Source organism: Adiantum capillus-veneris, chromosome 5 (assembly GCF_014529385.1).
Source record: "Adiantum capillus-veneris isolate H3 chromosome 5, ASM1452938v2, whole genome shotgun sequence".
NCBI lineage: Eukaryota > Viridiplantae > Streptophyta > Polypodiopsida > Polypodiales > Pteridaceae > Adiantum > Adiantum capillus-veneris.
In genome coordinates this window covers 52,712,128-52,856,306 of record NC_140935.1, presented here as the reverse complement: position 1 = coordinate 52,856,306, position 144,179 = coordinate 52,712,128, and the positions used below count along the sequence as shown (strand labels likewise).

General features: G+C 42.8%; 1 protein-coding gene across 3 annotated transcripts; it reads right to left on the bottom strand.

The window, feature by feature from the left end:
• Nucleotides 1-52,261: 52,261 nt before the first annotated feature.
• Nucleotides 52,262-110,075, bottom strand: LOC147457320 (threonyl and alanyl tRNA synthetase second additional domain-containing protein). 3 transcript variants are annotated; one of them, XM_086512241.1, is made up of 8 exons: nt 109,715-110,075; nt 109,491-109,634; nt 108,441-108,559; nt 108,267-108,359; nt 85,040-85,142; nt 84,113-84,187; nt 76,766-76,833; nt 52,262-52,468 (listed from the first exon to the last, which is right to left on the bottom strand). In XM_086512241.1, exons 1-8 carry the CDS (start codon nt 109,796-109,798, stop codon nt 52,450-52,452), a joined length of 705 nt encoding a protein of 234 aa, XP_086368367.1. In that variant the 5' UTR covers nt 109,799-110,075; the 3' UTR covers nt 52,262-52,449. The 3 variants fall into 3 exon arrangements, with proteins under 3 accessions (XP_086368367.1, XP_086368366.1, XP_086368368.1); XM_086512240.1 differs by having other exon boundaries at nt 76,766-76,861; nt 109,715-110,071; XM_086512242.1 differs by lacking the exon at nt 76,766-76,833.
• Between the last annotated feature and the right edge of the window lie 34,104 nt (nt 110,076-144,179).

Genomic DNA, 144,179 nt, shown 5'->3' with positions numbered 1-144,179 from the left:
TGTCCAAAAGTCTCCTAAGGGCAATTCCAATAACAACAAACCTAAGGAGAAGGGAGTTTACAAAGGCAAAAACAAACTCTCTCCTGAAGAGCTTGAGCGTTATCGCAGGATAACCGTTGTTTCAAATGCGGTAAGCAAGGGCATGCGTACCGTGCTTGCCCCCAAAAGAACACCCACCATGAGCCTCCTAGAGCTACCTTGGTCGAAATCCAAGAAGAGGAAGCTCACCACAAAGGATCTCTTTTATGCCATGCTTAGGGAAAGGTAAGAGAACATGATGCTTTTATTCTCTTTGACCCTGGTTCTAGTCACAATTCCATATCCACAGAGTTGGCCACCAAGCTAGGCATCCAAGTCTATGAGATGGGAGATGTCCTATCCCCACAGATGGTGCTTTCAAAGGGCAAGAATCTTTAGTCACTCCCCTAATTGGGACATTGAGGCTCCATGTCCAAAGCTATGTGGACAAAGAGGACTTACTTATCTCTCCTCTCAAGCACGAGGATGTAATCCTAGGGACACCATGGTTTGATTGCATGGTTGCCAATGTAAATTCCCTGAAAGGAGAATCTACTTTAGGTTCAAGGAAAAAGATATGTACATAGATGCCAAAGAGTTGGGTAACACCATACCCATTGTACATATGCAAGCTTTCAATAAGTCAATAAAGAGCTCTATTTTCGTGTACATGATTTTTGTTAAAGATTCTCAAAATGAACCTAATTCTTTAGCAAAAGAAAATATAAACAATCACAAGGAATTAGAGTTGTCCAATTTCCTCAAGGGATTTCAAGATGTTTTTATTGACAACATCCCTTGCGAACTACCTCCTAAACAGAGCAATGATGACCATGCAACTGAACTCCTTCCAAGAAGTTTACCGCCTAATAAACCTTCTTATAGAGTTTCTCTAGCTCAACAAGAGGAGATTATGCGGCAAGTGCATGAGTTAGTTGAGAAGGGCATGGTTAGGCCTAGCTCATCTCCATTTTGCTCACCCGTGTTATTAGTGCAAAAGCAAGACGGCACATATCATATGTGTGTCAACTATAGAGCACTAAATAGGATCACTATCAAGAATAGGTTTCTTGATAGAAGACCTATTTGATAAGCTACGAGGGTTGACCTACTCTAGTAGAATTGACCTAAAAAGTGGCTACCATCAAATAAGGATTGATCAAGACGTTGCAAAGACCGCATTTCGCACTAGGTTTGGTCTTTACGAATATATTTTCATGCCTTTTGGTTTGACCAATGCACCAGCCACATTCAAATGCTTGATGCAGAAGCTATTCAAGCCTCACCAAACCTTTTTTGGAGTGTTCTTTGATGATATTATCATCTACTCTAATTCACTAGTTAGACGAACACAAGCAGCATCTCAGGGTAATATTTCAAGTCTTACAAGAGAATAAACTTTATGTTAATGGAAAGAAAAGTGAGTTTATCTTACAAGAGATTCAGTATTTAGGTCACATTATCTCTCAAGATGGCATCCAAATGGATCCATCAAAGCTAGAGGTAATAAAAGGATGGCCTAATCCAAGGAATATGCATGAACTAAGAAGCTTTATAGGTATGTGCGACGCTTCATAGAAAAGTTCTCACAAATTGTGGGACCATTACATGACCTAACAACGAAAAATGTTAGGTATACAAGGTCTGACAAGGAGAACAATTCTTTCAAAAATCTTAAAGAAAAGCTCACCTCTCAACCTGTGCGTACACTACCGGATCTCTCAAAGCCATTTGAGGTCCAATGTGATGCTTGTGGTCATTGCCTTGGAGTTTTTTTGCTCCAAGAAGGGCACACCATAGCCTATGAAATTCAAAGGCTCAACCCTATTGAGCAAGCTCTAGGCATATATGAAAAGGAACTCCTTGCAGTTCTGCATGCCTTAGACTCATGGAAGCACTATTTACTGGGGACTCCTTTTATTCTGCGGACGGGTCACCAAAGCCTTAAGTACTTCATGATGCAGACCAATCTCTCCAACAAACAAATGAGGCGAGAAAATTTCTTTTCGCAATTTCATTTTCATATTGCTCACATTGGTGTCAAGCATAATCAAGTAGCCGATGCACTCTCAAGACAGCCGAGAGTGAATGCCGTTTCCATAGCAACTCACAATGATCTATCTTCTATGATAGATGAGTACGCTATTGATCCCGATTTTAGAGATGTGATTTCAGCCCTTGCATTAGGGAAGAAAGAGAAATCAGCTACTTTACAAGATGTTTATCTTCTCTATGGCAATAGACTATGCGTTACTAACTCACTACGTGAGAAAGTAATGTATGAATCTCACGCTCCTCCTTATGCGGGGCATAGAGGAATTCAGTCTACCCTAGAAGGGATTGAAACATATTTCTATTGGCCTGCCATGAAAGCAAACATACAAGAGTATGTTTCTAAATGTGTGGTATACCAAAAGACAAATTTTGATAGAGAAAATCAACCTAGATTGCTTCAACCTTTGCCAATCCCTAATTCACCATGGGAGAGCATATCCATGGATTTTATCTTTGGATTACCTAAGTCTATCCATGGCAATAGGGGAATATAGATGATAGTAGACAGGTTCAGCAAACAAGCTCATTTTATACATGTCAAAAAGACTATCAAAGCCCATCAAATGGCAACCCTCTTCATATCACAAATCTTCAAGTACCATGGCTTGCCGATGTCTATAGTGTCGGATAGAGATCCTAGAATGACCAGTGATTTTTGGAAGGGTCTCTTTGAGAATTTAGGGACGAGGCTAAATTTCTCTTTGGCCTATCACGCACAAACGGACGGCCAAAGTGAACTAGCTAACCTAACAATTCTTGATCTACTAAAAGCCTATGTAATGAAAGTAGATCAAAGGTCCCAATGGGAGACGTACTTACCCTTAGTGGAGTATGCCTACAATAATATTGTACATACCTCCATGAAAAATCACCTTTCAAGGTAATTGAGAAGATCTAAAAGTCCCCTGCTACTTAAGGTACATGGGAAGATCTTCGCTCTACAGATGAGTATAGCCGAGACCTACAAGAATCTTTCCAAAAGATTAAGGATGCTATCTCTATCTCACAGCAAAGGAAAAAGGTTGTTTTCGATAAGCACAGAAGAGCCCAACATTTTAAAGAAAATGATTGGGTCTTACTTAAATTTCCCAAGGCTCGATTAAGGCACACCACGGGAAAGAATTCTACGGGACACCAAAAGTACTATCCTAAGTTAGCAAAAAGGTACTATGGTCCCTTCTAGATTCTTTGACCAATCAATGAGATGGCCTATCAACTCAAGTTGCCCAGCCATTCTCTCATACACAATGCTTTCCATGTGAGCCTACTAAAGCCTTTACAAAGAAGAGCCACCTCAAGAACCAACTATTGAAGACCCACCAGAGATCAAGGACCAAGAAAAAGTGTTGCAGCCCGAGTCCATTCTGTGACATGAACACAAGGTATTAAGAGGCGGTAAGATTATCTGATGGTATCTTATTAAGTTTAAGAATTATCCTTTTGAAGATGCTAGATGGATGCAAGGAATACAATTAAAGGATAACCTAAACATTGTCAATGCTTACAATGCTTCCCTAGAGTAAGCAAATGTACAAATGTCTAAAATGAACAAAGTTTTTGTCTTATAAGACTCTTTTTTTTTTATTTATGCACAAATGTTAAGTAGTATGCATGCTTAGAATCAAGTTTGTGTTGGAGACGATGTCTTCCAAACACCAAGTAGAGCTTGTCACTCTACTATGGGAGATTGATAGGACTAATGTGCAGACTAAAGGAGTACGAGCGGAAGTGCGACGCGAGAGAGAGTGCGAGAAGAAGAGCACGACGATATGGTGACCTCGCTCTACTGTAATGTGTAGAGCATAGTGAGTTCTTATTAGGTTTTTACAAAAGAATATGTGTACATACCTGGCGGCCCGCCCACTTACCTGGGCGACCACATTGGGCTTTATACCCCAACAACCTCCCACTTAAAGTCCAATGTGGTACTTTAAGTGTGAGAGAAGCTACTATACAAGCTAATATACAAGAGATGTAGAGAAGTGATGTACTACCCTACACCTAACTGCTTGCGAAAATGCGCAAAGCTCTCTGAGGGAAGTCCTTTTGTAAGTAGATCAGCAGGATTTTCTGTGGTGTGAACTTTGACAAGCTGAAGTTGCTTATCCTCGAGCATTTCCCTGATGAAATGATACTTCACATCCACATGCTTTGTCTTTGAGTGATAAACTGGATTGCGAGCCAATTGTATAGCACTTTGACTATCACAATATAACACAGGCATCTCTTCTTTGATTCCCAAATTTGTTACTAGTCGATTAAGCCAAATTGATTCTTTGCATGCCTCTGATGCTGCAACATATTCAGCCTCTGTAGTAGACTGAGTAACACAATCTTGTAATCTAGAACGCCATGATACTGCTCCACCAGCCAATGTAAAGACATACCCTGCGTAGACCTTCGGTTGTCTAAGTCACCTGCATAATTTGAGTCTGTAAAACCCTTTACACTTAGCTCCTGACTCCCATAGCATATACGCATACTCTTTGTAGCTTTCAGGTATCTCAATATTCCTTTCACTGCCTCCCAATGTTTCTTGCCTGGGTTTGACATGTATCGACTTACTACTCCCACTGCAAATGCAATGTCTGGGCGAGTAGCAATCATTGCATACATCAAACTACCCACTGCAGACGCATATGGAATCTTATCCATTTCAGCCTTTTCTTCCTCAGACACGGGACAATCTTGTTTGCTAAGTTTCACATATGGTGGCAATGGAACACTCAGTGCCTTTCCCTTCTCCATATTGAAACGTTGCAAAACCTTGTCAATATACTCTGTTTGAGATAACCAAATCAACTTCTTTGATCATCTCTCTCAATGCGCATACCAAGTATATGACTTGCCTCACCCATGTCTTTCATGTCAAACGATTTTGCCATCTTTGACTTCAAAGCTGAAATTTCTTCCAAGTGCTTGCCAGCAATCAACATGTCATCCACATACAAAATAAGGATCAGCCAACTGCCATCCTTAGCCTTCTTTGTATATAGACAGTGATCTAAATCACTACGTTTGTAGCCTTGATAAAGCATAAACTTGTGGAATTTATGGTACCATGCCCTCGGTGATTGTTTTAAGCCATAAAGACTCTTTAACAACTGGCATACCCAATCTTCCTTGCCTTTCTCAACAAACCCTTCTGGCTGCTGCATGTAAATTTCCACATCTAAATCCCCATGCAAGAACGCTGTCTTGACATCCATTTGGTGCAACACCAAATCTAATATGGCAACCAATGCAAGAAAGCATCTCAATGTAGTCATCTTGACCACCGGAGAGAAGACTTCATCAAATTCAATGCCTTGTTCTTGCTTAAAGCCCTTGGCAACAAGCCTTGCTTTGTACTTTGGCTGACTATCATGAGCGGTGATCTTATACCTGTAAACCTATTTACAGGGTAGAGCCTTTTTGCCCCGTGGTAATTTAACTAGCTTCCATGTCTGGTTTTTATGCAGAGTTGTCATCTCTGACTGCATGGCCAATTGCCAATTCCCGGAGTCCTTCATTTGCACTGCTTCCTTGTAACATGAAGGCTCATTGCAATCAGTCAACATGACATAATTCATAGATGGAACAAACCTATTACGAGGTCGTGTGACACGTCCAGATCTACGCACAATAGGTGGCTCAGGCTCAGCCACAACCTGTGGTTCCACTCTATCCTGTCCTTGCTCCTCTTGAGCCCTGACATTTTGTCTTGCACATACAGGTCCATCTTCTTGGAAGACAACTCTTCTAATCTCCTCAACCCTCTCTGGTTTAGAATGATATTTGGATTCATTAAAGTGAACATCATTGCTGCGGACAACCTTTCTGGATTCGGGATCCCAAAGTCTGTACCCCATCTCACCAGAATTACCATAGCCTAGAAAGATGCACTTTCTACTCTTTGGCTCAAGTTTGTTCCTAAATTCCTTTGGAATGTGAGTATATGCCTCACAGCCAAAGACTCTGAGATGCTTGTATGAGGGAATTTTGCCTGACCATACCATCTCTGGCACTAAATCCTTCTGCAAAACCTTGCTAGGAGATCTATTTACAAGATGAACAACTGTTGATACAGCTTCAACCCAAAACCCATTTGGCAGCTGTGCATTAGACAACATACTTCTGACCTTCTCTTGTATGGTCCTATTCATCCTCTCAGCAACACCATTTTGAGGAGGATTGTAAGGAGCAGTAAGTTCACGTTTTATACCTTTTGACTCACAAAAGTCCTGAAAGGCCTTTGAAACATACTCTCCACCATTGTCAGTGCGTAAGCATTTAAGCTTCTTGCCACTCTGATTCTCCACAAGTGTCACAAACGTTTTGAAAACACTTAACGCTTCATCCTTGTGCTTGAGAAAGTAAACCCATACCTTCCTCGAGTAATCATCTATAAATTTCATAAAGTAAGAGGCTCCCCCTAAAGATAGGTTAGACATAGGTCCACACAAATCACTATGAACAAGTGCCAACTGTGTATCTCTTCTACTGCTTCTATGCTTATGTGGCTGCTGTGTTTGCTTACCATACAGACAATGTTCACAGAATTCAAAATCATTAAATAAAAAGCCAGGCAAATAACCAGAATGAGACAATATTTCCATTCCCTTCTTGGACATATGTCCTAACCGGCTATGCCACAAAGAAACGTTCGGCTGCTCGGTTACATTGATTACATTTTTAGAGACATTTGATACATAAATCATGTAAAGTCCTCCAGACTTTACTCCATGTGCTACTGTCATAGAACCCTTGGATATCTTCCACATGTTCTGTCCAAAAGTGGTGACGTAGCCAGCATCATCAAGTAAACCTATGCTGATCAAGATCTTTGTAATTGCGGGAACATTTCTCACATTCTTCAGCGTGAAAGAAGAGCCATTCTGAAACTTCAATTGAACATCTCCAACACCTAAGATCTCACATGTTTGCCCATTGCCTAGCCACACATGATCTTTAGTGGTCACATAAGAGGTAAACCACTCCTTGTTTGGAGACACATGAAGTGATGCCCCTGAGTCTATAATCCAGTCACTCAGTGCATTTCCATCAGATGCTGTAAGAAGAGCTGAGTCCATTGTATTCTTCAAGAAGTAGATATCTCCTGACACTAAATTGTCATCCTCTGCAACAGTGTTTGTCACATTTATTTCTTGAATCTTCACTGAGGACTTGTTCTTCTCACCATGGTCTTCAGCTTTCTCTTTGCCTTTTTCTGCTTTCCATTCTCTGCAGTCTCTTTTCATGTGACCCTTCTTGCCACAATGGTAGCATTCTATGTCACTCTTGCCTTTAGCACTGCGGGACTTGCTACGAGACTGATTCCTCTTTCCACCTTTGTACTTTTCTTTGGTCCTTCCCCTGACAACTAAGGCTGTTCCTTTGCCTTTGTCCATTGTCTTTCTATTGGTTTCTTCAGTAAGCAGACTTCCTTCTACACCTGCTATGTTCAAACCATCTGGAGGTGCAGAATTACTCAAAGCTGTGCGAAAAGTGTCCCAACTTTCCGGCAATGTGATCAACAGGAACATAGCTCTAACAGGTTCATCAAACTTGACACCTTGAGCTGACAACTGACTATAGATTGTGTTGAATTCATTCAGATGATTGGACATAGGTGTCCCTTCTTTCATCTTCAAGTCAACAAGCTTCTTAAGCCAGTATACCTGTGAAGCTGCACTCTGCTTCTCATAAAGATCACTCATCTTTAACCATTCTTGATAAGCCGACATCTCGTCTGCTACATTGAAGTAAACGCTTTCTGCCAAAGTCAGCATAATGGTAGAAAGTGCCAATTCATCCATTTCGCTCCATTCATCTTCGTCCATATCTTCTGGTTTTATCCCCTTGAGCTTTATAGGTTTTATCTGCTTCTTTTGTACCAACACATGCCAAATCTGTTGCTTCCACAATGGGAAATTGGTTCCATCCAGCTTCTTGATATTGTAAAGAGCAGTGTCCTGTGATCCAGCCATAGCTACGATTCACAGTAGTTTACTTTCCTGGGAAAAATTCGACAGAGTTTCCCCTGTAAACTGACCTCTGAACCAATATCAACCTATCAAATGAACCAAGAAAGCTTCAGATTCTGCAAAAATTTTGGCAGAGTCTCCTTTGTAAAATGGCTCTAGTGTACTGTCTCTCTGACACTGTAAGCTGCGGGTAAACCTGTCCTGCACCTGTACTGTCTCTCACTATCCTGTCACTGTCCTATAAGCATAGACTACGACAATGCCTCAACGGCAGTAAAGCAAAGATGCAATCCCAACTGTCTAACTCACAGTCCATACATCCTAGCTGCCTATCTAAGGGTTCTCGAGGGATCGCTCCAAGACCTGTATCACCGAAAGGATCTCAACATTCGAGAATCCCCCAGCTCAATAAAACCTCACTCGACCCTCAGCAAAGGCTGCAGTAAATCTGACAGTACATAGACTTCCCACAAAGTCATACATCCACAAATTTCCCACTGTATGTTGTAATCGCTACGGCAGTTGTTTGTTGCGTGACTCACAGCCAGCAAACCCTCAACAGACATACATCATCTCTGACAATACATCCCATGTGGAAGTATCTGCAATTTCAGGATGAAATCTGGAATATCAAGCAGCAAACACAAGCTACTTGATGAACTAGTGGATGTCGCCTACAGTCTGTGTGTAGATATGCCGGTGTCGTATGTGACACACCTCCAAGAACTGTGAGCCGTCCTTCGATGTGTAGATAGCCACAAATCAACACTGTGGGAGTTTTGATATCCTCAGCACCTGCAGTCGTAGGTCGAAAACCCCAAATTTGCAGAGTCGGATATGCACCCGTCGAGACCACGTAGTCGAAAATGGCCTGCGCAGAACTTTGTCGAAGCCGAACGGGGGGCGAGATGACCTCAGAATGAAATTCTGACAACACCAAGTCCTTCGGGCTCTCCCACGAGATTTGGGGCCGTGTCTTTGCCTGTCGAATTTCACTCCAATCTGAGTTGGTGACTCTAGCCTCCTACAGTGCTGCCCCGAGCCTCGATCTGAGCTCTGATACCAGTTGAAGGAGTACGAGTGGAAGTGCGACGCGAGAGAGAGTGCGAGAAGAAGAGCATGACGATATGGTGAACTCGCTCTACTATAATGTGTAGAGCATAGTGAGTTCTTATTAGGTTTTTACAAAAGAATATGTGTACATACCTCCATGAGCGACCACATTGGGCTTTATACCCCAACACAGACATGCTTGCGGCAGCCTTAGGCTCTCAAGCGCCAAATGGATTAGTCATCCATTCTTGAACGATGTCGTAGGGTAAGATAGGAATACTCTACCCGCTAGAAAAAAGACTAATGAATAGGCTTTATCTTCTCTACCCTATAGTCGAGGACGACTATGATTTCAAGAGAGAGGTAATGTCATAATAGCTAATATCTACTTCTCCTAAATGATTTTCTCATGTTAAACTGATCATTTAATATGGGCAAGTACCAGGGGAGAAAAAGCTAGAATATTGGTTAAGCTGGCAAACCGGCCACAGTAGGGATCCAAAGGAGGGACAATAGGGATCCAAAGGGGGGGGGGCATCTGAAAAACAGCAATGTGCGACAATGGGCTTTAAAGACCCTAAGGTTCATCCCATTAAGACTTCCAAAACGCTAAGGTTTCAAAATTCAAAGATTGTGTCCAATGGTCAAACCTTAGGGAAAATTGGATGCTTTGTGAGTGTACACAAAAGTTGTAATGGAAATGGCCTATGAACTTAGAGAATAGCGGAATTAAGAGAATTAGAGTGAGAAACTTTCAGAGCATAGATGGTGAACTTAAATGGTAGTAGCAACTTAATCATAACACTTAATTAACTACGCATGAGCAATACCTTTGCAAGAGAGAGAGAGAGAGAGAGAGAGAGATAGAGAGAGATTTTAGAGAATATGACAACAGTTGAGGACCGGATATATGTGGAGCCGGTCCCCCCTCCAAAAGGCATTTGTATTATAGATTCTCTCATTAAGAGAGACTTGATACAATACAATCTTTGTGTTCCTTGAGACCTCTTTGGCAGTATGGAGATGGAAGCTTCATACACCAAGCTTTTGCATAATATCAACAATCAATCTTAGCTTGAAAACAATCAAGAACTCGTGAAAATCATTAGTCTTTGTGTTCCCTAAATCATTTGAGTGCATGAGGATGTATACTTTTATGCATCAACTTGTGCCTAAAGCAACAATTAATCCACCTTGCAATACAATTAATCTACTTGCATTAAGTAACTAATCTACTTGCAATAAACCATTAGCCTTCTTGAAATAAGCATAACATGCACTTTGTGGAAAGCATTAACTATCCCAAGCCTCAGTCCCAAGACCTCAAACACCTTCAAAGGTGGAGAGAGCTAGCAGGGAATGAGGGTAGGGAAGAGGAAGAAGAAGTATTCCATAGGAGAAAGAAATAATTCCTCACTTATCATCACTCTTCTTGCTTAGCATACATAATAGCATAGTAATGAAGATGGAGAAGATGGAAAGCTTAAGCATTGAAGGATAGCTCTTGGTTGGATTTGCATTCCATAGCCAAGAGTGTTGGTGTACGCTCTCAACTTCTCAAGGAGCTTGGAGAAGCAGATGAAGCTCTTGCACCTTGCCTAGCACACAATGAGAGTGTTTGTGAGTGTGTCTGGGTGAGTATACCCCATAAACAACCCCCTAGCTTGCTTGGGTCGACCCCCCCCTTGTAGCTCATGCTTGAAGCTCATTGGACCCCTCCAGGCCTAGCCAAAAGGCCTAGCCAATCATAAGTAGGAGGCATTACAAGCAGCAAGGGTAGCCTTGAGACAAGTGTCCCCCTTTCCCCTTTGAGAGAGAGGACTTGATAAATGCAAAATCAATAAATTAAATCCCCTAAATTATCATTGGACCCCTTGGGTGGCCAACCAATAGGCTTAGGGCACACCATGAGGGCAACATGAGGACGAACTTGACAAGTTTCTCTTTTGCTTTCTTTGTACCATGCATGCCTTGTGTGAGTGTTTGGGTGTTCTCTCTCATCCCCCCTCATGTAGGGCTCGCCCCCTCCTTGTAGGGATTGAATCTTTGACTTTTTGACACCTCAATCCCTCATGCCTAGGCCCAGTTCCCACCACAAGCTTGGCCCTTAAGCACTTTAAGCTTGGGTTGGGTTCTCACCTCAAGTGCAACCCTAACATCTCAAGCATGTCAAGCACCTCAAGCATCTCAAGCACCTCAAGCACCTTAGTCATCAAGCATCACAAGCAGGACAAGCACCTCAAGCTGGGTCGGGTTCCCGCGCCTCAAGCTCAGCCCTAGATTACCTAAGGTCAAAGGACTTTTACACACATTATTGGAGGTCTTCAATGAAGCTAACCCTAAGGTCTTATGCTCCATTGGTTAGCCTTGCTCTTTGATCGACCATCTCTCATTTGGGCTCCTTTACCAATGGCCCCGTGTTGAGATAGATCTAAAAGCACATGTCTATATCTTAACCCTTGTTCCCGTTTATTCTCCCACGTTAAGTGATCAGTTTAATATGAGAAAATTGTTTGGGTTGATTAGATATTAGTTTTTATGACATTACCTCTCTCTTGAAATCATAGTCATCCTCGACTATAAGGTAGATATGGTAAAGTCTCACCCATTAGTCCATTGGTCTTAGCGGGTAGAGGATCCATTTTTACCCTACGACATCATTCCAGAGTGGATGACTAATCCACTTGGTGCTTGAGAGCCATTGTCTGCCGCAAGCATGTCTGCTCTTTTTAGTCCATATCATACTTCCAAAGTAGAGTGACAAGTTCTACTTGGTGTTTGGGAGACGTAGTTACCACAAACATGATCCTAAGTATGCATACTTCTTAAAATTTGTGCACGAAACATAAAAAGAGAGTCTTATAAGACAAAAACATGGATCATTTAAAATGCATTTCTTTTACGTTTTCTTACTCTTTTGTGTCATTGTAAGCATCATTAACAAGGTTCATATTATCCTTAAGCTATGTTATTTGCATGCATTTAGCATCTTTGAAAGGATAATTCTTAACTTAAATAAGATACTATCAGTAATCTTACCATTTCCTAATACCTTGTGTTCGTGTCGAAGGATGAACTTGGGTTGGAGCTCGTTTGCTTCATCCTTGATCTCTAATGGGTCTACATTTATAGCCTCTATTGGTGGCTCTCCTTAATAAGGCACGAATAGGCTCTCATGAAAAATGATATATATGAGCCAATAGTTGGGCAACTTTAATTGTTTAGTAAGACCCAAAGAAAGATTTCTTTTTCTTTAAAGGATAAGGCTCTTTTATGCCTAATGGTAGGAGCCTCTTTTGCCTAGCTAATAGATGGATATAGCCTGTTTAATCTTCTAAAAATATTCGTTTTGATCTCCGCTATACTCCTTTTCAATGAAGATCTTCCCAGGTACGCTAAGCTACCAGGGACGTTTGGATCTTCCGTCTTTAGCCTCGAAAGGTACTTTCCCGCCTTAGAAGTATGTTCATGTTATTAGAGACATAATGTTGTTAGGGTAAGTACTTCTCCCATTATGAGCATTGATCTACCTCGAATCACAAGCTTTTAGTAGATCAAGGATCATTAGTTTTGTGATTTTCCTTTTGGCCATCCGTGGGAATAGTAGGCCAACATAAGAGGGTTACTCTAGTTCTGATAGAGACTCTATCAAAAATTAGTGGTCATGGTAGGATTTCTATCCGACAAAATTAGATGTTGGCAAGCCATCATGGTCCTTCTATCATACTTCATCTTTTGGTATACCATACATTTTGAAACATACTCTTGTATGTTATTGTTTCTTGGTAAGCCAATACAAGTATGCTTTTATTCCTAAAACAATAAATTCGAATTTCTCTTTGCCCTGCATATGGGAGGAGCATGGGAAGTGAGGAAGATATAGCCTATTGAGGTATGGAAGATAACCATCCTCTAACGTGAGTGGTTCTTTTTCTTCCATTTGTAAAGGCTATTATTATATCCCTAAAGCCTGGGTTAGAAGCATATTTAACTATCATAAAACATAGTTCATTGTAAGTTGCTATTGATATCCTATCTACCCTTGGCCATCGAGAAAGTGCATCGGCTACATGTTTGTGCTTGCCAGCAATGTGAGCAATGTAAAATTTAAATTGCAAAAAGCAATTTGCCCACCTCATTTGATTGTCGAAGAGCTTGGTTTGTATCATGGATGGAGTCCGCAAAAAGTACTTCCATGTGTCAACGACATGTAAAACAGCTCGTAGTTCCTTTTTTATATGTCTAGTTTTCGCTCATTGGATTTGAGTCTTTGAATCTAGTATTCTATGGTATTCCCTTCTTGAAGAAAATTTTTGCTTGAAGGCATGCATCCAGGCATTACATTGGGCCTCAAATAGCTTTGAGAGATCCCGTAGTGTAAGCATAAGTTGAGAGATAAGTTTCTCTTTGAACTTTTCAAAAGTATTTTTCTCTCTTTGTAGTCCATGTACACTTAGCAATGGTGCACACCTCGGGAGCTTTGGACTTAATAATGGAGTCTTTTTAGACTTGCCTACGGCGTTACCTTTATTGAGCCATAAGAAGTCCAAAAGGAGCTAGGGTAGTCCTCGGCAACTCTGCTATGTTAGACCTACTCCTCTACTCTCTAAAATTAACAACATCAACCATTTATAGGCTACTTAAGGACCTCTCTTCTTAAGCAAGAAAAGAGAAACCAATTGCTCTGATACCAATGTAATGGAAATGGCCTATGAACTTAGAGAATAGCGGAATTAAGAGAATTAGAGTGAGCAACTTTGAGATCATAGATGGTGAACTTAATTGGTAGTAGCAACTTAATCATAACACTTAATTAACTAGGCATGAGCAATACCTTTGCGAGAGAGAGAGAGAGAGAGAGAGAGAGAGATTTTAGAGAATATGACAACAGTTGAGGACCAGATATATGTGGAGCCGGTCCCCCCTCCAAAAGGCATTTGTATTATAGATCCTCTCATTAAGAGAGACTTGATACAATACAATATTGGTGTTCCTTGATACCTCTTTGGAAGTATGGAGATGGAAGCTTCATACACCAAGCTTTTGCATAATATCAGCAATCAATCTTAGCTTGAAAACAATCAAGAACTCGTGAACATCATTAGTCTTTGTGTTCCCTAAATCATTTGAGTGCATGAGGATGTATACTTTTATGCATCAACTTGTGCCTAAAGCAACAATTAATCCACCTTGCAATACAATTAATCTACTTGCATTAAGTAACTAATCTACTTGCAATAAACCATTAGCCTTCTTGCAATAATCATAACATGCACTTTGTGGAAAGCATTAACTATCCCAAGCCTCAGTCCCAAGACCTCAAACACCTTCGAAGGTGGAGAGAGCTAGCAGGGAATGAGGGTAGGGAAGAGGAAGAAGAAGTATTCCATAGGAGAAAGAAATAATTCCTCACTTATCATCACTCTTCTTGCTTAGCATACATAATAGCATAGTAATGAAGATGGAGAAGATGGAAAGCTTAAGCATTGAAGCATAGCTCTTGGTTGGATTCGCATTCCATAGCCAAGAGTGTTGGTGTAGGCACTCTACTTCTCAAGGAGGTTGGAGAAGCAAATGGAGCTCTTGCACCTTGCCTAGCACACAATGAGAGTGTTTGTGAGTGTGTGCGGGTGAGTATACCTCCTAAACAACCCCCTAGCTTGCTTGGGTCGACCCCCCCTTGTAGCTCATGCTTGAAGCTCATTGGACCCCTCCAGGCCTAGCCAATCATAAGCAGGAAGCATTACAAGCAGCAAGGGTAGCCTTGAGACAAGTGTCCCCCTTTCCCCTTTGAGAGAGAGGACTTGATAAATGAAAAATCAATTAATTAAATCCCCTAAATTATCATTGGACCCCTTGGGTGGCCAACCAATAGGCTTTAGGCACACCACGAGGAGGAACTTGACAAGTGTCTCTTTTGCTTTCTTTGTACCATGCATGCCTTGTGTGAGCGTTTGGGTGTTCTCTCTCATCCCCCCTCATGTAGGGCTCGCCCCCTCCTTGTATGGATTGAATCTTTGACTTTTTGAAACCTCAACCCCTCATGCATAGGCCTAGTTCCCACAACAAGCTTGGTCCTTAAGCACTTTAAGCTTGGGTTGGGTTCTCACCTCAAGTGCAACCCTAACATCTCAAGCATGTCAAGCACCTCAAGCATCTCAAGCACCTCAATCATCAAGCACCTCAAGCACCTTAGTCATCAAGCATGACAAGCAAGACAAGCACCTCAAGCTGGGTCGGGTTCCCGCACTTCAAGCTCAGCCCTAGCTTACCTAAGGTCGAAGGAATTTTACACACATTATTGGAGGTCTTCAATGAAGCTAACCCTAAGTTCTTATGCTCCATTGGTTAGCCTTGCTCTTTGATCGACCATCTCTCATTTGGGCTCCTTTACCAATGGCCCCGTGTTGAGATAGATCTAAAAGCACATGTCTATATCTTAACCCTTGTTCCCGTTTATTCTCCCACGTTAAGTGATCAGTTTAATATGAGAAAATCGTTTGGGTTGGTTAGATATTAGTTTTTATGACATTACCTCTCTCTTGAAATCATAGTCGTCCTCGACTATGAGGTACATATGGTAAAGTCTCACCCATTAGTCCATTGGTTTTAGCGGGTAGAGGATCCATTTTTACCCTACGACATCATTCCAGAGTGGATGACTAATCCACTTGGTGCTTGAGAGCCATTGTCTACCGCAAGCATGTCTGCTCTTTTTAGTCCATATCATACTTCCAAAGTAGAGTGACAAGTTCTACTTGGTGTTTGGGAGACGTAGTCACCACAAACATGATCCTAAGTATGCATACTTCTCCAAATTTGTGCACGAAACATAAAAAGAGAGTCTTATAAGACAAAAACATGGATCATTTAAAATGCATTTCTTTTACCTTTGCTTACTCTTTTGTGTCATTGTAAGCATCATTAACAAGGTTCATATTATCCTTAAGCTATGTTCTTTGCATGCATTTAGCATCTTTGAAAGGATAATTCTTAACTTAAATAAGATACTATCAGTAATCTTACCATTTCCTAATACCTTGTGTTCCTGTCGAAGGATGAACTTGGGTTGGAGCTCATTTGCTTCATCCTCGATCTCTAATGGGTCTACATTTATAGCCTCTATTGGTGGCTCTCCTTAATAAGGCTCGAATAGGCTCTCATGAAAAATGATATATATGAGCCAATAGTTGGGCAACTTTAATTGTTTAGCAAGACCCAAAGAAAGATTTCTTTTTCTTTAAAGGATAAGGCTCTTTTATGCCTAATGGCAGGAGCCTCTTTTGCCTAGCTAATAGATGGATATAGCCTGTTTAATCTTCTAAAAAGATTCGTTTTGATCTCGGCTATACTCCTTTTCAATGAAGATCTTCCCAGGTACCTTAAGCTACCAGGGACGTTTGGATCTTCCGTCTTTAGCCTCGAAAGGTACTTTCCCGCCTTAGAAGTATGTTCATGTTATTAGAGACATAATGTTGTTAGGGTAAGTACTTCTCCCATTATGAGCATTGATCTACCTCGAATCACAAGCTTTTAGTAGATCAAGGATCATTAGTTTTGTGATTTTCCTTTTGGCCATCCGTGGGAATAGTAGGCCAACATAAGAGGGTTACTCTAGTTCTGATAGAGACTCTATCAAAAATTAGTGGTCATGGTAGGATTTCTATCCGACACAATTAGATGTTGGCAAGCCATCATGGTCCTTCTATCATACTTCATCTTTTGGTATACCATACATTTTAAAACATACTCTTGTATGTTATTGTTTCTTGGTAAGCCAATACAAGTATGCTTTTATTCCTAAAACAATAAATTCGAATTCCTCTTTGCCCCGCATATGGGAGGAGCATGGGAAGTGAGGAAGATATAGCCTATTGAGGTATGGAAGATAACCATCCTCTAACGTGAGTGGTTCTTTTTCTTCCATTTGTAAAGGCTATTATTATATCCCTAAAGCCTGGGTTAGAAGCATATTTAACTATCATAAAACATAGTTCATTGTAAGTTGCTATTGATATCCTATCTACCCTTGGCCATCGAGAAAGTGCATCGGCTACATGTTTGTGCTTGCCAGCAATGTGAGCAATGTAAAATTTCAATTGCAAAAAGCAATTTTCCCACCTCATTTGATTGTCGAAGAGCTTGGTTTGTATCATGGATGGAGTCCGCAAGAAATACTTCCATGTGTCAACGGCATGTAAAACAGCTCGTAGTTCCTTTTTTATATGTCTAGTATTCGCTCATTGGATTTGAGTCTTTGAATCTAGTATTCTATGGTATTCCCTTCTTGAAGCAAATTTTTGCTTGAAGGCATGCATCAAGTCATTACATTGGACCTCAAATAGCTTTGAGAGATCACGTGGTGTAAGCATAAGTTGAGAGATAAGTTTCTCTTTGAACTTTTCAAAAGTATTTTTCTCTCTTTGTAGTTCATGTACACTTAACAATGGTGTACACCTCGGGAGCTTTGGACTTAATAATGGAGTCTTTTTAGACTTGCCTACGGCGTTACCATTATTGAGCCATAAGAAGTCCGAAAGGAGCTAGCCCTCGGCAACTCTGTTATGTTAGACCTACTCCTCTACTCTCTATAATTAACAACATCAACCATTTATAGGCTACTTAAAGACCTCTCTTCTTAAGCAAGAAAAGAGAAACCAAATGCTCTGATACCAATGTAACGGAAATGGCCTATGAACTTAGAGAATAGCTGAATTAAGAGAATTAGAGTGAGCAACTTTGAGAGCATAAATGGTGAACTTAATTGGTAGTAGCAACTTAATCATCACACTTAATTAACTGGGCATGAGTAATACCTTTGCAAGAGACAGAGAGAGAGAGAGAGATTTTAGAGAATATGACAACAGTTGAGGACCAGATATATGTGGAGCTAGTCCCCCCTCCAAAAGGCATTTGTATTATAGATTCTCTCATTAAGAGAGACTTGATACAATACAATCTTTGTGTTCCTTGAAACCTCTTTGGCAGTATGGAGATGGAAGCTTCATACACCAAACTTTTGCATAATATCAACAATCAATATTAGCTTGAAAACAATCAAGAACTCGTGAACATCATTAGTCTTTGTGTTCCCTAAATCATTTGAGTGCATGAGGATGTATACTTTTATGCATCAACTTGTGCCTAAAGCAACAATTAATCCACCTTGCAATACAATTAAGCTACTTGCATTAAGTAACTAATCTACTTGCAATAAACCATTAGCCTTCTTGCAATAATCATAACATGCACTTTGTGGAAAGCATTAACTATCCCAAGCCTCAGTCCCAAGACCTCAAACACCTTCGAAGGTGGAGAGAGCTAGCAGGGAATGAGGGTAGGGAAGAGGAAGAAGAAGTATTCCATAGGAGAAAGAAATAATTCCTCACTTATCATCACTCTTCTTGCTTAGCATACATAATAGCATAGTAATGAAGATGGAGAATATGGAAAGCTTAAGCATTGAAGGATAGCTCTTGGTTGGATTTGCATTCCATAGCCAAGAGTGTTGGTGTACGCTCTCAACTTCTCAAGGAGCTTGGAGAAGCAGATGAAGCTCTTGCACCTTGCCTAGCACACAATGAGAGTGTTTGTGAGTGTGTCTGGGTGAGTATACCCCCTAAACAACCCCCTAGCTTGCTTGGGTCGACCCCCCCTTGTAGCTCATGCTTGAAGCTCATTCGACCCCTCCAGGCCTAGCCAATCATAAGCAGGAGGCATTACAAGCAGCAAGGGTAGCCTTGAGACAAGTGTCCCCCTTTCCCCTTTGAGAGAGAGGACTTGATAAATGCAAAATCAATAAATTAAATCCCCTAAATTATCATTGGACCCCTTGGGTGGCCAACCAATAGGCTTAGGGCACACCATGAGGGCAACATGAGGAGGAACTTGACAAGTGTCTCTTTTGCTTTCTTTGTACCATGCATTCCTTGTGTGAGTGTTTGGGTGTTCTCTCTCATCCCCCCTCATGTAGGGCTCGCCCCCTCCTTGTAGGGATTGAATCTTTGACTTTTTGACACCTCAACCCCTCATGCATAGGCCCAGTTCCCACCACAAGCTTGGCCCTTAAGCACTTTAAGCTTGGGTTGGGTTCTCACCTCAAGTGCAACCCTAACATCTCAAGCATGTCAAGCACCTCAAGCATCTCAATCATTAAGCACCTCAAGCATCTCAAGCACCTCAATCATCAAGCACCTCAAGCACCTTAGTCATCAAGCATGACAAGCAGGACAAGCACCTCGAGCTGGGTCGGGTTCCCGCGCCTCAAGCTCAGCCCTAGCTTACCTAAGGTCAAAGGACTTTTACACACATTATTGGAGGTCTTCAATGAAGCTAACCCTAAGGTCTTATGCTCCATTGGTTAGCCTTGCTCTTTGATAGACCATCTCTCATTTGGGCTCCTTTACGAATGGCCCTATGTTGAGATAGATCTAAAAGCACATGTATATATCTTAACCCTTGTTCCCATTTATTCTCCCATGTTATGTGATCAGTTTAATATGATAAAATCATTTGGGTTGGTTAGATATTAGTTTTTATGACAAAAGTCTTCAAGACTCCTACATAGGAGGGGTCAAGCCCTGTAAGTAGGGGATGAGAGAGAAACACACATACACACACACACACACACACATACACACACACACACACTCACAGGCTCCCTTTACACAAAGGGAATAGGGGACACATGTCAGTTCCCTAGCCTAGTTGCCCACACGGTGCACTCAAATCCTACTAGATGGCCATAGAGGTGGACCAATGAGAATTAGGCTAGATTAAATCTAGTTTAGTTCATTTAAAAACACTTAATAAAAGAACCAATAAGAATTTATCTCTCTAGAAGACTATTGGCCATTCTCCCAAGGGGTCCAATGAGCATTTAGCAGCCCAATGGCTTGCCTGATTCCTATTGGCTAGAAGACAAAGGGGTCCAATGAGAATTTAATTGCATTAGTTAATTACCTAAAGCTCTCACAAAAGGGGAAAGGGGGACAGATGTCATAAGGCTATCACTTATGCTTCTCATTATGATTGGCTAAGCTTTGTAGGGTCCAATGAGGTGCTAGCAAGAGTAAATTGCAAGAGGGGTCGACCAAGAGAGAGAGGGGGCTGATTTTTGCAAGGATTATCACACACACACACACACACACACACACACACACACACACACACAATCTCATGTGTGAAGCAAGAATACTCTCTCTCTCCTTCTCAAGATTTAATGGAAAGCTCATCATCTACTCCAAGCTTGTGAGAAGGGATACCTACACCAACTCTTGGCTTTGTGATGCAAATCCAACCAAGATCCAAGCTTCAATGCATGCTCATCTCCTCTACCTTGCTAATTACTAAGCTTTGCTAAGCTTTTATGAGTGATTATGTGAGGAGATATATCTTTTTCTTGTAAGACTACTCCTTCCTCTCAATCTAATCTCAGACCCTACTAGCTCTCACCATCTTTGAGGGTGTGTGAGGTCTTGGGTATGAGACCGTGATAAAATTGATGTTGTGTTTTATAAGTGTTTGCTTAGTGCTTGAAGTTTCCATCTTCATTGCACTAGCTAGTTATTGAAGGAACATAAATAATTGTATTGTAAAATGTCTCCCTTGATGGGGAGAAACCTATAATACAAAGCCTTTTGGAGGGGGGACCGGCTCCATGTAAATCCGGTCCTCAACCATTGTCAATAGCTTAACTTCTCTCTCTTTTGAAGTATTTTTCATGCCTATCTAACTAGGTGTTATGCTTTTAGTTTCTCTCTCCATCCAAGCACTCTTGCTATGCTCATTAGGATCTTGCTATGCTCATTAGGAATCTATTCTAATGAAATTCTCACTATGTCTATGCTATTTTCCGCTACACACAAGTTACTAGGCCATTAAATTTTACATATGATAAGCACATGTAAGATTTATGAATAAGCCTTCAAGCATTAAACGGACTTGGAACTAGGAGAAACCAAGGACATCATGACGTATCTTTCTCGTGGAGATGTCCGTAGAGTATCCATAGGCAAAAAACAAATGAAAGATGAAAGAGTTATGGCCACTTGAAACCGGGGGTATACTCTTTCTTGCTCAAAAATGAACTCTCTAGAAAGTGTACAGGTGCTGCAGCTCTATTAAAATGGAGCTCACTTATCCCTTTTAATCAAATCCCTTTCTTCTCTCTCCTCAGCCAACAACACCTCTCGGGGGTTTCATTTTAATTGGTCCACTTTAGGCCTTTTTTGGCAAATTTTGGGTCCATGTCGGTAACTTTGTGCAATGGGAAGGGGGGGAAATTGTCCAGTGGACCAAAAATGTGACAAGACGCCTAGGCAGGCAGTGTGGATAGCTGGAAAAGGCGTCCCTCTCTCCCTAAGATCCCACGAGTCCATCAAGCCAAGCTCTCCACAAAGTGATACAACTAATGGGGGTTTCCCCTTTACCCTATATACCCCCCATTCTCCCCTTTTCCCTTCCCAGGTGGGATAATTACCATGCCACATGGAAACTATCTCCCCAATCCTCCCAACTCCCTCATGCCCAATTAATTTCCAGTTTCTCGCCCAACATGAGAACTTCTCGGACAACCTTCCCAAAAGCATAACTTACTACTCCGGTCACCAAATGACACACCGTAAAGTACAACTTGGAGCCCATCACCTTGGCTACTTCTAGAATTCTCAAATCTCAACAATTCTAATTCAAATTATCAAGTTGGCCCAGTTTCCTTTGCTGCATGCACTTGCAATCAATTCTAAGTTGTGACCGCCCACTTCGGATGCACATAACTCATGATATACAAGTCCGATTCACAAGCTATAAAGCACGACTAAAAATATTTATTAAAAACCATGTCTTGAACAACCCAAAACATCAGCAGCCAAGCCTGGAAAAAACACACCTTTGTACATAAATTTTTACATGGTCACTTCCAAGACTTGCAGGGCTATGTACACATATATACAAGAGGCTAGCGGGCAAGCTTTTTGGCATGATCTAATGACTTTATGCTCATCCAAAAAAAAATTGACAATGTCATTACTAACCATCTCAATGGTCAAGGATGTTGTGAACGCCAATGTTTTGCCATTGGACCCTTGACAAGCCCAATGATAAAAATTTGGAGATTATGTAATGCCACATCAATGAGATGGCAATGGATGGCCATGAAACTTTACAAGAGCAAGGAAAGCACCATAATCCTTTCCCTCAAAAAGTTGCATGGCCATCCATTGCCATCTCATTGGTGTGGCATTGCACAATCGCCAATTGTTTGCCATTGTGCGCTTGGTGAGCCCAATGTCATATAATTGGAGATTATGCAATGCCACATCAATGAGACAAAAATAAATAGCCATGAAACTTTGCATGGGTGGAGAAAGAATCCTACTTCCCACCTTTGCAAAGTTTCATGGCCATCGCTAATCGTCTCAATGGTCAGGGAGAAGCTCAAACATTAATTTTCAATGGCAAAAAATTGGCAACTATGCAATGCCACACCAATGAGACGACAATGGATGGCCATAAAACTATGCACAATCAACGAAAGCATCCCACTCCCTATCATTGTAAAGTTTCATGGCCATCACTAATTGTCTCGATGGTCAGGAGTGGCTCGAACACCAACATTTTTCCATTAGGACCTTGGCAAGCCCCATGGCAAAAACTTGATGATTGTGCAGCACCACATCTCGACGATAAAAAATGGCCATGAAACTTGACAAGGGCAAGAAAAGAACCTACTCTCTGACCGTATAAATTTGTATGGAGATGGTTAACTGTCCCAACGGTCAAAGACGCCTCAAATGCCAAATTTTTGCCAATGGGTCCTTGGCAAGCCCAATGGAAAAAATTTGGAGATTGTGCAATGCCACATAGATGAGATGGCAACAAATTGCCATGAAAATTTGCAAGAGTAGGAAAAGCACTGTCATAAAATCTTATATCTAACTAACCCAAATGATTTTCTCATATTCAATTGATCATTTAATGTGGGAGAATAAATGGGAACAAGAGTTAGAATATCGGCATGTACTTCAGGATCTATCTCAAAGTCAAAGGGTTCAAATGAGAGATGGTATGTCAAAGAGCAATGTTAGCTAATGGAGCTTCAAAAACCTTAAGGTTAGCTTCATTAAAGACCTCCAAAGATTAGTTTTAAGAGTCCTTAGACCTAAGACCTTAGGCAAGCTAGGGCTGAGCTTGAGGTGGGAACCCATCCCAAGCTTGAGGTGCTTCCCGTGCTTGCTGACTAAGCTGCTTGAGATGCTTGTCGAGCTTGCTGACTAAGGTGCTTGAGGTGCTTTTCATGCTTGACGATTGAGGTGCTTGTTATGTTTTATGGCTGGTGCTTAAGGGGCTTCATAACAAGGTGCTCAAGGGGTGAGATGTTCCCAAAGTCAACATGCATCCCTAGTGACACAAGGGGGGGTGAGCCCTACATGTAGGGGCATGAGAGAGAAAACACACACACTCACTCAAGGCAACCCAATTCCAAAGATGAAACAAGGACACATGTCAAGCTCCTCCCCGTGTTGCCCTCATAAGGTGCATAAAGCCTATTGGTTGACCTCTTAATGGGTCCAATGAGAATTTAGTTTGTTTAATCAATTATCTAGGCATTATCAAGCCCTCTCTCTCAAAGGGGTAAGGAGGAAACTTGTCCAAATGCTACCCTTTTGCTTGATATTCACTAAGCATGTGATTGGCTAGGCTTGAAGGGGTCCAATCAAATTCAAGGATGAGCTACAAGGACAGGTCGACCAAAGCAAGCTAGGGGTGTGCTTGGGGGTATACTCTCTCTCACACACACTCACATGCACTCATCTTCACTTTGTGAAAGTGCAATAACTCCATCTCCTTCTCCAAGATTTAGAAGTTGAGAGCCTATACCAACAACTCTAATCTATGGAATGCAAATCCAACCAAGAGCCATGCTTCAATGCTATGCTAACCATCTTCTTCATCTCCATTACTATGCTACTATGTTATGCTAAGCTCTATGAGTAATGGTATGAGAGGACACTTTTTCTTTCTCATAAGAATACTTCTTCTCCCTCAATTGTTGTCAAGTTCTCTAATTCTCTCTTTTGCAAATTATTATTCATGCCAAGTTGATTAAGTTTAATGGTTATGTTGCTACCTCTAATCAAGTTCACTCTCTATTTTCTCAAGGTATTCTCATAAAAATTCTCACTGTAGTTTTCTTAGTTCCACTTTTCTCAATGTTCAGAGTCCATTTCTATTACAAGCACCCTACCCTACCCTTGAAAAGTTTCATGGCCATCGCTTAGCGTCTCGATGGTCAGGGGTGGCTTGAACGCCACTTTTTGCACATTGGGCCCTTGGTGAGCCCGATGGTAAAAAATTGGTGATTATGCAGTGCCACACCCAACAAGACGATAGAGGATGGCCATGAGACTTTGCAAGGGTAGAAAAATCATCCTACTCCTAGCCCTTGAAAATTTTCATTTCCATCGCTCACTGTCTCGATGGTCAAGGACGACTTGAACACTGATTTTTTGTCATTGGGTGCTTAAAGAGTCCATGGAAAAACAAATGGTGACTGTGCAATTCCACACAAATGAGATGGTGATGGATGGATGTGAAAATTTTCAAGGGTGGGGAAAGCACCCTACTCCCTACCCTTGCAAAGCTTCATGACCATTGCTAACCATCTCGACAGTTAGGGGCGGCACAAACACCAATTTTTTGGCATTGGGCCCTTGGCGAGCCCAATGGAAAAAAACTGATGATTGTGCAACACCACACCCACGATATGGCAACAGATGGCAATGAAGCTTTGAAAGGGTGTGAAAATCACGCTACTCCGTACCCCTACAAAGTTTCACGAACATCGCTAACCATCTCGATGCTCGACGGCTAAAACGCCAATTTTTTGCCATTGGGCCCTTAGCAAGCCCAATGGCAAAAAGTTGGCAATTGTGCAATGCCACACCGATAAGACAATAACGGAAGGCAAAAAAAAACTTAAATTATAGTAGATGACTACCAAGCTTAAATAAAAACAAAGAAATTCTAAACTTAGCAATGTACCACAAATGAACAAGAGAAGTTACAACGCCATAATATAGAAGATCCATGAACAAGAGTATATAAGAATAGAAATAACTGAAGGGGAAAAATAATTGGAATGATTAATAGCACCAATGAGGTGGTCATTGCTAGGAATCATCATCATAGATGTCATCTTCAGAAGTATCAATGTCACCAGCAAGGTTCGTAGCTCCTGCTCTATTGCAAACTATCTCCATGGTGCTCTCATGATCATTTGGACTCAAACACTAGTAAGGGGTGTTCCCTTCCTTCTTGCTAGCATTCCTCTCTAGCCGTAGCTTCACAACAAGGAAAATATGGGAGTAGTCTATGGCCACCTTTGGCCATGCATACTGTATAAAATGGAGGTAGCATCCACATCCACACACCTCCTAAAAATAGTGCCTTGAAATAACCATAATGTGAGAATCTTATGCCCCACCATAGTCAACCATAGTGGATTTTGGAAGCACAAATTTTGACTTGGTGCATCTAAGAATATAGTATTCAACTCCCTTTCCCCTCCTCAATAATAACTGCAAAATCATCTCCCTCTGCCAAGCAATCTGTGAGGGTATCAACATCATTTGAGAACTATGTGATATCATCCTCAATGGAGCTACTTGATGTGATCATGCCCATGAGAGTGAAAGAAGTTGTAGTGTCCACCTATCAGCCCACTCTATCATGGTGCAATCTGTCCAATCACCATGTATGTAGACATCACAAAAGCATGAGTGGCACCTAGTAAAGATGGTGGGATCCCTCACTACAGTGCTCCAAACATTGTGCAACTGGTGTGTACCTGCTAGAGTGTTGCAATTCTATCTAGTGAGATCAAAATTCTAGCTTTCCACGCACCAAAAGAACTTCCTCATTGAGCATCCACCGGCTTCTAATGAGTCACATGCCATGTGCCATGAGCACCACTCCACAACCTGTCATCTCTATATCAATCACTGCAATATTGAAGTTGATATTGATAAAGAGCGCACTTCACACAAGTGCTCGCATCATCATGCTCTGGGCCTTTCCATGCCCCGACTCAAAGAAGCTCCAAATGCAAGGTATGCCACTGCTATGGTGCCATCTGTACCAAAAGAATTGCTTTTGATAGAAATTAAGAGTATGATATGTTACACTCACCAAGGGAAAGATCATGCTGCTAGAAATAGTGTTGCACAAACTACGCATTGTGGGAGCGATCATCACTAAAAATAGAAACGGTACTCACGTATGATCACCCGCAAATCCTTAGATCTATCTACCCCATCAACTGCCACATTTGCATGGCGGTAAGATATATGTACAAGGATCACCACCTTCAAGAGCATTTAAAACCATTAGGGCCAAAAATGACTCAAAAAGGGCTGTGTAAGGAATTGGTTAACTTGATAATTAATGGATCCATTGATGGTCAAAATGGTTCCAAATTTGATCATTTTGAGCATGTAAAGCATATCTATGGGATCAAGCATATCTAGGTACATATCTCTAGATATTAAAAAAGATATCCTTTTCACACTATTCCTTTGCGATACACCTCAAAGTTTGTCCTCATTTAAGTGACTTGGCGGCAAACAGCTATTTTTGCACTTTTGAATTCTCTCTCTCTCTCTCTCTCTCTCTCTCTCTCTCTCTCTCTCTCTCTCTCTCTCTCTCTCTCTCTCTCTCTCTCTCTCTCTCTCTCTCTCTACATGACCCTCCCTATTTCTCTATAACAGCCTGTAAGACTCCCTCTAAACGTTCTCCATCAAGCAGATTTAATTAGAGATGGTTACATCGGTAAAAAATACCATCAACATGGAATTGTTCTCCATTAGGCAGGCTCATCAAGAGATATTTTCATTAGTAAACACCATGTAATTGTTCTCCATTGAGAAGGTTCATAACAGATGGTTTCATCAATAAACAATTCCCCCTCTCCCATGACCTTTTTCAAGCTCTACTCACCTTCACAAGCTTCCCCTCCACTCTTCTAATGCTAGCTTTGCTAGTTTTGTTAGCTCCATTACACCTTCTATGGCTCTTTTTCCAAAACAACATCCCCTTTGGATCACCACAAAAGGACGGCCACTGTTGCTCTACCTAGAAGGACCACCATTGCAAGAGGACCACCATTTGGATATGTTCACCCTCACAAGCTTTCTAAAGTTTCTCACTAGTTTTTTTTTTCTAGGAAGCTCACTTCAGGATCACAAGCTTTCCCACAAATTTTACTCTCTAGAGAAGCTCATTAAGCTCTTCCACATGGACATCAAGCTCAACCAAGTGTAAGAAACCATGAGGGTTGTGTATCAAAGGGTTCTTATACATGGGAATAAAGCTCAAGCATTCAAAAGCCTGTGATAGCTTGCTAGCTACCTATTATCTTGGTAGCTAGCAGCAATAGATTACTAGGCACCAATCCTAGCTAGCTAGCAGCAATAGCTTACTAGGCACCAATCCTAGCTAGCCACCATAACTAGCTAGGTAGCTCTCAAGCACTAGCAAGCTAGCTAGGTACTAGTGCTACCACTGGAAGCATAGTGTCTTTCACATATATTTATAAAGGTAGATGCTATTAGGTTAGGTACTAGTGTCAACAAGGCTAGTGATTAGCAAAGGAATCTGGGTGGGTACTAGTGCCCAATCGTAAATTTTTTTTCTTTTTGAAGTGTCACCCCCCTTGTCAACTTGCAGGGTGTAATGCTTATGAAGGCCAATGATGGTTTTGTATGTTTCATATGATGGTAGATCCTAATGATGGCCAAAAAAATGATTCAATGGATGACAATGCCATGGCCACAAATTCTAGCGTGAAACCGTGCCCCTTGCATACCAATGTTGAAGCCACTTGTAGTATTCAACATATGGAAGCTGAAACTAAGAAGGAAGATGTGATTTTGGGAGACAATGTGGATATTAATAACCAAATGCAGAAGGGTGTTGATAATGCTAAGGATGGTGAGATGCAAGTTGGGAGAGATAACTTGGCGGCTACTACTACATGCCAATTAGAGAGCAAGGATGTGACTAGAGGGAGTCCTATGCTATTGGAAACACAGGTCAAATTGCAGAAAGAAAAAAAACGAAGCTAAAAGGTATGTTTATAGTTTTGTTTGTGGAAGACTGTGGTGGCATCCAATGTAGTGATGACCAAGAAGTTGATGTGATGAGGTGGATGCAGAGTTTTAGAGATAGAAATATCGTATATGCCCATAAGAGAATCCAAAAAGCTCCCTTTTCGAGTACCATCCAGTGCCAGCACTAATTCTTGACATAAATGATGTTCTGTTAACATCTGTATGTGAAAAATTTTACCAGCCAATGTGTGCCTACTGGAACCAGCTTAATGTTGTGTAGGTGAGCAAAGGCTTTTACGTAGGATTTAAAAATGATGCGCTAGCATTCGTGGAATGGTGCCTTAGTCACTTTGATGTGTATATATGGACTTGTTGTCAATTGTCAAAGGCTAAAAGAATATTGAATGCCAGCTTTCCAAAACTTTGGAAGCAATTTTCTGTTATCCTTGCATAGGGTTCTTGCACACTAGAGCAAGTCTTTGGAGGACCAGGGGATATACCAATGTTCTACAAGAACTTGCAGACATTTTGGAAGAGCAAGAAGTGGCTCACTTCTCAATGACATAGTGATGGTGGATGACTCAGAGTACAAGCTTATGTTTAACACTCCTGGCATGTTGTCGTGTTGTGAGACGTACATAGTAGGAACGAATGCTACAAGAACTATCTTGAAACTTTTTAGATACTTAAGTATATTTCGTATAATGTATATATGCATATCTAAGTATAATCATAAGCTTTCTATATCATCCTATTATTTATCTCAAGGGTAACATATTTTTACTTTACCGTCAAAAAGTACTATGGAAAAAGCATCAAGAGCTCCGTCTCTTTAACTTGGGGCAAAAAACATTGGTTCATTCTTTCTACTATCTCATTATTATCTCACACCCTAGTTACATCCTATATCTAGGGTAACTTTCTATATATATATATATATTTTTTTTCTATGTATTTTTCATATTTTTTCTATATTTCTTTTTAATAGCTACTAGGAAGGAATCAAATCCTAGTGGGACACTAGCTTGCATGATTCTCAAAGATACACATATTTTAATGCATTATTGCAAGCATGATTATAAAAATTTATCAAGGAACAATCTCATGCTTTCATATTGCATGAGGTGTCCATTGGAATCAAATGAAAGTCTAAGCTAAGGGGACCACAAGAAGACTTTTGATGCCAAAAGTGTACCCTATCTTGATGATGTTTTTACACAAGGTTCCAATCCAAATTAAAAAAAGTATATAAAATAGGAGTCGTAGTTAATGAGCTGAATTTTTTGTCCCTATTTTTATTTCTTTACTTGGAGCCAAGGTTGAGGAGCTATGATCAAAATAGTGGACCCCCATCTGCCCACATCATGTAGGGACAACCCATTTCAAATTTTTCCAGTTCATGTACACTGGCTCTTCTCTTTCTTGTGTAACCCTTGGGGATTCCCTTCACCTATAAAAGGGGACCTCTTCTTCCTTGTAAACCATTCACGAGATGAATTCATGAGGGAGTAAGAGTAGTAATGCCTAATTGTACTTAGCCATAAACATAAGCTTAAAGCCTACACTTGCTATTAGAGGAAGATTAGCCATTCTTGTAAGCTATCCTTGGAAGATAAGCTCTCATCAAAGAAGGCCTTGAACTTGGTGCATCGATCAAGGCTTGAAGTCCTTCCTCTTCTTCTCTCTCTATCAAAAATGGTGAATAACTCCGGAAGGTTTTGTCAAGTAAGATATGTTCTACTTTGATATTTTGTTGATTTATTATTGTTTTTTTCATCTCTAATCCAACATATATCTCTAGTTTTGTCTCCCTCCCTAACCAAACCTATCCCTATCACTCTTACAAATTCATTCTCTCTACAAATTCTAGGTTCTCCTTGGTGTAGGTACATCTCTCCCCGATGTATCCTTATTGCCTACGAGTAAAAATAAGGCTTGGGAGAGAAACTTTTCTTCTCTTCATTTCTCTCATATCTACATTTTGCACATACTAGAGTTATCTTAGATGAATAATCCACATGGTGTGTATTTTTATCGCTTCCACTCTCTGTGATCTATCTCAATTAACATATGGATTAGCCATAAAATACACTTTCAACAACGTATAGTGTTTCTCTTTGGCCCAGAAAGGATCAATGAAATACTTCTTTCACCAGATCCCATTATACTACCCTTTATAGACTATAACTTTTCTTTTGACGTAAGTGTAGTTATCTTGCTATGAACCAAGAGTATTTGTAAACACAAATAATCCCAATCACTAGACAAAACATATACATTATGGTAAGCACAAAACTACAATTTCAAAGAACAATTTGTAGCCTGTTTGTTCGGCAAAGATTGAACGCCATTAGCTCATCTATTAGCCCTTTCATATTACCCATGATACAATATGACCATAGCATTGATGCTTTAATCTTTGTGCTATTTTGATATTCTCTTTTGTGTTCTTTCTTTGTGTGTGTGAGTGCAAGAGAGAAAGAGTGGGGCTTCTTTGATTGCACTTCCTTCCAAATCATAGACTTCGTGGCATCTATGGTTTACTCCTTCATATAGTTTTTGGAGTTCTCTCACAAAATCTCACAACCAAAATCTCGGTGCTTTCCTGGCAAGACCACAAATTTCCCGACATATTTTGGGTGAACCCAATGCGAACCTGCCAAGGTGAGAGTTTTGGGTAACCATAGTTGATCATGTTGAGCAATAGGGTATGCATTTTGATCCAGCAACAATGCAAATGTTTCAAGCATTTGCAATGTTCATGCAACAACAACATGCCCTTGAAAGAAGGGAGATTTCAGGAATCAAAGCCATATAAGTGGTCGTCAACAGAATGGATCAATTCAATGGCAATGATGTAACCAAGTACTTACACGAGTATGTAACGGAGATGGAGTTTTATCGTGTGTCAAAAGGTGATATGATTCAAAGCTTTGAGCTAGTTGTTGCTCCAGAAATTAGGAAACATGGTAGGGGAATTAAAGATGGACATGGGAGAACCTGGGAAGTTCTCAAAGTAGCTTTAAAGGAGGAATATTTCATGGAGAACTCTGAGAGAGTGACCAAAAGGACATTCTTAGAATGGGTAGTCAAGCCAAAGCAAGGACTATCAATAACGGAGCTACTTAGGGAATTTGAGTGGCACTATGCATAACTCACCAGGACAGAAAGGGCCACACTAGATGCAGAGAAGACAGATATTTTCTTATAAGCTGCAGGTAAAGAGTTTCAAGAAAATTTGAAGCTTATTCTTGAAGATAAAGATGCTGAGAAAATACTAAAGACCGGTTGGAATGAGGTTGAAGGTTTTGTCTCATTGCTTGCCAAATGACAAAGAAGAAGGGACAAGATAGTAGTACACAGTACAAGTCCTTCCACCTCAACTTATGACAAAATGGTAAAGCCTACTTTTATCGCTCCTAAGTTTCATGAGTCCATGCTAGATGAGCTTGTGAAGGGAATGTGTGACTTTAAGGTGAAGATTGCAAAGCTTGAATAAAGAGGCCAACCATTAGGGCCACTTCCTAGGCAAAGACAACAGCCCAAAGAAGGTTTTGTTAATAGATGTATTTGGTGTGATAGTAGAGACCATGTAAGAAGGGATTGTGATAGTTTTAGTGATGCTTTGACAAAAGATATATTTTTTAAGGATGGTAAAATCCACTTAAGAGAGACAGGTCTACCCTTAAGAACTAACTTTGGGAAGGGGAGAATGCAAACCTTAGTTGAAGATATGGCAACTAACCATGCCACCTCTTCAGTTGAGGCATCTACTTATGGAGTAAAAATTGAGCATCTTAGTGATGAAGAGGTGAGTGACCATCATGGTCGACTTTGGCCAAATGTCATGCAATTAGCTTAAAAGGAAAATCTTACAAAAGAGATTCTACATGAAGCATGTGATTGATAACGTCTAGAAACAGGGTGGAGTGATCCAGTGGATTCAATGTTTGTCCATGCCTACATTACAAATTGCCAAAGCCATGAAGCTATTGTACAAGAACAGCGTAGGCGTGAAAATGGTGATGAAGGGCCTTCAAAAAGAGCTACAAGAAGTGGAGGAAGGAATGATGAAACACCTTTGCAAGCACCACCAACACAAGAGGAACCTTCACCATAAAAAGGAGCCAACAAAAGGTAAGTCAAAAGGACCATCTTACAAACTACAATCTAACATTGAGCTTTCTACAGACTTGAAGAAAGTTCTAGAGGAGAGGATTTCAAATGGAAAGCTTGAGTTTACTTTGGGTGAGGTGCTTGGCATAGCCAAGCGTGAATTGCATAAAGAAATTATTGACATCATCAAGAGAAATAAGCAAACACTTGGAGAGTCTATTCATCCACAAGCTAAAGTCGATACAGTGAAGGCACAAGGAGTACAGGTGCGTGCTAAATAAGGTGATGAAGCTATGGTGGGATGCTACCAGTCTTCTTGGAATGTAAGGCAAGTGAAATTTGTTGATGATGGGAAAGAATCTCAAAGTATTCCTAGGAGCCACTATTCTAGAACCCATTGGGCATGGGCTACTACAGAGACATTGATCAAGGTAAGTGATCTTGAAGAACCATTTGTTGCCTTAATTGACCATGGTTCTGCAATAAATGTAATGTCAAAAATTCTTTAAAACAAATGTAAATGGCCAACGGACATAGAACATGGTTGGATGGTCAAAGTGGAAAACATTCACCCAAAGGTGTGGGTTTGTCATGAACCTATCAGGCACTTGTGTTCAATGTTCAGGATAAGCTTCAACATATAACTCTCATGGTACGTAAGTGTTGGGTACAAGGTAATCTCTAGTCCCCTTTGAAACTTGAGCCACTTCAATTTCGCAATGGAGACTGAATCCAATCGCATAATTGAAAAAGATTCTTTGTGCAAAATCACTCAGGAGTTCATCAAGACAATTTAGAAGATCCATCTAAAACAAGATAATGAAAGAGAGAAAACTTAGTACACATGTGAATCAAAACTAAGTCTATGCTTCTTTTATTCATCACTATTAGATCTTTATGATTTCATTACATTATTATGCGTGTCTTGGAGCTAATTCTCTAAATATTCTTTTAACTCTCATAACAGGGTATTCTCTCATACCTCCCATGCAACAACGTGGTCTGTAATTATCCTCTAGCTTTTCTCTTCGTATGATGGCTGCAAGAGCTTCAACCTTCTTAGCAACTTTGAACATTTGGAAACGCAACGCCAAGTAGTAGAACATGTCTTCTAGGCCTAACCATATTCTGACTTGAAGTAGTATGAGGTTGGCAAACAAATCTCTTGGATTGTCTTCATCAATATAGATGAAGAATTGACGGAAGGGTTCTTGGTGATGGGTAAGGTAACTATGGTCAACACTCTTCCAACAAGTTGTGCTTCTTGGCATGCCAAAGACTTTGGCCCCGATTTCTAAGTAAAAGAGTTCCCGTTCATCCCCAGACAATCGCGTCACCATATTGCTGAACACTATGGCCAAAACCTCATTCCCTTGGCTAGAGCATTCAGATGTCACTCTGGGAGCCATTTGTTACTACAAAACAAACATTCAAAGAAATTACAACACCATTGTTGAACACTTCAACCACTTCACCATAACTCAAACCAAACACTTCCACTCAAGAAGACAAGTCAAACAAGTACCACCAACCAATGTCACTTATAGATGCATCATGAATACAATATCCTTTCTCAAATAGCATGCATGAATGCATGCACGATGCATGAATGCGTGCACGATGCATAACTAACCCAACTAGTATCAGGATTTAGGCTATCCCTAAAACCTTAAGCATTGGCTCTGATACCATGTGAGAGATACCCCTCTCCGGGGGTCTATGCACAAAACACAATTTACACTTTTTATACAATTTTCAATATATATCAGAGTTGTAGAAGCATTTGCATAGGGAAGGAGTTCTCAGCGCCCGACCAAGCATGGTGTTTAGGCCATGAGCCGGACTGCATCCAGAGGTACCTAGCGACTAGTGCTACCCATGAATGGGTGTTATGAATGAAAGTGTACTCAAGAAAAATATAACATTGTGGAGGGTGAATATATGTGTGCACCACATTGCGGGAAGAGAGAGAGAGAGAGAGAATATAGTGGAGGGTGAAACAAAGTGCACAGAGATAACAGAGAATCTTTAAATGCCCATCTAAATGAACAGACAACCATGTATTAATGCAATGATAAAAATCTGGGTATACCATAACATCAAAAAAGTTTAACAAAATAACTAGCAGATCACCAGACCTTGTGTAGGGAACAACCGGTCCACCCATCCACTTCCACTCTCCTACGAACAAAGAGAATTTCACTTCGCCGTCGGGAGCGAGCCAGAACACCTCCAACCTACCTGCACCAGACATAGGCTGAGGCTGCTTCGCCTCCCTCCATGAACCCGAGCTCTAAAAGGATCCCAAATACCAACAGGTGGTAGGGTATCAACACCAACCATACCAGTTTAGGTGCCACGTCTCTTCAATACCCAGCACCAGGTGTTTAGGCAAAGCCAAGGCAAAATCTGCGACGTGTTAGCCGTATAAGGTCATTTAACCCCCGACGTACTAGCCGTGTAGATGAGCCTACCAAAAAAGAAGAAGACCTAGGCAACACCCCCGATCCAGCAAGCCCCACGTCAACGATCCTTTAGTCTAAGGCTAAGTGATGTAGGTGATCGGCACTGAAAATTGAGCACTAACCTGCAAGTTATAGGCAAGTGCAGCAGGCTGGAGTGTGTCCCAAGCTGAGAGATGGCGCTACCTTCTTGCCTGGAATAGCCCCTAGCTTTTGGGAAAAAGCTTCATTCTTTCCTAAAAACAAGCCTTTGCTTTTGGTGGTCAACTCTCCCACTTACCATTCAATTTTTACAGCAAAATTGATCGTCCGAGCAATATCTAGCCAACTAATGGAAACTGTAGCTAGACTATGCCGCACCGTAATGTCCCAACATAATTATGACTTTCTCGTACTGACTCGGCATATTTACGATACTGCTTTTTATAAAAATATTTCCCGTAAAAATCCCGTTTGGTCTCGTTTTTGCTCTAGGTGATCATTTTTAAATCCGCCAGAGACTAAAATTAATACTTTTACATTTAGGTCATCATACAAAGAACATTGCTTTTCAAAAACGCAAAAAATAGCGTAAAAAGCACACAAAAAATCTAAAATTGAACCATGTGTTTCGCTCGTCCACTGGAATAATAAAGCGGACTCGCTTTTCACTAAAAAACACTAAAAATCATGAAAAGCTATAAATAGCGTGAAAAGCACTCAAAAACCATATTTTTACAAAATTGAACCATAGCTTCCGTGGAACACGTAGATCAAAGATCCGACCTTGCTTTTTGCAAAAAAAGCACCTAAAAGCATAAAAAGCATGAAAAACCTAAACATAGTGGATTTTTTCAAAACTGAACCAAACATCCGTTTAACCTACTGGAACATAAAAACCACCTTGCTTTTTACTTTAGAACCTTCCAACTATGTCAATCAAGCATCTTAAGTCAAAATTTGGCAAAATAGATATTGAAAGCTATTTTTTTATTTTTAGAAGAGACCCAAAAATTGGGGATCTTATAATAGGGTTTGGGAGGGAAACTTCTCTTCTCTTTATTTCTCTCATATCTATATTTTGCACATACTAGAGTTATCCTAGATGAATAATCCACATGATGTGAATTTCTATCGCTTCCACTATGTGCGATCTATTACAATTAACGTATGGATTAGTCGTAAAATACACTTTCAACAATGTATCGTGTTTCTCTTTGGCCCAGAAAGGCTCAATGAAATACTTCTTTCATCGGATCCCATCATACTACCCCTTATAGACTATAACTTTTCTTTTGACATAAATGTAGTTATCTTGCTATGAACCAAGAGGATTTGTACACATAGTTAATCCCAATCACTAGACAAAACATATATATTATGGTAAGCACAAAACTATAATTCCAAAGAACAATTTGTAGCCTGTTTGTTCGGCAAAGATTGAACGCCATTAGCTCATCTATTAACCCTTTCATATAACCCATGATACGATATGACCATAGCCTTGATGTTTTCATCTTTGTGTTGTTTTGGAATTCTCTTTTGTGTTCTTTCTTTGTGTGTGTGAGTGCAAGAGAGAAAGAGTGGGGCTTCTTTGATTGCACTTCCTTCCAAACCCTAGAGTTCATGGTATCTATGGTTTAACTCCTTCATATAGTATTTGGAGTTCTCTCACAAACTCTCACGGCCAAAAGCCCGGTGCTTTCCTGGCAAGACCGCAAATTTTTTGACAATGTCATGTGTGGTGAAGAAAATGGAAGATTAGAGTGCCTTGGAAATGGGGTTATATCTATTTAGAATGCTGCAAGCTTGGCTAGAGGGGTGTCTTTCTGCTCCTAATCAACCACAATTTTCTAGCATGAACAAATTGCCGAGACAATTTGATAATGAGGATAGAGATCTGACTCGTAATGGCAAAAGAAGTATCAAGATAAGCCAATCAGAGTTCCATGTGAAAGTGAAAAGACATTTTAACTTTGATTTGCTGGAACATACTTATGTCCCCCCTCTGTATAGTGTATGTCATACTTCATGCCATATGGCGGTGAAAACATTGTAATGAATTTGTTTTGTAAAGGAGCACTCTTTTTTGCCATACTTCATGCCATATGGTAGTCAAAAACATTGTAATTACTTTTCTTTGTGATGAAACACTCTGTTTACTGATGGAGCATATTTCTGTATCCCCTCATAGTATGTGCCTTTTGTTATGGAATTGGAGGATTATACCTTTTTGTACTTTTGTGGCATCTTGATAGTAACCATGTACACATCTACTGAATTTTTTTTTTAAAGGAAAGAAACATCTCTATACCACTATGTACAAGAGGTCCCTGGAGATGCTAAAATTATAGCCCGTCTCGGAGGGTGTACCATACTAAAAAACAAGTGAATCATAATATCTCCGCTACTATGTCTACCTCCTCACGGTGGTGTATGGGAGGAGTGCAAAATAAACCACTGGGGTGGCCAGAAGTGCCACTGGATCTGGCCTCTAAAAAACCTAAAAAACATAGATGATATGGCCCATTGTTTGATAAAAGCATGCATGTGCTCCCCAGATATCCTCAAGGATCCCGAGGGCGACTCCCACTGACTACATAATTTATGTATCTTATCAACCCAAATGTCAGTGAGAATGTCCACTCTGGTTGATCGTTGTGTACCCAGAACGCGGCAGCGGCAAGCGTGCCATACATTCCAAAGGGATATCAAGGCATATCCTATATGCTGAGGGTCCCCCTTTGGTAGCCTATAGCTATGAGCATAAAGATTGGATCTCATCTATCTCCCTCAAAGATTAGGTGAGTCCCTGGTAATGCATCAACCAAGAAACTCCTCCTCAAATCTGCTAAATTTTTGCTTGGGGTGTGTGAGGTAGTGGTGTGGTGTCACTGTACTTTCAACATTATCTTACTTCTTGCCTCTACTACATGAAATGGTATATAGTAATGTGCATCTATATTTGTGTACAAAGACAGTAATGCATATATCATTGAGAAACTTCAAGAGAGATCACTTTTTGGGTCTTTTATGAACAACAAAGTAAATCAGTGAACCAGTATGTAAAGTGAGGGAAATCTATGTGCAGTGTTAAAAGAGCAGCTGATTTAAGGTCATCAAAGCTACACATCATATGGAATGCTATTATAAATAGCCTCATATGCCTTTGAGGACATCAAGATGCTTGAACTCGTAGGGATTTTGTTTTGCTTGTTCATACCAAAGTCCCTTGACAACAAATGAACCGGCATGGCAAACATTCCCCCATGCATCTGCTATCAAGGTTTGAGTCCTTTTCTTCTCACTTGTGCATTTCAAGACAAAGAAATCTGCAAGCTCTTCATTGTCATGAGGAGCTATGACAACAAAATTTTCACCGATGCGGAGGGCATCGCTCAAAACATTGTGGTGGCCTTCATATGCAAAATTGTCACTTTCATCATTGTTTTTTACATCTTTGGTAGGTTCAAGGGTAATGTATTCCCACTTAGGAACATGTGAATTATTAAAAGACCTCCTCCACTGGCCTTGCAGACAAGCAGTACAAAAGCGTGAGAATAGAGCTTTTCCATCTATTAAGGAGTACCCAGAGACACAATGTAACCCACAAACTCCATCCATAGATTTGATTTGCAATCCCAATGGTTGCTCCTGTCCACATCACATTCCTTCACCTCCCAAAACACCCTTGTCACTGGCCATACTTTAGAAGCATATGTGGCGATAGCCCCATCAGACATAGTCTCTCTCAAAAATGTAACTACATCTGCTACACATTGCAATTTTCTACAATCTAACTTCAATTGCTCATGACTCAAATGTCTCTTGATAACTGCACTTGCACCATCGTGCTCACCGTTCCCATGACCTGAACTCGAGAAATTCCAAGTCATTTTCAAACTTGTGAGAGTCCCATACCGGGCAACAAAGTAGAATGGTCATTTTGCTTTGAGCTGCAATGCAGCGCCATCTGACCACACCCAATGCTCCTTCAACGATATACCAATATCCTTTAACCAACCGTGATGGAGCATGAAGCAATGTTGAACAAAAAGGGTGTCATGAGTTTTATCATTAGAAATATAGAAGCAATAATACTTGTGGACACTCCCTGCCATTTGCAAATACGTAATGTGAACGAAGATTGTAAGCTGGCAAGAGAACCAGTGCATTTATTGAATCTCATTTTGTTCCTTGAATGTGTAGCTCTCAGCAAAGTCCACAGCTGACACTACCACATCATCGAGGAAGTGACGTAGACACTCCTTAAATTGTTTAGCCTGCCATCTGTAGACCCAATTGTGCTTTATGAACTTGCTCAAATGATCCCTAAAGAAATCAAGAATTTTTTTTCTTGACATCTCTTTATGAGACATGACTTTTCTTTTCTTTTTCTTGCCAGTTTCAATTTGACCAGTTTGAATATCTTCAAATATCTTCACATTCACCTATACACCATCTGAAACCTCCACTGGACATATCGGAATCTTCTTTGCACGTCCACTGGATTGGCAGTCCCCCAACAAACACTTCAAAGTAAAACGGTATAAACTTGTAGCCTTCATACATAAAATTGATTCCCATAGCATTGTAAGGCTTGAGTAATTTTGTGTGTGTGCTTCGCGTTTCCCACCTCCACCACATATGCCACATCGACATGCACACTCTTTTCTATGCACACCTTTAGCAACATGCCTTGCTTGGTTTAAAGTGTCCCGCAAAAATGACATTTGTACATGTGTGATGCAACAGCACGTGTATCGATCGCGAAGCTTCCGCACAAAATAAGGCTTCAGCTTCTCAAAAGCTCTTTGGCATATTTGTACCTCTAGATGATTTTTTTTGAAGTCAAGAAAGAATTCCACCTATATGAAAAGAGGGAAATTTTTGAAATTGTTGACAAAATCAGGCTTGAAGGAAATTGAAAGGTAGCTATCACGATGAGAGGTCACCAGGCTAGAAACTGGAAGTTTCTAGATTACTTCTTAGTTGCCAGTACACTACCTAGTGAGACCATCCAGGTGAGATTGGTGGCTATCAGGATGGGACTGGATAGAGATGGTGGCTGGTGGGTAGCTTTCACGAAAGAAGGTAGCTGGTGGATAGATTTCAGGCTTGAAGGAAGCTGAAAGGTAGCTATCAGGATGAGAGGCCACCATGCTGGAAGTGGGAGCTTCTAGATTACTTCCTCGTTGGCAGTACACTACATAATAAAACCATCTAGGTGATATTGGTGGCTATCACGGTGGGAGGATAGTTGGTGGCTGGTGGGTATCTTTTAGGAAAGAAGATAGCTGGGTGGATAGCTTTTCGGTTTGAAGGAAGCTGAAAGGTAGGTAGCTATCAAGATGAGAGGTAGCTATCAGGATGAGAGGTCACCAAGCTAGAATTGGAAGCTTCAAGATTACTTCTTGGTTGCGAGTACACTACCTAGTGAGACCATCTAGGTGATATTGGTGGCTATCAGGATGGGAGTGGATAGCTAGTGGTTGGTGGGTAGCTCTCAGGAAATAAGGTAGCGGTGGATAGCTTTTAGACTTGAAGGAAGCTGAAAGGATGAGAGGTAGTTGTCAGGTGGCTATCAAGTGGGTAGGAGACTTGAAGGAAGCTATCAGGATGAGAGGTAGCTACCATGTGTCTATCAAGTGGGTAGGAGACTTGATAAAAGTTGTTCGATAGTTATCAGGTTGAGAGATAGCTAATTGTTATCTACAAGGTAGTGATATCTTACTTGATACCATGTGGCTATCAAGTGGGTAGGAGACTTGATAAAAGCTGTTCGATAGTTATCAGGTTGAGAGATAGCTAATTGTTATCTACAATCTTACTAAATTACACAGAGGAAGGTGATACCTGGTAGTTATCATGTTGGTGGTGATACCAGCCTAAAGCATCAACATGCATGAAATTGATTAAAAGCTTGCCTGAGGATCAATGCAATAACAAAAAACCAAACTTCAGGCTGTTCGAGCACATGCACTGGATGTTTCTTGTACACTTTTGCTTAAATATGCCTTTGACATACATCCTTGTAGTTTGGCAACACCCGTGTATTGCTTGTCCAAAAGGCTATGACTGTCTTTGACTTCCTTGGTAATGGCATTCCTTGTATGTGTTGTCACTCACACAAATGCAATGGCAGCCATGACTGTTATTTCAATCTAGATCTAGCGGCATAAACATTTAGTTGATGCACTCCAAGAAGCCACGATGTAGCTGCTATATTTGGTTTTTGACTACCAGAGTTCATAACCATCATGATACTTGCTTGTTTAATAAGAAATTCTCTCAAGTTTTTTGGTCGTCTGACATCCTTGAGAGCATTGTGCAATTTTTTGATCAAACGTTTGTGATTCTCAGATGGTTTGTCAGCTCCTTCACATTAAAATCGACCTCTCAATGAACGATGGTTGAGAATGGCTTTGATTATTTCTCCCTTTGCATTGGTGTCAAGCCTTTGCGTGCAATGTGTGAAGCACTTGATCACCTTTGATGTGATGGTTTGCCGCTTTGTCTTGCTTAATTTCACTCATTTAATCATTGATTCCCTTTCCTTTTCTTTTTCTTGATGTGCACACTTTCTTTGTGTTTCATAAAGTCTACCTACATAAGGAACACTTGAATGACCCGACACATAAACATGATGTGCCTTGAAGATCCATTGTTGGTGCAAGAGGAAGAAATTCCATGTTGACGGAATTGTTTACTGATGAAACCATCTCGTTATGAACCTTCTCAATGGAGAACAATTACATGGTGTTTACTGATGAAAATATCTCTTGATGAGCGTACCCAATGGAGAACAATTCCATGTTGATGGTATTTTTTACCGATGTAACCATCTCTAATTAAATCTGCTTGATGGAGAACGTTTAGAGGGAGTCCTACAGGCTGTTATAGAGAAATAGGGAGGGTCATGTAGAGAGAGAGAGAGAGAGAGAGAGAGAGAGAGGGATTTGCTGAGCAATATGCTTTAGGCTCAACAATCACAAAGATGGTGATTAACAGAGAGAGAGCGAGAGACACACACACACAGAGAGAGAGAGAGAGAGAGAGAGAGGGGGAGAGTTTTTGCCATGGTTTCAGCCCGACATTGATAGAACACGCACGGAGAGAGAGAGAGAGAGAGAGAGAGAGAGAGATCTGTTATTTGCAAGATTATCGACACCAAACCTAGTAGAGGGGAGGTGCGTGATCTTAACCAGGCTCGCCTTTTAGCAAAGGTGGACAGGATCATCGAAAAGCATTTTGGACGAGCATGTGTTTAAGTAATCAAGAAAAATTTTATGTATTACTATGAGAAATAGAATTCCAAAAAACTACTTTTGTATTTTTTAGGATTACCTCTCTCTATGCTGAGTTGGCGTTTCTTACAGGACCCAAAATTGAGTCCAACTTTCTCCTAATGGCTCATTTTTTACAGTGGCACCATGGATTTGATCCGGCTACCAATGTTCTTGTCGAGGAGGCAAACCTTCCCATCTCAGTCTACTCCTTAGGCCTTAGGAGAGAGTACCTCCCGCTCCTTTTCAAGATTGGGACTGTCTTGGAGACACCTCGCACGATAGCTTTTATAGTTGTCAAGGCAGCTAGCATACTTATAGTACGCGTTCTTGTTGACAGGTCAACCTTTCAACAACACTTCCACAAAGATTCCATGAAGATTCCTCAAAGATTCTCTAAAGATTCCATATGAAGATGCTGATGAAGTGATGAAGATGAAGATGGATGCTGTAATGTGAAGATACAAGCTCATGGACATCATCGAATATCCCATTATTATCATTTTGAGCCATTACAGCCATGTTTGTAATGTTTACAGGAACTTCATATTTTAAGTCGGCAATTGTATTTTGACCACAGATGCTTGTTGGATGAGCAAAGCCAGCTCACGATGTTGTAATTAGGTTCTATAGAAGCCTAGGCACAAATCAGGTCATTTTGGCCGGACATTAGGTTTTCTAAGGTTTAGTATATAAACCAAAACCTAAAGCTTTGTAAAGAGACTTCTAATAATCTTATCTTCTGTGTCGACTGAGAGACTGCGAGAGAAAGAGAGAGTGTGTGTGTGTGCTACAAGAGCTACGGTGATCCAAATCGCAAACAGAGAGCAGCAATGTGTTGCCGACGAGGAGAGCTACGCGTTGATGCTTACATCACGCGCGTTTGTCTGTGTTTTGGCAGATTCACCCGCGAGCTACTTTTGGAGATTCGATGAGTAAACGTTGTCCGTTTTTGCATTTCATCATATCCACGTGATCAGAGCGAGTAGAGCTACACATTAGGCATGTTAGATTTTAGAAACAGTGACCTGTTAAATTCGACCAGACATCCTACGTGTTTTCTGCATGGAGGGTATTGGGTTAGGATTTGTGGTCAGAGACCTTAGGGATAGCGGCCTTCCAGTGTGTGTAGGACTTCCCTTGAGTTTCATGAAGTTTCGAGATTGTTTGATGGGCTTTTGGCTTGCGGTAGCATCATAGGAGACTCTCACATTCACAGAACCAATGGCATGTAGATTTGATATCTCTGTAGGAAGTAGTCATTAGTCGGTCGAGTAGAGATTGACACCCTTTGCTTGCTTCCACCCGCCTACGAGTTGAGCTTCTTCCTCAGTTGACATTATTTGTTAGGTGAGTTCTCGCTATGCTGACGTCCGTCGCGGCGTATCCGCCAACAATTCTCGTTCAAGATATCCACACCCTCTCGAAGGTCGTTTTACTACCTTGGGTGAGTGGTGGTTGGCTCTCCCAGAATGTAGAGTATTTGGGCCTCCTAAATCAGTGCTTCATTTGTCGATAGATGAGCCATCTAGCGAAGCCCTGTCCACGCAAGAGGCCTAGACCTTCGGCATAGACCCAGAACCAGCCTTAGGAGGCTGGCCAAACACAACAGGCAGAGACACAGGGAGCTCAAGCAAGTTCTTCCTCAGAGCCTGGTGCCCAAGCAGAGGAGGGCTTGCAGCACGTCTGTGGTCGTTATCATCAGGGACCACCACGCCAATTCACCCCCTGGTGGTCGTCCTACACCAAGCCAGCAGTAGTGGGTTCCCACATGGAACCATTTCGACCCCTCATAGCAAGACGAGGCCGCATATACCCCCTCCACCTTAGCTTCACCACACCAACAATCCCTCCCCCCTTGCCCCCACTTCCATCTCCTCCACCTCCCCCCATTAGTGTCCCCCTCCCCTCCCATTCGACCCGTTAGCCCCCCCGGATCCATCATCCTCTCTTGCTTCTACCTCACAGCTGACTCAAGGGACAGAACCTTAATCGTCTGGTGAGGGATCTCTTAGAAGTTGGCAGTGCTTTTGCCACGCCGCCTGACGGGAGAGGAGCAGACTTTCATGCAGACCCCCATTTTGGTGTAGACGTCACCCTTTACTACAGTTCCTCGAGGACTGACCAGTTTCGACATCCGTCGCCAGTGGGACTTCTCTCATCACATCGAGGACTTGGGAGTGACAAATTTGGTACAGATTTTGTCATCGTTGGCCAAGTTTGACACATTGTGGTACACTTTTTTGCTGACATGCAGAGTCCACCATGCTATGTATATGTACATGGGGACTCCTGGATAGAGGAGGTAGCCCGACGACGGCATGCTCTTCTTAGACCTAGGTTGGATAGTCACGACTATCTCCGGGTCTCTTGGATGCGGATCACTCCCCATCCAAGCCGGCCTCCAAGATAGCGAGGTTGGCTGCTATTGCACCATCGATTTTCTCTCACTGACTCCATGAGGATTGTCTCATGGAATGTGCACGGATTTGGTGGGGCCCAATTTCAGCGCCAGCGGGGTTGATTTCCTTAAGAGCTTCAGGGATGCCTTGTGGGTGGTGTGATTGATATTCTTATGATTCAAGAGCATCATCTTTGTGAGAGCCGCATTAGACGATGTGGTTAGATTTTTGTGTGGTCACTATAAGACATTTGGGTCAATTGCATTTGGACTTGGTGGTATCCAGGGAGGGGTACATATGACTATTTCACAGCAAGCCTTTATGGACAGAGGGGTTATTGTGCCAGGTAGGGCTCAGTGGATTACTTTGTAGGTCCAAGGTTGCCTCATGGGCTTCCTAAACATATATGCGCCCAATGTGGCAAATACACGAACAGAGTTTTGGTCATACATTGTAGAGTCTTTGTCACATGCATAGCAGTGGTGTGTTGGGGGAGGCTTCAACATGTTGGAGGAACCCTCATATAGGATTGGAAGTAGCCATGCTACTATGCACGGGGCTGAGTTTCCAGGTTGGGAGCGTCTATGTCTGAGGGTCTCTGATGTTTGGCATCATTCAGGCTTTGTGCGGCGCCCAGACAGCTTGTCTTTCTCTTGCTCTGACCATAGAGTAGGAGGAGTGAATCTATCTTAGATAGATCGCTTCTAAGCCATTGATCACATATGTGACATGAGTGGACCAGTGTGCATTATGGCAGGGACTACCTTTTTTTACCATGCGCCAATGATTCTCACTGTGACAGATAGACAAAGGAGGGGCAGTACGACACTGTGCATCCCTGAGAGGGTCTTGCCAAAGAGCTTACCCCCTAGGAATGGTGTAGTGAGAGAGAGGTGTTTTGAGAGCTCATATGTGGCCTGACACTCTGGATCATTTGGCGGGCCCGCTACTTCCGCATCTTCTAGGCTCGCCCTGTCCCACCGGCAGAGACTGTTCACATGACTTTTGGTTGGAGCTGATTCACACTCTCAGGGGTTAGTTCGAGTGACTTCAGGGTAGCTCCGACTAGCGTAGAGAGGCTTTCTTGCGACTCTGCTAGTGCCATCTAGGCGCACCCTCGACCATGGAGAAGAAAGGGCCTAGGCACCGGCCACCAATGTGGCTTTTCCCTCCTCCATTGTACATATTTTTGTTTACTCGCTAGGAGAGTCTCCCCATGTTTTTTATGAGCCCTCTCTAGTAGAGGTGGTTGTAGCCCTATGGGCAGTTTTATTAACTAACGGAAGGGTCTTTTTTTTTTGGGGGGGGGGGGGGGGGGGGGGGGGAACTCAGTCTGATAAGTAAATCTTTCTTTTTTTGGCAATGTTTGACAAGTAAATCAAACATTTTTCTCTTACTCTGCACAACTAAATAGCACAACATGAAGCCTATGCCTATATTGCTCCATTATCTTCAACAGTGAGAGAAACTTTGTTTCTAGCTCAAGGAAAATTAGCCACGACCATTTTTTTTAATTGTTTTTTTTTTTCGACACACCAAAGGGCCCACGGGGGCAGGTGCTTATCCCTTCCAAATATTAGCCATGTTACACGATCGGACAAGGGCCGCGTACCATCGGGCAAGAGCCACATGTAGGCATCACCATGGCCACCTAATTGATGCACCATGTGCTGGGAACAACGGAGAGAACTCGTAGCAACCAGCTAGGAACCTCCTCCTTGAATGACCCACCCCAAGAGGAGGATGCACTCGAGTGTCCAAGGGCTATGAATCTAACCTTGAAAAGCTATGAATAAGCTTTTTATATCGTCATGTTGCATCTTTATATAACCATAGTTCATCAAAAGGATGGACCAGTAAATTTTATGAAGACCTTGAGATCCCAATTTGCCTCATTACAAGCTCCTCTTTCCAATGGAGGTGCCATTGCTAAAGTTCTCAAAGGTGTCACACAAATCTATCCTAGCTTCAAGGCCACACTCCAAAATGTGCCCTCATGCTTCGAAAAGAGAGATCCAATCATGTCTTTTTTTTTCCACCATGAACGTCGGGAAGATAGTAAGGAGAAACTATACACATATCATGTGTTTACAACTGTACATTGATGTACATTACACCCTCGAGGGGCAACCGTGGGAACCACCCCCCCAATAGGGGAGGAGATTACACCCAAGAGAATGCAAACCCATGAGCCTCGAACCCTCAACCTTGGGGTTACATCACAAAGATCCGACCGTGTCTTACTAGCGAAGGAGTCCTATGTTGTCTTGATGAAGATTAAATTAGAAAATAGTCTTCAAATTGTGCCACCTAGTGCTTTGGCATCAAAGCAAGCTCTTGTAGTCCTTTTCCACACAACTAAATGATCCTTTTGGCATAAATATAGGCATACAAAAAATATTTTTTCTAAAGGATATTCCCATGAAAGTAAAATTTGATGTGCAAGGAGATGCAAGAAGCAAACTTGTGAAAATAGAAATGTTGAACTATTTAGTTATATTTTTAATCACACACTAACAACACACACATCGAGACCCTTAGCGACTATTTTGGACAATCTTTGGGAGACCAAAATTTCACTGAACTAGCAACTAGAAATAGAGTTTGATGATGTTGACCGCACCCTTGCATCTCGAATATCCAAAAACTTGAAACATTTGGGAGAAGAAAATCCAAAGCACAAAATATTTGGACAATTTTTGGGGGGTCAAAAGGTTGTCAAATTGTTAACTAGAGCTACAACTTAATGAGTTTGACCTCACCGCTGCATATGAAATATTGCAAAACCTCAAAAGTGGCTATCTATATGCCTCATTCATACACTAGGAGAGGGAGATTGTTGGGTTTTCAAGCCCTAGTCTAGCCCGTGTGGGATCATACCCTATGAGAGAACTGAGGAGAACCACTCCCTAGTCTGGAGTTTGCACTGTAAAAGGATTAGTTTTGCATGGCTAACCTATCATATACATTTTTTATTTTATATATATATATATATATATATATATTGTAAAGGCTTTTAAAAACAATAATAGAATACAAAGCGTGTTATTTTTGTCAACCAACCCTTCTCTCTCTCTCTCCCTCTCTCTCTCTCTCCCTCTCTCCCCCTTGTTGTCACCATGGCTCTTCATAGGCTCCATCACCATAGCCAACGCCTAACAATGGTATCAGAGCCCAAGCCGCAATTTTGCAGGTATATTGAAATGTCATCCTTTTGTTGTAGCAAGCGTAGCCAAAGGCCGTTTGGGTGGAGAAGTTAGCGACGGTTGCAACAAGGCAAGAGCCACACCGATGCTTGCATGTATCGTAGAGCCTCTTAAAAAGCTATCGAAAAAGGCCCTTTGGTTGTTGCGAAGACTTTGCAAAAGCGGCTCTTCAAAACGTTGATAGCTTGACAGCACTGCAAGGCAAGAAGCTCTATGACCTGCATTCCAAAACGTCGTCTTGCAAGAGACATCTCCAAACGCAACCTCTTAAAACGTTGCTGCAATAGTGACCATTGATGGTGCTTGCATATCCAAATGCTGCAAGAAAATGGTGAGCTTAGTTCTTATTTATGCAAGCATCTTGAGATGCTACTACGCCTCTGAGCATTTTTGCAAGGTGTTTTATAACGTTGTCTTCTAAAGTGTGATCTCTAGAGCATATCAAAACGCTTCAAATTTTCAAGGGAAAGGATAAGGCAACCAAATTTTTATACGGTGAGCTTGTTTTGACAGTTTTTTGCAAGCCTATAAAACGATGTCTCTAGCAAGGGTGTGGTGCATATCAAAAGCACTATGAAGGTGATGTATGATTGATAAATCTTATGGCATCTCAAAATACTTACGACAATGGATTTCCACTAAGGCCGAGGAAGTTTGTTGGAGATTTACAAAGCTCAACATATCTTTTTGAAGATGATATTTTGGTACATGTTGATTTGTAAAAAGTTGATATTATTGATGAACAGCACCGAGATCAAAGATTTGATACAACAAGCTGCAACACATGCATAGTTCAAAAAATTGTTATTCCCTATTCAGTTATAGATTTATGGTTTGTCTGTGCCAACACAATTATATATTATATATCAAAGCCTTGTTTCAGTTTATCAATTGTCAATTTTATTGCCATGCCTCAAAAAAAAAATTGTCCCAACAACAAATTTGTACGTGTTATAGACACCGCCACAAGATAAAAGTGGTAAGACCTCCCAAAAACATCAGTTTGGTTCTAGTCCTTGTTGTAAACCACTTCTCATGAGGTTATTAGGTAAACCTAAACCCAAGGTTTGGAAGTAAACTAGAAACTTCATATGTTGGTAGTTACTTTGAGCTACACCCTATGTGTTTGAGGGGGGGTTCATTGTGGTAGCACTAAGGTTATGGGTGTACCAAAACCCTTGTTTGTGAACACACCTGAAACTCACAATTTATCAGTATACCTAAAACTCATGGTTGAAGAGTAAACCTAAAACGCTAAGTGTCATGAGAGTCTCTAGTTTGGGCTTGACGGGGGGATTGTTGGGTTTTCAAGCCCTGGTCAATATTGGTGTAGCTCGTGTGGGATCATACCCTATGAGAGAATTGAGGAGAACCACTCCCAAGTCTAGAATTTTCCTAGTGAAAGGGCTAGTTTTGCATGGCTAAGCTTTCATATATATATATATATATATATATATATATATACAATAATAGAATACAAAGCATGTTATTTTTGTTGACCAAATTTCTCTCTCTCTCTCTCTCTCTCTCTCTCTCTCTCTCTCTCTCTCTCTCTCTCTCTCTCTGTGTTCTCTTTGTGCTCACCCTTGTCATCGCCAGGGCTCCTCATAGGCTCCACCCACCGTAGTCAAAGCCTAACATCTATATGCCTCATTTGCACACTAGGATAAGGATAAGCCCAGCATTCCAAAACTGTCCATGATAGCACAGACTGTTTTGAATAGCTTTTGGGAGGCACAAACTTTTACCTTACTGTTGTATCAGAGCACCTCAAAAATGACTATCTATATGCTTTTTTTCCACACCCAAAGAGGATGAAAAGACCCACACTCAAGCCTCCATTCAACACACAAAAACGATTATCTCTATGCTTCTTTTCACACTCATAGAGGATGAAAAGACCTGCACTGAAGCCTCCATTCAGCACAGAGTTCCAACCAGTTTTTTGATGGCTAATTTTTTTATATTTTCTTCCTCTCCTAGTGTATGATAGAGGCACCTAGATTGAGGTTGTAGGACACTTTGAGCATAATGGTCAAGTCAAAATAATCCAATTTTACTTTTGTTTGATATTTTTGTAAAAGTCTAGCCTCACCTAAACAATCCAAAATGGTTCATGCAAGCACCAACTATTCTGGACAACTTTTGGGAGGCACAAACTTTTACCAATCTATCAATTCAAGGTAGAATTTGATCCTCTTGACCTCACTATGCATCTCAAAATCTCAAAAAACAACTTTGTATCTCTCTTTTTGACACCCAGAGGGAGAAAAAACCTAAAACCCACCGATCTCCCAAAGATTGTCCAGAAGAATCCAACACGTGCTATTTTTGAAAGCCCAAACAATCCAACACATTATGTTTTTGAAGGTTGGGCTTTCAATTTTTTCTACATTTCCTAGTGTATAAATTCTACGTCTATTTGAAGTTATGTAAAAGTCTCGCAAATTTATTTCAAACAGTCTTTGCAAGGTCGAGCTTTCGGTCTTCTCTCCCTCTCCTTGTGGCCAAATGGGGCATACAGAGTCATTTTTGAGTTTTTAAGACATTTTGGGTGCAATTTTAAGGTAAGAATCATCAATTTCTTTTCATTAGTTGATAGTTTGGTAAAGCCACACAAACTTTCTAAAAACAGCCCGAACACAATTTGTGCTAGCACAGATTTAGAAAAATTTTGAGAGACCGAGCTTTTAGTATTTACTCCATCTCTAAATGTTCGAATGAGGCATTAGATAGTCATGTCTATGCTTTGCTTCTTTAGCACCAAGGTTAATGTCCCTGGGTGTGGATTGAATTGGTTTGTTTTAACAATGCCCCATCTTTTGTCTTGTCAAGTGGTAATGGTATATAATTGGAATCTTAAAGCCAACATTGAGTAATAACAAGAACTAGTGTACTCGCTTAGAAATGAGATTACTCAAATAAACTCTCTTGTGAAAGTCCTCTTTAAAAGATACTCTGCCGGTTCACTCAAAACCTCTATTCTAAGACAATATTTTTATAAAGGCATCCTCATTAATTTAATGGTGTAATCAAATTCATTTGGCCCAAAGTCATTTGCATGGCATGTTAAGCATGGCACCAAAGAATGTTGTTGAGAAAATCGTGTATAAACTACAGTTGGGCATGTGAACGCAAGCCTGAATAGACAAGTAGGTGAAACCAAATTCAATTAAATGGTATTTAATCTTAACCTGGCTGTGTCTATCAGGAATTCAATATAAGCCCCATGAGATGTCTTACCAAGCGGACTAGTAATGTTTTCAATCATAGATTTAAGCAAAATAATCATCTCGTAATTGAAAGTGTTATCTCAAGGTACAATTCTCAATGCGTGAGTATTTCACTCAATTTTAATAATGAATCAAAACGCAATGTATTCTTTTTCAATTTTGTGGTGTTCTTTCTTGAATGTGGTACATATCTACAATTTTTCCTACTATAAATACCACCCAAATAAAAAGAGTTTTTCTTCCCAATTTGTTGTCCTTTTTACATGAAAGACAGACAATGGCAAGAATGGTATTATGAACCTCTATAAATGTGATAACTATGTTGCTCTCGTGTTTACAATCTTTTCATTTGTACGAATAGCTCGCTACAATGTGTTGTGGCTATGTTAACAACATTTCCCCCCTCTTATAGCAATGCCAAGACCCCAACAACCATGATTTCATGGCTTACACGAGGTAATGCCCTAAATTGAACATAAAATATCATCACATATGGATGTGAGAATGCAAGCAATTGAAAGATTTTGTATTGACCCAATTTCATCACTAGAAAGTGGTCGTGGCCCCCCAATTTAATCATGGCTTATGTCCTCCTCTCTTAGTACCTAGGCATCGAGCATCGAGCACAAATTCTGTGTGCCTAGCCATGCCACCAATGAGGTTATTGAGATTAAAGATGCTCTCACCTTGGTTCTATGTCACACACACATTGTCTCTTTCTTTTCTATAAGGCTACAAATTCAATAGTATCGATTTGCCATATGGTCATATGACTTGACAGAGTGTCATTTTGAGCTATCCATTCTAACCTTCAATTCCTCTAAAGTAACATATAATACGACCATGTGATTTAAATGTGTTTGCTGCATAAATCACTCCATAAGAAGAAGAACAGAGTTTTAAAGTGGTAGGAAACTATCCCAAAGAGAAGGTTAGTTTTCATCATTTATAATATAATGCACTTGAAAATGTCTCTGCACATATACGTTTACTTATTTTCTTAATTTGAATTGGAGGCTTAGACTAGTCCTCAGTTTACTCTCTTTTGAAGGACACTTCATCTAACCTCCAAAAGGTCATGACTTATACCAATAGATAGTTTCTCTCCATTGTAAAAATGTCTCAAACAGCCTTCAGTAGGATCTTTTTCAAGGAAAATTTTGTTTAGGAAATTTGTCCAATTTCTTGAGATAGCTGTAGAGAGAGAGGAAGATAGGAAAAGGGGGGGAAAGAACCTGCCGGCGGGGGAGGGGGAGTCGTACAATGTTTGCAAAATTCCGTGGTTGGATAGGTTATTACTTTGCATCATTCAAGTTTTCAAAAAACAGTGATCATCAAAGTGGAATTGCCAATGGTGGCACGGCTTTGAAATATCATGCATGAAAACTACTTTACTCTAGCTTATTATAGCATTCAGATTACAGTTAGTTGGAGTTCCCTTAGTAATACAATTGGCATGACATTTCAAGGTTCATATATACTACAGTGTAGACTTCAAATGCCCACAAGTCTGAAGAATTTTTTCACATTGCTAAACAGTAAGACACTTTGGTGACACCCTTCTTTACTCGAATTTGAGTGACCTACAACCATACCAAATAGTTGCTCTCTCTCTCTCTCTCTCTCTCTCTCTCTCTCTCTCTCTCTCTCTCTCTCTCTCTCTGTGTGTGTGTGTGTGTGTGTGTGTGTGTGTGTGCAGCATAAGCAAGGGCCTTGCTTGTCACATAGGAAAACACGCCCATGGTTTCAGTCTTCAGAGCAGCAATGGATAGGTCAGTGAACCTCCAGGATGAAAGCATGTATTAGACACTGCCGAAAGCGAAGCAGACTTTCCATGTATGATTAAGACTGGATTGAGCCTTGCGAGAGAGGCGATGGAAACAAAAATATATGCAACTATGGAAGCTTGCAAAATTGATTTTGTATGCGCACATGAGGAATGCTATGCAAAAAGAAATGCTAGGTGAATTTCGCTTTCGGATGTACAGCTCTTTAAAAAGGGAAATGCAGGCCATTTTGAGAGCTTTGAGTGTACAAGTTGTGGAATGGAAAGAGGTATGAGGCTTGAGGGAAATCTCTCTAAGTTGCTGACACACTGAGGGCACTGTCACGTCAGAGTTGCTGGGAAGAGGATGGTCTATAAATCCTAAATTTTCTTGCTGGGAGGTGATGGGGGCTGGTTTATGCAGCACATTACAGCAGGTGTTTCGCACAAGTGTGATGCCTCAGAGCCTGTCAGAGGGTTTGATCTGTCTCATCCCCAAGGAGGATGGTTCTTTAAATGGCATCAAGCAATGGAGGCCCATTATCATACTCAACTAAGCCTACAAAATAGTTGGGATGAGGAACTCATGATTCTGCTACTTGACTTTGAGAAAGCTTACAACCGTGTGGATCGGAGATTTCTGGAGGGTACCATGCTGAGGATTGCGAGGTGTATCAAGGGACACACATCCCTTGACAACATCTTCACTTTTTGGGAGTTTGCTGCCTGGCCCATGTGCCGGATGAGGAGCTCATGATTTTTCTACTTGACTTCGAGAAAGCTTACGATCATGTGGACTGGAGATTTCTCAAGGGTACCACGCTGAGGATGGTTTTCTTTGAGAACGGGATAACAGGACTTGTTGCTTTGTCGTATGTACTCTACTGCTCACAGCCAAGTGTCAATAGGCCCGCACGGAGGTAAGATCTGTTAAGAAAGGGCCGCCCACTTGCCCCCTATTGTTCCTAATTCTTTGCAGAGGCTTTGAGCAGCTATCTAACGGGTCAGGACATTGGACTCCGAGGGTTATTGATACCACTGCGCAAGGAGAAGCTATTGGATGCAGTGTTTGCTGATGACACTGCACTATATTTGAGCCAGGAGGCCAATTTGTGGGAGGCCACGGGCTCTTCAGACCCTTTGTATGGGCAAGATGTGGGGGAGCAGGAGAGAGAGCCCACTTGCTACTCTATGCAATGAGAGTGAAGGAGAAGAGGAGAGTGGCGCAGAAGAAGCTCACACAGAGAAAAACGTGAGAGAAAGAGAGCGGTTTGCATATTGCCGTCAGATGATGGGTGTTGGATGAGTAAGTGCATGATCAGCTGATGTATCATAGTTAGCTGATTCTTTGATCTCCCAAGGTACATTGCCTTAAGGTGGGAGGTTGTTAGGGAATAAAGGCCTAAGTGCCTTGTACTTATTAACTACAAGGCACTTAGGCCTTTATTCCCTAACAACCTCCCACCTAAAGGCAATGTACCTTGGGAGATCAAAGTAATAAGTACAAGGCACTTAGGCCTTTATTCCCTAACAACCTCCCACCTAAAGGCAATGTACCTTGGGAGATCAAAGAATCAGCTAACTATGATACATCAGCTGATAATGCACTTACTCATCCAACACCCATCATCTGACGGCAATATGCAAACCGCTCTGCTGGAAGACTCTTGGTCAAAAGATCTGCAGGATTGTCATCTGTGTGCACCTTGACAAGTGTAATGCTCTTGTCATCAAGCACACTCCTGATAAAATGATACTTCACCTCTATGTGCTTTGTCTTGGCATGAAAAACAGGATTCCTTGCAAGCATAATAGCACTCTGACTATCACAGTGTAGCACAGGAACCAGTGACTTAATGCCAAGCTCTTCTACCAAACGCATGAGCCACAAAGCTTCTTTGCATGCCTCAGTGGCAGCCACATACTCAGCCTCAGTGGTAGACAAAGCAACACATTTTTGCAGTCTAGAAATCCAAGAAACTGCACCTCCTGTGAATGTAAACACATATCCAGAGGTAGACTTCCTGCAATTTGGATGTCCAGCAAAATCTGCATCTGTAAAACCATGCACAGATGTCTCACTCTTCCCAAAACAATGCACAAGTCTTTAGTGCCTTTCAAGTATCTCAAGATACACTTCACTGCTTCCCAATGCTTTTTGCCAGGATTGCTCATGTACCTGCTTACCACTCCCACCGCAAATGCAATGTCCGGACGTGTAGCAACCATAGCATACATCAAACTGCCAACGGCTGATGCATAAGGAATCTTGGCCATTTCAGCCCGCATATCATCTGTGTTTGGGCAGTCATGTGCAGTCAGTTTTACATATGGAGGCAGCGGAGTACCAAGTGCCTTTCCCCCATCCATGTGAAAACGATGTAGCACCTTATTAACATAATCTCGTTGAGATAGATACAGACGCCTGTTGGGTCTATCTCGAGAGATACGCATGCCCAAAATATGATTAGTGAAACCGGCCCGTAGGGCGGTAGGCGTCGGCTTTCACCCGAAATTCTTTACTTTATACACACACACAGAGCACTTAGCAAAGAGAACCTGCGACGGGAGTTAACACTTGAATACACACACGGCTCGGCAGCTAGAATGCTTCGAGCAGACGCCGACAACCTGTAGGCCCCAAAATTGGCGCCCCTTTCGGTATTTCTTTATTCTTTAGGAGGGTAAATTACAAGGTAAGGTCCTGGGAATCCTTCACGTGTATCCACCTAGATACCATTTGATTTGGCCAAATTTCGGCAGCATAACAGCCCCAAAACTTGCGCGAAACCAATTCCCCTGCTGGAACTCGCTTGCACTGTCGTATACCCTCTGATTCCTGTCCAAAAACAGTAAATTCAGCATGCTGTATTTACTGGTTTTTGCCCTGTTTTCAGCCCCAAACAGTCCCCTAACTGTCCTTTGCCAGTGGGGCACGATTCCCAATGATCCTGGCGTCCGTATGGCTGAAAAACAGTCAAATTACAGCGCATACACAGCGCTGATTTTGCACCTGTACGGTGAGGTTATGACCCTCACCAGTGCCTGCTTTGGAGCAGCAATTAGCTACTCCTATTCCTGCTCAAGGAGGCTCTTGCCTCAGCACAAAAGCATGAACCCACACAACTGTACATCAGTCAAATGAGTAGCCCTCTTGTGGGGCATCACATAACTGCACGTAGGGGAGAAAGAGAGCAGTATGTAGCGTGCGGGGCATCACTCCCGTCACCATACTGTGCATAGAGGGCAAGGTAAGCATTCCATAGCTTCTGTACCTGTTGCAATCCGCCTGTGGCTGAAAATGGCGCCCCCTTTGTTGATATGCAGCTCGTTTTTGCCTCCCAGAGTGGCAGAATCGCTCACAAGCTGACACGTCGCCCAGTTTCCGAGTTTGGGCTTTCCCTGCTAAAAATATCTCAACTGGTGCGTCAGTTGACTTCGCGGCAGAGTTGTAAAGTGTTCCCCTAGTCATACCGAAGGTAATGACGCGAACACATTTCGTGGCCCAAAATAGCAGTTCCCTAAATTTTAGGAGATGCTTCCGTTGGGCTCCCACTGGTCTTCTGACCATCTATCCTCATTGGGACCGCATCCAAAAATGCAATGTGGCCCAACTGTCGGGTACTTTTTGTTGGTAGTCCCACCTTGACTTTACGCCTTAATTGAGTTCACTTCCTAGTATCCACCAACTTGCTGAGTGCGACGGGGGGACCTATATGATCTTGCTCTGAGCCTAGACATCCTCTTACCATACGAATTCCAGTGCCGACCACTTCCCGTCTGCGGGTGAATCTACCGTTCACATTGGCCATACAATGTCCGACCGTTTGCTACTTCAAAAAGAGGGTCTCAAAATAAATAAAATAAACCCCATTGGAAAGAAACCAACAACCAAGGTTAGCAGTTGCCACATCTCTGTGACATGGTTAATAACTGCCACGTCCTCGTGACATACCCCCCTCTTGAAATCGCAAACGTCCTCGATTGCATACCATAAATACACGCCACTGATGATCTTGTGCTATTAACACTCTTTTATCATCGCATGTATCCGCAAGAAAGGTCTTAACATACATAGATACAAATGACTTAATGAGGCCTTCATACTTTTGCCATTTCCATCTATGGCACTGAATTCATATGTACATTTGATGTACTAGCTCTATCATTACCCCTCCTTTGCACACGTTGGGTTGGGGCATAAGTAGGCTGTAACCCAAAGGCTTCAAGGTAAAGTTGCAATACATTTGGTGACTCTGACAGTTCCTGCTCTTCCATCCACTTTGCATCCATAGGCGGATAGTTCTTGAACTTCACCAAATAGCGTCTTGCAACTTGTCCTTTAACTTTTCTGTCCTTATGTGCCAAAACTTGCTCAGGTACCAGGATCTCATCAAGTTCCTCAACTTCTGGCTGATCCTCAACTGGCATATCTTCTGGCACATCACCCACGAAGGGTCTTAGAAGACTCACGTGAAACGCATTATGAATCTTCCATGCATCAGGCAATTTCAGCCTGTAAGCCACATCGCTGATCTTGTCAAGCACTTGAAAAGGCCCATAGTAACGCATGCTGAGCTTAGGAAACAGCCGTTCCTTGCCCTTCATCTTCTTTAACCTTGCCTTTTCGAACCTTAAGAGAACCCAATCACCAGGTGATAGTAACAATTCACGACGGTGACGATCAGCAGCCTTTTTTCTGTTTTGCCTGAGTCTTCTCCAAGGCAACTTTAATCTTCTTATACATCTCATCCATGTTCTCAACATATCGATCTCCCTCAAAGATCTTGTCCTTTGTGTGCAAAATGGGAGGAACCTTTTTGCCGCCTTCAACAATCTCAAAAGGTGCTTTGCCAGTAGACGAATGCACCATATTATTGTACGCATACTCAAGGATAGGCAAATACTGTTCCCACTTGCCCTTATTATCTGACACATAGCATTTCAGCAGATCTAAGACAGTAGAATTGGCCTCTTCTGACTGTCCATCAGTTTGTGGATGAAACGAAGACGAGAACTTGAGCGTAGTACCCATGTTCTCAAACAATCCTCTCCAGAACAAACTGGTCATGCGAGGATCACGATCACTGATAATCGATTGTGGCATACCATGGTACTTAAACACATTGTACATGAACAAGCGTGCCATCTGATCAGATCAGATTTTACCTTCTTCCTGACAGGGATAAAATGGGCCTGCTTGCTGAACCTACAGATAATGGTCCATATACCATCATTCCCTGTTGGCGTCCTTGGAAGATCAAAGATAAAGTCCATAGCAATGCTTTCCCATGGCTTATCCGGAATCGGCAGTGGTTGTAACAACCCTGGTGCCTTTTGCCTGTCAAACTTGACCTTTTGGCAAACTATGCATGCTCGCACAAAGGCATCCACATCTCTCCTCAAGGTAGGCCAATAGAAGAACGTCTCTACCGCTTTAACTGTTGCATCAATGCCACGGTGCCCTGCATACGGTGGGACATGACTCTCTTCCATGACCTTATGTCGCAGTGGCCTAGTGACACAAAGTCTGCCATGCATCATCATAAAACCGTCTCTGAGGAGGTAGTGCTCGTGATGTTGCCCCTCTTGTAACTGTTCAAAGATCCTTGCAAAATCTTCATCAGCAGTATACTGTTCCTTCATGTCATCTAACTCATGATGATAAGGAATTGACACAGCTGAAATTTGTGGCTTTCTTGATAACGCATCAGCCACAACATTCTTCTTACCTTCCACATGCATAATCTGGAAGTGGAACATGGAAAGAATGTTTGCCCATCGCATATGCTTTTCGGATAACTTTGACTGTGTCAAGAAGTATCGCAAGGTCTGATGATCTGTTTGGACAACAAAATCAGCACCTAAGAGGTAGTGCTTCCAGCTAGAAAGCGCATGAATCACGGCCAAGAGCTCTTTCTCATAGACTTGCATAGTCCTCTCTGGTCCTTGCAAAATTCGGCTTTCATAGGCTACTACCCGTCCATCTTGCATTAGCACTGCTCCGATGCTACTGCCACACGCGTCACACTGGACCACAAATGACTTCCTGAGATCTGGCAAAACAATAACTGGATCTGAAGTCAACTTTTCCTTTAAGAGACTAAAAGCTGAAATCTCTTTTTGGGTCCATCTGAAAGTGACCTCTTTCTTTTGCAATGCGTGAAGAGGCGATGCTATCTCTGCAAAATTTCTGATAAACCTTCTATAGTAGGAACACAATCCCAAGAAGCTTCTGACATCGTGCACAGTCTTCAAGTCTGGCCATGTCTTGATAGCTTCGACCTTTGCGGGATCCATTCTAACACCATCCTTTGAGACTATATGGCCCAGAAAGTGGATCTCTTCGAGGAAGAATTCACTTTTCTTAGGATTGACAAGTAACCTGTGACTGCGCAGCTCTTCGAACACAATGGTCAAGTGACGCCTATGCTCCTCTTCATTCTTCGAATACACAATCATGTCATCGAAGAATGTTCCAACAAACTGTTGATGCGAGCGGAAAATCCGGTCCATCATTCTGTTGAACGTGGCAGGAGCATTTGTTAGCCCAAACGGCATCACTAGAAACTCATAAAGACCAAATGTCGTTCTAAACGCAGTCTTGTGCACATCCTCTGGGCGTATACGAATCTGATGGTACCCACTTTTCAGGTCTATCCTGCTGAAAATTGCAGCACCCTCTAAACGATCGAGAATATCATCAATGCGAGGAATAGGGAACCTATTCTTGATGGTATTCTTATTCAACGCACGGTAATCAATACACATGCGCCATGAGCCATCCTTCTTCTGCACTAGGAGCACTGGGGAGCAAAAAGGTGAAGTACTAGGCTGAATCAGCCCCTTCTCTAATAACTCCTCAACCTGGCCCATAATCTCTTTCTGCTGTGCCGCACTAACCCTGTAGGGAGGTCTATTTGGTGGGCTACACCCTGGCACCAAATCTATCCGATGGTCCTCAGGTCTCTCTGGCGGCAATTGCGACGGTAATGAATCAGAAAAACAGTCACTAAACTTTTGCAAAAATGCTGACCTTTCTTTATCTAACACAGATAAATTTGACTGATCCCTATCTGAGACATCACGTGCAAAAATCAAGTACACAGAAAGATGATTCTTTATTACAGAAGTGATAGCAGAAGCAGATACAATAGGGACTGACTCTCCTTTAAGCTTTACATCCAAGATGTGAGTTTTGCCCCTATGCTGTACAGTGATCTTTTTGTTGTAGGCATCCAAGACTCCATGCACTCGGAACATCCACGGGATCCCCAACAAGGCGTCACAACCTTCCAGCGGCATGATGTAAAACTCTTCAGTGTCCACATACGACTGAATATGCAGACGCAGTTTTCCAATGATGGGAGTAACACACTCTGAGTGGCCAGGACATGCCAACCCTGCCTCTGCTGTGTACCCCATCTCTTCAGCTTTGATGCCGAGCTTCATAGCTAACTCTGGTGAGATAAAGTTGGCTTTGGCACCTGGATCAAAGAAGATGAGTGCCGTCTGATCCCTAACTTTACCCCATGCACTGCATAACTCACTGGCATCTGTGCTGGGTCTGTCACCCACCATGTCTGGCACTAAACCTGCCGTGGGTTTAGGCTTCTTGCCTTTCTGGTCTTCTTTATCCTTTGAGTCAGCTGGCCTTTTCCTTTGTGGACAATTGATAGAAATATGACCAGGCTGCTCGCATATAAAGCATTTGTTCTCAGCCATTAGGACCTTCTTTTCCTCGAGCGACTTGCGCACAAAAGGCTTCCTTTTCTGTTTCTTTGCCTGCGCTCCAGAAGTCCCAGCTGAATCCTTGTCTTTGGTGGCCTGTTCTGACCCCTGTGACGCATTAGGAGCCGTTTTCACAAAGGGCTTCTTAGCTGAATTTTTCTTTTGCTGCCCTCCTTTTTCACTGCTCGGAAATCCACTGTCCTCTCCTTTCAACAGGGCAAGACCAGTGTTCGCAACTTCCATAAGCTGAGTAAGGGTAGCCACTCGATTCTTTGTACAGTAATCGCGAAGCCCTTTAGGCAACCCACAACAATACTTCTCTATCTGCTCTGTCAGTGGCACAAATCTGTAGGAGGTCACTGAGAGTAATGCTTTACAAAACCTCCTATTGTACTCCAGCAAGCTCTTGCACGAAGCTGCCGTATGCTGGTGCCAATCTGTCAAGACATCGGCTTCAAATTCATTTGATAGCCAAGCAGATGCAAACATTTGCTTGAAGTAAAACCAAGTGGCGGGTGCCTGTCCTTGCATTAACAATGTCGTCCACCATGTAAGCGCATTGTCCTTTAAGAAAGTGGCAACTTTCCTGACCTTCGAGGCCTCTGTAAAATTCCCTCCCGCATAAGCTGTATCAAACTGCTGGAGGAAAGTGAGTGCCTTTGTCTTGTCCTCGAAACCACTGAAGGTACTGAACTTTACTGCTGCACCACCCTCTTTGTAAGCCTTCGGCTTCTCTAATGCCCCCAAGTTGTCATACGGGATGGTCTGCAACATGGGCACTGTACTAGGCATGATCGGCACGTGTTGGCCATTCACATTTTGCGTCAGAGGTGCGATATCTGGCTGCTGTCCAGAAAAACCAGCCATGCCAAAATGAGCCTGTGGCACCCCAAACTGGCCCTGGTTGCCGTGGAAACCTTGCTGCATGCCGATAGTACCATACATGGGGTTTGGCATGATGCCTTGCATACCCCCAAACATTGTTCCTGGCATGTACGGCTGACTTCCAGACGCATAACCAGCCATACTTTGGAACACTGATCCACCCCCGAAATACCCAGGATGTACCGTGGGTGGTGGAAAAACTGAGTGCATAGCCTGGTATCCAGCTCCCTATCCATTCAAGACAGCATGCTGGCTCTGAAAGGTGGCGGGCTGAACTGGCATAACCTGTGGAATAGGCGTTCTAGCCACCTGTTCAAGCACGGGAGGAACCTGCTTTGGAGCCCCCGACTCCGCAACATGCGAGTGTTCCCTTTCCTCCTGCGCCTCATGAAGTACCTGGGCTTGAGCTTCAACAAGCTCTGTACGCGGCGTAGGTTGCCTATTTTGATGTTGCACTGGTGGCGCTTGCAAGAATTCTATAAACCTCGGATTCTGCACCAGCTGCGAAAAGACATTCACCGCGGCAACTAACTGAGTCTTAAACGCATCATCCTCAAGTTACCCTGTCATAAAGCCCTGTACTACTGGAGGGACATTCACGTTGACAGGAGGTACAGACTGACGTGGCCGTGAGCTCTCGCCAATCTCAAAAACCATAGGAATCTCCTGCCTGTCCTTAGGAGAGGAACCCTCTTCCATAATTCCCTTCCCCTTGTCGGCCATAGTGTAATCCCCGCGTTCTTGCACTGTGTGTCTTTACCATGAACAATCCAGGCTCACTCTTTGAGGAAAAAGTGATTGATATCCCGGCAATGGAACCATGAAACCGGCCCGTAGGGCGGTAGGCGTCGGCTTTCACCCGAAATTCTTTACTTTATACACACACACAGAGCACTTAGCAAAGAGAACCTGCGACGGGAGTTAACACTTGAATACACACACGGCTCGGCAGCTAGAATGCTTCGAGCAGACGCCGACAACCTGTAGGCCCCAAAATTGGCGCCCCTTTCGGTATTTCTTTATTCTTTAGGAGGGTAAATTACAAGGTAAGGTCCTGGGAATCCTTCACGTGTATCCACCTAGATACCATTTGATTTGGCCAAATTTCGGCAGCATAACAGCCCCAAAACTTGCGCGAAACCAATTCCCCTGCTGGAACTCGCTTGCACTGTCGTATACCCTCTGATTCCTGTCCAAAAACAGTAAATTCAGCATGCTGTATTTACTGGTTTTTGCCCTGTTTTCAGCCCCAAACAGTCCCCTAACTGTCCTTTGCCAGTGGGGCACGATTCCCAATGATCCTGGCGTCCGTATGGCTGAAAAACAGTCAAATTACAGCGCATACACAGCGCTGATTTTGCACCTGTACGGTGAGGTTATGACCCTCACCAGTGCCTGCTTTGGAGCAGCAATTAGCTACTCCTATTCCTGCTCAAGGAGGCTCTTGCCTCAGCACAAAAGCATGAACCCACACAACTGTACATCAGTCAAATGAGTAGCCCTCTTGTGGGGCATCACATAACTGCACGTAGGGGAGAAAGAGAGCAGTATGTAGCGTGCGGGGCATCACTCCCGTCACCATACTGTGCATAGAGGGCAAGGTAAGCATTCCATAGCTTCTGTACCTGTTGCAATCCGCCTGTGGCTGAAAATGGCGCCCCCTTTGTTGATATGCAGCTCGTTTTTGCCTCCCAGAGTGGCAGAATCGCTCACAAGCTGACACGTCGCCCAGTTTCCGAGTTTGGGCTTTCCCTGCTAAAAATATCTCAACTGGTGCGTCAGTTGACTTCGCGGCAGAGTTGTAAAGTGTTCCCCTAGTCATACCGAAGGTAATGACGCGAACACATTTCGTGGCCCAAAATAGCAGTTCCCTAAATTTTAGGAGATGCTTCCGTTGGGCTCCCACTGGTCTTCTGACCATCTATCCTCATTGGGACCGCATCCAAAAATGCAATGTGGCCCAACTGTCGGGTACTTTTTGTTGGTAGTCCCACCTTGACTTTACGCCTTAATTGAGTTCACTTCCTAGTATCCACCAACTTGCTGAGTGCGACGGGGGGACCTATATGATCTTGCTCTGAGCCTAGACATCCTCTTACCATACGAATTCCAGTGCCGACCACTTCCCGTCTGCGGGTGAATCTACCGTTCACATTGGCCATACAATGTCCGACCGTTTGCTACTTCAAAAAGAGGGTCTCAAAATAAATAAAATAAACCCCATTGGAAAGAAACCAACAACCAAGGTTAGCAGTTGCCACATCTCTGTGACATGGTTAATAACTGCCACGTCCTCGTGACAATTAGCATCACCAAGATCCTTCATGTCAAAGCGATTCTTTAAGCTTTGCTGTAATGCATCCAACTCCGTGACATTTTAACCCGCAATAAGCATGTCATCAACATACAAAATCAGCAATAGAAGAGATCCATCACTTGCCGTTTTGATATACAAACAGTGATCAGAATTACTTCTTTTGTATCCTTGAGACCTTATGAATGTATCAAACTTGTGATACAATGCACGGGGAGACTGTTTCAAACCATACAAGCTCTTCAAGAGTCTACATACTTTCTTCTCGTGCCCCTTTGACACAAAACCTTCTGGCTGCATCATATAGATCATCTCAAGCAAATCGCCATGCAAAAACGCTGTTTTGACATCCATTTGCTTTAACTCCATATCTTCAGAAGCAACCAGGCCTAAAACAAGACGTAATGTGGCAAGCTTGACAACAGGAGAAAAAATCTCATCAAAGTCAACACCATACGTTTGCTTGTACCCTTTAGCAACCAAACGTGCCTTGTACTTAGAAGAAGCATCAGATGTGACCTTGGTCTTGTAAACCCATTTACATGGCAGAGCCTTATGCCCTTTAGGCAAATCAACCAAGTCCCATGTATGGTTTTTCTCCAAAGACTGCATTTCCGAAACCATTGCTTGGAACCATTTCTTACTGTCTTCCCGTTGCATAACCTCTTTATAGCAAGACGGCTCACCACAATCAGTAAGCATGAAATAGTCCAAAGACGGTTCATATCTATCGGGGGGCCTTGTCACTCGAGTAGACCTACGTACCCAATGATCCATAGCAGGTGGATTTTCAGCCTGTAAACCATCAAAAACAGCAGGCTGTTCAGCCGGTTGCATCGCAACAACGGGCGGTCTAGGAGCATCAACCTGTTCCCCTACCTGTGGTGCATCAATGGCAACTTGTTGGGGCTGATTTTCAGCAGCTAATGGCTGATTTTCAGCACCATTTTCAGCATGTAAAGGCTGCTGAACATTGGGCCTTCTTGGCTGTCCATATGTAACATCTTCACGAAAAACAACCCGGCGCACTTCTTCGACCTTTGTGGGCTGTTTGTGCATGCAATTCTCATTGAAGATGACTTCATTGCTGCGTATGATTTTTCGTAATGCGGGATCCCATAATCTATACCCCATTTCACCATCCTCACCATATCCTAGGAAAATGCATTTATGAGACTTTGGTTCTAGTTTGGTGCGCAGTTCACTCCGGATGTGAACATAGGCCTCACAACCAAAAACTCTTAAATGTGCATATGAGGGTGGCTTGCCATACCACACCTCCTCAGGCACCTTTCCACCCAAAGCCTTGCTAGGTGAGCGATTAATCAAGTGAATAGCTGTTTGCACAGCTTCTGCCCAAAAACCATGAGGTAATGCAACATGTGACAGCATACTCCGAACTTTTTCTTGGATAGTCCGGTTCAACCTCTCTGCAACTCCATTCTGAGAGGGATTAAAAGGAGCCGTGAGCTCTCTTTTAATACCTTTAGTAGCACAAAAGTCAATAAATGCTTTTGATACATACTCCCCCCCATTGTCTGAGCGCAAAGACCTAAGCTTCTTGTCAGTTTGATTCTCAACAAACGCAAGAAACTTCTTGAAAGTATCCAAAACATCGCTTTTAGCACGTATTCGATACACCCACACCTTACGTGTAGCATCATCGATAAACGAGACAAAATATTTCTTTCCCCCTAAGGACAACTGTGGCATTTCACATACATCGGAATGCACTAAGTCTAACCTGTCAGACTTAAAAGAAAGAGACCTTTTGTGCGGTGTTTGACTGTGCTTACCATAAATACAATGCTCACAATGAGAAAAATCAGCATACCTCAAACACGGCAAATAACCACAACGAGACAGAGTTTCCATTCCTCTTTTACTCATGTGTCCCAACCGGCCATGCCACAAAGAAACGCTTGGCTGCTCGGTTACGGCGACAACATGGTCACGCACACTAGATACATGCAAAGGATACAAAGTGTCCGATTTACAACCCTTGGGTACAATCCGGACCCCTTTACAAATTTTCCACTTGCTATCACCAAAAGTGGTGTGATAGCCTGCATCATCTAGCTGCCCTGTACTAATCAAACTCTTCTTGAGTTGTGGCACATGGCGCACTTTGTGCAAAACAAAAGTCATACCATCATCAAAGGAAAACTGGACACTGCCAATACCTGCAATGTCACATGCATAGTTGTCTCCCAAATAAACAGTGCCCTGCACCTCACCTGAGTACTGTGTAAACCAATCCCTATGAGGTGTTACATGAAAGGAAGCACCTGAATCAAGAATCCAAGTATGCATGTCCACATCAGAACCCATAGCAAGGGTATGTGCATCCACAGAAGAGGCATTGAGTACATCAGTGCTGCTGTCACTGTCACAACTACTAGCAACATTGATTTCCTCAATCAACACAGTGCTCTTCTTGGCATGTCCCTTGTCCTTTGCATCAGTTTCAGCACCCTTGTTCTTCTCTTTCTTCCACTCATAGCATTCCCGTTTATAATGCCCTTTCTTTCCACAATGATGACACACAACATCTTTCCTACGAGATTTGCTGCGTGCCCTGTCCTTACTGTCAGATTTCTCCCTCTGTTGAGACCTGCCTCTCAAGTGCAATGCATTAGAAGACCCACCTGTGGTGTTCTTCCTGTTCATCTCTTCCATCAAGAGAGAGCTCTCTACATCTGCATACTTAAGTGACGCACTTGAGTTACTAAGAGCTGTCCGGAATACATCCCAACTCTCGAGCAATGTGCATAGCAGAAAAGTAGCTTTGAACTCCTCATCAATCGTGAATTTCAGCTCTGTCAGTTGGCTGAAAATAGAATTGAATTCATTGAGGTGCACTGACATGTGCGTGCCCTCCTTCATGCGGAGATCCATAAGCTTCTTAAGCCAATACACTTTACTGGCAGCACTCTGCTGTGCATACAACTCGTCTAAACGCTTCCACATGCCCCATGCTGTCTGCTCATTCTCTACATTGAAGAGTAAATTGTCAAACACCGAAAGCATGATCGTGGAGCGAGCCAACTCGTCCACTTCTTCCCATTCTTCAACCTCCATATCAACCGGTTTCACACCCTGTAACTTAATAGGTTTCGCCTGTTTCTTCTGCAACATCACATTATAACATTGCTTCTTCCATATAGCAAAGTTATGGGCCCCTTCAAGCTTGCGAATGTGCAACAAATTGCCACTTTCATTGCTAGAAGCCATTCTGAGTGATTGCAAACACTGAAACCCTGTTTTGCCGACCTAAACACTCCCAAATGTGCGCAATCGGACAAAAAACAGCTTGCTGTTACAGAAAAACAGCGAGCAAATTTCACGCGAAATCACCCCAAAACGGCATACATTCACTGCCAAACCCTTACCAAAGGTTTCCACAAGGTGTATAAATCATTTGCTTGCTGAAATTCCCTGTTTTAGGGCAAAAATCAGACCTGTAAACACCTGTTTTGCTGAATTTTCAGAACCTCGTTGGTGGAAACACCTGTAAGATTGACCTGTGAGACTTGCCCCAATGAAATTGCATCAAATTGATCCCAAAATTGGTCAATTTCAGCAGAAATAGGCTGCTGTTCGCCAGTTTTTGAAACCCTAATTTTGAGGAAACTGTCACCGGAGGTCGATTCTACACGGTGAGAGGATCCCTTCGCGACAGAGTTGATCGAAAACGGTTGAATATCCTTCCCGCAGCGAGCAAGAACAGAATTCTGATCTGTGTTGCGAAAATGGCTCTCTTGGAAACCCTAAAGCTCTGATACCATGTGTGGGGGAGCAGGAGAGAGAGCCCACTTGCTACTCTATGCAATGAGAGTGAAGGAGAAGAGGAGAGTGACGCAGAAGAAGCTCACACAGAGAAAAACGTGAGAGAGAGAGAGCTCGTTGAGATTTTGGGAAAAGTCACGCTAGTTTTTATTTGGGCTTGACCTTTGAGTATATGAGTAAGTGACTAGGGGGCCATTCACACTTGGGCCCCCTCACTTATAAGTTAATAAGTACAAGGCACTTAGGCCTTTATTCCCTAACACAAGACACCCATCCTAGATTGACCCCCTAGTGAAGGCCTTACATGGATTCCCTCCGGGACACCACTACAATACTTGGGCAGATGGGTTGGGCTTGAAACCAAAGCAGTAGATTGATGTCTTCTCTTGAGCATTTGGAGGAAGCTTGTACATTGGAGCTCAGCACTCCTATCATTGGCGGGATCCACTGTGGTGGCCAACCAGGTGCTTTTGACTGTAATGTGGTACATTACCAAGAACTTCCTATGGTCTGGCAAAGAGGGACAGGTCGCACATGCCAATGTTGCTTGGATATGAGAAACCCTTAACAGCTTTAAGATTCCGCTTTTGAGGGCTCAAGATGGATGCCCCCCAGGACACCAATACTATAATTGGGCACCTGGGCTAGGCTTCACTTGACACCAGAGCAGCAGATTTCCACCTTCTCCAGAGCATTTGGACGAAGCTTGTGCATTGGAGCTGGGGTGGTGGGAGAATGTGGTACATTACCTCTTGCTGGATCTCTTTGAGCTCCTCCATAGAGGAGATTCAACAGCTTATTAGGAACTTTCAATGGCCTGGCACAGAGGGACTGCAACGTGTATCTGGCTTGCGTTTGTCCTAGGTGTGGACATTCTCTAGAGACTAAGACTCCATAGTCACTTCCTTTCGGGTTTCCCTCAAGCCCAGAAAATTTGGCTCCAAATACTTCGAGTGATGGCATCTCTTTTGCCACATATGACTTTCACTTGAGATGCACTCGCATGGTCAGCATGTTTGGGGCCAATCCTTGGATATGGCTAGAAGCATGGTTTGGTGGTACAAAAAAAAGGACCAATTTTTATTCTACCAATGAAAAGTGGGGACCCATTAAATTTTTGTGGTTGGGTCAAAAATTATTGGACTTCCCATTTTTGGGTTCTTCTTTCAACCCAATGATAAATCATATGATAGTTTCTCATGTGACTTGGATAAATCGTATTGCAAGGATTTGTCAAAGGTACTATTGAAAGGACACTCCTTTTTGTACCACCAAACCATGCTTTTCCCATATGAGACACCATAATAGCTTCAAGATTCGATTGTTGGCAAGTTGATCTCAGCAGTGCTCCTTGCCTGATTTCTCGATAGTAGCTTGGACAAGTGAAAGACTGCAGATGTGAGCTTTACAGTAGCCTTGGCCAATGGTTTGTATGGTGGGCCCACTACTTTAGAGTGTTTGAGGGAAGACCTAAGCATCTAGCATTAGCAGTACGTGCTTTTTGGTTGGAGCTCATACATACGCTTTGAGACCAGCATGACATAATTCAGGGTAGCTCCACCAATGTAGAGAGACAGCACAAGGCTTTCATAGAGTTGTGGCAGACAAGGCCTTTCTTCACAGTGAGCCTAGAAATCTACGGCATTTACGGCCCCCTACATGGTTCTCCCATTTTGTGATCTAGCTGTTATAAATACATTTGTTCAGCAAGGCATGCAAAAAGAAAAAAAGAAAAAGTTGGATCCCTTCTTCTTACTAGGAAGCCTTGGTCGCTTTCACCTTCGTTTTGAGTTTTAACAGAGGTTTGACCACTACCTTCTAGTGCCAAAAAATTGTGTTCATCGGTAGAACCTTCATGCGTTTGCATAACATGGATCTCTAGAGTAGATAAGAAGATGCACCATGAGAAGGTCAATTTTCGCTTGCCTAGCCCTATCTTGAAATTCGACAGGATCTAATCGCGCCTCCGACTACGCTACATGGCCGTCCTCCTACCTCCTCATCTTTGACTTCCTCTTCCAGTCCCTCTTCCACATACTCGTACTCCTCAAATGAATCATGATGACCATGAGTTGCTGCAAAATTCAGATCAGACTCTTCATAGGAGAAGAATCAACTGGTTTTCTGATACCATTAAAACCCACAAGTCGCCTAGCAAGGTGGCAAAACAGGACACCACCACCACCACAAACAAACAAACTAGAAAACAATGAACTGTGATGAAAGAGAACACAAGAAACAAGACACAGTGGGGTAGAGTTTTCCCCTTTGATACATTGGCCCCAAAACGGTCCCCTGCAGCAGTACTTTTTATTCGCTCAGAGTTATGTTGGTTACAACTGCCATTCAGAACCCACTCGCCATCTGAGTGCTACGGCTCACCCCGGGCAACATATATATAGGCACTTGGCCCCTTGCTTTACAGAGAGCTCAAAAGCTCGAAAGTCAACTGCTTCCATATACTTGTTGCCACCAAAAGCTCTCAAAAGGCAACGCTTTCAAAAACTAACGTCTAGAAAGTAGTCCCAGCGTAAATCATGCCACGTCAGTAGCGTCAGGGGCCACATCAACTGCATCCACACACCCACATTTTGCAACGAAAAGCACAGCGCCTTTTGCGGGTTACTTTCAACGAGGGGTCCTACCTCACATGCTCAAAACAAACATACAAAATTGAAAGAGTAAACATCTCTGTAGTAACAATTATATTTGATATCATACCATAACATCTGTACATACATAGCAGACACAAGACAGAGTACCGTCGGCTCAGTACACCCAAAATGTCAAAGACAGAATGGTTGACTCTATTCTCAATCTGTGTGGATGTACGACAAAGGCGTGGAGTGGCTCCCCTCTTGGGCAGCAAGCACTGTGTGAGACTCGACTGAATCAGCTTGAACTCTTGGAGAGATCGTTGTCAATCCAAAATAAAGCTCTAACAACTGAGGAGTACATTCCAAGTCCTCCTCCATCCACTTCACACCAAGAGCAAGGTAGTTCCCGAACTTGACCAAGAATACATCTTTGATCTTCTATGAGATCTCTAAGGGTCCATAGTATCTCATACTTAGGGTGGGTTCAGACTAGGCGGCGGAAGAAAACTGCAAAGGGGCGTCAATGCTCCATGGCGAAAGTTGATTGGTTGAAGTTGAGGCACTCTTCCGCCGGGCCATCCATTTTTCTTCCGACCCCCCCGCCCCTCTCCCCCCTCGGAAGAGTTGATGGCATCTCTCAGCCCCCTTCACTTTTTCACTGTTCCTCCTCCACATTGTTCACACTAGGCAGCAGCAGATTTGCAAAAACTTCTTTCTTCCGCCAGTTCAGTCTGAACCCAGCCTTAGCTTTGGATAAAGCATCTTTCTCAATCTCACCCCCTCAAACTTTTTCTTTTGGGGCAAAGAAAAGATCTTTCCGTTAGTTAATAGACTGCCCAAAGGCTACAAAAAAACCTCTATGAGAGAGGGCTACATCAGAAACATGGGGAGACTCTCCCAGTGACGAAAGAAAGTATGTACAATGAGGGCTACATCACGAGATGGGAGGAGGAAAGAGCCATACTAGTGGCCGGTAGTGCCTTCTACCCACGCCCTGAACCATGATGAAGAAAGGCCCCAAGTGCCAAAGTCGCAAGAAAGCCTCTCGGCGCTCCCACATGTTGTCGGAGCAGCCCTGAAGTCTTTCAAACTGACCCCTGAGTGTATGAACCAGTTCCAGCCAAATGTCACGAGCAGTCTCTGCCGGTGGGATAGGGCGAGCATCAAAGATGCGAAAGCAGCGGACCCACCAGATGAACCAAAGTTGTCACGTGACACATCCAACCCTATGTGTCCGTGGACAAGCTACAGCCTCATCAGGGTTCAGTCAATCCAATCAGTCTAGATTTAGAAGTGATCTGGCACTTTTGTGAGTCTATTCGTAGACCGTGCATGCCCAATCACTTAGTGTAGATGCATATCCTCTGGTTGCACACAACATGATCATCAGTATTCCCATCAGAATCCATCAGATTCCATAAGGGGAATTTTCCAGTGCATTTAGCCTATTTTACCTATTTTTTACATTTTTCACTTATTATTTTTAAGTGACTTTTGTTGGAAAGTAGGTAGGGCAAATTGAGTAAGTTTGTATATAAGCAAACTAGAGCTAGCACTATTTGGCAGAAGAGGCAACAGGAGCCAAGCTCAGCAAGCAACTTCTCAACAAGACCTTGGCAGTTTCCCCCACCAAGCAAGAAGAACTTCAGCCCCTAGCGTTTTCCTTCCACAAGCCAAGCCTTGCGTTTTCCCATCAAGGTACTCATCGCCAGAACCAAGCCCCAATGCCTAGCGTTTTTGCATCAACATCCTCGCCAACAAAAGACCTTCCCTAGCGTTTTTGGGAACTCAGCATTCCTAGCGTTTTTGCAGAGATATGCAGCCCTAGCGTTTTTGAAGACCTCAGCCTTTACAGATTTCAGACATCGCCATATTCAGCAGCAGAAAGACCAACAGATTCAGCCCTAACGAGTAGCAGATTTAGCCCGGTAAGAACCTCAATTTTCAGCCCTTAAGAACCTCTGTTTTCAGCCCTAAACCTGCAGATTTTCAACAATAAAGACCCACAAAAACAGCCCCCCAAATCAGCGTTTTTGGATTGTAGCAGATTTCAGCCCATAGCGTTTTTGGATAGCAGTAGAAAGATTGTAGATTTCAGCCCTTAGGTCGACTTCGTCATCACCGTCGTAGTCGTCAACATAGTCTAGACTTGCATCAGTCTCATGCATCACCATTGTACCAGATTGTGCAATCATAAGTAGACCGCTCTCGTCGACGAGTGGGGCCTTCGGAGGAGGGTTTTACAACGTCTCTGGTGTCGTATCTCTCTTCTCTCTCAATCTCTCAGTCTCATACACTAGTGTCCATTCACTTTGTTTGTGATCATAGCATTCTCTCATTAAGAACGGAAGGCTCTCCCTTCCATAAGCACAAAAGGAACCTTGAGCACAGTTCGGAGCACTCATCTTGAGCAAAGCGCAAACATTCATTCCGTTGCACCTTACAAAAGTGTTAGGCGGAAGACGAGCTCCCAACACCACTCTCTATCACTACACCACTCCTGGGGGATGAGCTCTGTGGTGGCAGGCTCGAGTGTAGGTCGACCCCCCTGAATCACTATCATCCTGTTGGTAGAAGCCAACTCAAAATGGAGCGCAAGGCCCGTGAGAGTGGACCGTGCTGCAACACCCCCAGCGTGCTGTCGAGCTGTGGAGAGGGCTTGCATCAGCCGAAGAACCCGAAGCCAAACCTGCTATGCCAAGGGACAGTCCCACATACAGTGACGCTTACTCTCTAGTGGAAGGCCACATGCTGCCGGGAAGCCGCTATGTACCAACCAACTCCCAACTATTGTAGCCCTGTGAGCAACTAGCCACTGAAACATAGTAACCCCCCTCCACTGTCTGATGTCCCACAACCGCTCCTAGAAGCCTGACAAGAACTCAGCTGTGAGACCCTCCTCCAGCCAGTGAAGTGTTGCAGCTCGGCGAGCCTCGCTCCGTGCTGCAAGTATGTGTCGCCCCAAGCAAGCTGTGTATTGGAAAAAAGGAGTCCCTAAGGATTTTCGACTGAGAAGAAAGGATCCCGCAAGAACCACTCACCCAGGTCCCACTGCATTCATACCAAAGGGTGGCTCTCCCAAGCCCAAAGCCACCAGTATCCTAAATCAAGATCTGCTAGGTCACGATCTATGACATAAGTCCCTCCACAGATGCCCACAACTTGGATCCTCTGAAAACAGCTGTCTGCAGCCTGTGGTGCCTCTACTCAGACTCCGTGTAGACGACCCTCTCCGTGAACCTCGAAAAACATGTGGGGTACCGACTCCGAGCAAGCCTAAACTACAATGAGAACCTCCTAACGCATGAAGGACCCCATCCATCTGGGAGCTGCTACCTCAAGAGGGGTATGCCACTTAGCAGGTATAGCCTCTGTAATATCCTGACACATGCTCCCTCATGCCTTGTAATTGGATGCTTTGTACCTCCTCGGGAAGGCCTGAAAACTGTAGCCAGTCGTCGAGAGTGTGGGCTGGACCCTCTGCCATGGGATCCCAAGAAACATGAGGCATGCTACCGACCAAAAGGCCTCTTTGTGTGCTAGCCATGGGGTTCCAAACAAGAGGCTGCCTCAAGCGCTCCTCCATGCAAGTGGGCTGGTGCTGCTCCAGGCCCCTCCTCAGCTACTCCTAGGACCTAAGCAAGCTCACAGCAAATCGGTCCTCCCAGCTCCTGCTCAGGCCAAGAGGGCACATCTCTCTAAAAATCCACCTAATCAAGCCACCCATATGAGGGTCTCGAGCACAAATCCGGTGTAGCAAAAGCTCCTTCCAGGGGCCCCTCCCTTGGAAGAAGTCCTCTAACCACAAGCTTCCCAAGGACGGCTCTGCACTGTCGTGCTGGGGACACTTTGGCCCGGGCTGAGTGTCACATCTTGACCACAAAAAATTCATGATCAGCCTCTCTAGCTGGCTGATGCAGGAACTCGAAAAGATCCAGCAAGACGTGATGTATCACATAGTAGCCAAAAGCAGTTGGTTGGCCACTACAACTCTGCCAACTAGAGAGAGCCGTGCCGAGCTCCAATGAAGAAGCTTCCTTTTAATGGAGAGGAGGGGACCCAGATAACGTACAGAAGTCCCTGGGAAGATCCGCATGAAGCCCTCTCCCGGCGACCAATCAAGCGTAGGAGCACAGTCAACCCAGAAAGCCACAGTCTTCCTCTAGTTCATCAGTGCCCCTAATGCACAACAAAACACCTCAAGAGCCTGCTCACACTTGTGCAAATCGGCCTCATGGCCCTCCAAGTACAGGCTTGAGTCGGTAGCAAACTCGGCATCTAGCAACTCGTCTCCCCTAATAGGGATGTCAGGTGACACATCCAACCCTATGTGTCCGTGGTGGACAAGCTACAGCATGATCAGGGTTAAGTCAGTCCAGTCAGTCTAGATTTAGAAGTGATCTGGCACTTTTGTGAGTCTATTTGTAGACCGTGCATGCCCAGTCACTTAGTATAGATGCATATCCTCTGGTTGCACACAGCATGATCATAAGCATTCCCATCAGAATCCATTAGAATCAGTTAGGGGATTTTCCAGTACATTTAGCCTATTTTTCCGATTTTTGACATTTTTCACTTATTATTTTTAAGAGTAGGTAGGGCAATTTTGCTAAGAAAATATAGAAGCAAACCAAAGTTAGCACTAAATGGCAGAAGCGACAGCAGGAGCACATGCTCAACAGGCACCTTCTCAACAGGACCCCAAAGGCTTCTAGCGTTTTTGCTCCACAGCAACTTGGCTAGCGTTTTTGGACAAGACACCACAGATCAGCCAACGTTCTGCATTTGCAGAGCCACGGCAACAAGACCACAACAGATCAACCTAGCGTTTTTGCATCTGCAGAATCCCGGCGATAGAAACACCATTTTCAGCCCTAGCGTTTTTGCATCTGCCAGCAACCTCAGCGTTTTGCAGATCTATCGCGACAGAATCAGCAACAAGACCAGCGTTTTCAGTTTTCAGCCTTTAGTACCCGCAGATCAAGTCACGAACCTCGCAGATCTCACCTTCCCGCAGCAGTTCCTCGCCACACGGTCAGTTTCCGCAAGGTTTACAGTTTCAGCCCGGAAAACGCAGATTTCAGCATCTGCGTTTTCAGAGCGTCGTCGTCGCATCGTTGCCACCGACATCGCCACCGACATAGAGTCAGAATTCAGCAAATAGAAGATTTGCAGATTTCAGCCCATAGCGTTTTTGGACAGCAGTAGAAAGATTGCAGATTTCAGCCCTTAGGTCGACTTCGTCGTCATCGTCGACATAGCCTAGACTTGCATCAGTCTCATGCATACCATTTGTATCAGATTGTGCAATCATAAGTAGACCATTCTCGCCGACGAGAGTGGGGCCTTCGGAGGAGGGTTTTACAACGTCTCTGGTGTCGTATCTCTCTCTCTCTCTATCTCTCAGTCTCATACACTTGGACGCACAGTGTCCATTCACTTTGTTTGTGACCATAGCATTCTCTCATTAAGAACGGAAGGCTCTACCTTCCATAAGAACAAAAGGAACCTCGAGCACAGTTCGGAGCACTCATCTTGAGCAAAGCGCAAACAATCATTCCGCTACACCTAACAAGGGAGCTCTAGACCACGCGAACCAACCTCCTGTCAAGTCAGAAATCTGCCCATCACCTCAGCATAGCAGAGAAAGAGAAAGGGAGTAAGAGGGCAACCCTTTCTAACCAAGCACGTGAGCATAAAGTGTTCCCCTCTTCCCCCTGCCAAAAGCACCTGGCTATGCGAACATCTGTAGAAAGTTGACACTTCTCTGATCCAAGCATCTAAAAACCCCATCCTGTGCAGAAAGCCACAGTCTTCCTCCAGTTGATCAATGCCCCTAATGCACAAATATGCTCTTTGCATGCATCTTGACGCTCTGACTGTGGCTCAGCTAAAAGCAACTCTCGGTAAAAGTCGGTAGCAATTGCACGCGTATTCCTAGGCTCTGAAGCAACTGACCCATCTGGTCTCCTCAACTAGCTAACACTGGTGCACACATGGCGAGGCCCCACTGACTCAAACGAACTCCCTAGTAACTCTCTCGCCCACTTGGGTCCACTAAGATGCCTGCCGATGAAAGGCAAACTCATGGCGTCTCTCCTCAATGGTGATGAGCTCCTTTCGAGCCTGTTGCATCTACTCTTCAAACCAAGGAATGTCCGAGTGGCACTCCAGCATCCGTTGTATGGAAGCAATGCCCTGTCTAAGATGCTACTCCTCCTCCTTGGCTGCAGCCAAGCGATCTGCAGCCTCCTGGAGGAAGAAGTGACTAAGCTCAACAAGTCCAGTAGCCACTCTACTAGCAGAAGTGCCCTGAGTGCCCAAGCTCTCGGTCCAAAGTGTCACCACCCGCTCTCTGAGCTCTGTATCCAAAAGAATCCTGTTGGAGATGCGTAGCATCGCACTCCCACTCCTATGTCTATCTGTCAGTAAGAATCACTCGCGCATGATCTGAAAATATGGTTCCTGCTAAAATGCAAACAAATCCTCCCATGTCACAGATTTGTTTGATATATGAGAGAGTATGTGTCTGCAAGCGTGTATACGTGTACGTGTGTGTGTGAGTGTATGTGTGTGTGCGCGCATGCGCGCACGCGCGTCACATTGGGCTGGATAACCTCTCTCTGCTTAGAAATCTGTGAGTTATTACCGTATTAATTTCTTTTTTTGTGGGTGCACAAGCTTGCACAAACATTTAGCAATAGAGACATTGTGCAAAAAAAAAAAGGAGACACTGAAAAAAAAAAAAAAAAAAAAAGTACTTGATCTCTACATTGTCAATATAGAAGATATCTTTTACCTTAACTTTTCCAATGCAAGAAATATCAGCAACATGGGTGCCCCCACATGGACAGCCAAAATTCTCACCTAGACAAACAATTCGTGGTTTATCCTCCTATCAGCCAAAAGAAAAGTCAACTGGTTAAGTTTTTTAAAGGAGATGTACTGAAAATAGATGTCACTTTATATCTCAGTTTTCATCTAAAATAAAGACAGTGTCATGCATGATAGCAACTCTTGAAACATACTGTTCTAGAACTCGACAAGTAAGAGCCAAGACTTTGTAAATCAGTTAAGGTAATCGAGTCAAGCCTTCAACATACCCAAAGCGCATTACTGCTAATAGAAGCAAGAAATTTATAGCTGCAGATTTCAAGACAAAGATAGGGGGAATGCCCCACGAAATTCAAGAAAATAGAAAACCAGGGTGAGGTAGTCTTGGAAATCCACTCAGCAAGACTTCATCACCGCAACCACCAGGCTCAAAGAAACAAGGCTCCTCTTTGATGATGCTACAAGTGATCTCCTGGAAACTATCTGCTTTAAAGATCCCTCGGATCATTGCTCTCTCTACGGATGGGCAACCAGAAACAGCAAGCTTAGGACAAGTTTCCTCAATTTGAGGCTTTGGAGCAGATCACGCAGGAACTAGAAACAATCACGGCCCTACATAAGGCAAAGGCTTACACCTAGTGCAGTACGTGTCACACAACAAGCCATCCTCCCCAGAGTTGCCCGTAACGCATGTACTGCCACTCTTCTATGAGGCGAGTGGCCACCATGACAAAAATTGCTACTTTTTGAAAGGGTTTCACCCAACATCTAGCTGAGCCTATGCACCCACCTGCTGCTACAACAATGGGGGATTGACATTGCTTTGAGGATGGGCTGATGGGGGTGTGGCTAACAGAGTGGGTAGATGGCTGGATGGGCCATAGGGTGCAACCAGGGCCTCCGGGAAGGACGCAAGCCTCAATCTCCTAGACCCCCAAGATAGCCTTCAAATCACTATCTCTATAACTACATCGGTAGAGAATACAAGCACTACCAAGCAACATAACCGAGAAACGTTTCACGCTCGAAACCTGGTGTTTCACACCGAAACATTTCACCCTTAGCCCAGGTCTCACTGAAATCTCTAACCAAAACGCCAATTTTGTGTATGTATAGAATTATGTACACACATAATAGGAGCAATGTATATGTGCACACATTTTTGCCTAATCTTTCAAAAAAGATACATAATCATATATCAATGTCGGTTACAATTTAAAACAATTCTCTTATCACATGTGATGAGAGAAACGAAACGAAATGTTATATTAACATCTTCAAAAGGCCAAAATGACCTATGAGAGAGAGAGAGAGAGAGAGAGAGAGAGAGAGAGAGAGAGAGAGAGAGAGAGAAAATGAAATGAAATGAAATGTTATATTAACGTCTTCAAAAGGCCAGAATGACCTATGAGACCAAACTGATACAAAAGTGGTGAATCTGTTACAATGTCTGGGTACCTTAGTACTAAAGTACTAAGTGTGAAAAGTGTGAAAGTGTGAAAATAAATGTGAAAAAACTAAATACAAAGTATTAAATAAACTTCTTAGGAGCATTCTGGGTGTCTAGCTAGAATGCTTCTAATCCTTTGTTGTAGTCTCCTCCGGTGGAGTGTGCTTCTGCATGTCGGTCGTGGTCGTCTCGATTTCCTAAGCTCAATCGCCCTGTCAATGAGGGTGCCTTTGGTATGAATGTGGGTACTCCTTTGTGCTGGCTGCTGGCCTCTTGCTTCTCCTTCCACTCTTGCTTCTCTCGATCCGAAGAAATCTGTGATCTGCCTCTGAGGCTGTAGTGCTCTTTGTCTTCTCATTAGATTATCCATGTGCCGATGTAGTTCCAGTAGGTACAAGCCTAAGCATCTTTGATCTTGGTATTGCATGACTCTATCTAGAGGTCCAAATCCTTCTTTAAATAGGCAATGGAAATGCCCACGTATCTCATAGTATACGGTGCAATGGCATATGTAGTGTAATTCTGTCTCCGGCTCCATTCCACATAACTTGCAAATTCTGCTCTCAGGTGGGATTCCCCTAAATCTGCCAAATTCAATTTCCAGCTGGTGTGAGGATGTACGAATCTGACCACTAGCACATGTCAAACCATGAGACAGGTGGGTATCCATGTAGCTCGGGCGAATCACAAATCCATCTTCAGATAGCTGTAGGAAGTTTTCTTTGTAGTTGGCCATCTTCGTGTCCAATTCTTGTGTAGGGTCTACCAATGTCCTCTTAGTATCCAACTGTATAAGATCCTGACGGATGATTTTATTAATCTCCGTTCGTGTAATTGCCAGTGATGGAGCCTCAAGAGAATATTGGAAGGGGGGTAATCTTTCCATACTGAACCCGTGTCTCTGAAACCACGAGGACAGTTGCGCATACCAGCATGATGTATCCCCTTTCATTGCTAATTGTCGAGAGGATTCGAGGGCCAGTCTAGTATATCGGCAATTATTTGTATCCCACAAACCATGTATAAAGGACATTGATCTGGTAAGAGCTTCAATTCTATCGGAAGGGCAGCTATTTCCGCTCGGGTAATCACGTGTGGTACGGAGGCCTTGGCTCTAATCATTCGGGAAATCATAGATACCAAAGGTCTCTCCATTGACTTCCAATTATCCTGATCCACATATGATCCCCAAATCTGGACCCCATAAAGCATAGCCGAAGCCACCACAGTATCAAAGAGCCAAAGTTTTGTTTGTGGTTCCTGAAACTGCACTTGTGAACACATCCTCTCCAACCCTCCCAAGGCCGCAAAGGCTCTGGACAATCTAGCATCCGCTGCTTTCTTAAGAGTAAACTTCGGTCCTGCAAATACCACACCAAGGTATGTGTATGCATCTGTGTAGAGTATCCTGGCCATATGCAAATGTAGGTGCCGATCTCCGAACCCACTGTGGTGTGGTGTTAAACACCATAACTTTAGTTTTACCCAAGTTTACCGACAGTCCACTGTCCTCCGCGAATTTATGTAATGCATCTAGCTGCCTCTGCATTCCATCTGGTGATTCTGCTATCAATACAATATCATCTGCATACAACAACAAAGGGATCCATGACCCTGCAAGTTGAGCACCTCTACAAGAGAGAGAGAGAGAGAGAGAGAGAGAGAGAAGAAGAAGAAGAAGAACGATGCAATTCTTTGCGATGGAACTCTTCCATTGTCGACATAGGTTGAGGAGAGACCTTCCAAATGATCTCCATCCAAGAAGGATGACTGAAATTGCAAGAAAAGTGTTGAAAAACAGTGATATAATGAATTGTTTTGATGAAAAAACAGCTCCATATACGTAGATAAGTGGCATAGGATGATGAAAAGAGGCTCCCCAAGCTAGATATGGTTATGAAAAGCTTCAAAGTGCATAAAAATTCTGCAAAAACAGAGTTTTCAGTCCCCCAAAAATGCCCTAGAAGCTCAAACTCACAAATTTTCTTATAGATAAGGACCATAACACTTGCCCTCTAAAATTTTAAAGTACTCAGCATGCTGCTCTTTTGTCGATTTGGGCCCTGTGGATATCTTCTTCTGATTCTTCTTTTCCTTGGAACACTCTTACCGGGTTGAGGCAGACTCACTTGTCCGTAGGATAGGTCAATGAGCCAGCATGCATACCAAAACCTTCCTTTGCATGTCCCATAAGCCTCTGAATGGATTGTGACTTTTGCTTCGAGCAGAACCGTCGAATCCCTTTTGGTTGTTCACAACAAAACTGCTCAATCTGCTACTTTAAGGTGATCCTCCCAAAAGAGGACACTCGCAAAAAGGTATCCCCAAACCTCTGGCATTAGGCAACTAAAGTGTCTTCCTTTTTCATTCTTAGATGATGCCAAGCCGTGACGGCATCTTCTTCATATTCTTCTATTAACTATGCTGGAGTGAAAATTCCCTTGAATTTTATCCACTTTTTAGGTGCTTCTTAGTGCCAAAGTAGAGTAGACCACTATATGTTTGGACGCAGCTCTTCGTACCTTGGAGATTTCCAAGAAACACCCTCCCCAAAAGACGATGTCAAACTACTGTATAAAAGCAAGGGCTTGATGGATATCCTTGTAGTCTGAAAACGCCTCAAACTAGATTGCCTGACCCCCATCCTTGAACTCGTCGGTATTCTCTCTCTTTTTCTCGCTGTCTATTGTAAGCAGAGGACGAGGTCTCCTCCAATGGACTGCTAGATTGCATATTGTGCTTTCTAGATTTTTCCTTGGATCTATTTTTCTTGGTTTTCTTGGTCTTTCTCCACTTCTTCCGCATTTTCTCGTCCTCACTGGAACTAGAGGAAGAGGAATTGTCGGAACTGTCGGAACTGTCTGAAGACAAAGAAAAATCGGGGTCATCCTCAAAACGAGCATGCTTCTTAGATCTACTAGCCACCTGGAAAGTGGACTTCTCGCCCAAATAACCGGGGTAATCTGTTGATTTTCTTTGCTTCATTAAACTTTTCTTGCGAGTACAGCTTCTGCTTTTTTGCACTCGACTTTTCTTTTTGTTTCATTGCTTACTTGAGAGGTGAATGGACAGCTTCCCGCCATCTTGAGTGAACCTTACGGGAATGATTCTTAAGGTACTTCAGGTCCTTGGAGTACTTGATCAATCTTTTCACACACATGTCAACCTACAATCGACATCGGTACCCTTGCTTGTCAAGATCCATCGCCAGAAATTTGTCATGGTCTCTCGAATCGTCAAAAGGAGCCTTGCATCCATTAGAATCTCCGTTAGTTTCTTTTGTTCTCCTGTTAGGATTTGGGTTTTCTTTATCTCCCCCCAAATGACTAGTCGAAGGGGTGTCGTCTCTTTCGGATTCACTGCTAAAACCCATCGGATCCACCGTAGAAGAATCTTTAGAGCTCTAATACCATTGTTACAAGCTTGGACACTCCAAGCGAGAAATCAATAGCAACACACGAACAAAAACTGCCAATAACCGAATTGAACTTGAATAGAGAGAGAGAAGAGGAGAGTCGACACGGATCGACAGAGTTCAGTTCCCATATGCACTAGCCCCAAAGACTGGCGCTCCTTCCAATATTTCTTTATTGATTGCCGATCACAAAGGTACAACCCGAGGGTTCCCAACTATGTGCGTCCAGATGCTCTCTCGAGAGTGAGGCCCCAAGGGTCCTTATAAACAGTACAAGGGATGCCCAAAACTAGAGCCCCTAAAGCACTTGTATCCAAGAGCTTCCGTCGTGAAAAGCTAGGCAAAAACTGGCGCCAAAAGCTGTCCCAAATCTCATGCTACCACATCATCATGCTTCCACGTTTTACACTGCTAACAGCCACGTCATCATGCCTCCGCATTTTTCAGTAGCGGGCACTTGTGCTCCTTTTTAGGGTTTTTAGGCCTCTCAACCATAAGTTCTTAAGTTGGCAGGGTTAGGTTTTTAAAACCCTAACCCCTAACCCTTAGGCCCCTCATCTTTAGTAGGCATGCCACATCACAAACTTGTCATCTAGATAAAGCTAAACCCCTCTAGAAGAGTGCCTCTACTACCATGGGTGTTGTTGCAAGCTCTGTCTTGATAGTGTCGTGTGACACTGTTTGATTGCTGCGAAACAAGCGTGAGATCATACATATATGTGGCCTCTCAATCCGTGTCCGCATGTCGGCTGCTAGTCTCCGTGCCCATACTCGTGCTGCATACATCAAAGCTAGTGTGACTAGTATATCAAATAAGAACCCTTCCACGGGGCCCTTGAAAGGGTGCTTGGTGGCATCTCCGCTCGAGCATGGCCAAGCTGCATATCCTCAAGCGAGTCTTTCAGTGGCCGCCTGTCTCATGGTAAAGGGACCTAGAAGACTGGCAAAGGTGACTCCCAATTAGACATAGGACTCTACCACCTCAACCTGTCCTCCTACCGCTGTGATGAAAATGGCACAAAGTGTGAAAGATCATGACCTTGGTCTTCCCAAAAACTCATTGTCAATCTCTAATGTGTGTACAACTCATCTAAGGCCCCAAGGTGATGTTGTAGGCCCTCTTGTGATTCTGAAATCAAGACAATGTCATCAGCATAAAGCATAATATGCATTGGAGTACTTGTGAGGCCGACACCCTCTCCCCTAGATCGTAGTATGTAGTCTGAGATCTCATCGATATAGAGCCCGAAGAGGGTCAGGGAGAGCGGGGAGCCTTGCTTCACACCGATGGTGCTAGTGCGCACACACATGCACACATAACTTATCTTGGCAAGAGCATGGCTCCAATAGTACTTGGGAGTGGGGCCACTCAAGATTGTGCAAGCAGGGAGAGGATATATCAATACCTTACATGGAAAAAGAGAAGAGACATGCTAGATTTCTCAAAATTGTACGCGTTGAAAGAGGCTTCCTAGTTTTTCTAGAAGGTGATCATTTTAATGCATTTTCAAAGGCTAGAGAAACTCAATTACCTTTTCACGACTAACCTCCTTGGGGCACTTGGACCACAGAGCACAATTTTAGTTCTCTTTTTAAACAAATAGGTTTATTTTTCACATGAAATCGCACTTGTCCATGTGAAACTGCGTTTAAGGATGCTTGAGGCAATGTGATTGCCATGTGTGATGCATTTGTAGCCTCAAATTCATCGTCATTTGTGTGCTTGCACCCATTTTTAAAATATTGGGTCCAAAATCTTATTGATGATTCCATTCTGGAATCTGAGCTATTATGTCATTTCAAACTTAGCCATGTACAACCAGCCAAATAGTTACAGGCACATTGTTTTGAAAATAGTACCAAGTCTCTTCCCAAAAGAGCAATACGTCCATTTCTAAGGCCAGGGAGGCTAGAACCAATCCTGATTGAAAAGCCAATAAGAGCTCTCTGGAAAAAAATGATGATGCAATCTTAAATTGTGTCTCCACTACCGGAAGCTGAGGGGAGGATAGTTGTAAGAACAAGGAAGCAATGGCAAAAAAAAAAAGAGAGTGTGGCTGTTGGCTGCGACACTATAAGAGAAGCATTGCGGCCGGGGGGGCAGCTGCACAGCAGAAGAAGATGGCAGGGGGTGAGCGGCCAATCGGAGGGCGCTACGGCCGCACAAGGAACTGGCAGCAAAGGGCAGCGAACCAATTACAGGAGAGGAAACCCAACCCAAAAAAAAAAGCGTACTGTGTCATCAATCAATTACAATAATTGAAGACATATTTATCAAGGATCAACCTAAATTCAAGAAAACTCAAGGAAAACTCGACTATGACTAGGAAAGGATTTGACTACATAATAGAATTTCACATGCGAAATAAACTAAACTTTAACTGGCTTGGAGGCAAAACCTTTTCATTGATACTTGAGAAACTGAAAGTACAACTGTTTTCCCTTACCTTTGAAATATAACTCGGCAGCTTGCTTCCACACATTGCTGATGCTTCCTCATATGAGACTATGTTGGCCTTCACCTGACAAAAGCATTTGCAGTTCCCTCAACAAAACTAATAGATTCTCTTGGGGCATACAAGAGCAAAGAGACAAGCCATGAACTGAACCTAATAGCACTACTGCAACAAAGTAATAGCTGCTTTACTTATGGAAAGCCCTCAAATGTAAAATCACCTAGATCAATCATTGCCCATCTCTGCATCATTAAAAGGATTGGCACGCTCAATAAAAGTATTACAAACCCTGGCAATCCTAACGTACTCAACTTTAGTAGCAGGGTTATAACTAAAGCTGAAAGACATCAGCACCAATGAGGGTCCTAACCGACAAGGTTCTGGATTTAAGGATTTCCGGGCCAGAACATAGCAAAAAACATATCTTCTCACTGGACTGATTACACTTAAACTTGGCCACTGAATATGGAACTCAAAACAAAGCATCGTTTCTCAAATGCTTCCTTCGGAAGCATGTACCACAATACAGGCCTCAATACCCAAGGGTGCCGTTATGATCTGGCATGAAGAAACAACACATCCAGCCTTCTATATATTAATTAAGCAAGCAATATGCAATGCGGCAACATTCCACCTCAGCTTGCATGATCAGTATCAGATTGCCACAGATGTACTTTGCATATACGACAAAGCCAAAAATAGAATTTGAAACACAATTGAAATATGAGATTTGTTCTCTGTATAATAGCAAATGTCTAGAAAATGGCCCATGAACCTGTTTCTGACAGCACCTTAATATGGATCGTAGTCAATAACCAGAGCGTCCTGATAAATGCAACACCTTCCTTAAAGAACATAAACATCCTGACGTCGGCAGGTTCCAGAAATAGCATGATTTACAGAACAAAGGGTGTATACCTTGCCACCTAAGTTAATCAGGTGATTAATCTCTGTCTCCAAGCCCTCGCGTGTTGATTCCAGTTCAGTAGCTGGAATGCTGCCTTTGTATTCGACAAATGGCCTGTGAGTCATGATATGACACACAAGAAATAGTGATTCATTTCATCAAAACTACTTATGAGCAGACGGTAAAGCACCAAGCTGTTCCAGTTGTGAAGGGATACAAAATGTTACAAATATATGGCCATTTTGAAGAATAGACTAACCAAAAAAAAGACAAAAGTAGATATTTTCACCAGACTTTAACATTTTGCATTTTGAGAAGGGTAAGATAGGATAAGGCAGCATCTATAGAAACTATTGAATACAAAGAAAAAATGACAAGACTAACTATACACAATTTCAGGAGAAATCTGCAAATGAAAGTGTCCTAGAGCCACAATGAAACTCCAAAGATCTAACTAAGAACGCACTCAAGACAAAAATATCCATGATGGTCATTCTGTAGAAGCCACTAACCAACGCTTCTTTATTACATAATCAATACATATGATTAATGCTACACGACTTCAAACTCTTCAAGCAAAAAGGATAAGAAAACATTACGTATTATGTCAATTCTTAAACATAAAACTGCTACACCACAAAGCAAAAGATATCGCTCTTACAAAACAATTAAACGCCTGGAATGTTGAAAACTGCTACACCACAAACCAAAAAAAAAAACATTGTTCTTACAAAACAATCAAATGCCTGGAATGTTGAAAACTTGGTAGATCAATCTAAACAACTCAAAATATAAACAAAGCACGAAAGAGCTACTATAAAATACTAGAAGAATAGTGAAGACTAGCACAAGAACATAAACAAGATAACAATGCTAATGATAATCATAATTATAGAGTGAGTGGCGATACAATGTACAATGAGAGTAAGGCTTATATAACCCAAGAGAGGGTGACAATGAGAGTAAGGCTTATATGTTAGCTTAGGTCTCTACCCTCAATGCGTAGGTTAGTGAGTACCATGCAATTGTAGAGAGGGTTCTTGTTTAGAGGGTAGAGACCTAAGCTAACATTCCTCCTCCATCTCATAAGTGAAACTACCCTATGGAATAACATCATAGCAGCTGCAGTACGGGACGGGACGTCTAATACGCGGTGTACAATACGCGTACTAAACATATTTGTGAGAATCAAAAACAAAATACGTCAACTTTTTTAGATATGATACTTAAATAAGAACAAATGAAGCGATTCATGGACCTCCTCAATGACTCTTCAATATTTAACCATAGCATACATAAACAAGCACCGTGAAGCTCTAAAACACAATTGATCAACTAGAAAAAGACATACGTTTTGAGCAAAAAAACGTCAGAATAGAAAACGTTATGAGACATATTGTACGTTTCAATAGGGGACATCGTGTATTCTAAATAAAATACGCGTATTTTAGCTGCTATGGATAACATTATAAGTGGAAAAAAGGATGCTCAAAGAAAAGGAGCACAAAAGACTAGCACAAGGTTCAGAGGTGACACTGAGCAACACGAGCCAAGGAAGCACCATGCATGGCTCACAGAATGACCAAAAGCTAATCCAGAGGTTGAGTGTCCATGTCCTTCAAGAAAAGTTATCTAGGATTCCCCCTGGACACAAAGAGCCATAGATTTTTTTCCCACCTTAACGCATCTAGCAAATTAATCTAATTGATATGTAGGGGGAAGAATGCATGCAAGGACAATGGGTGGTCTTACCACTAGATGCAATTTATACAATCCAAAGGTCAAAACATGGAAAACAAAAACCTTTGATTATAATAGTGAAATGCAGAAAACTATACATTCACAATGGAGGTTCAAGGAGGTCTAATGGCTCCAACTTAAAAGACTTTCACATTGTGCTTCAATGTGTTTCAGAGTCTTTGTAAATTGTTGATCCAACACTTGCTTGTCTGTCAAGTTCAAAGACGCCAATACCATACAACTCCATGTGTGATGCCAATTTTGGACCAAGGTCAGTTTCCATGGCCGAGTCATTATAGAGAAGCTAACAATGGCGAGCTACTAAGTGTCTAACACGGAGAGCTTGAGAGCTCCATGTAATACTCACAAAGGGCTGTGGCCATAGAGATCTACCTAAGCCACTATTGTAGGCGGATGCCTTAAGCCACTATTGTAGGCGGAGAGTACAATTGTGAACACCTACAAAAGGGCAATGTTGCCAATGACAAGGGAAGCAAAACGTGGGGCACCTCTATAGCTTGGCTATTTGGACCTCAGCCAAAGACACAAGATGGTCTCCTTTCACCCATATCAAGGTTCGCCTTTTGGGAATTACAAGCACTCACCAACCTAAAATACCTTGCGAGAGAAATTGTGAAGCCTAGGCTTGGAATTATAAGCACATGCCAACCAAGCCAACAAAGAGACACTGAAAACACCATTTCATCAGCCAACAAAGCTTCATTCTCACCGTTTCTTGTAGCCTCACCTCCAAGAACAACACAAAACTCCCATTGTCACGTGACACATCCAACCCTATGTGTCCGTGGACAAGCTACAGCATGACCAGGGTTCAGTCAGTCCAGTCAGTCAGATTAGAAGTGATATGGCACTTTTGTGAGTCTATTCGTAGACCGTACATGCCCAGTCACTTAGCATAGATGCATATCCTCTGGTTGCACACACCATGATCATCAGTATTTCTTCAGAATCCATCAGATTCAGTCAGGGGAATTTTCCAGTACATTTAGCCTATTTTCCCTATTTTTGGTATTTTTCACTTATTATTTTTAAGTGACTTTCCAACAAAAGTAGGTAGGGCAATTTGCTAAGTTTGTATATAAGCAAACCCAAGATAGCACTTTCTCGCAGAATAGGCAACAGGAGCTTCCCGCTCAACAGACACCTTCTCAACACGAACCCCCATCAGCACCCTTGGCGTTTTTGGTCTCCATCCTCGCCACAGATACCCCAACGTTTTTGGACACCCTCAGCACCTCCCTAGATCTGGCGTTTTCCAGCTTTGCAGACATCGCCAGCCTTCCAGTTTGCCTAGCATTTTTGGTAGTACTACCAGATCTACTAGCGTTCCCAATTTCAGCCCATTAGCGTTTTTGGATTTCATCAGCAGTTCCAGACAGCCTAGCGTTTTTGCTAACGATACAAGGCAGCCCAGCGTTTTTGGTTTTCAGCCTCAATCACATCAGATGGTCAACGTTTTCAGCCCTATTGGACAGCAGCAGATTCAGCCCTAGTTGGTTGCAAAAGATAGCCATTTTCAGCCCATAAAAACACAGCCAAAACAGTCATTTTCAGCCACCGAAACAGCCCCGAAATTCAGCAGTTAGAAGACCACAGATTTCAGCCCTAAAGTCGTCGTCGTCGTCACCGACATAGTCCCAGGTTGCATCAGTCCTTTGCATCGTCATTGTACCACTTTGTGCAATCAATAAGTAGACCACTCTCGCCGACGAGAGTGGGGCCTTCGAAGAGGGATTTACGTCGTCTCTGGTGTCGTATCTCTCTTCTCTCTCTATCTCTCAGACTCATACACTTGCACGCACAATGTCCATTCACTTTGTTTGTGATCATAGCACTTTCCATTAAGAACGGAAGGCTCTCCCTTCCATAAGAACTAAAAGGAACCTTGAGCACAGTTCGGAGCACTCATCTTGAGCAAAGCGCAAACAATCATTCCGTTGCACCTAACACCAATGTCTCCCACTGTTTTTTGTAACCTCACCTCCAATGTGACAATAGCAACTCCAATTCGCCCTGCATAAAACCGTAGCCTCTTGTCACAAGACGGGCACCACGTGCCAATAGAAAAGAAGTGTTTCTTTGGCGGTGATGGTAGTCTGAAGACTTAGCAATCACACAAGACCTCCAAGGTTATCAGCTCGAGAAGATACATCTACTGAGAGATGTTGAGAAATTTCAAGATATGATCTGATAGGGTTTTCATGGCAAGCATTTTAGGATACCCCACTCTGCCAAAAGTTGCACTCTGGAGAAAGATGTCAGAAACCATATAACTTCGGACAAAAGAATTTCTTGAAAGCTTGCCAAGTCCTTGGAGTGTACGGCTAGGTAGCTATAGACGTCAACATCTGCATGGCACTGCTTTTGACGAAAACAGTGACTTTGAAACAAATCTTGGATCCTTCTCTTGCAAGAGATCTTTTTTGGCTTATGCCTTGTAAGACATGAGCGATGAAGACAGGAGCACGCCAGATGCACGATGAATTAAGGATGGGAGTGGCCAGTAACTCCGGGGTCGAGACCTAAAGATACTTCAAATAAGTTTCCAACAGACTTTGGAAGCGCCAGTTTGCTCTGCCTACTCTTTTGTAAGACCAGTATGCTTTCAAAAAAGCAAATGTCTGATGCTTTGACACCACTGTCACAAGACGTGCACCACGTGCCAATAGAAAAGAACATACTGAACAACTTTAAGCAATTAAAATAACAACTGAACTTAAAAAGATGCAAGACACGAGACGGGGAGCGGCGAAGTTCCACCCCAAGAGAGCACTGGCCCCCTGTCGGTATTTCTTTATCATTGCTTATTTGCAAAGTACAACAATTGGAGAGCACCTCCTTTGCAATCTGCGCGCAGAAGATTGCCAGAGAGGGTCCCCAAGGCTCATATTTAAAGGCCCAAAGCCTAAAAGCATCAAATATGAAAAGCTGACCCCAAAAAAAAAAACTTTCCTAAAATTTCGGGATTTTCCTAAACATCCGTCGCGAATTGCGAACGTCCTTAGAGGTGCCACGCCATCATATTTTGATGTGCAAAGTCTTCTAAGTGTGTTCCGCTTTATTTTTAATGCCTTTATGTCACTTGGGCCCCATCGGACGGGTGCTCGTAAGCTGGTGGGAACTCTTTTTTTTAAATAGGCCACTCGTCAAGACTTTGTAAGTCTGTAAACCTTCTTCTGCTGCTTCTTCTTAGGGTTTTGGCCCCTTGGCCAGAATCTGAAGGATTGGCTCTGTTCTTTAGTGGCTTGACATGTCAGCAGGTTGACACCTCTTCCCTCAATTCTCCATCAACACACATCCGTGAGAACTTCAGCACTCTCTCATACAGACAAGGTGGATAATCTCTAGTTGATGCAATGATGTGCACATCTGATCAATAGCACATCGTATCCCATAGGATAAATGAGTGTTCGTATGGGCCGGTCTGATCACACACACACACACACACACACATATATATATATATATATATATATATATGGAGAGAGAGAGAGAGAGAGAGAGAGAGAGAGAGAGAATTCTGCCCGGATGCTATCCGAACTGAGTTCTGTCTGTGTTGAGTGCCATCACCCTCCCTAGCTGCCCTCACGCTACCACCCACGCCCTCTTGCTGCTTTGGCATCGCCCTAGCCCCTTGCCTCTGCTGCCTGTTCCATCCACCTGAGCAGCCTGCTTTACCCTTCCCTTTTCACGACGGTGCTGCAGCCCGCATCTACTGTTGCAGCTCTTCCGCCCCAGCATCACCCCTTCAATTTGCACACTAACGTGCAACCTGTGTCAGCGCCCGAACCTTTTCTTTCCAGCGCTGCCCAGCCTGCACCCCGTGCATGCATTAGTCTTTTCAGCCCATCCTTCTCCATCCATTATCCTCAAAACTACTAGCCTTAATCCCCATTGTTGAGCTTGCTGATAGTGGGTTCCGAGTTTACATGCCAATGGTTTGCTGCCCTGTAGGCAGCCTCGCATATTCAAGCCACCTTCAGCTAGTCTTTTCCCCAAACCCACACCCCCCTCCAAAAATTCAAGCCACCTTCAGCTAGTCTAATTCCCCCAAACCCACCCACCCCCCTCCAAAACACACATTCACCCTTACTTCACACACCATTTTGACTCCTTCCTCTTTCACACACACACAATTCTGCCTCCAACCCCATGTCCTAGGAGAGCAAGGGGTAAGTTTGTGATTGGATGAGGGGTGTAGGGATTGGATATTTGCACTTTCTCGGCTACCTCTACCCTCTCTAGTATTATGACACCATCATTTGTCCTCTCAGAAGATCTAAAGCACAAGGTTGGTGACCGTATTAAGACACTCTCTCACATAGGCGTCGCCGGTTGCCTAGTCGAATGTTCCTACGCTTGGGTAAAAATCCAAGAGTGGCTTACGTGCCATTTAGCCGCTACGGACGAAGGCGAAGAGGACGACATCATCCTTTTGAGTAGAGGTACTTTCTGTCAGAGTGTGCATAGAGAGAGAGAGAGAGATGAAAATGAAATGATATGTTAACGTCTACAAAAGGCCAAAATGACCTACGAGACCAACAAGTTACAAATTGGTGAATCTAATACAAAATTAACATCCTAAACAAAACATTTTAGTGAAAGTGAAAGTGGGGGAAAGACCAGAGACTATCTAGTCAATACAAAGGTACAAAACAATGAGGGATGCAAGAAGCTTAAGCTACTAAGAAGGGAATAATCCTCCAGTTCAGAGTAAATCCAGCATCGGTCGGTGTCGGATCTCCTCGATGTCCTCCATGGTCAAAAACCTGATTGGGTATCGTGCGTGGCACGCCAAAATAATCTGAATCCTCCTTTGTAATCTCCGTCTATGCTTGGATGCCCTCCTCTATACTCGTGGACGCCTAGATCTCCCTAGGTCCATCACATGTGTGCCTCTACTAGTGGAGGTGGGATCCGAATTCTACTGCAAACCTGTCTGTCTAGAGTGTCTAGTGGTAATGGCTGGCCTGAAATAGTCTGTGACCTGAGTCTATCTCTCTAGTCGCCTCAACAAGCTCATCCCCCAGGCAAAATCCCAGTCTTCTTGAGTGATGGTCTTTTCTTCGATAACTCCTTTTTTAGCCTCCAAGGTAGGAAAGCATATAACGAGCACTCTTTCTTTGAAGTTACCTATCCATCATGCCCTTTCTTTCCCACTCTCCAAGTGTAAGGTGCAGCGGATGTGAATGTTGAACTTTGCTCAAGATGAGTGCTCCGAACTGTGCTCAAGGGTTCCTTTTTCTTATGGAAGGGAGAGCCTTTCGTTCCTTTAGTGAGAGAGTGCAAATGATCACAAACAAAGTGGCAAACACTGTGAATGAAGGTGCTGAGACTGAGAGGTAGAGAGAGAAGAATACGACACCAAAATGTTGTCAAACCCTCCTCCGAAGGCCCCACTCTATGGCGAGAGCGGTCTGCTATTGATTGCACAAAACTCTATAATGCTTTGGACTTGCCGACGATGTCGACGACGATGAGGACGACGACGAGACGGGCTGAAATCTGCAAATTTTTATGTGCTGAATTCTGACTCTATGTCAATGACGATGGTGATGACAACGATGCAATGACGACGTGCTGAAAATGCAGATGCTGAAATCTGTGTTTTCCGGGCTGAAACTACAAACTTCGGTGGATCTGACCGTGCGGTGAGGATCTGCTGCGGGAAGGTGAGATCTGCGAGGTTCAAGACTCCTACTGCGGTGTCTTGATGCTGAAACTGAAAACACTGATGCTTCTAAGGTTTCTGTCGCGATGAATCTGCAAAACGCTAGGAGTCCTGCTGATCCAAAAACGCTAGGGCTGATTCTGCTAACGCTAGGGCTGATCCTCCTAACGCTAGGGCTGATCTGCGATCTGATGCCAAAACGCTAGGTTAGTTCTGCTATTTTGCTACTGCCGGGGCTGATCTGCAATGCAAAACGCCAAGCTATCTTCATCAAAAATGCTAGGCTTGATCTGGGGTCTTCATGCAAAAAAGGCTAGGTAACTGCTAGGGAAGGTCTTGCTGAGAAGGTGCCTGTTGAACAAGGTGTTCTTGCTGCCTCTTCTGCCAAAAAGTGCTAGCGCTAGGGTTTCTTATATATCTGCTTGCAAAGTTTGCCCTACCTAGTTCCCAACAAAAGTCACTTAAAAATAATGAGTGAAAATTGGCTAAAATAGGGAAAATAGGTCTATGCACTGTAAAAATGCTCCTGATGGATTCTGATGGAAAGCTGATGATCATGCTGTGTGCAACCAGAGGATATGCATCTACTCTAAGTGCCTGGACATGCATGGTCTGCGAACAAACTCACAAAAGTGTCAGAACGCTTCCTAAGCTAGGCTAACTGAACCCCTGTCATGAAGTAGCTTGTCCACGTACACATAGGGTTAGATGTGCACGTGACATCCCCTCCGTTTCAAAGTGAGGTACTAGTACCGAACTGTATGGCGTCGAGGGAGATCGCCAACAGCGTCTAGAATCCTGGGAAGGACTCTTCGCTGGCCCACTATGATGCGTGGGTCATGCAATACTTGAACTTCATAAAGGTCTGCAACGCTTGCTTCTTTGGGCCGCGCTGAAAGCGACACAAAGTCATATGTGGCTCGAAAGTGGTAAAGTAGTATGCAAAATAGGAATCTGGACGCTGCTGCTACTCGCTCTGCTCGCCCCCCCTCCCCCTCTGCGCCATCGCCCCCCCCCCCCCCCCCCCCCCCCCCTGCTACCTCCCGCCGTCCCATGCCTGCCCCTCGCATTGCCGCCCTGCCTGCCCGCCCGCTCGCCGCGCGCCAGCCACTCCAGCCCGCTCTCCTGCTCTCGCTTGCAGCCGCCTGCAGCCTCGCCTCGCGCTGCCTCCCTGCCAGCCAGCAGCGCCCCCCTTCTCACGCCACCTTCCCCGCCCCCCGCTGCCCTTTTTTCCTCGCTTTGCTGCCGTTTTTTCTCCCCCCCCCCCCCCCCCCCCCCCCCCCCCCCCCCCCCCATCTTCGTCAATCCTGAAGGATGGCTCTGCATCTCTGTTACTTCAAGCAGTGCTCGGCATGCTCGGTTGCAGAGCGCCTTCACCGACCGCTTCTTTGCCTCAGCAGTAGACACAGATGGAGGCTCCAACTCCGCCACAGAGGGACTCATCCGAAGCCCCCTCGCCCGACCCCGTTGAGCCCACCATTCGACTTGCTCTTTCTCCGATAGAGCAAGCGAGCCTTGCCGCAGAGGTAGAGCGCTTGCAAGCGACTTCTGTCATCTGCAAGGTTCTCGGCACCCGTCCTAGCAGAGGAGAGCTGCGAGACATTCTCCAGGCCCGCCTTCTCGCAGAGGTGGGCAAGATTTTGGATGTCCAGATCCTCGGACGGGGGTACTACCAGATCGAGTTCGAGACTTCCGAGATGGCCTCCAAGGTCATAGCTATGAGTCCACTAGCCATCCGAGCATCACGCGCCCACTTTCGACAGTGGCGACATGGTTTTGACCCGACTTCGGATGTGCTAGTAGAGGAGGCAGACATCCCCATCTCAGTGTGCTTTCCGGGTTTACGGAGGGAGTACCTTCCACTTCTCTCCAGGATTGGCTCCGCCATCGGGACTGTCCTGGAGACACCTCGTACGGCAGCATCAGTAGCTGCCAAGGCGGCTGGCATCCCTTCAGTTCGAGTTTTGGTCAGAGATACCCACACGCTCCCGAAGGTCATCTTTCTGCCTCGGGTGAGTGGGGGTTGGTTTAGACAGAGTGTGGAGTACTAGGGTCTCCCGAACCAGTGCTTCATTTGCAGACAGATGGGCCATCTAGCGAAGGCCTGTCCACGGAGGAGGCCACGACCTGCACCTCAGCCTCAGCCCCAGCCTGCCAAGGCTGGGCCGCAACCACAGTCAACGTCACAGCGCACAGATTCTGAGCCACCCTCCGAGCCTGGGGCTCTAGCGGAGGAGGGATGGCAGCAGGCCCATGGCCGTCGACGCCAGGGGCCACAGCGGCAGCCTGGCACTCAGAGTGGCCCTCAGGTGCCTACTCAGCAGCAATGGGTTCCCACGGGGAACCGCTTTGGTCCTCTTGAGCAGGAGGAGCCCCTACGCCAGCCTCCACTTCCGCTTCACCCTCGCCAGCCACCCCACCCTCAGATTTCCCCTCCCCCGCCCTCTGCTCCCGCCCACTCCCCACCTCGCCCCCCTGTCTTTGCCGCCCCACCCCGCTTCGTTTCCCCTCCGCCTCCCCCAGCTCCTTCTCCCCCTCCTCCTGCTTCAGTGCCACAGTCGACTCAGGAGACTGGTCCCTCGCCGGCGGCTAGGAGATCTCTTGGCAGCGCCTTTGCCACGAGTCGCCTAGCGAGAGAGGGTCATCCCTTCTTGCGGCCCCCTCTGCAGATTCAGACATCTTCCCTTGCGGCTATCCCTCGTGGTCTGACGAGCATTGACCTCCGACGCCGCTGGGATTTCTTCGATTACGGATTCACTCGCTTTCTCGGCGATTCCGCAGTAGACCACGAGGCAGCCTGCTTCAGGGTCCACGCTCTGTTCCTCGCCGCTAGGGGGACAGAGGCCTTGGACTCAGCAGTTGGTTTCTCCTTTCCCCTCTGTGGTCGGACCGAGACAAAGTGGTCCCTAGACTCAGTGGTGGGATGGTTGTATGCACGGGTTCTCGAGTTCTCTCACCACATGGGAGAACTTGGAGTTACAGATTTGCTGCAGACTTTGTGGCCACTGGCCAAGTTTGCGGTGACACACCCAAACTCAACAGGATGTAGGAACATTGTGGTGTACTTTTTTGTTGATACGCAGTGTTTGCCTTGCTATGTATACATTCATGGGGACTCCTCGACAGAGGAGGTTGCTTTACGCACGGCTCACTCTGCATGGGCTTGGGCCACGCACTCACTACAGGCTCGCCTATCTAGAGGACGCTCGGATGCGGATTACTCCCCATCCAAGCTTGCCTCGAAGATAGCCCGTCTTGCTGCTGCGGCAGCATCTGTTCTCTCTCGCTCCCCATGAGGATCGTCTCGTGGAACGTGCAAGGATTAGGTGGGCCCCAGTTTCAGCGACAGCGGGGCCAATTGCGTCAGGAGCTTCAGCGTTGCCTTGTGGGAGGAGAGATTGATCTCCTTATGCTTCAGGAGCACCATTTGTCTGAGAGCCGCATTCGGCGATGTGGTCAGATTCTGCGGGGACGTTATGATACCTTTTGGTCAGCTGCTTTTGGACCTGGAGGCATCCAGGGTGGGGTATGTATGACTATTGCGGACTCATTGCAGCAGGCCATTGTGGGCAGAGGGATTATTGTGCCAGGCAGGGCTCAGTGGATTACTTTGCAGGTTCAGGGTGGCCTTGTGGGCTTCCTAAACATCTATGCGCCCAATGTGGCAAGTGCTCGTGCAGAGTTTTGGTCACAGATTGTTGAGTCTCTGCCACAGGTTGACCATTGGTGTGTAGGAGGGGACTTCAACATGTTGGAGGACCCCTCTGACAGGATCGGAGGCAGCCATGCTACTGTACATGGAGTCGAGTTAGCAGCTTGGGAGAGGTTGTGTATGACTTTGAGGGTCTCGGATACATGGCAGGGTGGAAGGAGTGAATCTATCGCGGATAGATCGCTTCTACACTAGTGACCACCACTTCAGTGACTTGGGGGGATCAGTGGGCATCCTGGCAGGGACATCCTTCTCGGACCATGCACCAATGATCCTCACAGTGGCAGACAGGCAGAGGAGGGGGAGCACGTTGCTTCGCATCCCAGAGCGGGTCTTGTTGGACTCAGCACTTAGAGAGAGGGTAGAGGCTCTCTGGACAGAGGGCATGGACAGTCAGGCTCTACCTGCAGACAGAGTGGACTTAGGCCTAGCTCAGCTTAGCCACTTTTTTCTCCAGGAGTCTTTCGCTCGACGGGCTGCAGCGAGAGAGGAGGAGCAGCGTCTCAGACGAGGCATTGCTTCACTACAGAGGATGCAAGAGCAGCATCCAGACAGTCCATGGTTGGAGGAGCAGTTACAGCAGGCTCGACAGGAGCTTGCTTGCAAAGAGGAGAGGCGCCATGAGTTTGCCTTTCACCGAAAGGCATCTCAATGGACTCAGGTGGGTGACAGAGTGACAGGTGCTTTTTTTGAGACAGTGGGACCTCGGCACTCGCATGCCAAGGTCAATCAACTGAGGAGACCCGATGGGTCAGTTGTTTGTGAGCCTGAGGATATGCGTGCAGTTGCTACTGACTTTTACCGTGAGCTACTGTCGGCTGAGCCCCAGTCAGAGAGACAGGATGCATGCAGGGAGCAAGTTTGGGCGCAGATGCCTTGTCTTGTGACTGAGGAGATGCGCCAGAGGCTAGAGCTACCTCTTCAGCTTGAGGAGCTGTACACGGCTCTTAGGGCCCTCCCTCGAGGTAGCTGTCCAGGTGAGGATGGGTTGACTCCCAGCTTCTTCTTGGAGTACTAGGACCTGCTTGGCCCAGATCTTTGTAGTGCCTTTCAGTACATTCTGCACACAGGAGTGATGCCGGATAGCATGAGTGAGGGCTTGATTTACCTCATTCCGAAGGAGGGTGGCTCCTTGGATGAGATTCGACAGTGGCGCCCCATCACCATCCTCAACTCAGCCTACAAAATTCTTGCCAAGGCTCTGAGTTTGAGGATTCAACCACTTTTAGAGAGCCTTATACATGGGACTCAAGACAGGTTTTGTCAAGGAACGCAGTATCCTTGACAACATCTTCACTTTCTGGGAGGCTTCTGCCTTGGCACGTCTCCATGGGGAGGACCTTGTGATTCTTCTTCTCGATTTTGAGAAGGCATACGACAGAGTTGACTGGGACTTTCTAGAGGGCACGCTTCGCAGGATGGGCTTCTCAGATGCTTGGATCAGAGGGGTGTCAGCTTTGTACAGGCAGGCTCACAATCAGGTGCTTTTGGCAGGAGGTAGAGGTGAGCGCTTCATGCTCACACGATCGGTCAGACAGGGTTGTCCTCTTGCCCCCTTTCTCTTTCTGTTCTATGCGGAGGCGATGAGTAGATTTTTGGTGTCACAGCAAGTAGGTTTGAGGGGCTTAGCACTCCCTATGCGGGGAGATGAGCTTCTGGACGCTGAGTTTGCCGACGACTCAGCCTTGTACTTAGAGGGCCAGGAGGCCAATTTACACAGATGTGGGCAGGCTTTGGAGACCTTCTACTCTGCATCGGGCGCATTAATCAACTGGAGAAAGACGGTGGCTTTCTCGGTTGGTAGTGCTCCTGTGTCAGTTTGGATGCCAGGAGAGGGTTTCAGGTGGATTCCTCCAGGGACTGCAATTCGGTACTTGGGTTGTCAGGTTGGTTTGGATTTGTCCCCCGAGCAACAGATTGCTCCTCTCCTTCTGTCCATCAGGAGAAAGTTGTTACATTGGAGCTCAGCACGACTTTCGATGGCTAGTAGAGTAGTAGTTGCCAACCAGGTGTTGTTGGCGACTATGTGGTACATCACTTCTTGCTGGATCTTCTCGAGTTCTTGCATCAGCCAGGTAGAGAGGCTGATCAGGAACTTCCTTTGGTTAGGTCACGACACTCAGATTGCCCGAGCCAAGGTGGCTTGGTCGGTCATAAGGTGGCTTGGTCGGTCATCACACTTCCTTGTTCTCAGGGAGGGCTTGGGATCATTGATCCAACACAGCAAGGCAGAGCCCTTCTTGGGAAGTTCGTCGTCAGAGGACTTCTTCCAGGCGAGGAGTCCTGGAAGGAGTTCTTGCTGCAAAGGCTTCGTGCCAGGGTGCCTCAGTCAGGAGGCCCTTGGCAACCTTCGACCAGATGGATCTTTACAGAGTTGCGCCGAGTTGGTTTGAGCAGGAGACTGGAGGACCGATTCGCTGTGAGTTTGCTTTGTTCTTGGGAGCTATTACGGCGTGGCCTAGAGCAGAGACAGCCGACGTGCACGAAGGAGCACCTACGGCAGCCCCTCGTCTGGAACCCCATGGTTAGCACTCAGAGAGGCCACTTGGTTGGGAGTAGGCCTCATGTTTCTTGGGGTCCCATGGCAGCAGGTCCAGCGCGCTCTCTAGGTGACTGGCTAGAGTTCACAGGTTTGTCAGAGGAGGTGCAGGCTGTCCAGCTACAGGGCATAAGAGGGGTTCAGAGCATGTGTCAGGACATCTCAGAGTCAGTTCCAGCTGAGTGGCTCACGCCTCTCGAGCCAATAGCACCCCGGTGGATGGGAGACTTCACACGACTGGAGGTTCTCATTTCAGTCAAGGCTTGCTCAGAGACTGTCCCAGCCCTGTTCTTCGAGCTTCAGGGTGGGGGACGATTACAGCGAGTTGCAGTCGAGGCCCCGCACGTGGCAGAGTGCTGTTTCCAGAGGATCCGAGTTGTGGGCATCTGTGGGAGGACTTGCGTCATAGACCCTGACCCAGCAGCTCTTGAGACAGGACACTGGAGGCTATGGGCTTGGGAGTGTTGTCCACTGGCACGAGTACAGTGGGATCCTGGTGAGTGGCTATGGAGGGACCCCCTCTCTTCTGCAGACCGCCCAGGAGTCCCTTTCTTTCAGTACACTGTTCGGCTTGGACGTCATATACTTGCAGCACAGAGAGGCCCGCCCAGCTGCAGCACGTCATTGGCAGGAGGAGGGCCTCACAGTTGAGTTCTTGGCATCTTTTTTAAGAGGCTGTGGGACTCCAGACAGCCGAGGCGCGTCACTTTGTTCCAGTGGTTGGTTGCACACAGAGCCATGGAACCATGAAACCGGCCCGTAGGGCGGTAGGCGTTGGCTTTCACCCGAAATTCTTTACTTTAAACACACACACAGAGCACTTTGCAAAGGAGACCTGTAACGAGAATTAACACTTCATCACACACACGGCTCGGAAGCTAGAATGCTCCGAGCAGACGCCGACAACCTGTAGGCCCCAAAATTGGCGCCCCTTTCGGTATTTCTTTATTCTTTAGGAGGGTAAATTACAAGGTAAGGTCCTGGGAACATAGTAACAGGGGACGCCCTTTTTCGGGCTTCCCGTCCCCACTTTTCCGTCCCCACTTGCCGTCCCGTCCTCTTTTTTACACTAAAAATCCATTTGAGCCCCGTTTCCCGTCCCCTGTTCCCCGTCCCGGAATGCGTCCCTTGTGACTATGCCTGGGAATCCTTCACGTGTATCCACCTAGATACCATTTGATTTGGCCAAATTTCGGCAGCATAACAACCCCAAAACTTGCGCGAAACCAATTCCCCTGCTGGAACTCGCTTGCACTGTCGTATACCCTCTGATTCCTGTCCAAAAACAGTAAATTCAGCACGCTGTATTTACTGGTTTTTGCCCTGTTTTCAGCCCCAAACAGTCCCCTAACTGTCCTTTGCCAGTGGGGCACGATTCCCAATGATCCTGGCGTCCGTATGGCTGAAAAACAGTCAAATTACAGCGCATACACAGCGCTGATTTTGCACCTGTACGGTGAGGTTATGACCCTCACCAGTGCCTGCTTTGGAGCAGCAATTAGCTACTCCTATTCCTGCTCAAGGAGGCTCTTGCCTCAGCACAAAAGCATGAACCCACACAACTGTACATCAGTCAAATGAGTAGCCCTCTTGTGGGGCATCACATAACTGCACGTAGGGGAGAAAGAGAGCAGTATGTAGCGTGCGGGGCATCACTCCCGTCACCATACTGTGCATAGAGGGCAAGGTAAGCATTCCATAGCTTCTGTACCTGTTGCAATCCGCCTGTGGCTGAAAATGGCGCCCCCTTTGATGATATGCAGCTCGTTTTTGCCTCCCAGAGTGGCAGAATCGCTCACAAGCTGACACGTCGCCCAGTTTCCGAGTTTGGGCTTTCCCTGCTAAAAATATCTCAACTGGTGCGTCAGTTGACTTCGCGGCAGAGTTGTAAAGTGTTCCCCTAGTCATACCGAAGGTAATGACGCGAACACATTTCGTGGCCCAAAATAGCAGTTCCCTAAATTTTAGGAGATGCTTCCGTTGGGCTCCCACTGGTCTTCTGACCATCTATCCTCATTGGGACCGCATCCAAAAATGCAATGTGGCCCAACTGTCGGATACTTTTGGTTGGTAGTCCCACCTTGACTTTACGCCTTAATTGAGTTCACTTCCTAGTATCCACCAACTTGCTAAGTGCGACGGGGGGACCTATATGATCTTGCTCTGAGCCTAGACATCCTCTTACCATACGAATTCCAGTGCCGACCCCTTCCCGTCTGCGGGTGAATCTACTGTTCACATTGGCCATACAATGTCCGACCGTTTGCTACTTCAAAAAGAGGGTCTCAAAATAAATAAAATAAACCCCATTGGAAAGAAACCAACAACCAAGGTTAGCAGTTGCCACATCTCTGTGACATGGTTAATAACTGCCACGTCTTCGTGACAGCCACAGCAGTAGGGAGCTGGCTTGTGCATAGTGGTCTCTCGGCCGCATGTACAGCCTGTGACCAGTTGGTGGAGAGTCAGCGACATTGTCTTTGGGACTGTCCCTCTGCCCAACAGGTGTGGCTACGAGTTCTTCGGCTGATGCCTACCCTCTCCACGGCTCGACAGTACACTTGGGGGACAGCGGCTTGGTCCACCCTCACCGGCCCGGCACTTCAATTTGAGCTATCTTCCACCAGCAGGATGATAGTGATACAGGGGGGGCGACCTACACTCTAGCCTGCTACAAACCTTACTCCACAGGAGTGGTGCAGTGAGAGAGAGGAGTGTTGGGAGCTCATCAGCGACCTAGCTCTCTGGTTCATCTGGCGGGCCCGTTGTTTCCGCATCTTTGAGGCTCGCCCTGTGCCACCAACAGAGACTGTTCATGACTTTTGGCTAGAGCTGATCCATACTCTCTGAGGACAGCTTGAGGGACTACAGGGCAGCTCCGACCGCGTGTGGGAGCGTCGCGAGGCTTTCCTTCGACTCTGGCGCCCTGGGCCTTTCTACACCATGGTCCAGGGGGTGCTCAGATGGCACTACTGTCCACCTGTGTGGCTTTTCCCTCCTCCCATCTCTTGATTTAGCCCCATTGTATATATGTTGTTTTTTCATTGGGAGAGTCTCCCCATCATGCTTGTTGTAGCCCTCTCTTGCAGAGGTGGATGTAGCCCTATGGGCAGTTTTCATTAACTAATAGAAGGATCTTTTTCTCGTTAAAAAAAAAGTCATATGTGGCTCCTTCAATGCTTCAACTTCGTCTATAGTCATGCGTCTAAAATCTTCAAGAATCTCCGAGGATGAAAATTCCTGAAACCACTTCCAACACAAAAACATGAACGTACCCATTCCATGTAAAGTGACTGGAAAAATTATAGCCTTCATTAAAGACTGTGCATGCAATGTAAGATGAACATATAGACGGAGTGCCAAACCGTTCATCAAACACACACAAACAATGAAATCGAAACTTGTCTATCTGATCTAAATCTATCAATTGTGGCAAATCACAATGGAAATGCCGATGCTTGATGCTCAACCCTTCTTGTGCTCTTTCTGATACTGTGTCATACCAAGGAAGAGACATGGAATGTGAATTCCTTGAATGCAAACATTTCTTCTTTTCGATAGTGATCCGCATACATCCGTGCTCATTCATGAGTGAATCGTGTTCAACTTACAATATAGGATGCATGTGAAAAGGGATCACATAAGGACAATGACTAAAATACAGGAAAGCATAACGAATGAAACACTCGATGTAAGGTGCAACGGAATGAGAGATGAACTTTTCTCAAGATGAGTGCTCCGAACTGTGCTCAAGATTCCTTTTACTTAGGGAATGGAGAGCCTTCCATTCTTAATGAGAGAGTGCAATGGACACCAACAAAGTGAATGGATATTGTGCGTGAAAGTGCATGAGACTGAGAGATAGAGAGAGAAGAGAATACGACACTAGAGACGTTGTAAAACCCTCCTCCGAGGGCCCCACTCTCGATGGCAAGAGTGGTCTACTATTGATTGCACAACCGGTACAAGACTCTGACGTACTTGAGGACTGTGATGCAATGTGCTACTAGGGTGCTGTCGGCCGCGACCACTTGACTCTCTATTCGGCTGAAAATGGTGTTGACGTAACCGCTGGATTTGTTGAATGCTGTGGCTGCAAAAACGCTATCTGCTGGTACTCTGAATGAGGCTGAAATCCACTGCGGTACTGCTGTCCAAAAACGCTATGAATGGCTGAAAGCTGTCGCTTCAAACGCTGAAATGGCAAACCCAAAAATGCTGGTTTAGGTTGCAAAAAAAGGCTGAATCAAGCTGTGGAAAATCGTTGGCTGTGGCTGGGAATCTGCTGATGCAATGATGCGAATGGAGACTCCAATGCAGGGCTATGTTCTTGCTGAATTTGCTAGTTATAAGCGCTGCCTGCTGGTACAGAAAACGCTTGATAAGCTGGCTGAAAAATGCTGCAGACTGAGGCTATGGCGATGAGGCTAAATGCTGAAAAACGCCAGGGGGATTGCTGTTTAGAGCGCTGGTCTTGCTTGGGGAAATAGCCACCAAGGGGGGGAGTCTTGCTTGAGAGAGAGAGAGGGAGAACCTGCTGCCCTTGGCCTGTGTTCTCCTTGCTCTTCTGCCCAATAGTGCTATCCTAGGTTTGCTTATATATTATCTTACCCAAATTGCCCTACTCAGTTCCCAACAAAAGTCACTTAAAATAATAAGTGAAAAATGTCAAAAATAGGAAAAATAGGTTTAATGCACTAGAAAATGCTCTTGATGGATTCTGTTAAATTCTGATGGTAATGCTGATAATCATGTTGTGTGCAACCAGAGGATATGCATCTAGTCTAAGTGCCTGGGCATGCACGGTCTACGAACAGACTCACAAAAGTGCCAGAATACTTCCTAAGCTAGACTGAGTGGACTGACTGAACCCTTGTCATGCTGTAGCTTGTCCACGGACACATAGGGTTGGATGTGTAACGTGACATCCCCTCCTTTTTAAAGTGAGGTACTGGTACCGAGCTGCATAGCTTCCTTGTAATCTGCCAACAACTTTGGATAATCTTTGAAAAACTCTTCATCAACGTACACTGCTTCGTGGGTTCCTCGATCCTTGAACTTCAAGAAGTATTGTCTCACTTGCTTCTTCGACCCATGTTGAAACCGATGCAACAACACTTGCTCTGGCTCCATGATTTCAACTTCATCGATGATCTCCGGTTCTTCTTCTTCCGAAATGTCCTTTGGAAGCATTCCCTGAAACACTTTCAACCAAGAAACATGGAAAACGTTGTGCATTGACCATAAATTAGGCAACTGCAATTTCATTGAAACCTCATTTATCTTTTTAATGATTGGAAATGGACCATATATCCGAAAAGACAACTTGGGACACTTCTTTCCAACTTGCTTAAGTCATTGCTTCATGATTCTTAAACACACCCAATCCCCTTCCTTGATCAAAACATCCTAACGATGCTTATTAGCCTGCCGTGAATAAGATTCCTGAGCCTTGCTTAGCCGAAGCTTCACACTCTCAGAAATCTCATCCAATGACTCACTTTCAACATTGGCATCAAGCATTTGACTGACCGAGCAAGTCAAAAGTGACTGGAACGGACGGCCAAAAGCTGCCTCATACGAAGTTCGACCAATGGCAGAGGAAAAAGAGTCATTCAAAATAGCCTGAACCAATGGGAGATAGAGCTACCACTGAAACTGCTGATCATGCACATATAACTTTAAAACATCAAAAGCCAATTGATTGTAAATCTCTGTCTGACCATCTGAATGTGAATGAAAAGCCGATGAAAAATTCAACTTAGTGCCAAAATTTTCAAAGAGTGTGCGCCAAAAATTGAACGTGAACTTAACATCCCTATCTGAAACAATTACTTTTGGCAAACCACACAGGGGGGTACCATTGCTTAATGAACAACCGTGCTACATCTTGTGCAGTGACTGTGGCTTTACAAGGAATCAACATGCAAAACTTGTTGAAACGATCAAGCATTGAGTGTTCCTTGAATACAAACTTGGTGGAAGGTTAGTCACAAGATCCATGGAAATATCTTGAAAAGGTCCATCAGGAATAGGCAGCGGAAGCAAGAGACTTTGTTGCTTACCCGGAGGAGCTTTTACCTTTTGACATATAGTGCACTGTGTGACATAACGAAACACATCCTTTCACATTTTAAGCCAATAAAAAAATCTTTCTATTTTTTCAAAAGTGGTGTTCATTCCCCTGTGCCCACCCGTGAGAGAATCATGTGCATCATGCAATATGGTTGGCCTGAGAGAGCACGATCTTTCACTTTGCTCCAAGCTCGGCAAAGTTCTGCACTTTCATCTATCTGGCTTGGGTCAAGACCCATGCAATCTGGTACCAATTCTGCTTTCATCTTGCCTTTTCTACCACGTTCCTCTGCTGCTCTAGAACTCTCTGACATGTCTTCAGTCTGTCCTTGTTGTGCCTTTTTAGGGCACTTTGCGGTTATTCCCCGCAACCAAAACACTTCCCCTCTAAGAGATAGTTAGCCCTTTCTCGAAGAGTCAGTCAGGGTCGTGTATCCTTCTTTTCTTGAGTACTCTTTTTCTCTCTACTTTCATTGTTGGAGGTCTGTATGGTCCTTTGGGTCAAGATCTTATCAGTGGGGCAACTCAAATTCCCCATGTATCGAGAAACCCCGTTTCGCATGACCCATTAATTCTTGGATAGAATTCGACTTTTGTTCAAGGTAGTAATCTCGGATCTCTGTAGGGAGTCCGCAGCAAAACCGCTCAATCTGCTCCTTAAAGGTGCCTTCTTAAATGAATAGGTTGGTAGAAAAGAGTCCCAAAACCTCTCGCAATAAGCGTCCAAAGAATCTCCCTTCGTCATCCGAAGATGGTTCCAAGTCGTTTGTACATCCCGTTCGTACTACCGGGTCAGCCAAGAAGAAATAAAGAGCCGTTTGAATTTCAACCACTTGACTGGAGCTTCTTTCCTCAAAAGAAGAGTGGACCACCATGTTCGAGCATTTCCTTTGAGAAAAGATGCGGCCCTCCTAATTTTGGAGTGCTCTAAGTAGTGCCCTTTAGAGAAGGCTATGTCAAACTATTGGATGAAGGCCAAAGCCCTCAGAGCATCTCGAAATCCAGAAAAAGATTCAAATTTTATGGACTCTCCGCCTTCTTTAAATTCCTTTGTTTTCTTGCTCTCGTCTTCGAGGAAATCATATTGGTTGGCTCTATAGAAGTGCTTCGTCTTCGCATAAAACATGTGGTCATCAGAGTCGAACTGTCAAAGGATGACTACTCCGTAGAGCTATCAAAAACTAGTCGGAATCTGAGCTTCTTTGCCTTCTTTCTCTTTCTTAAGCTTTGCTCTTTGCTTCGCTTTTTGCCCTTTTTGTCCTCCTCGCTCGAATCAGAAGAGCTAGAAAAACTGTCAGAAGAAGAGGAAGAAGAAGAATTGGGTAGTTCTTTAAAGCGTACCTGCTTCTTTTGCTTTCTTGCAGATGCAAAAGAAGATTGATGGCCCAAGTAACCAAGGTAGTCAGTCCCCTTCTTGCGCTTTTTCAATTGCTTTTCCAAATTATTCTTCCTTTCCAAAAGTTGACTGATCTGGGTCTGAACCACCTCTTGAAGTTCTTGTTTTTGTAAACATCCTCGGAGAAGGAGATTGCAGGTTTGATTAGCGGTTCGGTGGCTTTCTGCCATTGAGTGTGCACTTCAGCGATGAATTGCTGAGACAAAAAATTTGCAAACTGAGGATCTTTAGCAAACTGAAGCATCTGCTTTGTGCACTCGTCAACCTGTTGTCGACGTTGTATCTCTTGGACTTCATACTGTGTAGGCCAAGGTGGCCCATACTCATCTTCTGTTAATTCGTTTAAATCTTCTTCGTTGTCTCTTCCCACCTCAGCGGTTGCAGAAGAGGTCGAATGATTCTTGTCGGAATCCATAAGTGTCGCGGAAAAAAGGATCGGATGTCCCGGTAGAAGAGAAATAGGTCGTGCTCTGATACCACTGTAACAAACTTGGACACCCCAAGTCGAGATTCTACCACGACACAGCAAAGATTCACTTCAAAATAATTCACATTAAAAGAGTCGACACGGCCCGGCGTAGTTCCGTGCCAAGAGATACTGGCCCCAAAGATTGGCCCCCCATTCGGTATTTCTTTTATATTAATCTTTAGAGCAAAGTACAACCGACCAGGGGGTGCTCACTCTCAAACTCTGCGTCCAAATGCTCTGCAGAGTGAGCACCCAGGGTCACTTATAAAGATTTACAAGGGATGCTAAAAGCAGAGCCCCAAAAGCATTAAAATCAAAAGCAAATTGTCCCAAAAGCGTTAAACTCAAAATCTGCCAGTACAAAGCAGTAGCGCAGATTGCAAAAATCCGGACAGTGCCACGTCAGCATGTCAACGCAAAAGACGGGCGTCTGTACAGTGCCAGGCCAGCAATCCGTACGTGATGCCACGTCAGCATGTTTGTACGTGTGACCGCGTCAGCAATCTGTACGCTGCCATGTTAGCAGTCAGCGCGAATCACGAGCTTCCGTACAGGCCAGTCAAGCATGTGTGTCCGAGCACTACCACGTCATCAGTTTGTGACAAAAACCTCTCCATTCATAAGCATACCATAGGGTTTTCACTGTGAAACCCTAAAAGCAAGCAAGGAGGTAGAAGAGAGCTCTATTCCATACAGCTTTCATTACCAAACCAAATATGAACATGGGTGAAGTTGAGAGCTAAACCTCCATATTCATGGCCTTCTTGATGAGAAACAAAATCTCCAATTAAGTCTCAAGGCCCTCGCATAGACACATGGGCACCTTTATCCCACCCTCCACGCAACTACATCCGCACGTAGCTTCTTCTTCTTCCCAAAAAACCAAAGCTCACTCACGACCAAAAGTTGATAAAAAGTTGTTTTCTTCATGTTTTTTAACACTTAATCACTCTTTCAAGTTTCAACACTTCTATGTACAAAAACAACAAAACCATGTAACTAGGACAATTTTCACGCAAGTAGACAGCTGGCACACACCGCTTTTGATACACTTTGTACAAGCATGCTTTATTTGCATCCATGAGGTTAAAAACATCTCTCAAAGTTTTTGGAGTGGCCCACATCATTTCATAAAAACATGTCACAATGTGTGTGTGTATGTGTGTGTGTGTGTGTGTGTGTGTGAGAGTGTGTGTGTGTGTGTGTGTGTGTGTGAGAGAGAGAGAGAGAGAGAGAGAGAGAGAGAGAATTCGGGCAAGGCCATAAGGCTTGAGGCACTCAATCTTATCACAATGTATCACGAGGAGTGTCAATGCCTTGTAAATGCCTACTTTATGAATAGGCCACCTTGCACATTGAAGTGTATTAAAAATGTCTAATGTTTATGAATGAGCACAATCCCCATGTTTCATTAAACTATTGTTCTTTATACATAATATAGCGACAAATGCACACTATGTACATGTTGTAGTAATAAATCGATGCGCAATAGTGAAATCGACTTAATGAGATGAATATTGGGCACGTAAATTATCAACTAAACAAGTATTAAGACATCTCTAAAATTTAAAAAACTTCAAGATGTCGACAAATAAGCCAAAAGTTAGACCTTCACCCATCTAAAAAGTGGTGTCCTTTACCCGGCTCCAAATAAGCAAGGCCTAAATTTTGCATACAAACATCAAGTAGATGACCTGCCGAATGTAACCTACAAACCACAAAAACAGAGTTGGAATCAGCAAACAAAAGGGAAGAATTTTTTACTAGTTGTTGTGGTTTTGTGATGCACCTTGAGTTGAGAACACGTCGATCTTGGTCTACATAAAGACAAACCTCTTGCCCCTCTGAAAAGGCATCAGTGCCTTCATGAACTTCTTGTGCTTTGCAATATAATCCATAATGATACACCTAAGGCAAAATGGAGTAATCTCAAAACTTCAAAATCCAATGATGCCACTTGTACCCTAATTGAGGTCAAAATCATGTCTCACAAAAATTCAACAGACAATGGAAAGTGCTGCATGGTATAGACTCATAACAACCATTCACAATACAACACCCATCAGCCTCATCGTATACAATTGATAATTGATCATGTTTCCACTAGTATCTCTTGAAATATTCCTACAATAATGCCATGTTATTGTATTCCAAGACGTACAGCTATCTATATATAGACATTATCTCATAACAATCACGCCTTATCCCCAGGCAGACATTAAGTCACACTTGACTGTAGATGAGTTGTTATAACAACTATCCCTTATTCCTAAGCTGAAATAGTTCTCCCATCTAGCATCTCCCCTTCTTGAAAATTGCTGTTGATTATCATTTCCACTCGACCTTCATTTCCACTTGCCTTTCCACTTGAGACTTTTCATCGACTGCGGATTGAATTCATGAAGAAGATTATGTGATCAGCCCAACGAGGTCATATCTCTCCTTGTGACTTTAAAAATAAAAGCACCCGATTATCTTAAAAAGTATCAAGTTTGGTAAAATTTGAGCATAGCTTCCTTTGGCCTCTTGAAGATGGTAGTCTTCTCTACATTGGATCCTAACATCAGCACTAGCACACCTACTTAGACAAAAGAGGAACATTTAAACCACCAAACTACACCTAGAGAGATTCCACTTGGTAGGATCTCTTGGCAGTCATCATCAACTCCTCGTTACCACGAAAATCACCACGAGGCTTGTTAGCTGAAGACTATGTTAACCCTGGTATGATGTGAATATTTTGAGCCCATGCACAACGTCTGAAGGACAAAGCCATCACGAGAGAGAGAGAGAGAGGGGGGGGGGGGGGGGGGGGGGGGGGGGGGGGGGGTATACCCACCACGCCATCCCTAATTCTCACATCTTCTACACAGAACTTCAACTGTTGATGGACATCTTGGATCCAACCATGGTCTGCAGGCTGGCCGCCCCCTTGAGGATAGAAGATGGTGCGATCAAGTATCAAAGCAAGGCGGGTGCCTTCCTGCCAAAACCAATCTCTCTCTCTCTCTCTCTCTCTCTCTCTCTCTCTCTCTCTCTCTCTCTCTCTCTCTCCACACATACCAGCACCGATGCTATGAAGGTAGCATGAGACTGCGTTTGCCACATGTCCTCGAAGTACGCAAGAGTAGTAGATTGCGACGCCATGTCTTCTTTTTGTGTTGAAGCTCAAGCTTCAGAGAAAGGCTTGCAATAATTGATTTTGAATTGTCGTTTGTTGAAGCCCAGGTTGCTACTGTGTTGAAGCTCAAGCTTCAGAGGAAGGGAATTTGAACTGTCGTTTGTTGTTGAAGCCCCACTACTGTGTTGAAGCTCAAGCTTCAGAGAGAGTGTCGTGAGAAAAGAGAGAGGCGTATAAATGTTCTTTTGTGCTTTTGCTCTACTGCAATAGATTGAGAGGCCTCCTGCTTGTGTATTGTGCAACCCCTTATTGGAAAATTCACAAGAAGATATTCTCATGTAGGAAAACGGAATCTTTTCAAGTGTTTTTCATACAATGAATAAAATCATGAGCTTCTACTTGAGAGGCACCGCATATCTGGCTAGGTACGATTGGGGGCAGGGGACCGCCGGCTCGATGGGCACCGCCCCCCCCCCCAATCGAGCCGACGGTCCCCTTACCCCCAATCGTACCTAGCTAGGTATACCGTGCCTCTCTCACAAAAGCCCATGATGTTGAGGTAAGTCACAATGTGGGAATTATTGTGAGAATTTGTCCAAAACATCTTGTGAAACTTGTCCTTCATTCTTTGTACATTCTTTGGTAGCATTTGTACTCACAATTCAAGTACAATTTGAATTGTGAGTATGGCAAACAAGGAAAAAAAGATCACATATACTTTTACATTTTGTTCCATTGAGTCATTTGTAAGGTTGACAAATCATAGAGGAGAAGAGAGAAAGAAGACGCACAAATATTTTAGTGCATTTGATTAGTAATGTATGGGAATTTTTTGCATGTTGAAACATGCTTTAACGCGGAAGGAAGAAAGGCATACAGATTTTTGAAAGTCATTTTGACATGTTAAACATGCATCATATTTGTGATTATGTGTTTATAAAAAAAAAAACAATTTTATATTAAAACACAATAAGTATGTGCCCACAATTCTCAAAAAATCGTGGTACATGAGTATCTCAAAGAATGACATGTGATTGTAAGCACTCATTTATGTGTTTATAATGGAAAATACAAGTTTATATTAAAACACAATAAGACGATTCTCAAAAAATCATGGTACATGAGTATTTCAAAGAATGACATGTGATTGTAAGCACTCATTTAAACCCTCTCGTCATAACTTTTATCCCCCCTTAACTTTCAAAGGCCTTGGTGACTCCTCACTTTGTTCTACTTTTCAAATGGGTCTCCTTATTAAGAGCTTCATGACTTTCATCTCCAATCTGTTAATATTTTTTTAAAACTTTGCCTCATGACTTTCTTTTCTACTTTTTGTTTTAAAATGCTAAAGTGAGAGCCTTCACCTTGTTTCATTAACAAGCCACGTGTACTTTTACATTTTGTTTTATCAAGTGTATTCTTTAGGATTGACAAGTGTATTCTTTGGGCTTGTTAAAACATGCAGTAGAGAAGAAGAGAGAAAGGTGTACAAATGTTTTGTGTATGTTTTTATCAATGTATGAGTCACATGCGTATATTTTGTTTTATTGAGTCATTTGTAAGACTCAGAAGACTGTTTTTTGGACTTGTCAAAACATGTCTCAGAGGAGAAGTGTGTTTTTTGGACTTGTCAAAACATGTCACAGAGAAGAAGGGAGAAAGACATACAAATGTTTTTGTGCATTTGTTTAGTAATGTATGAATCTTTTTAATGAGCCACATGTACTTTTACATTTTTTGGCCAAGAAAGCCATAGGGGAGTAGTAGAGAAAACTAGCAATTTTTCTTTGCACCTTTCACCATCCAATGGTCACCATCACATTAAATTTGCTTGTTGATATTTTAAATCATCTAAAAAATCACACCATATAGTTTTAAAAGTTGACTGATTGTTGACATTTCAAGTCATTTAAAAAAAAAATCACACCATATAATTTTAAAAGTTGATTGTTCACATCTTAATAAACTATGAAGAATATTTATTTGAATTGCTGACATTTCAAGTCATTTTATAAAAAAATCACACCATATAATTTTAAAAGTTGATTGTTCACATCTTAATAAAACTATGAAGAATATTTATTTGAATTGTGGGAACGCAATGTAACTCTCTCTCTCTCTCTCTCTCTCTCTCTCTCTCTCTCTCCCCCCATTAACATGTCAAATGTGTTCTAATAACTGCTCAATTTATTACAGCAAAACTTGTTGCCTTCTTGAGGCCATCGTGAAGCCTTCACCTTGTTTTTATTACGTCCTTTCATTAACAAGCCACATGGACCTTTACAATTTATTTTATTGTTTCAAATGAACAAAGCCTAAATGTGTTTGTGCACTGTTTACTTAGTTAGTGAGCAGGCCGGTTAAACCTATATTTATAGTTTTTGGACTACATAAGTAATCCCAAGGAAAAGGTAGGATTTTTTGTGCAACTATGGACCATTGGATAAAGCTTGCAGATTAGTGCCACATGGCAAGCTAATGATGATAAAGTTCCTTTTTCACTATTTCTTGTATATCATTGTGAGAGGGTGTTGACATTTGTTTATCTCCCTCTTTAAAAGGGCAATTGGGTATTGGATGTCACAAAATGTTTCCTATCCAATGTCACTTTGTTTTTTCTCAAATTCTTACAATGCTTCCAAGTGCTTTCCATCCATCATTTTTTAATCTTTTGAAAGATATTGTAAGCTAAATAGTTCGTTGTTACATTTCTTTTCAATAATCTAAATACTTTATTGTAACAACAAATGCGTTAAAATGCTAGTGTCACTTTCTCTCTCTCTCTCTCTCTCTCTCTCTCTCTCTCTCTCTCTCTCTCTCAAACAAAGAACTCTCTTATAATTATTAAAGCAAGCCATAGTGAACTTTCACCTTATTTTTGTTGTTTTGAATGCCAAAGTGAGCCTTCACCTTGTTTGAATGGTAGCTCACATTTTAGCAGCAGCAAAATGTCCAAAATAGGTAGCATGCCTATCAAAAATCAATCTTTCATTCATCTCCTATTTAAAAGCCACTATTAGTCTAGAACAACTTACCAATCTATCTATCTTAGTCCACTCCCTTTAACAATGGTGCATGGTCAAAGATTTTTATTTTATTTTTTATTTTTTTGGGGGAGGGGGAGGGGGTTAGAGACACCTCATGCTAGAAGCTCCCCGGCAACTTTGTTATGCTTTAGGAATAGCATGTCACTATGAGTATTTTTCCATATCAATTTTTTGCATAATCCACATGCCTTCTTCAAGACGCAAGGTGATCACCTTTAGAGAGACATACTCACTTTGCATCTATTTACATGAGCCTTGGTACGCAAGATGACAAGTAGTGGTCTGGAACTAAATAGCTATGGACAAAGAGGATTTGGTGATTGCATGCCAACTGCATATTTGCTCCATATTAGCAATAGTTCCAAGCATTAATTGGACATTGGCTAACAAACAGGTGCTCATGGCAATATACAATCATTGCTATCGTGTACAATAGTGTACATGATAGCTATTATTTGAAATTTTGGTTTTGTTGGTCTTGAGCAATAGTGTTATGGTGTGCTACATGCCCTTGGTCTTGTGATTTGCAAGGTTGTTAGTGAGGTTGACTCTTCTTTTGCATATTGAGGCCTTCAATTCTACTCACCTATTTGTGTGTAGTGTGTCACCCTCAACCCTTATTGCCCCTTAAGATCCCCATGGTTCCCCACTTTGTTGTTACCATATACATGTGGTAGTGATGTGTGTGAACACACTTACGACCGCCGAGGCATTTTTCCCCTCACAAGGAGGTTTTTCCCCCCGTGCATTGTATATAATGTACTTAATAGACGTCCTACAAAAGCTTTGCAGTCTATGACTCCATATGAAACATGGCATGATAGAAAGCCTTCTATTGAGCACATGCGTGTTTTTGGCTGTTTGGCATATGCTTTGGTGCCACAAACACAGTGCAAAAAATTGGATGATAAGGCTGCTACATGTATTTTGGTTGGTTATAGTGCTGAAAGAAAAGGTTACAGGTTGTATCATCCACAAACAAAGCGTATTCTGGTTTCACAGGATGTTGTGTTTGTGGAAGATTGTGTTCAATCCTTGCTGTCATGTACTAGAGATAGTAATGTAAGCTCACAGGACATTTATGACACTTTGTTGCCTCTTTTCAGTGGTGGAAGTTTGAATGTAAAATCTAATGAGGCAAATGTACAGCCACTGGGGGTTTCTCAAAATGTTACAGATCAACCTATTATTGATGCAGATGTACATGATGTACTTCATGAGGAAAGGGCTGAAAATGAGCAAGCTAGAGGTATGCCAAAATGACTTGTGCATACATTGTGTGACAGTAAATTGGATGCACCTTTGTCTAGTCGCACTTGTTCAGGCTCTTGCCATGCATCTTATGCATCAGATTGTTATGCTTTGGCTGTGTCTAGCTTACATGATGTTGAGGAACCTCTGTCTTTTGATCAAGCACAGAGTTCAAAAAATTGGATGGTTGCCATGCAATCAGAATATGATGCATTTATAGAAAATGACACATGGACTTTATGTGATTTGCCTCCTGGCAAAAAGGCCATTGGTACAAAGTGGGTTTAGAAGTTGAAACGCAAGCCGGATGGTGAGATTGATTGCTATAAGGCTCGACTTGTTGCAAAGGGTTATGCACAACAAAAAGGTATAAATTATGAAGAGACTTTTGCTCCCACTTGTCGTATGACTACTGTGCATTTTCTACGTGCATTGGCAACTCATTTTGGTTGGGATGTACATCAATCAAAAAAAATTCCTGCTTTCTTAAATGGTGACATATTTGAGGAAGTTTATGTAACGCGGCCTCGCGGTTTTGTCAAGAAAGGATAAGAGGATAAAGTGTGCAAATGTAACAAAGCTTTGTATGGGTTGAAGCAATCTCCTTGTGCTTGGTATGAGAAGGCTGACACTCATTTGGTCAAATGAGGCTTTCATAACAGTCCAACAGAAAGCACATTGTATGTAAAGTGTGAGGGTCATGTACTTCTAATTGTGGTTCTCTATGTGGATGATTTGTTGATCACTGGACCAAATGAGAGACATATCGCTGAATTTAAGGCTGATTTGAATGCTATCGAGTTTTCCAAGCTCAACAAGAGGAGATCATGAGACAAGTACAAGAATTGGTAGACAAAGGGATGGTGAGGCCTAGCTCCTCTCCCTTTTGTTCTCCAGTCATTTTAGTGCAAAAGAAAGATGGTACGTACCGTATGTGTGTGGACAATCAAGCACTAAACCATATCGCTATCAAAAACAATTTTTTTGTGCCTCGGGCAGAAGATCTGTTTGATAAGCTACAAGGCTCTACCTACTTCAGTAGGATTGACCTTAAAAGTGACTATCATCAAATAAGGATAGTGGATGAAGATATCCTAAAGACCGCGTTCCGTACAACGTTTGGTCTTTATGAATATGTAGTCATGCATTTTGGCTTGACCAATGTACCAACCACATTCAATCGTTTAATGGAGAAAATATTTAGACCCTACCGCAAGTTCACTGGAGTGTTGATGATATCATCATCTACTCTAAGTCCTTGGAAGAACACAAGCAACATCTCCAAGTGATTTTTCAAGCATTGAGAGAGAGCAAGCTTTTTTTCAACCAAAAGAAAAGCAAATTTTTCCTTCAAGAGATTCAATACTTAGGTCATATTATCTCTCAAGATGGTATCCGTATGGATTCATGAAGCTAGAGGTAAGAAAAGCATGGCCTAATCCAAGGAATCTGCATGAGCTAAGAAGCTTTATTGGTATGTGTGCATACTATAGACGGTTCACAGAAAAATTTTCTCAAATAGCACGACCATTACATGACTTAACAAAGAAGAACATTAAGTATTCATGGACTGCTTTTGACAAGCTCAAAGAGAAGCTTACTTCTCAACTAGTCCTCATGCTTCCAGATCTCTCAAAGCCATTTGAGGTCCAATGTGATTCTTGTGGTGATTGCCTTGGAGCAGTCTTTCTTCAAGAAGGGCATGCTATAACATATGAGAGCCGAAGGTTCAATACAGTGTCGGGGGATATGTGTTCGAAACGTGAGCCGGGCAGGCACCGAGCCTCTGGCTATGGGAGGTGTGAAAGAGAGAGATAGCAGACACTGAAAGATCTGGCAAATACCATAATCATCAATTAATTGATTAACACTTTGAGTACAACTTAATCCTTAGCCAAGGCGGGCTGTTAACAGCACCGTCACTTGGATCATCTACTAACTAGGAGTTTAAGCTCCCATTTATAGGATTAATCGGGCCATTAATGACACCGAAATTAACAAAATGTTAATTCAATCTCTAGCTGATGACGATTATGTAAATTTCCTCCTCTCGCTTTATCTGGTTCAAATACCTACCGAATTCTACAAGCTTCAATTTAGTTCACTGCCTCAATCATCAAGCCTCAATTATTATTAATTAACTTGCAACTTCCTGCTTTGCTGAGCTCTGACCCTTTTGCTTCTGCCTTCGACTCCTTGCTTATTTCTCCCCTTTGTCGAGACTTTGCTTTGCTTCTCTAACCCGAGAGAGAGAGAGAGAGAGAGAGAGAGAGAGAGAGAGAGAAATAATCTTTGTCTTGTCCTTGTTCAAGCTCGAGAGCAAGCTCCTTCCTCCTTTCTTACATGCCATAAAAACCCTCCTCGCCTTGCTCTCATTTCACCTCCCTTCCTTCCTCCTCTTCATCTTCACCTCATGTGCCGACAAAGAGAGAGGAAGAGTCCTCTTGCTTGTCCAACACAGAGGGTTGTGCCTTTGCTAACGAAGGACGAGAGAGAGAGAGAGAGAGAGAGAGAGAGAGAGAGAGAGGGAGAGAGAGCTTTCTTTTTGTTCCTTGCTTTAGTAGCCAAGGTCAAGAGAGAGGAGAGGGAGCTTTGCTTTGATCCTCCCCTCCAAGCTCCCCTTTTCTTCCCTTACGTTCTCTCTTGCCTAAGCCTTCCTTCGTTAGCCGAGTACGAGAGAGAGAACTCGAGCGACGGCCCCCGTCGTTCTCCTCCCCTCGCTATGCGTTGCTTCTGCTCATGCCTCTCTCTATTGACTCCCTTGCATGCTCTTCCTGTCTTTTTCTCGTTACCCTATGTCTGTCTTGCCTTATTGGCCTCCTTGTTATTCCCTTTTATTAATAGTCCTCTCCTCCTTTTTATGCAACGACGACGTCGTCATTGTGGGAACGACATCGATGATGTGGCAGACTCGGAATTTGACCTCCTCCAAAAGGTGGCACCGAATGGGAACGCGCCGGCATGCTGGTCATTTCTCGTTTCTTGGTTGACGGCGTCCGAGCAGAGCACAGCACAACGTGAGCTCTTCCTTCCTTTCTCGCTGCCTGCGGCGTCTCTGTTGCCCGCCATGCCTTTTTTCTTTTTTGGTTGCACACCCCTATTGATTTAGGGTACCCATTTTTCTTTGGCCTTGGGCGGCCTCTCCTTTTATTTAGTTGGGCGGCCTTGAACCTAATGTGGTCGGCCATAGGTTATGGGCCCTTGGGCACCATTTGAAGGGCATCACATTTGGCATACATATCGGCCATAGCCCTTGATTTGGGAGGGCGGCCATTTTTGCCTCATTGGGTGGGTGGCCTCTGACCATACCCCCTTGGGTGTCCACTTGGTCTTTCAACTCATAAGGGCACCTCATTTTGTACGCATGCCGGCCGAAGCATTGCCAACTACAAGTGAACATCAAAAACAAATTTCCAAGCACGACGTCTTCCCACAACAGCCATTGACTAACAATATCTTTGTGAATTTTACTGTGTATACCAACATCTCAAATAATGCCACATGCTTCTAAGATGCACGTATAGGTGATTGCCCTTGCCGGAAGTGCCTTCCCTTCGCACTTGGTTGTTTATAGCTTGCATCAGCTTCCTAGATAATGCCAAAATTATCCAACTCAACAGTGCCGGTGAGGGCGAGCTTTTTGAAATGGGGCCTCTAAACCCAAACCAATGGGCCTACCGTCACAAAATGTTCGTAAAGAGGTACGCACACTACTTGGGGCACCACCTTCTTTTGGGAGTGGAGAAGGAAACCAATCAAAAAAAATAACACTTGCACTCACCCACCCAAGCAACACACTTTGAAAACCCCCTTACTCTACCATCAACGATTATGCAACCCAATGTCGTGCATCAAAATGAAATATGCAATTTGTGGAATAGCATTCACCTTCTCCCCATAGAAATACCCATAATACATCCAAACTCTTCCTCTCTCAAGCACTCATCAAAAAAATCATGCGCACAAGACTTGCCTCTCAAACACACAAGAGAATCACTTACATCAAACTAACACACTTTGCATAGAGAGCTCATCTCCATCTATGCAATGCCGTGACACAAATAAAATCACCATGAGAGGTAGCCACATGCATATGTAATGAAGCAAAAGAGAGTTGGAGTGAGAAATTTCTTTAGACCAATTGAATAAGTGTGGAGAAACAAACCAATGGTAAATTGAGAATAGAACACTTACTTGATTTCTCGCACACCTTTTAAGGGGAGGACAGACATTGGCTAACCATCACGAATTGCGACACTTGAAAGTTTTTGAAGATGATTTCATGATCATTAACATAACCATGAGAGAGATCATGATGTATTTACAAGTTATTGAGGTGCTACAAATGATTTATTGGGTTGATGGAGTAAGAGATTGTAGAATGGAGAGAGTGGAGAATAGAGTTGCACTTCCTCCAAAGAGGAGGGTTAGGAGGGAGGATGTGAAAGAGGGAGAGTTGGGGTTTTCTCTACTATTGATCAAGAAACAACATGAAAATATAGGTGTGTGTGTCCTTGAGTCTCTCCAAGGGGGGCTATTTATAGTTGTGTAGGAGTGGGATTATGCTACACTTAATTAGAGTAAGTGATTAGACCTAATTAAGTGTCCTTTGACCACTCATTGAATATTGGACATAAAAGGGACTATTTATTCACCAAAAATATCATTTTAGACCGTGAAGGCTCCATAGGGGTGCATAATGTAGGTGGGCCCCACCATGAGGCCCTACGGGTGGCTCCTGCGGGGTATCTCAACTTGTCTGTCTTGGCATTTAGAAAGCATCTTTAGGTTGGTCCCATCACATGCAAGTGACCTTGAACACTCATTGCTCTTCTAGAAGATGAGTAGGGGAAAAATAAGATCTCACTCTCTTGATTTACTTGATTTACAGTTCCCTTTTGCTGCGAATCTGACAGATTTACACTATTTTGACCATAACTTTTTACCTGTAGCTCGGAATGACATGCTTCAAAAGGCAAAATTGACCTTCTCAACATGTTTGATATGAATTTGGACTATTCTTCACGCCCATGCACCAAGGAATTCGGTTTGGAAGGTCCACACTAGGCTAGGGAACCTTTTGCTTCAAAGTCTTCTTGTATGGGCCCTTTGCTTGTATGCATCCAAGGGGAATCATGCTTTTTCAAAAGGCTATGATGCTTAAACAAATAGAGGAGGGCCCAATATTATTTTCTTGTGAAAAGAATATACAATTGGAGTCTTTTTGAAAGGAGAGAAACTATATATATATTCTTAAGAGATATTGGGCCACCTATGTAGGGGGCATAGAAGACTTGTAGAGAGGGACCATAATCTTTGGTAAAGACAAGTGGAGAGTTGATTTCCATGGGAATTTATCTATAAGGGGTGGAAGATGGATATATTATTTTTCTACTACTAATTCACAAGAGGTAAGAAAGTTTGGGGGTATATAGTTGGTTATTGTATGCTTATTCTATTTACAAAGCAAAAAAGAAAAGGGTGGTAATATAAATATATGACTAAGGTGACATTTTTGGGAAGAGTATAATGTATGTGTCGCCACAAAGGTTAAACGAAGAGGGGGAATTTACTCTAGATAACTTAATAGCATAGAAAAATATATACACATATGAGGAAGAGGACGTTGAGTAGGCTGACAAATGTTGCAAAAAGATGGTTACCATTTTATGCCACTCACCGACAACTGTCACCAGCCTCAAGCCGTATTATTTGATAAAGTCGGACTCTGCCTGACGAGCTTTCAATCCCTGTAGACCTCTCAAGCTACATAGAACGCATACAAGCCCTACCGAGGAGGCCAAAATTCCCAAATGGCATTCCGACCGAGCTGATCAGACTGGTACGGAACCGGCCCCCAATGAATCTTTAACGGCCAATATCTTGGCAATCGTAAATCCGATCACTCATCTGAAAAGACCGATGTGCTCCACAAAGTGAGCACTTCAGGCCCGTGCATTCATTTCATTTCTGTCACCTCAGTTGTAGCCCAATCGGGTACGGATCTGCATCAACTCAAACTTCAAACTGACATAACTTTCTCACCGTAGCTCCAATCGACCAGCTGTAAAGACAGGCCGGTAGAGCACTTCAAGCACTACAACTCTAAATCATAAACTCCCATCTTTGCTCACTTCAAGTAGAGTCGTTTTTGGCATCATTAAGGCATCTGTTGGCCCTTTTTAGCTGCATCTGGCATACATTAATCATTAAACTTGGTTTGTTAACAAGCCTTGATCACTCCTCAATAAATGTGTAGGCTTCAAAGAAGCTTAGCTCACATTTCTCTGCTCTTTTTCCCATCATGGAAGCGGAGCTGCATGACAATGGATGAACGGGTCTTTGACATTTATGAGAAAGAGCTTTTAGCTGTTCTACATGCCCTAGACACATGGAAGCACTATTTATTGGGGACTCCACTGATTTTACAAATAGACCACCAAAGTCTCAGGTACTTCATGACGCAAACCAAGCTTTTCAACAAACAAATGAGGTGGGAAAATTTTCTTTCGCAGTTTTTATTTTCATATTGCTCACATTGTTCGTAAGCACAATCAAGTGGCCGATCCACTTTCACGAGACGACCCAAAGTTAATGTGGTGTCTATAGAAACTCACAATGATCTATCTTTTATGATAGATGAGTATGCTACTGACCCTAATTTTAAAGATGTAATGTCAGCACTTGCTTTGGGAAAGAAAGAGGAACCACTCACCTTGCAGGATGGTTACCTTGTCCATGTTAATAGGCTATGTGTTACCCACTCCCTTCATGAGAAAGTCATGTATGAATCCCATGCTCCTTCCTATGCGGGGCATAGAGACATTCAACCTACTCTTCAAGGAGTAGAGACGTACTTCTATTGGCCTACCATGAAAGTGGACATACAAGAGTATGTTTCAAAATGTGTGGTATGCCAAAAGACTAAGTATGATAGAGTGAAGAAACCTGGATTACTCTAGCCATTGCCAATCCCTAATTCACCATGGGAGAGTATATCCATGGATTTTATCTTTGGATTACCCAAGTCTATCCATGGGAAGATGGGAATATGGACAATAATCGACAGGTTTAGCAAGCAAGCACACTTTATTCCTGTCAAAAAGACTGTTAAGACACACCAACTAGCAACCCTCTTCATATCTCAGATTTTCAAACACCATGGATTACCAACATCCATCATGTCAGATAGAGATCCTCGAATGACCTGTAATTTTTGGAAAGGTCTCTTTGAAAATCTAGGTACAAGATTGAATTTCTCTTTGGCCTGTCACCCACAAACAGATGGACAAAGTGAGATAGCCAATCTTACGATACTCGATCTACTAAAGACTTATGTTACAAAAGTAGATCAACGCTCACAATGGGAGAAGTACTTACCCTTTGTAGAGTATGCGTACAATAATACTGTCCATGCTACTACTAGAAAATCACCTTTTGAGATCATAGGGGGAAGACCTAGAAGTCCCTTGCTACTTAAAGTATGTGGAATGATCTTCGCTGCTGATGAGTTTAGCCGTGACCTACAAGAATCTTTTCAAAAGGTTAAGGAGGCTATATCCATCTCTCCACAAAGGCAAAAGTTTCTGCTAACAAGCACAATTGGGCCTTAACATTCAACGAAAATGATTGGATCTTACTTAAGATTCCCAAGGCTCGATTGAGGCAAAAAACATGCAAAAATTGTACGGGCCATCAAAAGTATTATGCTAAACTAGCAAAAGATACTATGGTCATTTTCAAATCTTGAAGCCAATCAATGACATGGATTATCAACTCAAGTTGCCCAGCCATTGGCTCATACACAGTGCTTTTCATGCGATCCTACTTAAGCCCTACAAAGGAGAGCCACCAAGGGAACCAGTTATTGAAGACCCTCCAGAAATCGAAGACCAAGAAGAGGTGCTACAACCCAAAGCTATCCTTCGGCATGAAGACAAGGTACTACCACATGGTAAGATTATATGATGGTATCTTATTAAGTTTAAAAATTATCCATTTGAAGAGCTAGATGGATGCAAGGAATACACGTAAGGATAGTATGAACCTTGTCAATGCTTACAATGCTACACTAGAGTAAGCAAATGTAATGCTTTCTAAATGAACAACGTTTTTGTCTATATGCAATTGGAATCATGTTTGTGATGACAACATCACTCAAACACCAAGTAGAATTTGTCACTCTACTTTGGGAGTATGATATGGACTAAAGAGCAGACATGCTTGCGGCAACTACGTCTCCCAAGCACCAAATGGACTACTCATCCATTCTGGAATGATGTCGTAGGATGAAAAGGGATCCTCTACCCGCTAAGAAACGTAGACTAATGACTAATACTTTCTCTCTTCTACCTCATAGTCGAGGACGACTACGATTTCAAGAGAGAGGTAATGTCATAAAATCTAATATCTAACCAACCCAAATTATTTTCTCATATTAAACTGATCAATTAATGTGGGAGAATAAATGGGAACAAGGGTTAGAATATAAAGGGGTTTCTAATCATCTGAAGCAAAAAATAGCAAGCAAAAACAAATTTCGAGCAAATCTGGGGATAAATTGATGCAAGAACAACAATGGTGAAAGAAAATATTTATGACATGCATATTGTTCTCACTACCACAAATATGTGAATCAATGGACAATACTCTAGATTTTTGAACCATTATGAAATTTGAATACTATAGCCACATGCAATCTCTTTATACTAGAGACATAATGCAATTCTATGTGACATATCTTCTATCAAAAACAGTCCACCAAAAATTTGGCACTTGGATTTTGTAGAAAAGTAAAAACAACCCCATATGCCTACGAGGATGTTTAGGAACCTCCTAAAGCTTGAAACAACTCCACTTTTGTAAGTGCGGCTTGATGCACAAACTGATAGGCAACGTAGTCCAAACCCAAGACTCTAAAAAACACAAAGTAGATGTGCTTGTGAGGCATGTATGTAACTCGTTTACTATCATGTCTCCAAAAATCCTCACATGAGCACCAAGGGAACTTTGTAAGCATGACAATATGGAATCCCTTTCTCTACTGACCCAATTGTACTTCAAATGTGATGCATTGGGAACCACAACTACCTCACTTACCAATTTGGCTGCCATAGTTTTCCCTTTACCATAGTTGTACTAAGAGTGGGAGGTTTCTAATGGGTCAATGACACTTGTCCATGAAAACCTGTAATCGTCAGTCTCCTCTTTGATCACTAAAGAGCGGGAGGTTTCTAATGAGGTCAATGGCACTTGTCCATGAACGCCTGTAATCGTTAGTCTCCTCTTTGATCAATAAAGGTGTATTTGACCACAATTGCATACGACCACAACTTATAGATCACACATATCTTGTAGAACTACGAAACTTTGTGGTCAAGGGCATAAATCTGATCACCAACATTGTATTCACCACATTTGAACTTCACATTTCTCCAGACAATGTTAAAGAACAAAGAAAGAAATCTCCATCTTGAACATCATTTAAGTGTGTGTCAAACTTGACCTATTGTAATTGACTTTCAAAAAGAAGAACTAGTGCTTGACCCTATTGAGGTCCATAAGTGGCTATGTGCAAGAGCATTGCTTGCAAACGATAGAAAAAGCTTTCTTGGAGTATCACAAGTTAACATATATGTAACATGCCAAATAGAGAGTGTATAGAAAAGATAATACTTACTTATAGAAAATGGTAGAACAAGCTTTCTTGGAGTATCACAAGGTAACGTATATGTAACAGGCCAAATAGAGAGGGTATAGAAAAGATAATACTTACTTTAAATTTTTTTAGTACATTAAAATAATGTACAAGTCAAAGCATAGTGCGATCCTTTTCAATGCCATAGATGCCATTAGCAATGTCTTAATTTGTGTCTTGAAAGAGTGTCTTCAAAAATTATGTTGTTGTCACAAAAAATGCCATGGCAAACAAAGTCAAATTAGTCCAATATTTTAAAATTTCCCATTCACTCACTTACTCCCTCACCATGGAGGACATTGAAAGCCCATGGGAAGATGTGATGGTCTAGGTCTATCATTCACACGACCAATATGTCCACTTGAGTTTTAGTCCTTGTTGGCACTCACTATCATGAGATGCCACTTTCATTTTACTCGCCGACACTCGTCGTCTGCCGTTGCTTATTGTATGCTATGTGCACCTAAGGTGAGTCCTTGCCTATGCTCATTGCCACATGAGGTGTTACTTTGATTTTACTCGGGCGCTCGTCCTCCTTCGTTGCTTTTCATGTGCTCCGTCGGATTATTGTCAATTGTCCAAGGTGTTGTTGTTATAGAATTGATACTTTATTATTTATTGCAGCTGACAGGTGGAAAAGGCTTGATAGAGCTAGACTATTGCAAAAGGATATTACATTTTATGTATATATATTCAAGTGTTCTTTTATGAGCTTTGGCCATTTATGACCGGTCGACCAGTTTGTAACCAATTTGACCATTCAAGAAATCTATAAAACAAATATGTGCAAGAGGGAAATGGTCACTCTTGCACGGGGGGAGATTGCACCGAGTGTCTATGTATTCTTCTGTCCTCTCTTCTATTCTCTTCTCTCTCACCGTGCCGACGTTGCACTCCGCTCTAGGAGGTCGCTTGCACGTGCTCTCTTACTCTGTCTCGCTCTCTGCCTCTTTCATGTGAGATTTTCTATGGTGTTTACGCGTACACTGGCGCAGGTATGGAGATCTATTGATTTATGGTCTGTAGCATGTTATTCTATGTATTTTGCAGGGAGCCACGACTTCCGACTGTAGCAGTGGTATCAGAGCTAGCAAAACGTCCTTGGCAATATGGGCATCACACCGACAAAGAGAATCATGACTGCAATCATACCGCAGAGCTAAGTTTATTTATTTTTGTAATTCTTTTGACAATGATTTTGTTGGTCGAATTCACTGTTCGATAATTATGTCGTTTAGTTAAGCAAGATCACCTTGATCCACATATTAATTAGGTATCATGAAGGATACTCTAATCAGGATCTAATTATAGTTAATAAGAGTGTTGTGTGTCATTAATAGAATTATTTTAATTAGCTCAAGAAATATATTTCTATGTAGGAAGAAGAAGAAGGAGGAGGAATTAAGAAAAGTAATACTAGCCATTTGTATTTTTCTTTCTCTTTTCCATTTCTTCTTTTCGCTGGAAGCAACAACCAGAGAGGGCAAATAGTAGGAGAGGACAGGAGACAAGATATGATGTCCATAAAACAATTCTATGAGAGTACATACATCTATTTGACAAATCTTGTACTCAAGTCATGTTGCAGTCTTCGTTGTGGGACGCGATTCCAACAAATTTTTATTCACAAGGAACTCTTAATGTTGTCAACGGCTAGGTCCGACTAGGGGTTCATGCGAGATTGACGACGGGCAACAATAGCGAAAAAGTCACGATGAGATGCCCCTGCTCGTAGCGATGGTAGTAGAGCCTTGAGCTCCAATTACCAATCTACCCGGGCTGGTCCGCACTGCCGGCAGTCTCTTGAGTGAACGACGACAATTTTGAAGCTGCTAAGGTGTACAACCTTGCGACGACTGTTCTTAACTCCTTGCACATGCGCGCATGCACTTCTAGGGAAACACAGGGACGCTAGCCACCATTTCGAGCGGCTATGTTCACTCTCCCAACCCACATACAATGCTTACCAATCCTTTTGCCCACCACCCCATTCCCTTCCAAGTGGAACGGTCACGTGGACTACCACTACCGACCACCCGTAGTCCACGTGGCCCAAAATAAAATAAAATAAAATATTTTTATGGGCCAGTGGACTATGGGAGAGGGAGAGAGGGAGGGAGAGGGGGGGGATGGGAGAGAGAAGGGTGGAGGTGGAGAGAGAGAGAGAGAGAGAGAGAGAGAGAGAGAGAGAGAGAGAGGGAACTTTGCAAGAGATAGAGGGAGGAAGAGATAGATAGGTTTTATTATCGTCTGTGGAGGTCAAATATGACCTATGGGACCAAAGTTACATGTGATATAGTATGTGTATGGCTGATGAGTGACTAACTATGGTGATGAGAGTCACAATGGAGAGCCTACACTTTGGCTGGGAGAGGACAATGTGTAGGTGTACATCATGGCTGAAAATGTGAGAGAAGCAAGTTCGGATGTGACCAAAAGCTGAGCACTCTAGTAGTGTCTGGTACTCAGACTCTCGAACTTGCAGTGAGCATAATGTGCATATTCAATTTGACTCTTCTCCATTGCCCCAACGCCTTGTCTCGCATTGAAGTAAATGGGAGCTAAGCCAAATGGTTGTGATAGTGCGTATCACCGACAAGGGGATAGGCTCAAGCACATACATGTGAGTACGGTTTCCTCTTTCAACGAAGAACATGGTTTTGTAGTTGGGGGCAATATGGGTGGTGTAATGTATGAAGCGTGACCCACCGAATTTCTTCCAAACCGTAATACATTGGCGTTGTAGAAAAGCTTCATTCACTTGGGAGTCAATTGAAGCATCATGTAGAAAGTGTAATGCATCGCATCTCCCAAACCACTTCTTTATGTCTTGCATCCATCGCGTGCTCAAGATCTTGCTTTTATGCATCTTTTGAACTTTTTTGCTTGTTTCCCATGCAATTGTAGAAAGTCGATGTGAGGGGTTTTGACGCTTTTTTTATCATGTACTCCACAACTCTTTCCATGCCCATAACCTCAATTGGAAGACATCCCGACTCAAGAAGTAGGAGCATATATGGTGTTTGTGTCTTCATTTGGAAAAAGTTTGTAAGAAAACGCTTTTGGAAATTCTCAAACTCTTTCCAAGTAGACTTTGAGATGCTCCCGCCCCACACTTCAACTCCATAAAGAAGTACCGGTGTCACCAAGGCATCAAAAAGATACTTTTTGAGAACCCAAGACTTGATGTTTCCTGCATTACACATGTTCTCAAATGCATAATATGCTCTCTTTCCCGCTTCCAAATGACACATAGCACATTCATGCCACTTGTGATTGGACAGAACCTCAAGGCCAAGGTACTTAAAGCTCTCAACAACTTCAAGTGTCTCATTGTTGTACACAATGCATGGATTCTGCTTATGGTTGGTTTTCACAAGCATAACCTTTGTTTTGGATTCATTAACAATCAACCCACTATGCAAGCAAAAGTTTTCAAGGACAACCATAAGCTTTTGTGCATCTTCTAAAGTGTGTGCTAGAAGCACTACATCATCCGTATACAACAAAAGCATGATTACTGCATTGCAAATAGTGACCTCTTCAATGCCTTCTTCTTGCATAAAGTCAAGTACCATTTGTTCCAATTGATCGATGCATAGACCAAAGAGAGTTGGTGACAACGGACATCCTTGTTTAACCCCAATAGTGCTTACATTTTTTTTTGAAATTTCTCTTCCCATGCGCAATTGACAAATCACCTTCTCATAGATTCGAGAAACCGCAAGCATAAACTCACTTGGCACTTGGAGTTCTTTCATCCTTCTCCACAAATTATTACGTGGAATCATATCAAAGACTTTCTTAAAGTCCACAAAACAACAATACAATTGCTTGACTTTCAACCGACTTTACTCCATGAGAACACGAAGAGTGACAAGATGATCAATGGTGCTATGGCATTGACGAAAACCCGCTTGTCCCTTTGCACGATTGTTATTCTCTTCAGTCCAATCACTCAATTTCATCTCCATTATGCACCCAAACAACTTTGCCATAAGAGACCCAATCATTATAGTCCGGTAGTTGTTTACATTCTTTACATCCCCTCCTTTATGCAAAGGCTTAAGCCAATTAGTACTCCAATCATAAGGCATACCATGTTGAAGTGTAAGGTTGAACAAATCACACATCCACTCATGGGTAAAATCTCCCATCCATTTGATCATTTTCGGCTTGATACCTTGACAATCTCCTGCTTTGCGAGTAGCCAACTTTTCAAGCCCACCGCATACATCCTCAATAGTAAAAAAAGAGGGCATACATGGGAGTGAACCATAAAATGGTATTTTTTCAGTGTTTGCTTGCTCATATAATTGCCTACAATGTGTGTACATATCCACAAGACTCAAGTTACCAAAATTCTCAACCCTCTTGCCCCTCAAGTTTCTCCAAAATCTTCCACATGCATGTGCCTTCTCTTGGACTTGAAAAAGTTGTTGCTTTACTTCCCATCTTCTTCTCTTCTTTTGAATCAATGCCTTGTATGTATGCAAATGACTTTGATAGTTATCTTTGTCCATAGTTGCATCAAGCTTTATCAAGGACTTTTGAGCATCTTGACATTCTTTATCAAACCACCTTTTGCGTGATCTATCTTTGTTGATACCATGGAGATGCTTTATAGCAAAGCATTCTTCGGTATAAGAACAATAAATTTCTTGAAAGCTTCTCTTTTAGTTTCCCATGGTGCATCATATTGAAGCTTCTTCATCCATAAATTTTGCTCAACTATTTCAATGTACATCGGTGCTCGTTTGAAATTCATACACAGTGATAATTTCTCTTTCCTTTGGCTGAGATTATCATGCTTAGTTTCTTCTCCACATGAAAGGTCAATACATAAGGTGCGATGGTCAGATTTTGGGGTCCATTGGCCAAACATAAAACTCTTTATGTGATACATGATGGCTTCGGAGAGTAGCATATAGTCAATCACACTGTCCCCATTATGTCTCCTACATGTAAATCCATTGGTTCCACTCCACAAAGATACACCATTGGCAATGAGCATACCAGTGCTATTACACAATTGTAAATGTAACTTTCTGTAGTGATCCGGCTCTTTTTCATCCATTGAAGAACAATTATACAAGTGAAATTCCTCCAACTGCCTTGAAATGTATGGCAAATCAAATTGTTGAGTATCATGTTGCAATGTTTTTGTGCGAGAATTCATATCCCCAAATACAATAACATCACCTTCACCTTTAAAATAAGCAATGTCCTCTTTTAAATAAAAAAATGTTTGATCTCTATCCATGCAAGCATAAAAGGGGGAATCATGATGAGGAATGTAGTAACCAGTTACAAAAATGGGTGCTCTTTTTGGTGTCATAATTTTGTGCCATACATAACGTTTGTACTTGTCATCTTTCAGAATTGATACAAAACTCTTACAATCATTTCTTAACCATACATGCTACCCCTCCTTGTCCTCTTTGTTGCTTAAGATTCTTTGACCACATCAATGAATGTACATTGTAATTCTCCAAGCTGTTAATCCTTTGTGTATCATGCAACCAAGTTTCAATAATAAGTACAACATCGGCTTTGCTTGTTAGTTCATCAATGCCAATCCCATGGGTATCCATTACAATTCCAAAGCATATTTTCAATTGTAACTCGGTCTCATAGGGCACTCATCCCTTATTGCTCGAGGGATTTTCCTCCTCATTGGGCACATTTTCTTCATGAGAGATCTCCTTGTTTCTCTTATTCTTTTCTTCATATGCCTTGCGACGCATATTTTGTTGCTTAATAGTGTGATCTTCACATACAAAACATTTTGTACCCCTCAAATAGGTTCAACTATTGATAACCGTTTTTTAACTCTCCGTAATTGTCATAGTGAGTTAACTCACCTTACCAAAATCATCTGAACACTGTGGCTATTCTAACCTTTTCATTGTACATAGGCGTGTGTGAGTTAGGGGACTTTTCTTATATCTTCTTAAAACTCTCAGCTAACATAGGCGTGTGTGAGTTAGGGGACTTTTCCCATATCTTCTTAAAACCCTCACTAGGCTAGTTGAGCCAAAAAAATAAATAAAATCATAAAAATAAAATATATTATGGCCCATTTGTGTGTAAATATTTCATTGTATATAGGGCGTAAATATAAGGAATTTTCATACTTATTTTGGAATTGATTTAAATATTTCTACATAGGTGTGTGTTATGTATGCTATGTACATTGACTCACCATTACCATAATTTTTCTTACCTATGTATTTCATATAGAAATATTTTCATGCAAGCTTATTTTATTTTTGGGTGAGAATCCACTCTAAGGAAAAACCTCAAAAATACCTTTCACTAAATTCCTATTTCCTAGAGATATTTTTTTTTATCTCTTGTAAATAAATATACTTCAATAAAAACAAATGAGGGTCCCCTCATTTGACTCCTTATATTTTCATATATCTCTTTTTCCATTTTATATTTATATATAGCTCACACTATTCTAGATTCCATGGATAATTTTTATATACTAGCTTGTTTTTTTTCCATCATATCCATGTATTATATTTATGCATAATCCACAACCATGTATATTTTCAAACCTCTAAGAATCAATTAGGTCATGCTCTCATGCATGGAGGGGCTCACCTTTGGAGCCATATGCAAATTCAACAAAAGGGGGGCCACTGAAAACTTTCTTGTGAAGAAAATCAGATATTTTGGTGGAATATTTTATATCCATCTCCTCTCCAAATTTGAAGCGGTGGTCAAAAGAGAAAATGTGGACCAAGATCTGAATAACCACCTCAAAAATTTTGGTGATTTTTGGAGCAACCACTGGTGAGCTAGGATTTTTTGAGTGGACCCCAGTCTGCCCCCTTTTCTCACAAGTAGCCCATAGTCCTCTCTCACCTCTTTCTACACTTCTACACACAGACACACACACACACACACACACACACTCATTCCTCTCAATCTCTCACTCAAACCTGCACCTTCCATGGTTTCTCTCACCTTCTTCACCATTAACCTCCCCTCTTACTTCCATAGCTCTCATATGAGCTCTACATGTACATACACCATCTTTATGCCTCTCTCTATTACTTCCAAAGTACAATTCCATCTTACCCCTTCTCTATATACATAAAATTCAGCATGTAACCCATGCTTAACCTCTAAAAATTGAGTAATCTCATCAACCGAGTTGCCATTTTCATAACGGTAATCAACCTTGACAGCGGTGGAATAAAGAAGAGAAGAAGAAGAAGATGATCGATAGTCATTTTGAGAACCTACACAAGCAAGTCAAAAACTTCTTCAAGTTACACCATCACAAGGATTTCACCACTTCATTCAACCATCCACCCCATTCTACCCATTGTAAATATATCATTAACTTTCCTAGTGATTACTAACACTAACCACTAGCATACTAACACAAAATAGCCATTGACCTAACCATAAAAGACACCTCACCTCAAGACATGTGCATAGTAACTCTCTCTCTCTCTCCTTCCTTAAAACTCTACTTTACTTTATCTATCATCAATAATGCTTTCTTTTGAGCCCACATCCATGACTCAAGCAGACAAAGAAGGCCTGCAATGTTTTGATATTAAAAAAAAATCATAATCCTGATTTGTTAGCTTGTAATTTAGGATTTTCCAAATAATCTTAATAAGGATCTCCAACCTATAAATAGGATCCTCTTTTTCTTGTAAAACAACCTCCAATATCTCACATAGCACCCCAACACTCTATGCGTGAGGAGAGACTTAGGCGTAGCAACCACTTTGTGAGCTTCACTTTTGGTGTAAGAGAAGCTTTCAAGCTACACATTGCAAGTGAGAGAGCGTGAGTTCAAAAATCTCAAAACCACTATTGTATATGTTCCTCCATCATCAATAAATTGAGGTTTGGTGCATCAAAGACGTGATTCGACGTTCAAATCTTCGTCCTTCCAGTTGTGCAATAGGGTTTGGTGAATTCAAGGTGACTCGTGTATTTTGAGTTTTTATCATTTGATCTTGTTTTAGAAAGTGTTTTAGTGTATTTCCATTGCCACTATGGTGTCCATTGTAAGAAGGTATTGTGGTGAAAGGTCTCCCACACCCTAAGACAATGTGTGTATATATTGGCAATGTTTAGAATTCACTAAGCATTGAGCTAGTTCTGTACAAGCTCTATGATAACATCAATAACAAAACATCTCACTTGCAAGTCACAAATAAGGTACTACGCAAGATCCATTCCTCTCTCTCTTCCCTTTGCTCTAGCTCTCTGTAGTCCATTTTGTGTGTGTCTTGGTGTGAGGTTGCTTGTGTGTGTTTTGGTGGTGCATCTTCTTGGTTGTGACAAAATATCTCTTGCGTCCTAGTTCGCATACTATAACTAGGTGGTGTCCCTATCTTGTTTGAGTTTGGCTGTGGGTTTGTTATTGTGTTGTGCTTGTGGTTGCCCCAGCCCCAGTTGAGCAGCACGGGAGCCTTGAGGGGTGTATAGAGGTTGCCTCTCTTATTGCCTGCCCCGGACCGCCTCAATTTTGGTGCCCCCACTGAGGAGCGCTTGTGTATGTTTTGTGTAGGCTCAACCTTTAGCATAATCAAGTAACTTGCATGAATCACGAAGATTTGTATGAACCATTTGTTCCTATTGCAAGGCAAAAGGTGCATATCATTGTAAGCACAAAATTACAATGTCAGTGACAGTAATTTGTAGAATTTTGGGCCCTCTTAGGTTGGCCGAGATAAACGCTTCAATAAATCCTTTTATTTTTGTTTCATTTTAAAGCACTAGATCATGCATAGACCATGGATAATGGCCCAGGAATAGTGGTTTTCCTTTCCATTTCACTCCACACATTAGAATAAACATTGCAATTAGTAGAAATATCCATTTTCAACAACGTATGGTGTTCATGTTTGGTGCCCAAAGAGTTGGAGAAATTCTTGCGTCACCAAACCCTGTCATCTTGCCTCTTGTTGACTATCATAGGTCATTTGATGTGTATATTTTTATTTTGTTGTAGAATAAATTGCAATTTAAAAAAACATTATTGTATAAATCTTTTTAAGAAAGAAAAACAAAACCGTGTTATCACTTTGAAATTGATTCAAAGGAGGCCCAATGCCAAATGTCTGGATATCCTCTTTTTTTTGGAGAGTCTGGAGAGGATGCAGACTTATTTTTAACGAATTTTAAGATGTCTTGCCATATCAAGAGGATAATAACTGATCAAGAATGTGTAGAAATGTTTGAGGTGGTCCTTAGAAAAGATGTTAGCACATGGTTTGAGTCTTTGCCTGAGGAAGTTAAGGGTAATTACACGAAAGTTGTGAATCATTTCAAAAGATACTTCTTTGATCCCCAAAACACTCAAAAGCTATGGCAAGACAATGTTTCTCGCAAACAAAAAGACTTATATGACTACTACATGTATAAACAAGAGTTTTTACGTCTTTGGGTTGTATGGGTGAGAAATGTTGCTAACCCTGGTGATGGTGCGGAGTTCCTACAGAAGAAGTGATTCATAGCCGGTCTCTTTCCTACACTCAAGATAAAAGTTGAAGCGGGTACACATGCTACCTTTGATGCAGCTCAAATTAGGGCTATTGAGAAGTATAGAAAACTCAAGTGTCTAAGGGGAGAGGTTCCAATGGAGGGTCCTAGACCTAAGGGAAAATTGCAAGCATCAACATCTAGAGAGATTCTTGAGGTAACAGCGGAGGTACTTGGAAAGTTAAATGAATCCTTAAGCAACTTGTCAATCCACCTTGCACAAGATGTAGGTCCCAAGGGACAAACAAAGAAAGCAAAAGAGCGAGAGCCACCATGACCTAGGAGAGTCTGGAAATGTTGGAATTGCGGAGAGTCTGGACATGGGATGTATAATTTTCCTTGGTCCCTTGGGGAGCCAGGGAGACCTACCTTGAATTACCCAGTGATGAATGCAGGTGAAGGAACTAGTCAACAACCATGGCTTCTACAAAGGCCAAACGGAGCACGACCACCTCCAGGAGGAGTGGAAGGAGTTCCCCCTTTACTAGGCCCAAATGTACGTATGGTAGAGGTGACAAATTCCAATGAGGTGGACATGGAAGCAAATGGCATTAAGCGTGGCTGTGGAAAAGGTATGGAGAAAGAAGGAGTCACATCACAAAGTGATCATGGACGAAAAAAGAAGGCAAAGGAGACCAAGGAAACCAAGAGGACTTGACGTCGTATCAACCTCCAAGACTTCCCTCTTGGACATGGTATGGCTCCATACAACTTGTTGGAAGACATGAGAGGTAAGGGTCCTGATATCTCATGGCCTCAATTTCTTGCATTATGTCCACAAGTTAGGAGGCATTTAACAAGGGCAGTTAGCACTAGGAGAAAGGTAAAAGAGAGTGTGCCTATTGTAAAAATTGCACAAGCTGAAATGAATGAGGATATTACACTTGTGCTAGATTGTTACATCATAGGAAGATTGGTTAGGAAAGGTCTAGTGGATGGGGGTGCACAAATTTGCATCATGACAGAGGGACTCATGCAAAGACTAGGCATGCACATCCATGAGACACCTGAGATCAAAGTCAAGATGGTAAACAATAGCAAGGCTAGGTGTATAGGCATTTGTAAAAATGTCTTTGTAGAGGCCTTTGGCATTATAAAGGCGATGGATTTCTATGTTATGTGGACCATCGGAAGTGGTTATCCATTTATCCTAGGAAGACCATGGCTAATGAAAATGCGAGCTTTGCAGGATTGGAAGAGTAGAAAATTAATTTGCAGGAATGACAATCATAAGAAGGTTGTCTTTGACATGAAGGAGCAATGCAAGGAGGAGCTCCATGAAGAATCATCTCAAAGTGAGACGGAAGAAGATTGGACCGATAACACTTCAGAAGAAGAAAGCAGCGGCAACATTATTGAAGAGGAGTCTTCCATCTAAGTCATGGGAGTAAGGTTTAAGCCAACCAACCAAGAGACCTCTTGTCAAGGTTTAAAGGAGGTAGGTTCCCAAGAGAACCAAAATGTGGAAGATGAAGGAATGTTAGAGGGTATGTTGTCTCCAACACTTACAAAGGATGAAAGAGAGGAGGTCAAAGGTGTGTTAAGGAAATTTCCTAAGCATTTTGCTAAAGACTATGCCGACGTGCGTGGAGTAGATGATGTTCAACACAAGATCGAATTAAAGCCAGAGGCCAAACCTAAAGCTCAAAAGCTACGAAGGCTAGGAGTTATCTAGGAGCAGGCTTTACTTAAGGAGGTAAGAAAGCTTCTAGCAACATGTTTTATTTATCCAGTGGAGAATTCGGAATGGGTCTCTCCCATTGTTGTCACTCCCAAGAAGAACGGCAAGTGGAGGGTGTCTGTGGATTACCATCCACTAAATAAGGCAACAAAAAGAGATCACTTTCCCATCCCATTTCAGGATGAGATACTAAATGATGTAGTTGGTCATGAGAAGTACACTGTGTGTGATGGCTACTCAAGTTATTTTCAAATAGGTATCGCATTGGAGGATCAATTGAAAACCACCTTCATCACTCCTTGGGGTTGTTATGCTTTTAGAGTCATGCCATTTGGCCTGACAAATGCTCTTGCAACTTTCCAACGTTTGATGAACATGGTGTTTTAAACATTCTTTGGAAAGTCAATTAGGGTGTTCATTGATGATTTTTGCATTTATAGCTCAAAATCATTGCATCTACAAAGGGTAGAAGAAGGATTGAAGAAGCTTTATGACATGGGAGATCAACTCAACCCGGACAAGTGCCACATAGGTGAGGATGAAGTGATCTTGCTCGGTCACAAGGTTTCTTATAAAGGCATTGAGGTGGATCCTTCAAAGGCAAAGGCTCTTATTGAGCTCCCATCACCCAAGAATCTCAAAGAGGTCATATCATTTATTCAAAAGGTGAAGTATATGTCACGCTTCATTCACTTAGCCTCGGGAGTTACTTCACCCCTTGCAACAAACATTGACACAACAAGTCGAGTTTGTTTGGTCTGATGAGCTTGAAGAATATTTTTGTAACATGAAAATCATTCTGTCAGAACTACCAACACTTATGCCTCCTTGTTGGGAGTACACATTCTTTGTTAGCTCTAGTGTTGGGAAAGAAACAATTGGTGCTGTTTTGCTACAACAAGATCCCCATAGTACCAGGATGCAACCCATCTACTTTGCTAGTGGATCATGAATGCCTTGGAGAGAGGCTACACGGAGGTAGAACTCATGATGCTTTCTCTCATGTTTGTGTTGAGAAGGTTTAGATCCTACTTGATACCAAAACCTTTTGTAATTCTCACTGCAGAAAATTTGTTCCCTTGGGTGTCATCTCAGATGAATCTTAGTACTAGGATCTCAAAGTGGATTATGGAGTTGCAAGAGTTTCAATACTCTTTCAAGGTAGAAGGTAGTGTGCATGCACAATTGGCAAGGCTTCTCACTTATAGGGTGCATGAAAAGGAGATTAAGGTTCCTGAAGTAAAGACCCTACCAATGTCAACACCAAACAGTATTCCTAATTCTTTTACCTTGTTCTTTGATGGAGCTTTTCGATGAGTCATAGGGAAAGCAGGGGGAGGGCTAGTGTTGCTCAACCAAGTGGTGAGGTTGTCATGAAAGAGAAGGTCAATCCACCAGGTTCAACTAGCAACAATGAAGCAGAATACGACACATACTTCATGGTTTTAAGATGTGCATTGGCCAACGTATACAACGTCTCATGGTAAAGGGGGATGCACTTCTTATTGTGAAGCAGATTTTAGGCATTTGGGCATGCAAGAATGAAAGCTTAAGAACAAAAGTTCATGCCATTCGTAGGTTGTTTAAACAATTTAAGGAAGTGCAACTATATCATATTCCTAGGAAAAAAAATGAAGATGCCAATTTACTTGCACAACAAGTAGCTACATATGTTGAGAAAGAAGTGCAGGTCATCATGGTGGCAGAGTTGTCAAGCAACCGAGATACCAGGGGTTGGAGTAATTGGCTCCAATTATTGGCTACATTTTGGAGAGCGAGTTTCCACAAGACTTCACTCAAGCTCAAAAGAGGAGACTCAAGAAGGCAAGTTTCTATCTCTTCCTAGAAGGATCCCTCTATCAAAGAGGGAAGGATCAAGTGTGCAGAAGAGTACCAACTATCGAGGAAATTCAGCCATTCTAAAAGGTTTGCATGAAGAGGCATGTGGTGGTCATTTTGCCAAAGAATTAAATGTGAAGAAGATTTTGCTTGCGGGGTATGTTTGGCCAAGCTTGCATGTGGATGTCCAACGTTGGTGTAAAAGTTGTCACAATTGTCATGTAAATGGAAATAAAATGATGGTGCATGATCTGAGGCAAATAGTGCTTGCAAATGGACCCTTTTAAAAGTGGGGCATTGATGCTATGGGTCCTCTTCCTAGAACAAAGAGTGGTAAACTCTACATCTAGTGGCTGTAGACTACATGACTAGGTGGGTAGAGGCTCAAAGTGTGGCCAGGGTAAATGGAAAAACAGTGAGCAGGTTTGTCTACACTAGTATTTGTTGTAGACTTGGCACACCTTTGGAGATTGTTTCTGATAATAGTCCAGGGTTCAAGAAGGGTTTACTCACAAAATTTTGTGAAGAGCTTCACATTCTACATCATCATAGCACACTATACTACCCACAGTCAAATGGTTTGGTGGAGAAGGCTAATGGTGTCATTGTAGGCATCATTAGAAAGATGGTGCAATACAAAACAAAGTTATGGGATGACTTCTTGGGTGGTGCTTTGTGGGCATATCAAACCACATATTGGGAAGCCACGGAGTTCACACTATTTCACTTGGTCTATGGTCAAGAGGCTTTGTAGCCTATCGAGCTCAACATTCCAACAATGCGGCTTCATGGCAGAGGTGCACAAGATGATCAAGAGGTATGGATGGATCGACTTCTTACATTAGTGGAGCTTGAGTGGAAAAGAGAAGCAACTTACGAGTGCTACGAAAGGAAAGCTATACAAGCAAAGGAGAAGCTTGACAAGAAACTCAAGGACAAAGGCATCAAGGAAGGAGAGCTTGTGCTAAGGTATGACAATCGACTTGACAATCGTTTTGATGCCAAGTTTGAAACTAGATGGCAAGGGCCATACATAGTCAAGAAGGCTTTCAATTCAAGTTACTGTTAGCTTATGGACTTGAATGGTAAAGAATACTCCAGGAAGGTAAACGGGTATCGTTTGAAGCCCTATTTGAGTCGCCTTCTACCAAAGGATCTACTGAAGAACTGTCAAAAAGAGACTATCTCATGTAAGTTTTGCTACATGAAACATGAGTGACAAAAAACCACACAATGAAAATCATGTCAATGGGCCAGATATCATAGAGGACGCAAAATCACTCTCTTTGCAAAAGATTCTTTATTATGGTACATGAACATACCATCATCCTGGGAGAGGGCTAATGATAGCCGTTTTTCGACTCTCCGTAATTGTCATAGTGAGTTACCTCACCCTACCAAAATCACCTAAACACTGTGGCTATTCTTACCTTTTCATTGTACATAGGCGTGTGTGAGTTAGGGGACTTTTCCCATATCTTCTTAAAACCCTCAGCTAACTAGTCACAAGGCTAGTTGAGCCAATATATATATATATATATTATGACCCATTTGTGTGTAAATATTTCATTGTATATAGGGCCTAAATATAAAGAATTTTCATAATTATTTTGGTATTATTTAAATATTTCTACCTAGAAGTGAGTTATTTTTCTATGTATGCTATGTACATTGACTCACCATTATCATAATTTTTCTTACCTATGTATTCCATATAGAAATATTTTCATGCAAGCTTATCTTATTTTTGGGTGAGAATCCATGAATCCACTCCGAGGAAAAACCTCAAAAATACCTTTCACCATCAGTCATTGCCTTTCACTAAATTTCTATTTCCTAAAGGTATTTTTTCTTATCTCTTGTAAATAAATATACTTCAATAAAAACAAATGAGGGTCCCCTCATTTGATTCCTTATATTTTTATATATATCATTTTCCATTTTATATTAATATATAGCTGACACTATTCTAGATTCCATGGATAATTTATATATACTAGCCTGTTTTTTTCCCATCATATCCATGTATTATATTTATGCATAATCCACAACCATGAATATTTTCAAACCCCTAAGAATCAGAGCATATGAAAATTCAACAAAAGGGGGGCCACTGAAGACTTTCTTGTGAAGAAAAACAGGTATTTTGGTGGGATGTTTTATATCCATCTCCACTAGGAATTTGAAGCGGTGGTCAAAAGAGAAAATGTGGACCAAGAGCTGAATAATCATTTCAAACATTTTGGTGATTTTTGGAGCAACTAGTGAAGAGCTAGGATTTTTTGAATGGACCCCAGTCTGCCCACTTTTCTCACAAATAGCCCATAGTCTTCTCTCACCTCTTTCCACACTTCTACACACACACACACACACACACACACACACACACACAAACACATACACACTCATTACTCTCACTCAAACCTGCACCTTCCATGGTTTCTCTCACCTTCTTCACCATTAACCTCCCCTCTTACTTCCATAGCTCTCATATGAACTCTACATGTACATACACCATCTCTATGCCTCTCTCTATTACTTCCAAAGTACAATTCCATCTTACCCCTTCTCTATATACATAAAATTCAGCATGTAACCCATGCTTAACCTCTAAAAATTGAGTAATCTCATCAACCGAGTTGCCATTTTCATAACGGTAATCAACCTTGACAGCGGTGGAATAAAGAAGAGAAGAAGAAGAAGATGATCGATAGTCATTTTGAGAACCTACACAAGCAAGTCAAAAACTTCTTCAAGCTACACCATCACAAGGATTTCCTCACTTCATTCAACCATCCACCCCATTCTACCCATTGCAAATATATCATCAACTTTCTAGTGATTACTAACACTAACCACTAGCATACTAACACAAAATAGCCATTGACCTAACCATAAAAGACACCTCACCTCAAGACATGTGCATAGTAACTCTCTCTCTCTCTCCTTCCTTAAAACTCTACTTTACTTTATCTATCATCAATAATGCTTTCTTTTGAGCCCACATCCATGACTCAAGCAGACAAAGAAGGCCTGCAATGTTTTGATATTAAAAAAAAATCATAATCCTGATTTGTTAGCTTGTAATTTAGGATTTTCCAAATAATCTTAATAAGGATCTCCAACCTATAAATAGGATCCTCTTTTTCTTGTAAAACAACCTCCAATATCTCACATAGCACCCCAACACTCTATGCGTGAGGAGAGACTTAGGCGTAGCAACCACTTTGTGAGCTTCACTTTTGGTGTAAGAGAAGCTTTCAAGCTACACATTGCAAGTGAGAGAGCGTGAGTTCAAAAATCTCAAAACCACTATTGTATATGTTCCTCCATCATCAATAAATTGAGGTTTGGTGCATCAAAGACGTGATTCGACGTTCAAATCTTCGTCCTTCCAGTTGTGCAATAGGGTTTGGTGAATTCAAGGTGACTTGTGTATTTTGAGTTTCTATTGTTTGATCTTGTTTTAGAAAGTGTTTTAGTGTGTTTCCATTGCCACTTTGGTGTCCATTGGAAGAGGGTATTGTGGTGAGAGGTCTCCCACACCCTAAGACAATGTGTGTGTATTGGCAATGTTTAGCATTCACTAAGCATTGAGCTAGTTTTGTACAAGCTCTACGATAGCATCAATAACAAAACATCTCACTTGCATGTCACAAATAAAGTACTATGCAAGATTCATTCCTCTCTCTCTCTCTCTCTCTCTCTTCCCTTTGCTCTAACTCTCTCTAGTACATTTTGTGTGTGTCTTGGTGTGACGTTGCTTGTGTGCATTTTTGTGGTGCATCTTCTTGGTTGTGACAAAATCTCTTGCGTCCTAGTTCGCATACTATAACTAGGTGGTGCCCCTATCTTTTTTGGGTTTGGATGTGGGTTTGTTGTTGTGTTGTGCTTGTGGTTACCCCAGCCCCAATTGAGCAGCACGGGAGCCTTGAGGGGTGTTTAGAGGTTGCCTCTCTTGTTGCCCGCCACGGACCCGCCTCACTATTATCAAGGATAATATTTCGCTTGGTCTCGTCTGGCATGGTGCATACAATTCCCATTCTCCTGATTGAGGAGCTCTTGCTTTCCCACTCTATGTGCTCCATAGACCATAACTCCGGACATGCCAAAGTGGGTTTTGAAGAAATCTTTGATAACAATGGCAAGAGAAGGAGGTGTCTCTAGCTTCTCTTTGGGAATTCCTCAAATAACAATGTTCTTGGAACGTCACTCCCGTTCGTTCAACTCCTCCACATCCACATTCTCAACATTCTTTGTTTGAACCATATCTTGCATGAGTGAGGAATTAGAAACCACATTGCTACCACATACATCAATGCAAGACTTATTTGTGCATACATTTTTCATGTTGCATACATCTCGGCTGATGGTGTCAAATTTCTCTTCTTTGAATACATGGTCATGCTCTACTTTGCTCATCCGCTGCTTCAAAGCATTGAAGTCCACAAGAGAGCGTTCACATTCCTTCACTTCCTCTTCAAGTTGCATCAAACATGTTGTTTGCATCTCAAGTAACCTCTTGAGATTCTCATTCTCAACCATAAGTACCCCCTTAGTGTGCCATTCTCCATTGCAAGTGCTCATAAGTCTTCGCCTTGTTTGTTTTACGGTCTCTTGCAATGATACCAAGTATGCCATGATCATGGCTTTTGATGTCGTTGGTTGGGTGGTTGTGTTGCTATCTCCACACTTAGGATATTTGGATCATTTTCCACAATGGTTGTGGACCTTGTTGAAGAAGAAGAACCCTTGCGAGTGCCGGAAGACATTGTATGTAAAATAAGAGATGAAAATCAATTTTCCTAAACCTGTTCACTTCGGAAATGTTGTGACAGAAACACCTTTCATAAATCTGAAATTTTTTGTCTTTCAATCAATGTGTACAGGGCTTCTCACTCTTTGATTGAGGCTATAGATCACCCAAATCGGAGTTCGGATGAAGAAGTTATGATCAAAAGAGTGAATTGATGTCTACTAGGTCAAGAAACAGCTGCGTTTTTGTTGGAGAGAGAGAGAGAGAGAGAGAGAGAGAGAGAGAGAGAGAGAGAGAGAGAGAGAGAGAGGGGGGGGGGGGGATAACAAGATCACACACAATCATTGATCGAGGTGTGTTTGGTCCTTGTGCATGTGTGCTCACCAAGGAAAGAAATCTATAAGAGAGAGAGAGAGAGGAGAGAGAAAAAAGAGTGGATCCTCAACTATCAAGGGTTGAGAGAGAGAAATAATCTTTTTGGAATCTACTTGTCGGATTCCAAAAAAGCGCTCGCCAGAAAATGCTCGCCAAAAAACGTCCCCCCCCCCCCCCCCCCCCCCTCTTGGATGTTTTGCATGATCGTCTCATAAAAAATAGCCAAAAATCTTTTTCCTAATCCTCTTATACTCTTAATTGCTCCATCCTTCTTGCATGTAAGCCTGTTAAGGTCTCAGCCTATCAAAAGCCATTCCACATCATACATTTCTTTGAAAAAGACTTCCAAAACATGGACAAAAGTGCCACTGCTTCCATGAAAATGTGAAGAGGTATAGAACTTTAAGCCCACATCATCACTTGTGGTAAGCATCTCCTCTTCATCCTCATACCTAGCCCTTGATAGCATATCTACTACTAGGTTATCTCTACATGCATTATGAAAGAATTTAGGGTTTAGAGGCTTATTAAAAGCTATCCATGTTAGCATAACAATTTCCAAAGTAGATCAGTTTTCAATCATCCCTATCAATGCAAAAAAACTATCTCTACCACGATTGAAGCCTCAATAAAATATTCTTCGTCAAACCTTAGGGTAGTAGCAACACCCCAAAGTTATCTCTTAGCGTATGGGTAACCTCATCGATAAGCATTAAGCACTTTTGCTCCAAACCGGACTCATACATGAGACCTTCTTTTTCATCTTAATAATTGATAAAGCACCTCTGCAACATGAGAAAAGCACGGCAACCAAATTGTAAGGTAAAACACACATGCACCCAAAAATCGATGAACTTCACTAATTGATGTGCATGCCTCTTTCATCTTTTGTAAGGCTTCACCTTAACTAGACTTAGTCATCTTCCATATGGACCACACATATGCCCCACAATCAAAACCTCTTTAGCGCACCAAAAACTGATGTTTGCCTTGAAAGTGTCAAGTTAACTTCTTCAGGATTGGATAAAATGGCATCACAATCAACAAGGTGTTGAGAATCAAACCATCAACACCCCTTTGATCTTTTACCTCATCTTTGGAACCTTCCTCACATCCTTTGATTTGCAAATCATCAATGGAAGGCATAGTAACATAAGGAATAAAGTCCTTCAATACTTTGTTCATACCACTCATCATATGAGCAACAAAGTTAGTAGCACCCTGTGGTAGTGTGCACATCCATACCAGAACAAGAGGAGTATGCATAGTAGTTAGATTCCTGCTCTCCAAAGCAAGCTAAAACTGGTGATATCCTAAGTAAAGTTTCCCATAGAATAGACATCTCTTCCTATAAAGGCTTCAACAACCTCATCCACAATTGGACATGTACCAACATTGTGGATTGCTACCTTATGGACCGGTTGCATGTCCCGTATAAACCTTAAGTACAATTTTTCTTTGGAACAATAAACCACCAATTGGAATACGGTACACATGAAGGCTCCAAATTACCCATTTGTATTTTCTCATTGATCAAATCGATGAGCTTTGACAAGGGAGATTTAGGAGTTGGAATAAGATGTAAACTCCATGGCATGTGAGGAACAATAGATATAACCATAGGTGAAACAACATTTGAATCTAAACACCCAATCTCAACTAGATCAACAACACAGGGCTTTCTGTGATTTTCAAGCATTTCCTGAAAGCATTTGATCTCCTCTTCATTAACAAAACCACCCTCTCTAACCTTCAATTGCTTCAATGTTTCGTTAGTGAATTCTTGTCCAACGTTCTTTAGATCTGAGCATAGGGTGTTGAGAATCTTTCTTTATCACTTTGTCATTTCCTTTTGGTAAAGGTGTAGCCACCGACCTCACCTTCTTTACAACGGTTTTATGCTTTGTCTTGCCCTGTACATCAACTTCTTCACCCAAACCTTCCTTCACCTATGTAAGCCTCATATATATCTAGTATTTCATACATGTCCATTGAATGCACTTTGACAACTTCAATTCCACTTTGTAATCTGTATTGAGATATCTTCTCAAGATCTATCATAGTATCCACATAGGAAATCTCTTCAAATATTCCTGAAATAATATGGCATATGGTTCATGCACTTCACATCCCCATCTGGTTCAAGCACTTCACATCCCTACAATTCACTTTTAACACTTGAAACATGTTTCTTTTCCCATTTTGGTAATTCATTAAACTTCTTGTATGACACCAAACC

Coding starts and splice junctions, on each gene's coding strand:
- LOC147457320 (XM_086512240.1), bottom strand. CDS start 109,798: ATGGCGTCGCAATCTACTACTCTTGCGTACTTCGAGGACATGTGGCAA. Junction 85,143..108,266: donor GGACACCACTTTTTAGATGG/GTGAAGGTCTAA, acceptor CATGACTCACAG/GCCATTTGTCGAATACAAAG. Junction 84,188..85,039: donor TGATTAACTTAGGTGGCAAG/GTATACACCCTT, acceptor TGCTTTTGTCAG/GTGAAGGCCAACATAGTCTC.